This window comes from Salvia splendens, chromosome 11, assembly GCF_004379255.2.
Source record: "Salvia splendens isolate huo1 chromosome 11, SspV2, whole genome shotgun sequence".
NCBI lineage: Eukaryota > Viridiplantae > Streptophyta > Magnoliopsida > Lamiales > Lamiaceae > Salvia > Salvia splendens.
The window spans coordinates 21229093-21373271 of record NC_056042.1 but is presented as its reverse complement, the minus strand read 5'-3'; the positions used below and the strand labels follow the sequence as shown (position 1 = coordinate 21373271).

The 144179-nt window shown below is 37.0% G+C and overlaps 3 protein-coding genes, 3 long non-coding RNA genes and 3 pseudogenes across 7 annotated transcripts; 4 read left to right on the top strand and 5 right to left on the bottom strand.

The window, feature by feature from the left end:
• The first annotated feature begins 22222 nt into the window (after positions 1–22222).
• LOC121754582 lies at positions 22223–27832 on the top strand (annotated as a pseudogene).
• Positions 27833–30043: 2211 nt separating this feature from the next.
• Positions 30044–32967, bottom strand: LOC121755414 (putative late blight resistance protein homolog R1B-16). 2 transcript variants are annotated; one of them, XM_042150715.1, is made up of 2 exons: positions 32182–32967; positions 30044–30858 (listed from the first exon to the last, which is right to left on the bottom strand). In XM_042150715.1, the coding sequence occupies exons 1-2, from the start codon at positions 32753–32755 to the stop codon at positions 30113–30115; spliced, it is 1320 nt and encodes a 439-aa protein (XP_042006649.1). In that variant the 5' UTR covers positions 32756–32967; the 3' UTR covers positions 30044–30112. The 2 variants fall into 2 exon arrangements, with proteins under 2 accessions (XP_042006649.1, XP_042006648.1); XM_042150714.1 differs by having other exon boundaries at positions 30044–32963.
• A 9057-nt stretch (positions 32968–42024) lies between these two features.
• On the bottom strand, positions 42025–43719 carry LOC121754581 (annotated as a pseudogene).
• A 16241-nt stretch (positions 43720–59960) lies between these two features.
• LOC121754580 lies at positions 59961–91363 on the bottom strand (annotated as a pseudogene).
• Positions 91364–96309: 4946 nt separating this feature from the next.
• LOC121755438 lies at positions 96310–98515 on the bottom strand. The gene is made up of 3 exons (XR_006040742.1): positions 97980–98515; positions 97431–97486; positions 96310–96549 (listed from the first exon to the last, which is right to left on the bottom strand). It is a non-coding gene; the product is annotated as an uncharacterized LOC121755438 (long non-coding RNA).
• Positions 98516–101700: 3185 nt separating this feature from the next.
• LOC121754579 lies at positions 101701–105768 on the top strand. The gene is made up of 6 exons (XM_042149917.1): positions 101701–101718; positions 101773–101952; positions 102996–103264; positions 103370–104312; positions 104514–105164; positions 105685–105768. The coding sequence occupies exons 1-6, from the start codon at positions 101701–101703 to the stop codon at positions 105766–105768; spliced, it is 2145 nt and encodes a 714-aa protein (XP_042005851.1).
• Positions 105769–122054: 16286 nt separating this feature from the next.
• Positions 122055–125188, top strand: LOC121755421. Its single transcript, XM_042150722.1, has 12 exons — positions 122055–122578; positions 122661–122703; positions 122784–122810; positions 122890–122988; positions 123513–123631; positions 123770–123947; positions 124046–124162; positions 124238–124330; positions 124410–124430; positions 124510–124568; positions 124663–124753; positions 124946–125188. The coding sequence occupies exons 1-12, from the start codon at positions 122334–122336 to the stop codon at positions 125027–125029; spliced, it is 1176 nt and encodes a 391-aa protein (XP_042006656.1). The 5' UTR covers positions 122055–122333; the 3' UTR covers positions 125030–125188.
• Positions 125189–125550: 362 nt separating this feature from the next.
• LOC121755435 lies at positions 125551–126334 on the bottom strand. The gene is made up of 2 exons (XR_006040739.1): positions 126198–126334; positions 125551–125732 (listed from the first exon to the last, which is right to left on the bottom strand). It is a non-coding gene; the product is annotated as an uncharacterized LOC121755435 (long non-coding RNA).
• Positions 126335–135763: 9429 nt separating this feature from the next.
• LOC121755439 lies at positions 135764–137052 on the top strand. The gene is made up of 2 exons (XR_006040743.1): positions 135764–136040; positions 136127–137052. It is a non-coding gene; the product is annotated as an uncharacterized LOC121755439 (long non-coding RNA).
• The last annotated feature ends 7127 nt before the right edge of the window (positions 137053–144179 follow it).

The window sequence follows — 144179 nt, the reverse complement described above, 5'->3', positions numbered from 1 at the left end:
TAGAGGGGCTTCACAATTGGTTTAAAAATTGAGCGCTTCCATCATACTTACGTCGTTCAAACTGATCAAGTTGCATTGCAATCAAGTTTTTTACATGTAAGCATACTGTGTCCTTTTTCTTACTCTTCCAAAAAGTAATCAAGTCTTTCATTTATCCGATTTCATGCATATTGCCTACTTTATTATCTAACATTTTGTACATTTTTTTTTCTAAAACTTTAGCATGTATGCTTCTTCTGTAACTAACTCGTTCCCCCTCCCCACTGCATATGAACTCGTCCTCGAGAGACTGGACCTAAATAGGTAAATGTAGGCCAATAGAGATAGCAAAGAAAATATCATGCATACTTCTCACACTTAGACCAAAACCAGGTCTAAGTGTAAGAAGACAAAAAGAACATGAGTATATACAGACCAACAAATAAAACTAAAAATTGTTTGTAAACTTAAAACGAGAAGAGATTTGGGGAGGTATACTCAAGGTTTCCTGGGGGGTTAACTCGGAGATGCGGAAGGTGGCTTGGAGGACATCGGGCGCCGAGGTGGAGGAGAGCTTGTAGAGGGAGGGTGTGGTTCCATAGCGAGGGTCAATTGGCGAAAAGCTTGCAAGACCCTGGATTGAGCGACCAGCTAGGCATTTGAATTTTCCACCAGCTGCGTTAGCATCTGCTCCATGCGGAGCCTCCATTCGTTGATAGCGCGTGCAGCCTCCTCTGGTTCTGCTACAGTTGTTAGCTCCAACCTTTGCCTTGACTGCCTGGCGGGGCTTGCCGGTTGGTCCGTCGTTATCCTCTTTCTCCCGCGTCCGGCCTCCTCCGTCTGTGCCTGCCCGATCTCTTGCCGCTCTTCCTGCCTCTTCCTTCGCTAATGAGTTCATGCTCAAGTGGCTGTACAGTAGCCGAGATTTTTCCGTCATTCCCCTTTAACTCGCCTAGCGACATCGCAACTTGAGAAAGTTGTTGTGTTAGCATCTCTAATGCCGCCCGCTGCTCTCTCTGAGCTTCCTGGATTTCTCGCATCGTGTCATTTGTATGGTGCGGTACTATCATATCGCCTGGGCTATCGTTGGGGTGGCGGTTATATTTTTTATTTGGTGGTCCCCCTCCATGGTTGGGCTGCGGGTAGTCAAGTTGCCCGTAGTGTTCCTGTTGGAATGTCGAGTGGTTGTAGAGTTGGTTCCCCTGGTGTTGGTTTCCTCGTTGATGCGGCGGAACATAACTGACTAACTGGTTGTTCGGCTGCCTTCCCTGATTGTTTGATTGAAAATCAAGCTAGAAGTATCCCCAGTTTCCTTCCGGCTGCCTATTTGACCAGTTGAGCTGCCTGCCACTGTACCAGCTCCCTTGAGATTCATTCGTCCACCCTGCATTCTGTTTCCTCCAGTGTTTGGCCGATCCTGGATACGGGCAGGCCAGTTGGACTGCCCGTCAGAGGTTTGTACCCGCTGTGTCGGGGTGTTTGTAGATAATTTTGATTTTGGTCAATCCACCTGAAGTTGGGGTGGTTCCTCCATGGGGCATCTCTCTGTTTTTCCTGGGTCCAGTTGTTGTTTGCGTTCCAGTGGCCTACGGTACTTACTTGCTCTACCTCAGGGGGAAACTCGCAGTAATAGTAGTCCAAGATCAACAACACATCATCAAGTCTGTGTGCACTAATGCTGGTGCAGGTTCGTCTAGACGTTCTTCCATTGCTCAGAAGGTTAAAATGGTTGGTTTTGAAGATGTGTTGGATCAAATGTTGGACAAGACCACTGGAGGAAGACAGGATCGCCTAATTTTCCCGATTATTGGAATGGGTGGGACAGGCAAGACCACTCTTGCTCGGAATATTTATGTAAGTCCACTTATCAAGGAATCTTTTGTTTTTTGTGCATGGACTACAATTTCTCAAGAGTGTAATGCAAGGGAAATTTTGAAACAAGTTCTTGATCAAGTAGAGAAGGAAGACATAGAGTAGAACAATATGAAAGAATTGAATGAAGATGAGTTAGGAGATCATTTGTACAAATATTTGATAGGAAGGAAGTATATTATTGTTATGGATGATTTGTGGAAAATAGAGGCATGTGATCGAGTAAGGAGATTCTTTCCGTATAGTAAAAAGGGGAGTAGGATAGTAGAGACTACGAGGCTATCAAACTTGGCATCTCAATTAAACTACTCCAATGTTCTTTATTTGAAATTTTTGGATGAGTATGCTAGTTGGGACCTATTTGCAAAACTGTGTTTTGGAAAGAAGCTTGCCCTCTTGAGTTGGAGGAAATTGGAAAGAAGATTTTGGAAGGTTGTAAAGGACTAACTTTGTCAATTGTTGTGATAGGGGGGCTCTTATCAAAATCTGAACCAAAAAAGAAAAGTGGGGATTTGTTGATAAGAATTTAAGTTCAGTTGTGAATTTGGATGCTAATGAGAGTTGCTTGAAGTATTATACATAAGTTATAATAATTTGCCGGTTCAGTTGAAACTATGTTTTCTCTATATGGGAAATTATGGTGAAGATGTAGTGATTTCACTCACTTTACACATCCCACATTTTGTTTCTGAGGGATATATAAAACCAATTAATGGGAAGTGATAGCTGTTACATGTGTGTGGCGTCTCACAACATCAAAATGCAGCGGATTGAGCGTGCATGAGATGGGGTTTAGTTGAGGGTGTACGTGAGCATTCATGAGGGCTCGTGTGCATGGGATTACTCTCACCCAAGAATTGGTTGAGGAAGGTATATAAGCTCACAACTACACACGCATGAGTCAGTTCAACCATAACAGAATCTTCACTCATTCAATCGAGAGAGAGAGAGTAAAAGCAACCGTGAGGGAAGAAGAAGCTAAGGGGATTCATCGTTCAATCCAAGTTGTGATTGATCAGCGATCTCAGTGATCAAGGAAGGAGTCTCAGCTCTTGTTCGTGGTGTTGTTGGTCTTCTCGGAGTGTGGATCTCAAAATCGAGTTTCTTGGGAGATTCAAGTGAGAAGAGCTTGTTCTTGTTGTAAGTTTCAGATTGAAAGATAGCTTGTAATCTCGTTTCCATATTAATACAAATAGCTCGAGTTCTTCTGTGGATGTAGGCTGATTTTGGCCAAACCACGTATGCCCGTTGTTCTTTCATTTCAAGTTATATTTTCGTGCTTGTGCGTTTTCAATTCGGTGGATTAGTTTCACAAATTGGCGTCGTCTGTGGGAAATTCTTGAAGGCGCGGCGAAAGAAATGGCTGGGAATCGATTTGAGTTTGAGAAATTCACGGGGAAAAACGATTTTGGATTATGGAAAGTGAAGATGAGGGCCATGCTCGTGCAACAAGGCCTCTGGGTGGCTATGAAGTATGAGCTGCCTGACAAGACAGCCGATCCTGATGATAAGGATGTGATCAAGAAGATTGATGCGATGGATAGAGCTCATAGTGCTCTGATGCTCAGCCTTGGAGATCGAGTAATGCGAGAAGTCTGCAAGGAGAAGACTCCTTCGGATGTGTGGAAGAAATTGGAGTCCATATACATGACCAAGTCTTTGGCTAACCGGTTATTCTTGAAGCAAAGGTTGTACTCGATCAAGTTTCTTGATGGAGGTACACCCAAGCTGATCAACAAGGACAAGAAGATGGATCCATTAATCATTCAAAGTGGACCAATTACAAGAGCTAGAGCTAAGAAGATAAAGGAGTCCATGATGCTTTTAGTTGATGAAATAAAAGCCCAATTCCAAGACCATTCAACATTGGGCCAAATGGTGAATATTATTCAAGTTAGTGGGCAGCCCAATGCATGAAGTTTTGAGTCAATATATATCACATTTTGGAGGCCCAAATTGAAGATAAATGATGCATTTTCGTCCAAGTTGGAGCAGCAAAAATGAAGAGTCATTTTTAAGTTACTTTTTGAGTTAAATAAGTGACTTTAGATGTCCTAAAGTCACACCAATAGTTAGGAGTTACTTTTCACTTATTATGAGTCATTCTAAAGGTCTTAAGTTGTACTAATGATATGAGACTTTCAAGAGTCCATTCTAGCCTATAAATAGGCTTGTAAGCATGTCATTTGAGGACATCATTGATCAAATACGAAAATAGAGTTTGTCTTGTGAGTTGAATTCTCTTTGTAGAGTTTTTCACTTGTTTGGAACTTATCAAGATACTTTGAGCAAGTTCTTGTGGCGTTCAACCATACCGAGGTTCTTGGCTGATTACATAGCCAACGGGTCGAGGTTTTCCAAGCTCTGGAAGTGGATCAAACCAGATTATCAAATCAAGGAAATCCGCTGCCAATCATTATACGTGGGGTTCTTGGATCAATATATCCAACTGGTCCTTCGTCGTATCCCAATCCATATCATTTGGTATCATGAGCCAACTGGTATTGATCTATCCATAGCTTTATCTTACATTGTTTATCTTTCATATCCTTGAAAAAAAAATCCAAAAAAAAAAAAATCCGAAAAAAAACCTCAATACGTATTTCACCTCATATTTTCTTGACCATTTCCTTTCATCCTTCATTCAAGGGCTGAAGTTTGATTGGTCGTTATTAGTTCTTGTTTTGTTTTTGATTTGTTTTTTTACTTGTGTTATCTTTGCAAAAGAGAAAGAGTGGTAAAAGGCTTGAGTGGTGAGGTTATTTGAGGGGAGGTAAAAGCCAACGAGTGATATACACGAGTGTTTTGTGAGGTTTAATTTTGTGTGATACACGAGTGAACTGTGAGGATGGATTCTACTGACGATCATATTCCAGTTGATCCTACGTTGAAAGCCATGCAACAACAATTTGCAAGGTTTGCACGGATTCTGGAAAGTGTTTCAGGGCGGTTGGAGAGGCTAGAAGTTCAGGCAACAAATGAAAATAATAACGAGGAGGAAGAGAGTGGAGGAGAAGATGATGCTTCATATAGGCATCGAAATGAGAGACGTGGAAACGGTAGAAGAGGGCGTACAAATGAAGTGGATGGTGATTTGAGAAGCATCAAACTGAAGATCCCAACATTCCAAGGAAGGAGTGACTCCGAAGCTTATTTGGAGTGGGAGAGAAAGGTGGATCTCATCTTTGAATGTCACAACTATTCCGAGGAGAAAAAGGTTAGACTTGCTGCTATTGAATTCACTGACTATGCTATAGTTTGGTGGGATCAATTGACAACCAGTACAAGGCGATACGGAGGAAGACCAGTTTCGACTTGGGAAGAAATGAAAAGCATAATGCGTAAGAGATTTGTACCTTCTCATTATTTTCGTGAATTGTATCAAAAATTACAATCTATGAAACAAGGTACTAAATCTGTTTATGAGTACTACAAAGACATGGAGATTGCCATGATTAGGGCAAATGTTGAAGAAGATAGAGAAGCAACTATGGCTCGATTCTTATGTGGGCTGAATAGGGAGATTGCAAACATTGTGGAGCTTCAACACTATGTGGAGTTGGAGGACATGGTTCATATGGCCATGAAGGTGGAGGGACAATTGAAGAAGAAGGGAACAATCCAAAAGAATTTTTCAACAAGTTCTCATTCTTCAAGGACAAAAGAGTGGACTTCAACCAAACCCAATTTTGGGGCAGGTTCTAAACCCCAAAATGATGCGTCGACATCCAAGTCCAAAGAATTTGAGAAGGGTAAAGGTATTTCTACTTCTACTTCTACTCGAAATAGAGATATCAAATGTTTTCGTTGTCAAGGTGTTGGACACATTGCATCTCAATGTCCAAACAAAAGGGTGATGATTTTGAAGCCAAATGGAGAGATAGAATCTGAAAGTGAACGTGAAGATGATGATGAGGAGGAGGAGGATAGGCAATTGGAGGAGATTGGACCAGAACATGGAGAACTTTTGGTGGTTCGAAGGGCTCTAAACATGCAAAACAGAAACGATGATCAACAAAGGGAGAACATCTTCCACACAAGGTGTTTGGTCCAAGGTAAACTTTGCATAATGATTATTGATGGTGGTAGTTGTGCAAACGTTGCAAGTTCTGAAATGGTGGAAAAGTTGAGCTTAACAACGGAAAAACATCCTAATCCGTACAAGCTACAATGGCTTAATGAATGTGGAGAAATTCGAGTGACTAAGCGAGTTCTAATTTCGTTTTCAATTGGCAATTATAAAGATGATGTTCTTTGCGATGTTGTGCCAATGCATGCTAGTCACATTCTTTTGGGGAGGCCATGGCAGTTTGATCGTAGAGTGACTTATGATGGATTTCACAACCACTACACCTTCAAGCACAACAACAAGTCTATTATGCTTGTGTCTTTAACACCTCAACAAGTTCAAGAGGACCAACAGAAATTGTCACAAGCAAGGAGAGCTCGTGAGGTTGAGAGGAAAAGAAGTGAGAGCATTGAAAAAGAGTCGAGTGAAAAAAAGAGTCGAGAGAAAAGTAAGAATGAGAGGAAAAAAGGTGAGGGCATTGAAAAAGAGTCAAGTGAAAAGAGTCCGAATGAAAAAAAGAACTTTTATGTGGGAGCAAGAGAAATAAAGAGTGCAATAGTTGAAAAAAAGAGTGTTTTCATCTTAGTGTACAAACAGTCTTTGTTTACCACTAACGAATTAACCACTTCTTTGCCAAGTGCTTTTGTGTCTCTTTTATAGGAATTCGAAGATGTTTTTCCCGTGGAAGAATCAAGTGGATTACCGCCATTAAGAGGTATTGAACACCAAATTGACCTTATTCCCGGGGCAGTTCTACCAAATCGACCAGCCTATAGAGCCAATCCCGAAGAGACTAAGGAAATTCAAAGGCAAGTGCAAGAGTTGTTGGACAATGGAAAAATCCGTGAGAGCATGAGTCCATGTGCTGTTCCGGTAATTGTTGTTTCTAAGAAAGATGGATCATGGAGGATGTGCATCGACTGCCGAGCAATCAACAAAATCACGGTAAAGTATCGCTATCCTATTCCTAGGCTAGATGATATGCTTGATGAATTGCATGGTTCTGTTGTGTTTAGTAAGATCGATTTGAAAAGTGGTTATCATCAAATTCGAATTAGAGAAGGAGACGAATGGAAAACAGCCTTTAAAACAAAATTTGGTCTATATGAGTGGTTAGTAATGCCTTTTGGTTTAACTAATGCACCAAGTACTTTCATGAGGTTGATGCACCATGTTTTGAGAAAATTCATTGGAAAATTTGTGGTTGTTTATTTTGATGATATTCTTGTCTATAGCAAAAATGTGAATGAACATCTTAACCATGTGCGTGCAGTTTTGGATACCTTACGAAAAGAATCATTGTATGCAAATCTCAAAAAGTGTTCTTTTTGCATGGATAAAGTTGTTTTTCTGGGTTTTGTTATAAGTGCTAATGGGATTGAAATGGAAAAAGAGAAGGTGAAAGCTATTTTAGAATGGCCAATTCCTCAAAATGTAGCACAAGTTAGAAGTTTTCATGGTCTTGCTAGTTTTTATAGGAGGTTTGTCAAGGATTTTAGTACAATTGCTGCACCTTTGAATGAAATTGTGAAAAAGGATGTTTGTTTTTATTGGGGAGAAAAACAAGAACATGCTTTTAATCTCCTTAAAGAAAAACTTACAACTGCACCAATTCTTTCTTTGCCTAACTTTGATAACATGTTTGAGCTTGAATGTGATGCATCTGGGGTAGGCATAGGAGCTGTTTTGTTGCAGGATAGGAAGCCAATCGCGTACTTTAGCGAAAAGTTGAAAGGAGCTCAATTGAACTATCCAACGTATGACAAGGAGTTATATGCTTTGGTTAGAGCTTTGGAAACATGGCAGCATTACTTGTGGCCTAGAGAGTTTGTAATTCACACGGATCATGAATCTCTCAAGTACTTGAAAGGTCAAGGTAAGCTTAGCAAGAGACATGTTAAGTGGGTGGAATTCATTGAATCATTTCCCTATGTAATCAAATACAAAAAGGGAAAAGAAAATATTGTGGCTGATGCATTATCTCGGAGGTACATTTTGATCACTACTTTGAGTTCTAAGTTGCTTGGTTTTGAGTTGATTAAGGAAATGTATGATAATGACCCGGACTTTTCTTCTATCTATTTAGCTTGTGAGCATGCTGCATTTGACAAGTTCTATAGGCATGATGGCTATTTGTTTAGAGAAAACAAATTATGCATTCCTAAAGGTTCTATGCGTGAATTGCTTGTGCGTGAAGCTCATAGTGGTGGTTTAATGGGTCATTTTGGAGTCCATAAGACAATGAATGTTTTGCTTGAACATTTCTTTTGGCCTAAAATGCGTGTGGATGTTGAAAGAATTTGTAAAAGATGCATAACTTGCATGCAAGCCAAGTCTAAATCACACCCACATGGTTTGTACAAACCGTTACCAATTCCTAGTGCACCTTGGGAGGATATTTCAATGGACTTTGTTGTTGGTTTGCCAAGAACAAAAAGAGGTAGAGATTCAGTTTTTGTGGTTGTTGATAGGTTTTCAAAAATGGCACATTTTATTCCATGTCACAAAACTGATGATGCATCTCATATCGCTGATTTGTTCTTTAAAGAAATTGTCCGTTTACATGGTGTTCCTAGATCAATTGTGAGTGATCGAGATGCTAAATTTGTGAGTCATTTTTGGCGAGTGTTGTGGAATAAGTTGGGAACTAAACTCTTGTTTTCTACTACTTGTCATCCACAAACTGATGGACAAACTGAAGTAGTTAATAGGACTTTGTCTCAATTACTACGAACTTTAGTTAAAAAGAACTTGAAAAGTTGGGAGGAATGCTTACCTTTTGCTGAGTTTGCTTATAATCGAAATGTCCATTCTGCTACTAACTTTTTCCCATTTGAAGTTGTGTATGGTTTCAATCCATTGAGTCCACTAGATTTGATTCCAATACCTATTGAAGATCGTGCAAGTCTTGATGGAAAAGCTAAGGCTAAAATGGTGAAAAGATTGCATGAAAGGGTAAGACTCAACATTGAAAAGAGGAAAGAACAATATGCAAAGCAAGCCAACAAGGGTCGGAAACAAGTCATCTTTGAGCCGGGAGATTGGGTTTGGTTGCATATGAGAAAGGAGAGATTTCCTTCGAAAAGAAAGTCCAAGTTGCAGCCAAGAGGAGATGGACCATTCCAAGTGATTGGAAAAGTCAATGATAATGCTTACAAACTTGACTTACCTGGTGAGTTTAATGTAAGTGCTACTTTCAATGTTTCTGATTTATCTCCTTATGTTGGTGAATTAGATTCGAGGACGAATCCTCTTGAAGAAGAAGGGAATGATGGAGGTACACCCAAGCTGATCAACAAGGACAAGAAGATGGATCCATTAATCATTCAAAGTGGACCAATTACAAGAGCTAGAGCTAAGAAGATAAAGGAGTCCATGATGCTTTTAGTTGATGAAATAAAAGCCCAATTCCAAGACCATTCAACATTGGGCCAAATGGTGAATATTATTCAAGTTAGTGGGCAGCCCAATGCATGAAGTTTTGAGTCAATATATATCACATTTTGGAGGCCCAAATTGAAGACAAATGATGCATTTTCGTCCAAGTTGGAGCAGCAAAAATGAAGAGTCATTTTTAAGTTACTTTTTGAGTTAAATAAGTGACTTTAGATGTCCTAAAGTCACACCAATAGTTAGGAGTTACTTTTCACTTATTATGAGTCATTCTAAAGGTCTTAAGTTGTACTAATGATATGAGACTTTCAAGAGTCCATTCTAGCCTATAAATAGGCTTGTAAGCATGTCATTTGAGGACATCATTGATCAAATACGAAAATAGAGTTTGTCTTGTGAGTTGAATTCTCTTTGTAGAGTTTTTCACTTGTTTGGAACTTATCAAGATACTTTGAGCAAGTTCTTGTGTCGTTCAACCATACCGAGGTTCTTGGCTGATTACATAGCCAACGGGTCGAGGTTTTCCAAGCTCTGGAAGTGGATCAAACCAGATTATCAATCAAGGAAATCCGCTGCCAATCATTATACGTGGGGTTCTTGGATCAATATATCCAACGGGTCCTTCGTCGTATCCCAATCCATATCAGGATAGAGCTCATAGTGCTCTGATGCTCAGCCTTGGAGATCGAGTAATGCGAGAAGTCTGCAAGGAGAAGACTCCTTCGGATGTGTGGAAGAAATTGGAGTCCATATACATGACCAAGTCTTTGGCTAACCGGTTATTCTTGAAGCAAAGGTTGTACTCGATCAAGTTTCTTGAGGGAAAGGGTATCATGGAGCAGATGGATGACTTTGTGAAGGCAGTTAACGATCTTGAGAGTGTAGATGGTGAGATAAAGGATGAAGACAAAGCAATCATGCTCTTGAATGCTCTGCCGAGGAGCTATGATCAACTCAAGGATGCTCTCTTGTATGGGAGAAGCTCTTCACTTACATATGAAGAGGTGCTAACTGCCTTAAAGTCCAAGGAATTCCAAAGAGTATCTGTGAGCAAACCCATTGATTCGGCTGGGGAAGTTCTCAATGTCAAAGTGGCTGATAGATAGGCAGGCAAGAAGAAATGGCAGAAGAAAGGAAAATTTGACAAGAAAGAAGAGAAAGAGTCAAGGTCCTGCCACTATTGCAAGAACCCGGGTCACATTAAGAAGAACTGTTATGCACTCAAAAGGAAGAAGGAAGAAGATGCAGGTGCTCCTATTGCTGATGTGACTCAAGAAATAGAGAATGCTCAAGTTTTGAATGTGGCTGATGTTGAGATCTCTGAATCTTGGATTATGGACAGTGGATGCAGCGTCCACATGTGTCCTAAGATTGAATGGTTTGACAATTTGAAGAAGGCATCAGGGTCTGTGTATCTGGGGAACAATCACAAATGCAGTATCAAGGGCATTGGTGATGTGAAGCTTAGAATGAATGGTGGATCAGTCAAGATATTGTCTGAAGTCAGATTAATCCCAGAAATTAAAAGAAATCTGATCTCTTTGGGGGCACTAGAGAGGAGAGGATGTTCATTTCTATCAGCTGATGGGATCATGAAGGTGATGAAGGGCTCTCAGGTGGTCATGACAGCCAAGAGGATTCACAGCTTATACTACTTGGAAGCTATTGTCATAACCAATGAAGTTAATGTTGCAGATCATCAAAGTCCAGAATCTTGGCACTTAAGGCTGGGACATGTCTCAAAGGATGGAGTGAATCGGTTGATAAAGGATGGAGTTATCAAGGCAACCTCTATGTTGAATTCGAGGGACTGTGAGGTGTGCATACTTGGCAAGAGTAAGAAGATGGTATACCCTGTTGGGAAACACATATCTTCATCAGTTTTAGACTATGCTCACAGTGACATTTGGGGGCCTTCACAGGTGGCTTCTATAGGGGGATGCAGATATTTCTTATCTATCATAGATGATCATTCCAGGAAGCTGTGGCTATATGTGATGAAAGAAAAGTCGGATGCATTTAGCAAGTTCAGAGACTGGTGTAAAGAGGTGGAGGTGGAGAAAACAACCACTCTCAAATGCCTCAGGACAGACAATGGGTTAGAGTTTCTATCCCATGAATTTGATGATTTCTACAAGCTCAAAGGCATTAAACGACATAGGACAGTGCCCAATAATCCACAACAAAATGGAGTTGTGGAGAGAGCCAATAGAACCATCCTTGAAAGGGTAAGATGCATGCTTATCTCATCTGGAATGCCATCAAGATTTTGGGGAGAAGCAGCTGCTACTGCTGCAGTTCTGATGAATAAGTGCCCTACAGCCTCGATTGATTTCCAGACACCAGATTACAAGTGGTATGGGAAGCATGGTGATTACAGTAGTCTAAGGTCGTTTGGATGTAGAGCTTACTCACACATAAAGCAAGGAAAGCTCCAGCCTAGAGCTCTCAAGTGTGCTATGCTTGGATATCAAAGTGGAGTTAAAGGATATCGACTGTGGTCCATGGAGGTTGGAAATCAGAAGGTTGTGATAAGTAGGGATGTAATATTCAGAGAAGAGGAAATGCCATACAAGGATCTTGAGACAGAGAAGGTGAGAGTTCCAATTGAGGTGGAGCTACAACTACAACATGACACTGGTCAAGTTTCAGATGAAGCAAGTTCCTCAGAATCAGAGCAATGACTTCATGAATCCAATGAAGAAGTTGAGAGTACTGATCAAGCTGATCAAGAGGCAGAGGATCTCACTGATTGCCAATTAGCAAGAGATAGAACAAGAAGGGAGGTAATTAGAAGACCTGCCAGATACAACAATTCAAGCTTGATGTATTATGCTCTCTGTGTAGCGGATGAGGTGGAGTCAGTGGAGCCTAGCAACTATGGTGAGGCAGTCAAGGGGAAAGAAAAGACCAAGTGGATCATGGCTATGCAAGAAGAGATTGATTCCTTGCTCAGAAATAAAACATGGATTCTAGTTACAAAGAAAAGGATGCAAAAGCTGATTGGTTGTAAGTGGATCTTTAAGAAGAAGATTGAAGCATCAGAGAGTAATAGAATCAGATATAAAGCAAGATTAGTGGCTAAAGGATACAATCAGAGGGAAGGTATTGATTTCAATGAGATATTCTCTCCGGTTGTAAAGCATAGCTCCATCAGATTACTCTTGGCAATGGTTGCTCAAAATGATTGGGAATTGCATCAAATGGATGTCAAGACAGCCTTTCTTCATGGAGAGTTGGAGGAAAGCATCTTTATGGAGCAACCTGAGGGGTTTGTGAAGCCCGGGGATGAGAACAAGGTGTGTTTATTGAAGAAAAGCATCTACGGACTGAAGCAGTCCAGTAGACAATGGAACATTCAGTTTGATACTCATATGAAGAAGATGAGGTTTGAGAGCTCGCAGTATGATAGCTGTGTATATGTGAAGAAGAGAGATGGCAAGCCAGTGGCATTCTTACTTTTGTATGTAGATGATATGTTGGTGACAGGATCAGACATCAATGAAATATTGAAGGTGAAGTGATAGGGCCTATTTCATGCATCGGTTTATGGGTGAAATACATGGTACTTGATCGGTTTATCGCGCAAAACAAGTGTTAAATGTGGAGAATTAACACTTGACCAAGGCATCAAGGCCGACCTGATCAAGCAAGTACAAAGGCGATAAAAGGATAAGAATCGGGGGAGTTGATCAAGGGGAGTGATCAAGCAGTTAGGAGGGGACCACAGGCTTCTGGAAGAAGAGCACGTGAGGAAATGAGCTGGACATAGCGCAACATTCTGTTATCAAGGACGACGTTCTAGAAGGGGACACGTGGTAGAATATGAGACGCAAGGACGAAGCTGAGTCACGAATCTGTTACCAAAAAGCGTCGACATTCTAGAAGAACAGCACGTAGCAATCAATGAGTCGCTCATTCTCAGAATGAGTGAATATTCCCTGACAAGATCGTTATCCAGCTGGAGGCCGAATCAAGCCTATAAATAGAGGGTGTGCCACCACTAGAAGGAATCGTAGACTTTACTTTCCGTCCAGTTTAGTTTAGATAGTTATCTAGCGTAGTCCAGCTCTCTACCTTAGTTTAGTCCAGCTCTCTAGCTTAGTTTAGTTCAGTTCTCTAGCTTAGTTAGATAGCTTAGTTAAAAGGGCGACCAAGGGAGCGCTGCAGAATACTCATTTCTGTTAGCGTGACTTAAGTTTCCCGCTGAGATTCTTCTCAGTTTACCGCTTTCTAGACTCCAAGTGTTAGCTTAGTTTAATTTCACGCTGTAATCAGTTTTTAGTTTAATCAAGTTATTTTCGTTTTAAACCCGCGCATTTACTTTTCTGTTCTCACCTGCAAGTCACTTGATCAAGTAGTTAAATTTACCTTGCTCAAGTTAACTAGTTTAAATTCTGCCTAGAGTAAAATCAGTAGTTAAAACTCCCAAGTTAAAGCGTGGCAGCAGCCAACCCCCCCTGTTCACTACTCACACACTCGACAAACCAACTTCTCTGTGGGATCGACCCCGAACTTGCCGCTTTACTGTTAAAGTTGTGCAAAATTGGGAGTTATAAATTACTTTGGCAAGGAGGAAAGAGCGAGAACTAGAGTGTACTGATTAAGTGGCAACGACATTTGCTAACTGAATCAATCGGTTCGGTTATCATTCCATATAACTTGATCCGCATTCTATTCGTGTTTTCTACCCTTTCCAAGACCTTCCAAAATGGCGCCGTTGCCGGGGAAGCATGGTGTTACTTTATGTTTGTGCGTAGTGCGTAGGTGTATATAATTTTATTTCTCATTGTTTATCCTGCTGTTGATGAAAAGGTACCACCGCTGTTACTACTGGAATCACCCTTTGATAAACAAAAGCACTAACACTCAGTGGAGAGTCCAGGAAGCCGGCGTTGTCACCACTCGTCGCAGAGCAGTCTTAGAAGCTGCAGCCACCAAGCAGGAAACACAACCACCACCTGAACGAACGGAAGCAGAGATGGTCGTTGTCATCGACGACTCGAGGATCGGTTCTCTACATGCTCATGATGAGAGAGAGCCCACGCATGCCATCACCGCTACTCCTGGGATGAAGACCATTGCCATCAAATCAGGAGTACTGGTCGTCTTGTCCCACTTCTATGGCCTTTCAAAGGAATGTCCGTACGCCTTCCTGGAGGAGTTCTGCCGATACTGTGATATTCAGCCCGTGCCGGCTGGATCCACGTCCGAAGATTACAGGCTCAAGGCCATTCCCTTCGTATTGAAGGGCGACGCAGGCATCTGGCTGCGAAGGCTGCCGGAAGGATCCATCAGAACGTGGGGTGAGTTTCGTATGATATTCCTCGATCGATTCTTTCCAACATAAAAAACAAGTGCCCTAAAAAGGGAAATTACAGAAGCCAGACAGGAGTACGACGAGCCCCTCGGCCAGCACTGGGATAGGTTCCAAGGGCTGCTTCAAGCATGCCCTAACCACAAATTGGGAGAGAAGGAAATCTACTCGATTTTCTATGGCTGACTCACGGTGGACAGCAAAAAAGACTTCAACCTCGCAGCACAAGGGGATTTCTCAAAAACCCTTTTTAGCCAAGCTAAGAATATTTTGGAGAGACTAATTGAGGCTAAGCGGTCGTATGAAACCTCTCGAGGGCAGTACAGGAGAGGAGCAGTGCACGCAGCAGAGGCGCGCAACGATGAAAAGCTGGAGGCTCGATTCGAGCAGATGGAGAAGAAACTGTTGGAAGCAGTAGAAAAAACGAGACCACCGCCACCACCTGCACCAAAGGAGATACAGTATATGCCGCAGCCGCCACCGTCGCAGCCAGAATAACATCACTACTATTACTGCGAGTTTCCCCCTGAGGTAGAGCAAGTGAATGCCGTAGGCCACTGGAACACAAGCGGAAACTGAATCCAGGGAAGACAGAGAGACGCTCCGTGGAGGGACCACCCCAACTTGAGATGGACTGATCAGAATCAAAGCCAACCACAACAAGTATAACCCTCTGACAGGCAGTCCAACTGGCCAGTCCGAATCCTGGATAGACCAAACACAGGAGGAAATCGAGTGCAGGGAGGTCACGCAGGATGGTCAAGTGGACCTCAAGGGAATTGGTCAAGTGGAGGACAGCGTAACTGGTCAAGCCGACAACAGGAAGGAGAATGGGGGTACCAACACCAAGCTCCTCAGTATGGCAACCAGGGTAGGCAACCAAGTAATCAAATGGTGAGTTATGTCCCGCAGCACCACAGAGGAACCCAACAATCCCAAGGGAACCTGCAGTACTACCAAGGAAAGCAACAAAACCATCTGTCCCAGAACCAACCAGAGCAATATGGATCTTCCGGTTTCTACCAGCAAGGCCATGGAGAAGGCCGATTTAATCAGAGAAATAACAGGCAGCAAAATGAAGTTCAAGGGGACATGATGGTTCCACATCAGCCTCATGATGCTGTGCGGGAAAAACAAGAAGCCCAGAAAGAACAGAGAGCCACATTAGAAATGCTTACGAAGCAGTTATCTCAGGTCGCCATGTCACTAGGCGAGCTGAGAGGTAATGATGGAAAGATTCCGGCTACAGCGCAACCTCCAGCAGGGCGAGAGAATGTTAACACAGTCTCTCTGAAATCAGAAGGAGTTTATCAGAGTTCAACTACAAGTCTCCCAGCATCCAGGGTAAGTCTTAATAAAGGCCTTGAATCCAGCGCCCTTGATCAAGTCACAGCGAAAGAAGAGTCTAACATATGTGAACATGGTGCTGAAAAGAGGAGGAGGGTCGAAGCAGAGGAAGTAACCGGTGAGATCCAACCTAGTGATCTTCCCTCAAAGAGAACTGACCCAGGAGTATTTACGCTCCCAATTTCTATCAGAAACGTTCAAATGAAGCACGCAATGTACGACCTAGGGGCTTCCATCAATATTATGCCATATTCTATATACAAGAAGCTGGAGAATGCTAAGCTCGTCCAAACCAGTATGGAAATACAGCTAGCAGACGGGTCCTGCATTTACCCCGAAGGAGTTCTGGAAGATGAAATCGTCAAGGTGAACAGATTCATATATCCCGCCGACTTCTTTGTTATAAAAATGACGGAACCAGGAGCGGAGGAGTCTATTGGAATCCTTTTGGGGAGACCTTTCCTATCCACCGCCAACACAGTCATTGACGTCCGCCATGGGACGATGAATTTGGAGTTTAAAGGAGAGCGACTTACAGTCGACGTTAATGTAACTGCAGGGAAGCCACAGGGCAGCGAGAGCATACATTCGCTAAATACTGTTAAAACTCGGGAGCAGGAGCACCTAGAAAAGGAACTCTTCAATAAACCATCCTCCGAGTCCACTAATGATGAAAAGCTTAAAAGGGAAGCAGTGGAATGGTTTGAAGCAACAATAACGGAGGAAATAGATGATCAGACCATTGAAAGAGCAATGATGGATTTCTGCGAGCCTGCACAGCTGGCCAAGTTAGGAGAAGTCACTCTATCAGTAAAAAATGAAAAACCACCTGACCAAGCCGCCCATTTGAGAAGAATGCCAAGGAAGGACACCTCACTTGAAGGGCAGGTACGACTTTTGCCTTTGTTACCGGTTACCCTCAATGACCTGACCAGCCGGACGTATCACAAACCGGCCGAACTGAATCTACAAGAACGGGAATGACAATTGATGGAAGAACTGAAACCAGGTCAAGAGAAAGTCAAGCGAAGAGTGGCAGAACTGATAGGCCTGAATTTGTGCAAATATCCCACCATGATAGAAAGAGGAGTGACATCACATCTTGATCGACAGCACAGACTCAACCCCGCTCTGAGGTCAAGCCAAGAAGAACAACTCTTCCATTATCTTCCCAGACTAAGACTCTAGAAGTGGAACTCAAGCTGGGCAGACCCCCGAACAGTTGTGGCAAGGTGCATACAGATGGCAAAACTCCCAACCTCCACCAACCAGGAAAATATCAGAGCCCTAATCATGCGAGCTGGGGTTTATGGAAGAATCATCAAGGATTTCGCAAAAAGAGCCCAGCTCCTGACAGAGCTTCCACAGAATGATGTGAAATCTAAGTTATCTTCTACCTGCAAGGCCGCGTCCCTGCTTCTGGAAAACCGATGGATAAGTTTTCCAACAATACGCGCCCCCGACTGGAATCACCCCTTTGAGGTGATGTGCGGTGCTCGCAATTGTGCTGTGGGGGCGGTGTTAAGCCAGAAAATCCGAGGAAAAAATCATGTCTTCTTCTACGCGTCAAAAACGTTGAGTCAGGCGCAAAGGAACTACGACGTTACCAAAAAAGAAATGCTATCAGTGGTCTTTGCATTTGGGAAATTCAGACAGTATCTGCTTGGTTCCAAAGTAATAGTGTATACAAACCATGCAACCAACAAGTACCTATTGGCGGAGAAAAGATCAAGCACGCACTTGAACAGATGGCTACTCTTTCTATAGGAGTTTGAGTGGAAAATGGTTGATCGGGAACAAGGTGAGAACGAAGAGGCGGATCACCTAAACCGAGTTCTGCAAGAAGGAAATAGGGAAGCCATTCCAAGCAATTTTCCTGAAAGGCACCTGTATCTGATCAAGTCAAAGTCTGAGAAACAACGCATCTGCCACCAAGGGAGAATTTGTCAGAGCGAACAGGAAAGCTGGAGGCAACAGGCACATGAAAAAGCAGAATTTGTAGGAAGGACAGAGTGTCTGGAGGGAAGCGAGTTACCCAGACGGAACGTAATGAAGGCATCTGAGGTGGGAGGCTTCCCACTGCTCATGCCTAAAACTCACCAGGAAGCAGGTATTAAGGAGTGATCGGGTATTCATGGATGGACTGCTTGATCAAGCAATAATTTCTAAGTCTCTAAATTTGATCAAGTAACATTCCAAGGGGACCCGATCAAATCCTTGTTAGTGTAAATAGTTTTTTTTATTATTAAGTGCGTTTAGTTTTATTTTTGTTAATCAAAAGTCGGAAGTGAAGGAAAGGAACTGATCAAGTGGAATTATGTGAGATGTCATCAAGATTTAATGGTTTTCATCCACGTGATCAGTGCAGTTTGAATTTAATTAGTGGTACAGTGATTGAGTTGATAAGAGCAGGTGATGATGAGACATGTGCAGTAAGTAGAGAGGTGTCAGGCGACGCCGACTGTTGAAATGAAAGGACGTTCTGGAGATAGGAAGGAAGCGTATCGGGGAAGCTTTGCCATCTACATTCTAAAAAGGCACGCCGATACGCGAAAGGTCGCAGAGATATCAATAAGCGGGGATCTCAACAGTCGGAATTTGAGTATAAAAAGGGTTTTCCGGATCTCACTTTCCATCAACTATCTTCAGAACCTTTGTACTATCTTCATTCAGAAAGAAATGCATGGCAATCAACTTGAGACCTCCAATACTTCCTCGTTTTCTTCAGGAGCCGGTCTCGACAATAATAATTAGAGATCCTCTTCACCACCGAGTCCACCAAACACCAGAACCCCATTATCGCCTCCTAGATTCATCTGCCCACTCCAATATGTGAACCCGGCTGACATAAGGCGTGTGTACTCCGTACTCAGAAGTTTTCCCGTCGGCACCGACCCCGTGGAGATTTACACCGCCCTAAAGGCTCGCCCAAAAATTTCTCGGTCTAAGGACCCTGCTCCGCCACCACCAACAGAGCGGTTGCCTCGTCCCAGTGATTCCCCTTTACGATGAAGGAGGAAGAATTTAACCTTTCATCGACCATAGAAGAGGACTCTATCCCGAGAAGAACGCGCCACCAGGCAATGAACCAGCTGCTTCTTGAAGCGGAGGGTTCAAGACAACAAGTGGATGAGGAGAAAATCAAGGGACCGGAGCAGCCATAGAAGCAAGCGAGACAGTGGAGAGCAGAGGACAAGGGCAAGAGGAAGGAGGAATGAAGTGTCGTTCCTCCTCCCAAGAAGGGCCACCATTCCAACCAAGGTTTGGGGGTTACCAACGTTCCCAATATGCTTCTCCGCGCGAAGAAGAAAAAGAATAAAAAGCCAAGGAGGAGGAGCTCCGATGGACGCAAACGCCATGAAGGCAATAAGGAAGGCCTGTGAAATGAAGGCTATTAGGAAGGCGTGCGACATTCCCCTGATTCAGCTATCTAGAATGCAGTACTATACCCTTAACCTTGTTTCTTTGTGTAAATTGTGTCCTCCAATCTCACACTTAGTCTTGTGTCTGGACTAAGTGTGAGAAGTTTATGGAAGTTGTTTTCTGTTTTGCCTATATCTGTTTTATTTCTATATGGTTATTAGCATGTTTTGATTGCTGACACTATCTCACACTTAGCCCAGTGCTTGGTCTAAGTGTGAGAAGTTTCCTTGTTTGTTGTTCGTGCCGTTGCCTGTGCCTAACCCTTCTTTCCACTGCATCCAGCCCCTCGAGGACGAGTTCATATGCAGTGGGGGGTACGGGTTAGTTACAGTAGAATTATACATGCCAAAATTTTCAAAAATCAAAATTTTAGTTAAGTAATAAATAGGCAATATGCATGAAATTGAATAAATGGAAGACTTGATTACTTCTTGGGAGAGTTAGAAAAATGATTCAGTATGCTCACATGTAAAACTTGATTGCAAAAGCTTGACCAATTTGAATGAGCAAGTATGATTGAAACGCTCAATTTCTAAACCAACTGTGAAGCCTCTCTATATGTGAGTTATAAGCCGAAAGTAGAACACTTTCTACTATCTTTACAAAAGAAAAAATTATGAGAGGCTGATTTTTAATATTGAGATTAAAATTGCACAAGTAGTAATGACTAAAGGCATTAGGACTTAACCATTTGAGCCGTACTCTTCCTTCGTTCCACAAACCCGCCTCATTAGTCAAGGCACCCCCTAGTTAGCCAATTTGAGCTTATACACTCTTTCCCTTTCTTTGAAACCTTAAAACCAAATTCAAAGTTTCATATCACATGAGGAAAGAGGGTAAAAGAGATGGAGTTTATGAAGGGTAACGAAAGGAGATAGCAAGAAAAAGGGGGAGGCAGCCAGGTTGATCAAGTTAGAACAAGCGGAATGATCATTGATCATGTAAATGATGAAAAGATTTAAAAAAGAAAAGGGTAGGAAATAGTTGTAACCTGACCCAGAAAGTCAAAAGCAAAAAAATAATATAAGGCTGAAGGTCGAAATCTGACCACGAAGGAGCACCAAAGAAAAAAAAAATATATATCCCAATTCTGATCCAGCGAGCCTAGGCAAATCTTTGGCTTTTCGACTCATGTGATTGATCTTTAAAATTTTTTATTTTTGAACTTAGAACCCCTAGGACCCCACACTAATATGTTACTAACCTTGAGCCTCGTTACAACCTTAAAACAAAGACCTTAAGGAACTATCTTGTGCAGTCCGATTCGAGGTATTAAATCTGTGGCAAACTGAGTGAACAGTCCTAACATGTTTGGTGAGAAATGAGTGACTGAGTGAATCCAACAGTGGTTTTTAAATTGAGCAATCTTGACAAGCTGACACCTTGATCAAGCAAAGGCAAAAGAGAATGAACACAAGCTACTGACAAATGGATTGACCTCGACCTCGGGTATGATTGTTGGAAAATTATTCGGTCTAATGCATACATGTGAATACGTGTTTTTATCTTAAGGTCTTGTTTTTCTTTTCGTCTTTTACCTGAAAAAAATAAATAAACCTTGCCTGAAATTTGCCCTATCTTTTTCTTTTCTTTTTCTTTATACTTGGGGACAAGTATGTTTTAAGTGTGAGCAGTTTGATAGGGCCTATTTCATGCATCGGTTTATGGGTGAAATATATGGTACTTGATCGGTTTATCGCGCAAAACAAGTGTTAAATGTACAGAATTAACACTTGACCAAGGCATCAAGGCCGACCTGATCAAGCAAGTACAAAGGCGATAAAAGGATAAGAATCGGGGGAGTTGATCAAGGGGAGTGATCAAGCAGTTAGGAGGGGACCACGGGCTTCTGGAAGAAGAGCACGTGAGGAAATGAGCTGGACATAGCGCAACATTCTGTTATCAAGGACGACGTTCTAGAAGGGGACACGTGCTGGAATATAAGACGCAAGGACGAAGCTGAGTCACGAATTTGTTACCAAAAAGCGTCGACATTCTAGAAGAATAGCACGTAGCAATCAATGAGTTGCCCATTCTCAGAATGAGTGAATATTTCCTGACAAGATCGTTATCCAGCTGGAGGCCGAATCAAGCCTATAAATAGAGGGTGTGCCACCACTAGAAGGAATCGTAGACTTTACTTTCCGTCTAGTTTAGTTTAGATAGTTATCTAGCGTAGTCCAGCTCTCTAACTTAGTTTAGTCCAGCTCTCTAGCTTAGTTTAGTTCAGTTCTCTAGCTTAGTTAGATAGCTTAGTTAAAAGGGCGACCAAGGGAGCGCTGCAGAATACTCATTTCTGTTAGCGTGACTTAAGTTTCCCGCTGAGATTCTTCTCAGTTTACCGCTTTCTAGACTCCAAGTGTTAGCTTAGTTTAATTTCACGCTGTAATCAGTTTTTAGTTTAATCAAGTTATTTTCGTTTTAAACCCGCGCATTTACTTTTCTGTTCTCACCTGCAAGTCACTTGATCAAGTAGTTAAATTTACCTTGCGCAAGTTAACTAGTTTAAATTCTGCCTAGAGTAAAATCAGTAGTTAAAACTCCCAAGTTAAAGCGTGGCAGCAGCCAACCCCCCTGTTCACTACTCACACACTCGACACACCAACTTCTCTGTGGGATCGACCCCGAACTTGCCGCTTTACTGTTAAAGTTGTGCAAAATTGGGAGTTATAAATTACTTTGGCAAGGAGGAAAGAGCGAGAACTATAGTGTACTGATTAAGTGGCAACGACATTTGCTAACTGAATCAATCAGTTCGGTTATCATTCCATATAACTTTATCCGCATTCTATTCATGTTTTCGACCCTTTCCAAGACCTTCCATGAAGCATGACCTAAATGGCAGATTTGAGATGAAGGATTTAGGTGAAGCTAAAAGGATTTTGGGTATAGATATCATTAGAGACAGAAAGAGAAGGCTTTTATGGCTAAGTCAGCAACATTACATCTACATGCTACTCAAGAAATTCCAAATGAATGAGTCAAGAATAGTTTCTACACCGATTGGACAGCAGTTTGTTCTGTCAGCTGCTCGTTGCCCCAAGAGTAAAGAAGAAGAGGAGCAGATGAAGAGGATCCCTTATTCCAACATCATAGGGAGTGTGATGTATCTCATGATCTGTACAAGGCCTGACTTGGCTCATGCAGTGAGTGTCACTAGTAGGTACATGAGCAATCCGGGGAAAGTGCATTGGCAAGCACTAAAATGGATGCTAAGATATCTTGGTGGAACTGCAGAATATGGAATATTGTATAAAGGTAACAATGACTGCATCAAGGATAGTTTGGAGGGCTTTTGTGATTTGGACTTCGCATCCAACAGAGACAACAGGAAATCACAGACCGGGTATGTTTTTACATTGTTTGGTGCGGCTGTAACTTGGAAGTCGAACTTGCAATCAGTGGTGGCTTTATCCACAACTGAAGCCAAGTATATTGCACTAACTGATGCGGAGAAAGAGAGTTTTTGGATCAAGGAATCCTTGAAGATTTGGGTCTGATACAGAGGAAAGTGGTGATAAATTGTGATAGCAGCAGCGCTATATGTTTATTGAGGCATCAGACTTTCCATGACCGAAGCAAGCACATAGATGTGCGTTTGCATTTCATCCGAGATAAGGTGAAGAAGGGAATGGTGGAAGTGAGGAAGATTGCAACTAAGCACAATTCGGCTGACGCTTTAACAACGAGTATTCCAGCATCCAAGTTTGCATATTGCTTGGAGCTGGTGAGTGTTGTTAAAAGATGAAAGTCAGAGGAGTTGGAGAATTAGGACAGCGAGTTATTGATGTTGGAAACGAGGTGGAGATTTGTTACACGTGTGTGGAGTCTCACAACATCAAAATGCAACGGATTGGGCGTGCATGAGATGGGGTTTAGTTGAGGGTGTACGTGAGCATTCATGAGGGCTCGTGTGCATGGGATTACTCTCACCCAAGAATTGGTTGAGGACGGTATATAAGCTCACAACTACACACGCATGAGTCAATTCAACCATAACAGAATCTTCACTCATTCAATCGAGAGAGAGCGAGTAAAAGCAACCGTGAGGGATGAAGAAGCTAAGGGGATATATCGTTCAATCCAAGTTGTGATTGATCAGCGATCTCAGTGATCAAGGAAGGAGTCTCAGCTCTTGTTCGTGGTGTTGTTGGTCTTCTCGGAGTGTGGATCTCAGAGTCGAGTTTCTTGGGAGATTCAAGTGAGAAGAGCTTGTTCTTGTTGTAAGTTTCAGATTGAAAGATAGCTTGTAATCTCGTTTCCATATTAATACAAATCGCTCGAGTTCTCCCATGGATGTAGGCTGATTTTGGCCGAACCACGTATGCCCGTTGTTCTTTCATTTCAAGTTATATTTTCGTGCTTGTGCGTTTTCAATTCGGTGGATTAGTTTCACAATAGCAGAAGAGTATGTAGAAGAAGTTGTTGATAGAAATATGCTTATAGTTGAAAAACGCAACTATAGTTGAAAACTAGCATGTTTGAAAATGCATGATATGTTGAGGGATCTATGTTTAAGAGAATCTCAAAAATTGAAGTTTGTATGTGTGTAGACATACAAAAGTTGAGGTAGATTCGATTCCTTCATGCATGGCAGACATACCCACACTTCACTCAATTACGGTGGATGATTGTGGTGAATTCGCCTGAAATAATAAAGGAAGAGCAAGATGAACTCGGCAATCAAATCTTCAAGTCATGATCAAATTCTGAGGTAACAACTCAACTTTCTTTTCTTAATGATTACTCCATTTTATAAGGTTATTTCTCACTTCATATAAACTCTAACAATTTAATTATAAATATATGTAGCCCCTTTCTAAGGTTGAAACCTATAATACCGCCAAGATTATATGCTGTCGGATTGTGATGAAATTGGTGTTATTAACAAAGCTTATGTAAATTAATTACCTCTATGTAATCCTTTAGTATATTGTAATAAACAAATATTCCTTCATTTTTACTTGAAATATACACCGGCCCATCATAGAGCAAATTGGTTGCTCAATTTATTTAGATGAAAGTTAATTGCCCAATTTTTAAAGGGTTATTTATTTTAAATACAAGAATTTTCAATATATTTATTATTGTTTTCTGAATTTCATAAATAAAGGGTACTTATAAGTAGTCTTGTAGGAGTACTAAATTATAAATAAGCGTGGATTCACTTATTAAATACCTTTAAAAAAACCCTTGAAATTTATGTTGCATTTTTCCTTCCTTTTTCACTTGAAATAAGACTAACACTGCCATCATAGAAACATATTGGCTGCTCAATTTATTTTTTGTTTTAGATAATGGTTGTGTTAGAAATCGAGACATGTATATTTTGATTTCGGTTTAATTTGTACACCAATGTGGATAGTTGTAACATATTTTTTAGTTTCAATTGCCCACATCCTCTCCCAAATCCTTTATGGTGAACCTGACCCAAATTTAAAGTCCAGATATATTGCTGGGTCAGTTTTTTTTTTTTTTTCATTTCAGCCTAGCTGAGTCAGTTAAATTTGACCCATAAGACTTTGATTTTAGTTATCGATGGGGATAGTTGTAATACATTTTTAAATTTCAATTTCCAACAGGTTTGCCCCATTTTTAAATAACTACAACCAAAGAGAGTAATTTTTATGTATTTTGCATTGCAGAAATTGGTGGTCTACTGATATGTCTGGCTGTAGTTGGAGAAGATGCAAGTCTAAGATGATCGAAGTTGTGTTTGTTTGCTGTCTTTCTTAATTTTAAATACCGCTCTCTCTTTTCCCATACAAGTACTATATTTCAAGATTGAGAATGTTAAGTTATTGTGAGTTTGCCAATTTCAAACTATTGTTTATAAGAATACAGATTATTATCATTTTTGTTTTAATTGCGTTAAGATGGTTAGTTGTCACGTCAATCGTTGAATTCAACTCATATGTATAAAGTGTGTGAATTGCGTTTCAAGCGTCTCGTGACTATCAAGCTCACACTTCAATCGGAGAAGTAGACGAGGACTATATAATTGTTATACTTCACCACCGTCCATCAATAAAATTATTTTTCATTGATGGATGGATGAAGTACGATTGGAGAAGTAGATGGTGTGATTTTTCATTCAAGGAATTTAATTTATTTTTCACATATAATATATACCCTTTCATCTCTTATATTATGAAGTATTTTTTTTTAATCCCTTCCTTTAAATTATCAACTTTCTAATATATGAAATATTTGAGCAGTATATTATCTTTAACAGGGGTGGGTCGGTACGGTATACCATATCGAGAACGACATACCGCATACCATATCGAAAATTGTGATATGACAAAATACCATATTGATACCATATCGAATTTTCGGTATGGTTAATTTTTTATACTGTTACGTTACCGTTATTGCATTATACCGCACTTTTATGGTATACTGAAGTACGCAGTATACTATAATACCGTTATCCAAATGAAATCTATTTTATACATAGAATACTTAAAATTAGGATTTTTGAATATTTTTTCTTTTTAGAAATCAAACAATTTTTTAAAACATGAGCCGGTAAAAAAAATGAGATATTTATTCATGAAAGGAGGATCGACATTTAATAGGAATGAAGACAGGTAATAGTGGGAAGAATCAAGTTGGTTTGATTCGCACAATCAAGAGATTCGAGAAGGGCGGCAGACGCAAAACATCACAAAATCTGAAATTACGTAATGGATATATGAAACTAAAATATAAGATGCCAAATCTGTCACATGTAATTTAGGAAGCAGCCTCAAATCTCAAAGTCAAAAATAACCATTTTGGGTTGTTGGATTATAAATGTAGTTATTGATTAACAAAATTGAACATATAGTAACTGTTTAGGCACGTTGTTGAAGCAGTCTGATTAGTAAATATCACTTTTATATAGTTGAAGCAAATTGGCTTTGACTTTTCCCGCAATTTTGATTGGTGATCTATAAAAGATTGATTTTCAAATTGCTCCATTCTACTCTATTAAGCTTCTTCATCAAATATAGTATTAGCCTCTGCAAAAATGTACATGGTCATAAGCAAGAATCTAATCCCATTTCTTATAATATTGGCCTCCTCGTCATCTCGATCCAACGGCCAGCAGCAGTATTCAGGTAATTCGGTTATGAACTGCGAAGCATCCGATGAACCAGGACCATCTCCGGCCTTCCTCTACAGCTGCAACGATGAAAGGCCTTCTTGCAAAGCCATGTTGATGTTCAGAACCCGGCCACCTTATTCCTCAGCCTCGTCCAATGCCAACCTAACCTCGTCCGACCCTCAAGAGCTGGCGCGCCTCAACAACATCAAGGCCTTTGAGACCCTACCTCCCGACAGTGCTGTGTTCGTGCCTGCAACGTGCTCATGCTTTGGGAAGTACTATCAGGCCAACACCTCGTACGTCTACAAGTCCACGAACGAGACCTACTTCACCATTGCAAACCAGACTTACCAAGGCCGAGTGAGGAGCAGATCTCGAACGGCACCAAGTTTCTGCTCACATTCTTGATAACATGGCATGATTCTGTTGCTAGTATTTGTAAAAAGTTCAATGTGAGTGCCAAAAGTGTAGCTGCAGCTAATGGATTTGCTACCGAGGATCCAATCGTTTATCCCTTCACAACCATCTTGATTCCTCTACAAACAGAACCTCAAGCTTCTAAGCTGAGATGGTTTTTCTCTACATCCTTTCGGTACGCAGCATTCTCCCACACAAAGCCGTTTCGATGGATTTCTGTGAGGGTAGGTGCTGGTGCTGCTCTGGCAGTTTTCTGCTTCCTTACTCTCCTCGGATTCTTGCATTTTAGGAGAGTTAGAGCTGGTCGAGTCTCGAGGGAAACGAAGCACAGGTTGCCAGAGCACTTTCTAGATAAGGTTGTTGGAATAGGGGAGAGTTTGAAAATATACAAGTATGAAGAGTTGGAGGCTGCAACAGACAACTTCAGCCAACAGAGGAGGTTGAGCGAGTCCATCTACCATGGGATTCTTCGAGGGAATCGAGTAGCTGTGAAGAAGACAAGCAGAGATATCTCCAAAGAGATTAAGATTCTCGGCAATCTCAACCACTTCAACTTGATCAACCTCTGTGGTGTTTGTGAGCATCATGGGGTATTCTATCTAGTTTATGAGTACATGGAGGAAGGCTCTTTAAAGAACTGGCTTTGTAGAGAGACGAGTGCCTTCGCCCACAGTTGGAACCACCGGATTCTCATTGCTCTAGACGTTGCAAAAGGGCTCGATTATCTACACAACTGCACTTTCCAGCTTATGTGCACAAGGACATCAACAGCTGCAATATCTTACTCAACCGCGAACTCAGAGCAACTACAACCATAACTTGGTTTTGTTTTTTTAACTCAAGATTCAAGAACACAATACAATTTACTCAAGAACAACACTTAAAACTTTCTTCTCTATCTCACAACAATCGCAGTAGCTAAGTAAGTAGAGAATATTTTATCACAAATGTAGTGTTTAATGACATGAATATGAGAAGTGTGCTTGAAACAGAATTCCCACTCCAACGGTTTTAACTAACTCCCTTAACCTTTCATTATTTGCATGTGAGCCCTCCTACTTCCCACATATTCAATAGCTCCACATGTAATAACTGAGAGTTATACACATCCATGTAAAAAGGAACATTAAAACTCAACGAATAATGTTTCATCAAAACTCAACAATTTCAAAGGCAAAATATACACACTGTCAATCGGGATAACCCATTCGGGTTTGGGCCAACCCACTTGGGTTTTTTGCCTATTTGGGCTATGGATTTTTCGGGTTCTAAATTTTCAACCATAACCCTGTTGGAAACGTGTGAAATGGAATGGCTTTTAGCCTTTCATTTCCAAGTCCTTTGGCCTTTCACCTCATTTTGGTTTATGGTGTCCCTTAATGCCAAGACCTTTGAGGTGGCCTTCCCCATCCTATAAATAGGTGGAGCTTGGGAGAGTAGAATACACAACGAACATCACAACAAGCTTCTCTCTTCTCTAGCTCTCTACATCCTAGTTCACATATAGGAGCATTGCATAGCTCGATTCTCGGAACTCCATCAAGTTCGCCGGTGCCTAGCGGGTTTGAGGTGCTTCTACACGTTAGGAGGAAGTCGTTTTATCTTTGGGGGCAATACGCCATTCCGTGAGCACTAGCCGGGGCGTAATTTGTCTTGCGGAAAGAGGGCTTTCCTCGACTCGACTTATAAATTTGGTTTGCTTTATTTTCGTTGTAATTTTCATTCCTCTATTTGCTGCAAGTTTCCTTTCGATTGTAATAGTTAGAGTACCGCCTGTACACGGCTTGGGAATTTCTTCCCATTATTTCTAACAATCGCAAGACAAATTAGTGTACTCTTCTAAGACAGGATTATACCAATTGAAGTTGGAGGAAACATGAGCACCAAAGCTGGAATGAAGAAACGAACAGTACCAATGTTCATGAGCTATGAAATGGTTAATTCCTTTAGATCTATTCTCTTGAGAATTGTGTTTATCGTTTGTCAGTTGACAAGCAAGACCAATTTTGACTTGGTAGTAATAATTGGGATGCATGGGTTGTTGAATATACCAATGCACATATGGTTCAATATAATTGTGTACTTATTGTTGGAGACAATATTGTGCAAATTATTTGAACGTGTTGTTATAAACAACAAAGATCACGAGGTGATCGCAATGGTCTCCGATGTGAACCATGGTAACAATCCAAATGAATGGTTTGTTGATACAGGTGCCACATGTCATGTGTGCTCCGAAAGAAGCGTTTTTTCTACCTACAAATCTGTTGGAGGTAGAAAAGTACGTATGGGAAACCAAGCCTCTTCTAAGGTGGTTGGTGTGGGTAATGTGTTCCTAAAATTAGGATCTGGAAAAGTTCTTACCCTTAGGGATGTACTGCATGTCCCAGACATCCGAAATAATTTGGTGTCAGGCTCACTTCTAGTAAATCATGGATTTTCACTAGAATTTGAGTGTGAAAAGGTTATATTGACCAAGTATGAAAAGTTCATAGGTGAAGGTCACCTAGTGAATGGAGTTATAAGCAATCAATATGAAATAAAGCTAGTGTTGCATTAATCATAATATATCCTTTAAAAAAATTAGAAATCATATCTTACATAAAGTACTGTTAAAACGATATATATATTGAGATTTTGATGGGATAATTCTCAATTCTGTTTTGATTGGATTTAGCGGTGGCCGGTGGTAAACGGATTGTAGCAGAAGATGGGATGACGGAAAAATGTGGCAAGGTGGAACTTCAAAGCTAGTAGAGTAGAACCAAGTAAATTGTGGCATATGAAATCCAACATTGCAAGAAAAACACTAAAACTTAGTATATTTAATAAAAAAACTACAACCCGTGGGGTTGACCCGCAACCTGTTCGGGCCAACCGTTTAACATGCCAAAACCCGTTTTTATATTCTGGTTGCGAAATTACAGCCCTAACCCACTAAATTTATCAAGCTATTCGGGCTGGCCCGCGAGTTTTGCGTTGGATTGACATCCCTCATAAATTGTCTAGTGTTAAACGTACTCAATATGTAGAAGGTAAATATCTGAAATGAACACGATACATTAATCTATTCCCAATTCCAAATGAAAATGGAACAGAATATGTTAACAAGCAAATATAAAGTTGCAATAGATGAAGCGAAAGAGTGAGAATAATTCATTAAAAATAGGAGGAAAGTATACAGAAAAGAAAAGCGCTGAAATCAGGTTAGGGAGGAAACTTGAAAATTGGAAGTGGCTAACTTTAGCAATTCTTCATCTTTTTCCCGAAGTCTAACGATTACATGAAGGTCTAATTCGTCTCCATGTAAATCCTGTTGCTCCTCCAATATCTGTTTAGCTGACAACACCACTGATATACTGCACCAATCCAATTTAATTGAATTGAGTGTTGCTATTTCTCCAATTTCTGAAGGGATCTCCTTCAATGCATCTAAATTCAAAAGATGAAGCTCCTTAAGAAGTGGAAAGTGGGAACTCTCTAACACTGTCCAGTCTTCTAGATCATCACATCCGCTCAATGCTAGTGACCTGAGACTCCGGAATTGGCCTTCAATTGTTTCCCAGTTTCGTGTTCTGAAGCGTCCGTTCTGTAATGTGAGCCTCCAAAGAAGTGGTAAAGCACCTAACAATGGCAGTATGTCTTCCAACTCAAAATTAGTTGGCACAGTGAGACGTAACTTCTTAAGTGATGGTGGGAAACTCATCTTCAGCGGACACTTTCTATCATTAAACCTGACGAATACCGTCAAGGATTCCAGTTTACTAAAACACTGAAGATAGCTGACACAGTCCACTCTCTCAGTTAGTTCCACATTGTAAATCACATCCAATTTCATGATATTGGGAATTCTTTTAACATCATCTTCACTTAAACTGAAATTTTCCACTCCTTTGAGCACCTCTAGATTCTCCATTATAATTATATCATTGTTGATGCTCGGAGGATCTGGGAGATGCAAATTCCATTCAGTGAAATGGACATACCTAAGTTTATGCATTTTCCAAATTTCGATTGGTGCAATAAAATCTTTACGACAAGCAATAATTAGTGTATGTAGATTCCAAAGGAGATTCATTGAAGGAATCACAGACTCCCAATACGCACCAAAAGCAAGGTATCGTGAATTCACCAAATGAAACACATTTTCAAGAGGAAACAAGTTGTCTGACCCAGTATATGAGCTAGTATAAGCATCTAGTGTCCTCATAAATCTAGAATTTGGCAATTCTTGATATACATATTTATGACGTACATAAGTTCGGGCATGTGACATAGAGTACAAGGCTTCACGGATTTTTTCTTTTGGAGTGCTTGTCGGAATAACAATGCGATGCTGGTTAGTTATTCCTCGAGGACTCTGTTCTTCCACGATACAAAAAAACCTCTGTTTTTTAGCTTCTTTCAGACATAGATCTCTTAATAAATCATGAATCTTGCATGATTTTACATTCCCAAGTAACCCCAAGTCATGAACTAGAATCAGATTTCTATCAACTAGCTCTTTCAAGTACTCTTTGGCAACCGTGTTCAAGCTTTTGTTGTTTATTGGTTTCAGAAATCCCTCAGAAATCCATAACCTGACAGCTTCTGAAGCACTAATTACTCTATCTTCCTCAAACACTCCCATATAAAGAAAACAAGGCTTTAGATAGGCTGGCAAATGATTATAGCTAAGTTTCAATATTTTCAAGCAATAATCATCATTCTCCGAATTCACTATTGCGCTCAAGTTTTCGAGCATGTGCTCCCAATATCCTAGTGTAAAATTGGATTTAGCCATTAGACCCCCGACCACAGCAATTGCCAAAGGAAGTCCATTACACTTTCCCACAATTTCCTTTCCAATTTGCTTGAGATCAGTAGGAAAACTCTGTTCCCCAAATACAGTTTTGGAGAACAAAGTCCAGCTACTATCCTCGTCTAGCAAATTCATCTTACAGACTTTGTAGGAATCAGTCAAGTGGGCAGCTAAGTTCGACATCCTAGTTGTTACTACTATTCGACTACCCTCATTGCATTCAGGAAAGGAAAACTTCAATTTATCCCACACATCTATACTCCACATATCATCCAATATAATGAGATACCTCCTACCCCATAAACACTTGTGTAGTGCTACTTGTAAATCATTCTCATTCATATTGCTCGAGCTCCCTCTTGCTTGAATGAGAACTTCCCTAAGAATTTCTACTATATTATATTCTTGGGAAATGGTAATCCACACGCAAATATCAAAATGATCCTTAATAAGCCGGTGTTCAAACGCACCTTTTGCAAGAGTGGTTTTGCCAATGCCACCCATCCCTACGATAGGGATGATTTGGCGATTGGTGTTTCCATCAGTAAGCCTATTGAGGAGTTGAAGCAGCACACCATCAAACCCTATCATGAGATGGTTCTTTTCGGTGGAATTGGATCTAAAACCAGCACCATCAGAACCCATGTTATCCTTGTGCACTACCTTCTCCTGTGTCACCTCTTTCTTCAACAAATCCATTTCTTCTATCACATTTTGCACATCTTGATACAAGTGTATGCAACTGACTTGTTCATCACCATTGTCGTTGGTTGCTTTTGCAGAAAGTTGGACAGTATCAATAATATAGGACTCGATCACATCTTCAGCTGCATGAGCTACATCTACAATGCGCATCTCCAACGGGTCTGCTTCGTCGCTGTATGCAAAAGGGGAGTTATAGCTTTCTAGAAATTCCTGCAACAAGACAAGTTTTTCAATGAGAGATTGAACTTGCTGTTTATCAAGCGAAATTGGAGGTGAAGGATGAGTTTCAATATCATCTATGATATGCATAAGAGAAACTAGAGCTGCATAAGCCGCCATGAATACTCTGAAAGTGAATATATGTATGAGCAGTGTGAATAAAGATGAGATAAATTTTCAGAGAAAATTGTGACATGGGAACAACTTCCTTGACATATAATAGTAATGTTGCAATTGTAAGGATGTGGACTCATCAACATTCATAGAAATTATCCATGAATCTTTACAGCTGGCTTCCACTGTTTAAAAGGCACAACACAAGTGATAATTGCTCTTTAGTTCTCCACTCACAATTTTCTTTTAGCAAAAAACAAATAAGTGGAGTATAAAGGTAGGTGCTTTTGTGCTTGTGAATAACAACCACACACTTAAAACACTTCAAAGATGTATTCAGATATAAGCCCTTTTGAAATTGAATTTTATTTTATCCTTCAAAAAAAGTAAATGTACTTTTGGTAATATTCTTAGTTAAATGGATTTCTTCGATTACATCAAACACCACTTACTGTTCATTCAAAATAGCAGTAATTCAAAACATGCTGTTCATTCAAAATTTTATTAGTGGAGTTTCCCTTTTTGGTTACATTTTTTTGTTGATTTAAATAAATTTATGAGGATTTATGCATATAGTAGTCAGGCCCAAATTCAGCAAGCCCGAAGAAATGATGTGGCCCAGTTTGATGGGGTACGTACTAAACAAGCCCAATAGCAGTGACGGCCCATCAGCCCAAAGCAGTTCGGCATTACCAAAGAGTTCGGCCCCAGCCTACAGCTCGGTAAAAGCCGACCAATCAAGCTCTACTCTCAGATCGGCAAAAGCTGCTCGGCAATAGTTCAGCAGTTCGGTCTCAGTATTCGACCGAACTGGGAGATAGTGGACCCATGCAGAACCTCCACGACCTCCACTACACGATCTATTTAGTGATGATGTAAGCCACGACCTAATTAGTGATGATGTAAGCCACGACCTAATTAGTGATGATGTAAGCCACGACCTAGTTAGTGGTGATGCAAGCCACGATCTTAGTTCAATGTATAAATAGAACTTAGATCAGATAGACAGAAGAAAAAGAAAGCTCTGTAGACATCAAATAACATATAGCAAGTCTGTATTTGTAAGCTGTAAACCAGATCAAGCAATACAATCTTGCCTTCCTTTCTTCCCGTGGACGTAGATTTACCTCAGTAAATCGAACCACGTAATTCCTTGTGTCGTGATCTATATTTTTTACCCGCATTTACTACCATCAAAAATTCGTCCAACCATCACAGTTCAAACTTCTTGAACTAGCCGTTGGAATAGTTGGCTTTTGTAACTACTTTTTGCTTTCTTGTTTTTCAGTTAGGCTGATTAGCAGCAATTAATGGAAGATATATAGTGTAGTTACAAGTTTTTGAAGAAACAACACACACACGCATTGAATAAGATTTCCTATATTCTCTCCAATTCTCTCTTCCTCAAGAAATAAGTTTGAGCTCAATCGTCCACTCTCAATCTTTCAAACTCTCTGATATTTGTAACAATTGGCGCCGTTTGTGGGAAGGCGATTTGAGGAAGATCGAGTGCGATATGGCTGCGCGATTGGAGGCCGAAAAATTCACCGGGAAGAATGACTTCGGGCTGTGGCGCTTGAAGATAAAGGCGTTACTGATTCAGCAAGGTCTTTCTGCAGCATTGGAGGAGAAAGCTGCAGATGTGAGGGCTGGAGAAGTGCCGGATGAAAAGGCGAAGGTCAAGCTCGCTGAAATTAACGCTAAGGCACATAGCGTGGTTATACTCTGCCTTGGAGATAAGGTATTGAGGGAAGTCTCTAAGAAGACCACAACGGCTGGGATCTTGGAGAAGTTAGAGAACTTGTATATGACCAAGTCTCTTGCCAATCGCTTGTGTATGAAGCAGAGGCTGTACTCATACAGGTTCTTGGAGGACAGAGGCATCCGTGAGCAATTGGAGGAGTTCAACAAGGCGGTGGATGATTTGGAGAACATTGATGTTCAAATCAATGATGAGGATAAAGCGATCATGTTTCTGAATGCTTTGCCGAGGAGTTATGATCACCTCAGAGATGCAATGGTGTATGGGAGGGAAAAAACTATAACCCTCTCTGAGGTGCAATCAGCCTTGCGGTCTAGAGAACTTCAGGCTGGCTCAACAAAGTCCACAGAGGCTGTACCTGAGAGTCTTCTTGTGAAGAAATTCAAGAAACCAAAATTCAACAAGAAACCAGATGAAGGAAAGGCATCTACATCAGGTCAGAAAGAGACCAGAGCGTGTTACTGGTGCAAGAAGCCTGGGCATATTAAGAAAGACTGCTATGTATGGAAAAAGAAGCAATCTGAAGCAGGTAAATCTCACCCCACCTCTGATTGCATTGAAGATTGTGATACACCAGAAATTCTGAATGTGATGGAGAGTGGTTTGAGTGGGGTTTGGATTATGGATTCTGGCTGTAGTTTTCATATGTGCCCAAATAAATCTTGGTTTCATGAGTTGAAAGATGCTAGTGGTTCAGTCTTGCTGGGTAATAACTATGTCTGTAATGTGAGAGGTATTGGAATGGTAAAGCTAAGAATGCATGATGGTTCTGTAAAAATGCTAAGTGATGTGAGGTACATACCTGAGGTGAAAAGGAACCTAGTGTCTCTGGGGTTGTTGGAGAAGAAGGGGTTCACATTTTGTTCTTCTGGTGGGAGAATGGAGGTTAGAAATGGGAGTCAAGTGGTTATGGTGGCTGAAAGAAAGAATAGTCTCTATTATTTGATGGCAGAGGCTGTGACTGGAGACTCAAATTCAGTAATGATTGATGATCTAAGGCTGTGGCATGAGAGGCTAGGCCATCCAACTGAGGGGAGTATCAAGGAGCTGGTGAAGTCAGGCCTAATCCCAGGAGATGTCAGCTCCAAGCTTGATCCGTGTGAGCAGTGTGTTCTTGGTAAGGCTAAGAGGACCCCATTTCCCACTGGTGCTCATTACTCTACTTCACCTCTTGAGTATGCTCACTCAGACTTGTGGGGTCCAGCTCCAGTAAACACTCTTGGTGGTGGAAGATACTATATGACCTTGATAGATGATTATAGCAGGAAGGTGTGGGTTTACATCTTGAAAGAAAAGTCTGAAGCATTTCAGAAATTCAAGCATTGGTGTAAAGAAGTTGAAGCTGAGAAGGGTGGTAAACTAAGGTGCTTGAGGACTGATAATGGGATGGAGTATCTGTCAAGGGAATTTGATGAATATTGTAAAGAAAATGGGATCAACGGCATAGAACAGTCCCAGGCACTCCACAGCAAAATGGAGTTGCAGAACGCATGAATAGGACACTCTTGGAGAGGGTGAGATGCATGTTGTTTGGCTCTGGTATGAGCAAGAAATTCTGGGGGGAAGCTGTTGCTACTGCTGCTTTCTTGATAAATAAATGTCCTTCTACTAGCTTAAGTGGAGATACACCAGACTTTAGGTGGTATGGAGTCCACCCAGACTATTCAAATATCAGGACATTTGGCTGCAAATGCTTTGCTCACATCAAGCAAGGCAAGCTAGATGCTAGAGCCTTGAAGTGTGTCATGCTTGTCTATCAGAGAGGAGTCAAGGGGTATAGATTGTGGCATATTGAAGAAGGAAAGCAGAAAGTTATTGTTAGCAGAGATGTAACCTTTGTTGAACATGTCATGCCCTATCTTGAAAAACCAGATGAGGGAATAAGAAGATAGCCTACTCAGGTGGAGGTGGAGTCCATTGATAAGTTTCTGAAGCCTGCTGATGACTCTAATAGCCAATCTGAGCCATTATCAGTGGAGAATGCTCTCTGCGATCTAGGCGCGAGTATTAATCTAATGCCACTATCAGTGTTCAAGCAACTGAACATCGGTACTTTGAAGCCCACCTCAGCCACACTACAGATGGCAGACAGATCTGTCGCGTATCCAGAGGGCATCGTGGAAGACCTACTGATTAAGGTCGGGGAATTTATTTTTCCCATCGATTTTATGGTCTTGGACATGGAAGAAGACAAGGGAGTCCCCCTACTGCTAGGACGTCCCTTCCTCGCCACTGCTGAGGCAAATATAAACGTGAAAAAGGGAGAGTTGACAATCTTCATGGGAGAAGAAAGTCAGACGTTTTCCCACAAACCGAGAAGCATGGATGGAAGAACTGAGGAGTGCAAAGGGTTTACTGAAGAAGGAGGATCGAGTGCAGTCAGAAAAGTGAAGCAGAAGGACTTTTATGAGCTTCACATGGAGATGATGGCTTCCACTAACTCGGAGCCAATAGCATGGATCGATGCAGACCATAGTCGCCCTTCACCGGTGCACTCGGTGATCATTACTGAACCCCCTAGGATGGGGGATAAAATACCAACTGCCGCCAAGGGAAGAAAGACAATTTCTCCAACACTGAAGGAGCCTATCCCGAGAGAGCCTGAAAAGTGGTGGCTCACCAAGACTTGGAACGATCTATTTCCTCATGGAGGAGGAGCCAAGCGATCATCTGGAGGCAACTCTGGGATGAAAGGGGATCTCAGTTGATATTTAGAGACGTCGGGCATACGACGGTAAAAAGTTGCGCTACCATGGGAGGCAACCCATGGAAGGTATCAATTTCTTTTGGTGTGGTTGTTAAGTAAGCATCACCTCTCCACCAACGTTTCAAACTTATTTCTTTGCGTAGCTTTGAATAAGTTTGGGGGGTGATATGGTGGATGGTGAAGTTTACTGTTTTTATTGTTTTTTTTTAGTAGATTTTTAATTTTTTTAGGATTTTTAGTTGAGGATGAATAACCTCCCTTGGATGAACTTGAATGGGGGGTGGAGAACAATTGAGTTAGATTCTGGCATATGTGTTGGATGAGTTGCTTATGATGCTTAAAATTCTTCAAAAACTTGTTGATACTTCTAAGCATGCTTGTATGTTCTATTGTGAATTGATCAAAGTGAATTGCTCATTGCCTTGTCCATTGCCTATACCTAGTGAGATTTGAGCCTATATTTTTAAAATGTGTGATTTATCGTCAATATGTTATATGTTTCTAGAACTTGCTCACGATCTTCCTTGAGTCTACATAGTGAATATAGAGATAGAAAGTGACGTTAGGCCATCCATTCTAGCCTATTAAGACCTTCACCCTAAAATATAAATTATATGAGAATTCCTTGCTAGCCACGTTTGAGCCTAAAAACCTTTTTCTTTGATAGGTAATCAATGGGGGAAGAGTTGTGATTTGGTAAAAGAGTTGAGTTGAAAATCTTGGGAAAATGGATGTATACCTGATTATTGAAAAAGGAGTTGTAAAAAGAAAAAAAGAATAGGTTGGTGGTATAAGCTAGGCAAAGCCTAAAGGAGTTATAAGCTAGACGAAGTCTAGAAGTACAGAAAAGGCCAAGTTTGGAGGAAAATTGGTATATGGGAAGAGTCTATTAGACTACTGAGGAGTTGATATGATTAAGAGTTGAAGTATTGTAGTTCTTCGGGATTATGAGTCACTTTAGCCAAATATTCCTCACCTAACCAAAAAGCCTACATTACAACCAAAATGCAAGACCTTTCAGATCCTTGAACTATAGTCACAACATAGTAGAGGAGATGTTAGATTTCGAGCAAGTTTATGGTAAACTATGCATACTTGATTGATCTGAGAGCTATTTCTTGCCTATACACTTTTGAGAGTGAGTGATTACACATACATATACATATCTTGTGAGGGGCAATTTGACAAGGTTGCATACGTGAAAGTAACTCGAAGCAGGGATCAGTTTGATGTGCTTGTGTGTGAAGTCGTTGATACATGATACATTATTCTATACTGAGGCAATTATGATATCCGACTTATATGCATGAGTTTATATTTATTTGTCTTCTGTCTCTTGTTTGAGGACAAACAAGTGATTAAGTTTGGGGGAGTTGATAAACTCGGATTTTAACTGTTTTATTGGACATTAAACATGATCTTTTGCGTGCTTTCATTGCATTATCTTAGAGTTTATTTCCATATTTCACTATAAATGAGCTTTGATGAGTTTATCTAGTGTTTGAAGTTAAAATAGGTAAAAAATGGTAAAAATGAGCCAAGACGAGGCTGGGGTCTGCTTCAAACGTTAATCTGCCTATCAATATTGGGTCCAAATCCTATTTTTAGATGACCATTGTCTTCATCATTGAAAGAGCTTCACGTGGGTACCTCACACGCCCCAATCGGAGTTCGGATGAGAGAGATATGGCCGATCTACGAAAGCCGCGCTGTCCAAAAAAGTCTCACGCGGCCGGGTGAATTATTACCCTATAATTCCACCCGGCCGGGTGTCGTAAATTCGTCAGAAACTGGTCGAAAATCATCACCCGATCGGGTGATTTTTACCCTTTATAATTCCACCCGGCCGGATACGTTGTTTTGGCATATTTTTATGCCAAAAATGCGATTTTTTGAGGGGAATTAAAAGGAGAAAAAGCCTAGGACGCGATTCATTCTACACCTACCGCCTCCAACACTCACACACCCCCCCAAGCATACCTTTGAGAGAGAGAATTGAAGATTGAAGACTTCCAATCGAGAGATTGAAGCTTCACTCCATAGATCGATCTCACAGGAGTCTTAGTATCTTTACTTCATGTATTTGTTGAATTCTTTTGTTTTGAACATGGTTTTCTCTATGAACATGAGTAGCTAAACATTTCTTGTAGAATTCTTGGTGATGATGCACTGATTTCATAGTTTTTATCCGATTGATTTTGTTCTTGCCTTGCTCTTGTAGTTATTTGATTATTCTTGGGTTTATTCCTTTCAATTGCTTGATCACCAGTTGCTTGTGTAGGACTAATTAGATTAATCGGGAGATGAAATAATTAATCTGAAAATAAGAATAATGCACACCTTAATACAATAGAACTCGGGAGAGTTGAGGTTTTGAGTGAGGTCATTGATCTAATCGAGCTTTTGGGAGTTAGGAGTTTAGGATTAGAAGGGGACTTCAATCCTAGCACCTAATCTACAGGTTTCTCACCTCGGGAGGGGGTTTAATCTATATATGTGGTCGGCTTAGTAACTCTAGAGACACCAAAAGGTAAGGTAAATCGATTGGATAAGAGCTTGGAATTGTGCATCGGATCCTTGAGTTCTGCAATTTTCTCTATATTATCTTCTCACATCCTTTTCACACCGTGTTTCCTTGTTCTTAATTGTTACTTGCTTACTATATGCTTTTATTAGTTGTTAGAACAAACCAAACTTTTCTTGATTGTCTAGATAGTAGTTGATTTTTGTTCGTGGTAGTTAAGTTGATACAAAATTGTCTATGTGGGATACGATACTCTTGCTTACTAATTGCTACACCAGCCCCGTACACTTGCGGGTATCACTTGTGTTAAAAACAGGTACTCAATTGCAAATCTCGCTAAAGCCAATCTCACATAAATGGCTAGGGCATTCACAACTGCCCTGTATGAAGAAGAAGAGATACCTCAAACAAAAGAAGAGGAACTCATTGGAGGAAAGCAATGATGGTAGAAATGAATGCCCTGATGATGAGCGAGATATGGGATGTATGTGACAAACCAGAAGGTGTGCGAGCGGTAGGATGCAGGTGGGTCTTTACCATCAAAAGGAGACCAGATGGATAGATTGAGAGATACAAGGCAAGATTGGTAGCAAAGGGGTACACTCAAACCTATGGAGTAGATTATGAGGAAACATTCTCCCCAGTTGCCAAATTAGACACTATCCGAGTTTTACTCTCCATTGCAGCCAACAAGGAGTGGCCTTTACACCAGTTTGATGTTACTAACGCCTTCCTACATGGTGAACTCTCAAAACCAATATATATGGAAGCTCCACCAGGTTTCTCTGAAGACTTCAAAGGTGGACAAGTATGCAAACTCAAGATGACGTTGTATGGATTGAAACAGTCACCTCGAGCCTGGTTTGGGAGATTCACTGAAGTATTGAAGTAGTACGGGTATAAACAGAGTAACTCTGATCACACTCTGTTTCTAAAGAAGATGGGAGAAAAGATCACCTGTCTGATCATTTATGTAGACGACATGATCCTCACCGGCGACGATGAGGAAGAAATCAAACAGTTGAGGCAGAACCTGTTTTCAGAATTTCAGATGAAAGATCATGGACTGCTGAAGTATTTTCTGGGAATAGAAGTACTGAGATCGAAAAGGGGAATTTTCATCAGCCAGAGAAAGTATGTCCTCGACTTACTGGCTGAAACCAGAATGTTGGACTGTAAGCCAGCTGATACTCCTATGGTATAGAATCATGGGCTGCAGCTAGTAGAAGGAGCAGAGCCTACTCATCGCACAAGGTACCAACGCTTGGTTGGAAAGCTGATTTACTTGTCCCATACTAGACCTGACATCGCATATGCAGTTGGAGTAGTGAGTCAGTTTATGCACAAACCCCAAGAAGCTCATTGGGAAGCAGCACTGCGGATCGTTCGATACCTAAAGGGAACTCCGGGACATGGAGTGATGTTTAAGAAGCATGGTCATATGGACATATACGGATTCACAGATGCTGATTGGGCCGGAAACCCAAATGATCGAAAGTCAACCGCATGATATTTCACATTCGTTGGAGGCAATCTGGTCACCTGGCGAAGTAAGAAACAAAAGGTGGTAGCCTTGTCGAGTGCTGAGGCAGAATTTCGAGGAATCAAGAGTGGATTGACTGAGATCCTGTGGCTAAAAAGGCTAATGACCGAGTTGGAGTTGATGCCCTCTGGACCCTGCAAACTATTTTGTGATAACAAGGCGGCTATTAGCATATCCGAGAACTCAGTACAACATGACCGGAAAAAACATGTTGAAGTTGATCGACACTTCATCAAAGACAACTTTGAAGCAAAGGTGGTGGAACTACCGTTTGTCAGATCAGAAGACCAACTGGCTGATATTCTTACCAAAACTGTGGACTCCAGAAGTTTCCATGAAGTATTGGGCAAGTTAAGTATGGATGATCCCCTTACTTAACTTGAGGGGAGTGTTGGAAAGAAATCAAGTAAATAATTGAGAATATTGGGGGAGTCAAATCATCAAGCAAATAATGAAGGAGATGTGAAATTAATTGCAAATTACCGTGAATATGTCTCCTCCTATATAGTCGGATGTAAAGCATAGTGGAATTCAAGTTGAATAAAAAAACAAACCATTTCAACATATATGAACAAATATTTCGACACAATTACATTTGTTGGCTTATTTTTCCTTTCATTGTATTCTATAGCGAGCATTACTCAAAGTAAAATTAAAAAGTCATTGTATCCAACATGCAAGACAAATGAATATATAGAAATATAGAGCATGAATTCCAATACCAAATGGATCTATCAAGTTAACAAGGAAACCTCCCTGTCAGGCGAATGTGATCGAGTGTTCTCCTCAGCCCGTATTTGAGCACCACCTTGTTGGCTTCCCTGAAACAGTGTCCGTAAACAGCAGAACTGCCTGATTCTATCCGCTGTATGAAATACTGACCAAGTTTTTTCTCAAATTCAGATCTCTTCCCTTTCTTCGAAGAGCCAGACGAGGATGCTGAGGTCGAGGCAGAAGCTGCATTGCTACCAGAGCCAGCATTGATCTCTGAATCTAACCACATGGTAGATCCCTTCTTCGACTTCTGGAATAAGATTTGGGTAACCTGAAATGGGACTTCGTTGATAAGTTAGTAGGCATGTTTACCTTTTAGACGGAGCCACACATACATCATTTCGTGAGCCAGGATCGTAATTTACATCAGGCCACAGGTTAATTATTGTGAGGATCCAAAGGCAGAAGATTAGATGTACCTCATATAGCATATATGTGACTCTACCTAGGCTGACCATACAGAATGAGGATCGTTGTTACTTCACATTTTCGAATGAGCCTGTAAGGCTCAGGAGACATGTCTGTTATCCGATATCCTTCTATTTTAGGTCGCCTCGGTATCTGGGAATTGAAGGGTTGAAAGTTAAGAAAGAAAATATTCTAACAACGTTATTCAGCTGATTTTTACTTCATATTGAAGATTTTCCATACTGTGCTAACAGTTTGCTCTTCTGATAGAAAAAGGCCTCTAGTCTCCGGTGTGTGGTAATGACCCTGGCACCGGAATCAATGATCAGCCCCTATGCCACTTTAGTAAAACTGTGATGCCTACAGAGACTTGTACAATTTTCTTGCTGCTCTACCTTCATCAGTAAACCTTCGTAAAATTCTTGAATTTCAAGGTAAAGCGGCTGACACTCGTGTATATCCATTATTGATGAGTTTAGACACTCGAGACACAGCTTCCTCCCATCATCAAGAACTCGATATATAGCAGATACTGGCTGCAGTACCGGACAACCATTAAGTAGGTAAAAAAAATACTAAGACATACTCCCTTTGTCCAACTTAGTTGGGGCGTTTTTTTTTACCACAGAGAATCGGAGATTAAGAATTGCTTTAAATGGAATAAATGAAGATAAAATATAATCAAATGAAGAATAAAGTACGAGAGATAAAAGAAAGTAAAATAGGAGAGAGAAAGGAAGATTGATTAGATGTTTTGTTTTTTTGCCATAACGGGAAATGCCTCAACTAAGTTGGGACGGAGGAAGTACTCTATGTATTTCCAGTTCATGAAGATCTCATGTTTGTAGCTCTTTCTTTCAGTTTCACTTCCAGTTTAAAAAGAAAATCTAATTTGTACTGTTCACCTCCATTCTTTGACAGCTATAGCAACAGGGTGTTCCATCATGTTCGTGTGAAGGGCAGTACTTCTGCTTCCAGAAAGGATGCATTCTGTACTCAATAAACCCGACTGCATTCAAGGGAATCTGCAAGGATGGAAAATGAATATAAGACCAAAGCTCTCAAGTAACAAGTAAGACTCTGGGAGGTCAATCAAGAAATCACAAACAACGAATATAACTCAGTCTAATCTAAACCAGTCACACAATAGATAATCAAAAAATGACTCGGAACGGTTTAGCATCTCTGAATCAGAAATTGCAAGGTCGCAAGCATGACAACAGAAACATTCGGGATGCCAGAAAGCTCCCATGCAAGTGAAGTGTCTTCCATGGCCAATTTCGTTATTGCAACCAGCACAGATTCTACACAAGACGAATAAGCAATGTCCATGAGAGTTAACTCTTTCCACCCACATTTTATTATAAAATTAATACATAAAAGTTGGAGCCACGTTTCACTAACATTTTCCACCCAAATTTGTTCACATTTCCTAAAACTCGAGCCACAAAAAAGTAGGGCGTGTAATCTTTGAGGGAGTATTTAATGTCCTAGTGAAGGATGTTGATGTTATCCTAGAGATACAAAAGGATTGCAACCTCTATAAGTAAACATGAAGTTTGATAACTGAATACTGCACTGAAAAACTTTGAATTACTAGGAGTGACGGTTAATGACATTGCTAAAATACATGAGAACCTTCTCAAAATTTGAATAAAAATCGCATTACTTTAAATTACTATTTGATGGTCAACCTTAAGTTTTTAACCTAGACAGAAGTTTGAAGAATATGTTTTGGAAATTTTAACCTCAATCGATCTGATAGGCTGACAAAATTCTGGAAATTTTAACTGAAACATAAAGAGATCTCGTTTGGATCGCAGCCACCACCGCCCCAACATGGGTGAGTTGATGGGTCGCGGTTGCGGTTAGGCCGACTGGGTCGAGCACGACACAAGAGAGGAAAGGAAATAGAAGAAGATAAATACTCCAATCAAACTTAAATATACTATGAATTGTATTTCACTTCTACCATAAATAGTAATAGGAATTCTATTTCACTTCTATCTATCACACCATAAATAGTAACAGGATTTCTATTTCCCTTCTATCTATCATAAATGGTAAGTAGGCTCATAGTTGACCACCTATTTTTGCTCACATTTAATTATTCCTCCGTCCAACTTTAGAAGTCCTGGCCATTTTTATGCACTCGTTTTATAAAAATGTCTTCTCAATCTTACTCTCTCTTACTTTACCATTTCTCTATTTTAATTAATTATTATCATTTTTATAAAACGAGTGCGCAAAAGTGACTGTGACTCCTAAAGTGGGACAGAAGGAGTATAAAATTAATATACATAAATGAAACTCATATTCCACTAACTTTTCATTCTAGTTTTCGTTATGCATAAAACCCGTTTTCAAGCCAAATAGGATTTTATTGTAGGATAGATGGAGTAAATGGCATGGTGGAAAATTTCATTTTTTGTTAATGACTGTTAAAAGAATTCCAATTTAATTAAGAGCATTAGATATATTCCGGCTCAGTGAGTGACGCATAACTATTGTGCGTCGTTATTAATGAAACGCACAACAGTTATGCGTCTTTAAAGAACGACGTACAAAAGTTATGCATCTTTAAAGAACGACGCACAAAGGTTATGCGTCTTTAAATAACGACGCACAAAGGTTATGCGTCTTTAGAGAACGACGCACAAAGGTTATGCATCTTTAAAGAACGACGCACAAAGGTTATGCGTCGTTTAAGATTGACGCATAAGAGTTATACGTCTATAAATCGGGCTTAAGAGGGCAGAAAGCTCCCAATTCACAGACAGAAGCAGCGGAGCAGCACGAAGAGGCGATTTACTCGACGATTTTCGGCGATTTTAAACGTTTTCCGACAGATTTCAACCAAACTCCAAACATATTTCGGTAATTGTCCTTCCATTTGGCTACATTAATCAATTATTACTTAATTTGTGGAGCTTTTCTCTAATTTAGCAAAGTTAGGGTTTATAATGAAATTGATGAATTTATGGTCGATTTTTATTATTGTGTTGCTTATTTGTGTTGTTTTGTTGCGTATTTGTGTGTTTCACATGTATGCTAGTATCTCTTGTGGAGCTTTTCCCTTATTTGTGTTGTTTTGTTGCGTATTTGTGTGTTTCACATGTATGCTAGTATCTCTTGTGGAGCTTTTCCCTTATTTGTGTTGTTTTGTTGCGTATTTGTGTGTTTCACATGTATTTGTGTGTTTCACATGTATGCTAGTATATATTGTGCAAAATTGTAACATTGAAGTTATATAATGCTAGTATCTCTTGGGTGAATGTTTTGAAGTAGATGGCATCTGCAAGTGTTGAACAACAGTTATGTTATGGACCTGAGGATCCATCACTACTGTTTCATCAGAACGAACACATTTCAGCCTCTTTGTTGGCGAATGGCACAACAAATGTGTTGAGAGTTCGTAGGACGGAGAGTAAGGTTTGGGCATTGCCAATACATGAAAATGTGATGTATTGGCTTGATGTATGGGGGTTCAGAGGCGTGGTTGAATGTAGAAGGCCGATGAGGATGGCAATGAGCTAATAACTGCCTTGATCGAGCGCTGGAGGCCTGAGACACACTGTTTCCACCTTCCAGTTGGTGAGGTTACTGTAACCTTACAGGATGTGCAAAGCCTGTGGGGTTTGAGAGCAGACGGTCGTGTTTTCACTGGCCGTGACTACCCTGTTGGATTTGAAGATTGGCCCAGCAAGTGTAGAGATTTGTTGGGATGGATACCTGACGTAGAAACAGAAACGAAGCACGGTGGTTTATTGATGACGTCTCAGATACACCAAGCGACGATGCCGTTGGGTGATGGGCTGCCTGAATATGCATACATCCAAAGAGCACGTATACATGCTCTGATCTTGTTAGGGGGGCTTATTTTACCGGACACCACAGGGTGCAAGGTCCCCTTTATGTGGTTAAATGCCTTAGACGATCCGGAAGATGTGGCTAATATCAGTTGGAGTAGTGCTGCTTTAGCATACCTGTATCATTATTTGTGCGAGGCTTCTGTAGGCAGACAAAGAAGAGATGTGGGTGGACCTATGGTTCTCTTGCAGCTGTGGGCGTGAGAAAGAATGCCTACATTGAGGCCAGCCTTCTTGATATCGCCTATGCACACGCCGTATACCCCGTGTGGAGCCAAGTAATGTTTTTGTTTAAATTAACTCACATAATTATGTATTTTGTTGATAACTTTTGACATTAATATTATGTATAGGTGGCACGGAGTTACTGAAATTGGAAATGCTCCCCGAGATTCAGTAGCTCATTATCGTGATCAGTTATCACTGATTCGTCCTGGCCAGGTGAAATTTATTTGTGTTGTCTTAGTTAATGAATTTACTTACTATAGTATGAAATTAAAAGTGGTTTTTATTTTATTTGTTTGTAGTTTCTGTGGACACCGTATGCAGACTGTATCCTGCCTGAGCACTACATTGATTCGACTGCATCCTACTTGTGCGATACTTATTTGGTGTGCTGGTCATTTGTCGAGGCACACGAGGCTGGACGCGTTTGCCGACAATTTAACCGCTACCAGCGTATTCCTCAGTACTGTGATAGGATGCTACATAGCTCCGGCCATTTGTGTAAAAGTCATCGCCGTGGGAGGAAGGGTGCTGATTGGGCTAAGGTACATAAGTTCTTCATTGATGAATGGGACTTGCGACACGACAGGTTCCAAGCAACTTTTGACCATGCAACGGCGACCATGGATGGTCGCATTAATCCGGGCTATATGGCGTGGTACAATAGGATCACCGTGTCGTACCTAGTTCAACCTGGGACACAGTCAACTGAAGGGATGAACGAGGCAGCCTCTTCTAACATGAGTTCTGACATGATCCACATGAGTTCTGACATGATCCAAAAACCACGACCAACTGTCGTTGGTTTCTTCATCCACCACAGCATATGCAATAGGCAAGGATTGGGTAGTGGTGATCATTATCTGGCGGTGCTAAGATTGCTATTATGTTGAATAGTGCGCGAGGAGAGTCTCGTTTGATAACATCCACAAGAGGAGCTTGAAATAAGGTTTTATTATTCGGAACCTAACTAGTTGGAGTTTAATTACTCTATGAATAATAAATAAGAGTTTCTTGCTAAGTCCACTCTTGGAGATTAAAATATGTTAATTAATTAAGTCCATAGCAGACATTGATTAATTAATGGATGTTTCTATCTTAAGTGCGAAAAATGAATTAAACAAATTAAAGGAAACCCGGAAGACTTGTAATTTCGGATTTGGAAAGGCAGTGCAATATTACTTCTGTAGAGGCTGCTTGTAATATTCCAATATAAGCTTGTATTAAATTGTGGGTTCAATTTAATTATTAAAAAACTAATTGGGTGAGGCCATGTCCAAATTCTTCCTTAGATCCCTAATTGGGCCCAATATGTGACTTAATATAAATAGGAGAATAAAGGAGACAGAAAACATACTTTTTCCATCAAAAATTTCGTCCAACTCATATTTGAGAGAGGATCGAAATTCTTCCCCTTCAGTGAATAGGTTTCTGTCTTCGTTATTTAAGTCCTAGTAAACTGGTGAGATTTGCCCACACAAATATCAGTCTACAGTCTGGGACACCAGTCAGAAGATCCGAGGTCGAGTTCTGAAGATCTTCACGTGGAGAAGACGCAAGCCATTTTCGATTCTTTGGTGAATCAACAAGGTAAATCGGCTAACTCTGTAGTATGCATGTTTTAGGGATTGTTTGATCTAAAGCATGATTATAATTCAAGTTATGAGAATGATACGTGAGATAATTGCGCGAATAGAATTTATCTAAATAATCTGCTAAATAGATCAAATTCATGTGATCGGTTTTTATGCACGCTTCCGCTACGTTCCCCTTCATTATTAAATGGGATAATAAATGATTTAGTCACTGGGTCACCCAAACTGCTCCCGAAAAACCACCCATTGTTTATTAGTAATACTTAGCACTAAATAATTTTACAAGTATATATGATATATATAGTATAACTAAAGGTTAGTACTGGATATCGAACGCATGAAAAATGATCATAAATTGTCTATCCTCTAATAAGCTTCTTCTACTATTTGGAAAAATAAAAGGTTTTGAATTTTTGAATATAAAAACTTGTAGAAACGAAAGTAAACAACGATTGCGGATAAATTACAGATAGAAACAAATGAGATAAGGGAAATTACAGGGATGTGCTTTCACAGATATGGTTATACAAATTACAACTACAACACCTTAACACACTTCATACTTCACTGGAACGAGTGACATAAGTATTTCCCATGCGCTACAAAGTTAATTACAGACACTAGGGCCATCAATCCTATATTTGTAACTCCTAAAAGCTCAAGTAGACCCTCAAGATGTCCTCACTCTCAATTAACAATGTCATTTTAAAGGAAGCTAATTGTAGTGTCAACTAAGCTCTTCTAACTCGCCAACCTCCTCTCACGATTATGTAGCAAGTCAATAGATCATCACAGAATGTGTCACTCAAACGTGAAGCAATTATCCAACACTTAGGATAAAAGCGAAGTAATGAACAAAACGGATATTAAATAAAAAGGTATTGTATAACTAAAGTCGTTACTAACACATCCCTAGAATTCTATGAATTTAGCTACACATAATTGAATAATCTAAAGACATAGATTTTAGGAAAAACACATAAAACATAAGAACTAAAGTAATAAAACCCTAAGGTTGAATCCTTAGACTTGATCTTCTCTTGAATCCTTGGCCAAATATTATTTTCTGGAATTATGTCGCGAAAAGAAGATCTCTTTGATGAAGCTTGAGGGGTATTTATAGCCATATTTTCGTGTCCCATAATTATGGCAAATATGCAGCACATTATGGTAAATCTTGAAGAGAAAGTAGGTCAATTTTGTGCGCTGCATTTTTCCACCGGTCGCTGGCAAGTGATCCGTAGCTTCTGTCTGTTTAACAGCGGTCGCTGCACTTTGTTTCAGCGGTCATTGGCAATCATCCCGTAACTTCTGGATCTCCGGGAGCGGTCGCTGCACACGACCCAACAGTCTTTTTAGCTCAAGTTTTCCGAAGCAAACCGCTACCTGTTCAGCAGTCGCTAGCAGTGTTGCAGCGGACTGCTGGACTCCTAGAATGCTCCAGATTTCCAACTTCTACTTTTGCTATCTTTTTAGGATCTATTTTGCACATTTATTGCAAAACACGTCAAAATACTAAAATAGATAAAATATGTAAATAATGATCATGTAATGTAATTTTGACACTCAAAAAGGACTAAATAATTGCCTTAAAACTGTTGGGGTTGGTAGCGGAAGCGTGCGTTCTAACGGATCACATAAAATTCCGATCTATTTAGCAGATTATTTAGACAAATTCTATTCGCGTAATTTTAACATGTATCATGCTCATATCTTGAATTTAAACACGTTTTAGCACAAATATTACCTAAAACATGCCTGCTATGCAGTAAGCCAATTTACCTCGTTGATCCACTAAAGAATCGAAGATGGCTCGCGTCTTCTCTACGTGAAGATCTTGAGTACTAAACCACGGATCTTCTTACTGGTTCCCGGACTGTAATCTGATATCAGTGTGGGTTGATCTCACCAGAGAACTAGGACTTAAATAAAGAAGACGGAAATCCCTCACAAAAGAGGAGAAGAAAATCATCCCTCTTAGAGAGAGAAAGGAGGACGAAAATTGTATAGAAAATACAAGTGTATTTTCTGTCTCATTTATTCTCCTATTTATATTTAGTCACATATTGGGCTCAATCAGGGATCTATGGAAGAATTTGGATATGGCCTCCCCCAATTAGATTCTTACTAATTAAATTGAACCCACAATTTAATATAAGCTTATATTGGAATATTACGAGCAGCCACTACAGAAGTAATATTGCACTGCCCATCCAAATCCGAAATTACAAGTATTCCGGGTTTCTATTTGTGTGTCATTAATTTATCGCGCTTAAGATAGAAACGTCCATTAATTAATCAATGTCTGCTATGGACTTAATTAATTAACATATTATTAACTCCAATAATGGACTTAGCAAGAAACGCTTATTTATTATTCACAGAGTAATCAAACTCCAACTAGCTAGGTTCCGAATAATAAACCTTGTTTCGAACTCCTCTTGTGGACGTTATCAAACGAGACTCACCTCGCGCAGGATTCAATATAATAGCAATCCTAGCACCGCTAGATATTAATCACCACTACCCAATATACCAGGACTTTTGGGTTTCGAAAAACCCGCACCTTTTGGTAAGTCAAAGTAGTGCATAATCAATATCGTATGCTCAATGCTAACGTACATTGATTAAGAAATTAAATATCAAGACCTCGTCTTTCAGTAGATAGCATAAAGACTCGTCTTGCCGTTAGATCCAATTCAGTGCTATATCACACCAATGTCATCTTATTTCAGTAAGGCTTAGAAATATGCGGACTGAAATTGCAACCTTTCAGGATAGGTAGTCTAGGCCTATCTAGGTTGTGAAATTCTTATTTTTCTTTGTTCAGAACTGACCGTGTTACCTTAAAGTGGATGACGCCCACAACCGGTCTACTAAAACAAAGACTTAGACTTTGTTACGTTGCTTATACATTTAAATATGCAATAAACATCCATTAAATGTAAAGCATAACAAACAAAAATAATCTATTTAATTCCTTTGGAAAATGACATATAGAGTTTTACAGTATTAAATCACTCGAAAGGTGATTTCTAGTACACAAACTCTAACAAAAATAGTACAAAATCCGAGCTTATCAAAGACTCCCTCTCATTCCATGTTAATAGAGTCATTTTTCTATTCTGGAAAGTTTCAAGATAATTGAGTTATTTCTATTTGGCAAAAAGTAATTTTCTTTTTTACTAGTTTGTCTTTATCTCTCTTATTTTATTTTCTCTTACTACTTTATTCATCATCCATTTATTGAAAAACAATGCTTGTATTAACAAAAGAACAAATGGATCATGGAATACTACTTTAAAGTTTAAAACCAACTTTTTCATAAACTTTTTTGCAGCTCATTACAAACCAAAGATGCAGCAAGGCCCTGCGCGTTGAATGAGCTAGACTCACGTCCCATTCAAACAACCAAATGAATAAAGGATTATGTATGAAAGATACTACTCCCTCCATTCCATAGTAGTTAAGTCATTTTATTATTTTGGTATGTTTTATATTAGTGGAGTCATTTTCCTTTTTAGTACAAGTCAACACATTTCTCACTTACTTTTCCATCTTTCTTAATTTATTCTCTCTACTTTTTCCTGTCTCATACTTTATTATCTTTTTATTTAATATATTATACACTTTTTTCTAAATCTCTATATCAGAAAGAAATGCCTCCACTACTATGGAACAGAGAGGGTAGTTGCTAGTGTTTCCTTTTTCGTAGACAAGTTATGAGCTATTTTCTGCATTTTAGAAGACAAGATTAGCTATTGATCTTGTTATTTTCTTCCATTAGCATTAAGAGTGTAGAAAGATATGAATATATGAATCAAGTTTCTATTCCCCTTTCACTTCATTATGCTTTCATTTTCTGTCTATTTTCATAACATTGATGCTTTCATTGCCCGATCTTCTTCCCTTACCGTAAAAACAAAATCTTCATTCTTCATTCTCCACCAGCCATAACCCTCTGCCAACTCCTCCACCTAAAATCCCCCTTCCACCCCATCACTCGTTGGCTTCGCTTCGTCCATCTCACCTTCTCAGCTCCAACAACAAATTGATAAACATCAAAATCAAAATAATTCTTGAAGGGGGGAACTTGGATCGATTCTCGTACCAACAATTTGATGCGACATGAACAAATATTTCGGTACAATTACATTTTGTGGCTTATTTTTCCTTTCATTGTACTTGATGAAGCGGCGAATTTTTTATGTTTGTAAATGCAGGAAATAAATGAAGATCAACACAGAGATTTTACGTGGTTCGATTTACTGAGGTAAATCTACGTCCACGGGGAGAAATGGGGGCAGGTTTGTATTGCTTGATCTGCGAATTACAGCTTACAACACTGGCCTGCTTTATGATATTCTCTCTAGAGAGCTTTTTAGAATTTTCAGAAGAAGCTATCTATCTGACCTAGGTTCTATTTATACAGTGAACCAAGATCGTGGCATGCAGCATTTATTAGGTAGTGGATGTCGTGGAGATCGTGGCGACCTTGCATGGGTCCACTATCCTGCATGAGTTAATGACTGCTTGACACCACTAAATAGATCGTCGGTGTAGTGGAGGTGGAAATCTTGCATGAGTCCACTATCTCCTAGTTCGGTCGAATACTGAGACCGAACTGCTGAATTATTGCCGAGCAGCTTTTGCCGATCTGAGAGTAGAGCTTGATGCCGACCTGAGAGCAGAGCTTGATGAGTTGGCTTTCACCGAGCTGTAGGCTGGGGCCGAACTCTTTGGTTGTGCCGAACTGAACTCTTTAGTCACGCCGGACTGATACTCTTTAGTCATGCCGAACTGATACTCTGTCTTGGGCTTTACTGCTGTTGGGCTTGTTTAGTACGTACTCCATCACTACCCCCCCCCCCGAAAAGCGAAGTGAATCACTTCGGCATTCTGGATAAAAGTATGGGGTAAGTAAACTCTTCTTTGACCGGACTTGGTTTGTGTCCTAATTTGGCGAGTTTTATCGCTTGGATCGGACTTTCCGTTGTCCTAATTTCGGGATCGGACTTTCCCTTGTCCTAATTTGGGGATCGGACTTTCCCTTGTCCTAATTTGGGGATCGGACTTTCCCTTGTCCTAATTTGGGGATCGGACTTTCCCTTGTCCTAATTTGGGGATCGGACTTTCCCTTGTCCTAATTTGGGGATCGGACTTTCCCTTGTCCTAATTTGGGGATCGGACTTTCCCTTGTCCTAATTCGGCGAGTTTTATCGCGTGGATCGGACTTTCCCTAGTCCTAATTCAGGCAAGTTTTATCGCGAGAATTGGACTTTTGTTGCAGTTCGTTTCAGACGAAGTGCTTGTTTAAGCTGAATTGTGGTCTTGTATCCTCTTTTAGAAGCTTTGACGCACAATCGTGGGCTTGTACATGTTCTAAGAAGGGGATCAGCCTTCGAAGAACAAGATACCTCAGTAACATTTGTAAGAGACGACACGCACAGAGAGACGAAACAGTCAGACAAAAACGCACAGAGACAAAAAAAGACCAAGTAAGCCAAATAAAGCACAGAGACAAAAAACGCACATAGCCTTAGGACCGAACTAAACACAAGACAGACTGACCGGACTGTCTCTTACAAATGGAACTTTTTGAGGTTGGAAATGTGCCATGTTCGGGGTACCTGTTCTCCTGACATGTGAGCCAATTTGTAAGACCCTTTGCCGAGGACTTCTGACACCCGATACGGACCTTCCCATGTGGGTTCGAGCTTGCCCAGCTTTTCTGCTCGGCTTACTTCGTTGTTTCTCAAGACGAGATCTCCCACTTGAAATTGCAGCTTCTTCACCCTTTGGTTGTAATACCGGGCTACTTGCTCCTTGTACTTGGCTGCTTTTATGCATGCCAATTCTCTTCTTTCTTCGGCAAGATCTAGCTCAGCTTTCAGTCCGTCGTCATTCATTTCTGCTGAGAAATTTAGAGTTCGAGGACTGGGCATGCCGATCTCCACCGGAATTACGGCTTCAGTGCCGTACACAAGACTGTACGGAGTTTCACCGTTGGAGGTTGTGGGTGTAGTTCGGTAGGACCATAGGACTTGAGGGAGATTTTCTACCCATTGTCCTTTGGCTTGTTCTAACCGAGCTTTTAACCCTTTCACCAGGATACGATTTGTTACCTCCGTTTGTCCGTTTGCTTGTGGATGAGAGACCGAAGTGAACCGCTGTTGAATATTCAGCTCTTGGCACCAATTCTTGAACGTCTTGTCGGTGAACTGAGTCCCGTTATCCGAGATGAGGATGTGGGGTATGCCAAATCGGCACACTATGTTCTTCCAGACGAAATCCAATGCCTTCGAGCTCGTTATCGTAGCTAATGGTTCAGCTTCCACCCACTTCGTAAAGTAGTCCACGGCAACGATTAGGAATTTCATTTGCCGAGGAGCTTGAGGAAGTGGTCCCACTATGTCTATGCCCCATTGCATGAAAGGCCAAGGACTTTGCATAGTGGATAGATCGGTCTGCGGCATCCTTGGGATATTTGCATGGATTTGGCACTTCGGGCATGTCTTGACGAGCTGCACTGCTTCTTGTACCAAGGTTGGCCAATAATATCCCCATCTTAGAACTTTTTTAGCTAAAGCTCTAGCTCCGATGTGGCTGCCGCACGATCCTTCATGAACTTCTCTGAGGATGTAGTCCGTCTCTTCTGGTCCTACGCACCGCAATAACGGCTGGAGGTAAGACTTTCTAAAGAGGACTCCTTCATGAAGTTCGTACCGAAGTGCTCGGCACGTGATCTTCCGAGCTTCTCTCTTATCCTCGGGCAATTGTCCTTGATCCAGATACTGCAAGATCGGCGTCATCCAGTTCGGCGAGCTGGATACTGAATGTACTTCGGCTTCATCAATGCTTCGATGCATTAATTCTTCTGCCTTTGAGCTCGGATCTGAGGCCAACTTACTTAAGGTATCTGCTCGGCTATTTTCCGCTCTGGGAACGCGGATTATCCGAAAATAGGAAAAACTTCGGCTGATGCTTTGCGCTTTGTCCAAATACTTCTTCATTCTCTCGTCACGAGCTTCACTTGTACCCAACATGTGATTTACTATGACTTGTGAATCACAATGGACTTTGAGAGATTTGACGAGCAGACTTTGCGCTAACTGGAGTCCGGCAAGGAGGGCTTCGTACTCGGCTTCATTATTAGTAGTGGGGAATAGGAACCGAAGTGAGTAGGTTACCTCGTGTCCGTCGGGAGCGACGAGTAAAATACCAGCTCCACTTCCCATCTTGTTTGAAGCTCCATCTACGAATCCGCTCCAGCAGTCTGGCGGCTCTACTTCGGATTTCAAGGGCTGTGCTAGTTCGGCATTGGCAGACTTTTTCTGTTCGGCAATGACAGGGATTGCTTGATCGAACTTGGCCTCTGTAAGAAAATCTGCCAAGGCTTGTCCCTTGATGGCTTTCCGAGGTAGGTACTCGATTGAGTGTTCTCCCAGCTCTATGGCCCATTTGGCGATTCTGCCTGATGCTTCTGGCTTGGTCAAAACTTGCCGAAGAGGCAGATCGGTTAAGACGCATACCTTGTGAGCATAGAAGTATGGCCGCAGTCTCCTTGCTGCATTTACTAACGCCAGAGCAATTTTTTCCAGAGGTTGATACCTTGTTTCTGGACCTCTTAATGCTCGGCTTGTAAAGTAGATGGGAAGCTGCTTTAGGCCTTCTTCTCGTACAAGCACCGCGCTGATGGTTTGATCTGATGCCGCTAAGTATAAGAATATTACTTCGGCTTCGGTTGGAGCAGAGAGAATAGGAAGCTCGGCTAGATAACTTTTGAGCTCGTCAAAGGCCTTTTTCTGCTCGGCTCCCCACTCGAACTTTGGTGCCTTTTTCAACACCTTGAAGAATGGCAGTTGCTTTTCGGCTGCTTGGGAAAGGAATCGATTCAGTGCGGCTAGACATCCGGTTAGCCTTTGCACGTCATGTATGGACTTCGGCATTGCCATGTGCTGAACGACTTGAACTTTTGAGGGATTTGCCTTGAGTCCGTCCTTTGAAACCCAACAACCCAGAAACTTTCCCGAATCTACCAAAAAGGTACATTTTTGGGGGTTGAGTTTGAGGTTGGCTTTTCGGAGCACGTTGAGAGTGGATTTGAGGTTGTCTTCGTACTCCGAAGTGCTTTTGCTTTTGACAACTATGTCGTCGACATACACTTCAACCTGTTTCCCGATTAGGTGCCGAAAAAGCTTGTCTACCATCCTTTGATAAGTGGCTCCGGCATTCTTTAAACCGAATGGCATCTTTTTATAAGCGAAAATGCCGAAATCGGTAATGAAAGCTGTTTTCGGAGCGTCACTCTCATCCATCAACACTTGGTGATATCCTTTGTATAAATCAAGAAAACAGAAAATTTCGAAGCCGATCAAAGCTTCTACTTTTTTATCTATATTCGGAAGGGGATAGCAATCTTTTGGACAGTGCTTGTTTAGATCGGTAAAATCTATGCACATCCGCCATCCTCCTCCTTTTTTCTTGATCATCACAGGATTGGCCACCCAAGAAGGATATTTCACCTCGAATAGTACATCCGCTTTTAGTAATTGGCGGACTTCGTCATGGATGACTTGGCTTCTTTCTGCCGCAAAGAGTCTTTGCTTCTGTTTTACTGGCCGGATTGAAGGATCAATATTTAACCGATGAGTGATTACCTCGGGGGGCACTCCGGTCATGTCCAACGGAGACCATGCAAAGACATCTTTGTACTCCTTGAGGAGCTGAATGGTCTTTTTCCGGAGTAGAGGCGTTCCTGCGAAGCCGACGTTGACCGTTCTGGATGGATCATCTTCGTATAACTGAACGGTCATTGAGTTCGGCTCTGAAGTGACTTCGGTCATCTCGCTTGCCTCCGACTCCGGTTGCTGTGATTGCTATGCTTGATGGTGCCGAACTGATTGCTCGGCACTTTTAAGCGCAATCTGCAGACATTCTTTTGCTCTCTTTTGATCACCTCGGATGACCGCTATCCCACCTTTAGTGGGGATCTTGATGGTGAGGTGATAAGTAGAGCAAACGGCCCGAACTGTGTTGAGCCAGTCCCTCCCCAGGATGACGTTGTACGGAGACCGAGCTTTCACCACAAAGAACTCGATCATCGTATTGGAGCTTGTAGGCGCTTTTCCCACCGTGATCGGAAGGCTGATAATACCTTCAGGGCGGGTGTCCTCCTGGGCGAAACTTTTCAGAGGAAGTGGAGCCGGACTGAGCCGAGCTGGATCCACTTCCATTTTATCGAAACATTCTTTAAAAAGAATGCTGACTGACGCTCCTGTATCCACAAATACTCTGTGGACCAGTTTGTTTGCCACCCCGGCTTGAATGACAATAGCGTCTTGGTGAGGAGAGATGGCTGGGACGGGATCGGCATCTGAAAATGTAATCACTTCGTCTTTCTTCAGCCTTTTATGTGTTGGTTCCTCTTGATTGGAAACTCTGCGTTCTGCTTTTAGGAACGACTTAGTCTTCCCGGCTGGGAGAGCATCAATAGTCAGGATTACTCCATCGTATTGCGGCTCGTCGTCGTCTTCGGGATCCTCATGCCTTTTCGGATCCTGAGGATTGCAGTTCGCACTTCTCTGCCTTTTGTTCTTTTTCGGCTGCTTGCTCTGGTATTTTTTTAACGTTCCTGTTTTCACAAGAACATCAATACCTGCAGCCAAATCTCGGCACTCCTCGGTATCGTGACCGTGGGTTTGATGGAAGGAGCAATATTGATCCTGAAGTCGCCGTGCGGCTGATTTCGTTATCCGCTTTGGTTTTTCGAACATATCGGAATGTAGTTCGAAAATTTCCGCTCTTGACTTGTTTAATGGTACGAACTGAGCGGGCGGCTTCTCAGGATTGAGACGTGGCCCCAATCTGCCTTGCACCGGTGCCCTTTGAATTCTTTCAAAAGGAGTTCGGCGAGGAAGCACCTGGTCGCTTTGATCGGGCTTCCTTTTGTCTCCTTGGGATGAGCTGTCTAACGACCGTTTTCGACGGTCTGCCTCATCCGCACGAGAAAACTGGTCCGCAATGTCCCACATTTCTTGAGCTGTTTGCGGACCGCACTCCACGAGCTTTCTGTAGAGAGCTCCGGGCAGGATTCCATTTTGGAATGCCGAGATGACAAGTAGATCATTGAGATTATCTACTTGTAGGCATTCCTTATGGAATCTCGTCAGGAAGTCGCTGATCTTTTCGTCGCGACCTTGACGTATAGAAAGCAGCTGAGCCGAAGTGATTCGGGCTTCCGCTTTCTGAAAGAACCTCCTGTGGAAAGCATCCATGAGATCTCGGTAGGATCTGATGCTGCCTTGAGGAAGGCTGTCGAACCACCTTCTGGCGTTCCCGATGAGCAGCTCGGGGAACAGCTTGCACATGTGGACCTCATTGAGACCCTGGTTCGCCATATTATATTGATAGCGTCCCAGGAAGTCATGAGGATCCTCCAGCCCGTCATAAGTCATTGACGGTGTCCGGTAGTTCCGCGGCAAAGGAGTTCGGGTGATATCGTCCGAGAACGGAGTCTTTAATGCTCCGTACATGGCGAACCCGACATCTCTTCGGTACGGAGGAGATGGAGTTCTCCTGTGGTTCCGGTACCGAGGAGGAGCAGGAGCATGTTGAGGTTGAGGATTCTTTCTCCTGGAAGACACGTCACTACTGCGGTAGTGACTTTCATGTCTGGATGAGGAGGGAGAATCCGCCGTTGTCTTCTCCGGCTGTTGGCTCTTCTGCAGGAAGGTTAAGAACTCCTCCTGCTTCTCGGCCAAGAACAGCTTGACAGCTTCATTTAAATTGGGCTGCTGGGAAGACTCGGTGCGATGACTCCTGGAGTGGCTTGCTCCTTCTTCGTGAGAACCGGAGGTAGATGTCTCCCGAGGCCGTTTTTCAGACCTGCGAGCTGGACTAGCTTCCTCACGGTTATCACGAACGGTATTATGAGTGTTATGTGATCTGGTATGCATTTTTTGGGGTGGAAAAGGGTCAAAAATTCGCTTTATCACAAATTTTGTTCTCTGTTTCCCACAGACGGCGCCAGTGATGAAGCGGCGAATTTTTGATGTTTGTAAATGCAGGAAATAAATGAAGATCAACACAGAGATTTTACGTGGTTCGATTTACTGAGGTAAATCTACGTCCACGGGGAGAAATGGGGGCAGGTTTGTATTGCTTGATCTGCGAATTACAGCTTACAACACTGGCCTGCTTTATGATATTCTCTCTAGAGAGCTTTTTAGAATTTTCAGAAGAAGTTATCTATCTGACCTAGGTTCTATTTATACAGTGAACCAAGATCGTGGCATGCAGCATTTATTAGGTAGTGGATGTCGTGGAGATCGTGGCGACCTTGCATGGGTCCACTATCCTGCATGAGTTAATGACTGCTTGACACCACTAAATAGATCGTCGGTGTAGTGGAGGTGGAAATCTTGCATGAGTCCACTATCTCCTAGTTCGGTCGAATACTGAGACCGAACTGCTGAATTATTGCCGAGCAGCTTTTGCCGATCTGAGAGTAGAGCTTGATGCCGACCTGAGAGCAGAGCTTGATGAGTTGGCTTTCACCGAGCTGTAGGCTGGGGCCGAACTCTTTGGTTGTGCCGAACTGAACTCTTTAGTCACGCCGGACTGATACTCTTTAGTCATGCCGAACTGATACTCTGTCTTGGGCTTTACTGCTGTTGGGCTTGTTTAGTACGTACTCCATCAGTACTCAATAGCGATTATAAGTTGAAGAAAAGTAAAAACTCGTTTGCTTTCTGGATATACAAATATAGAGCAAGAATTCTCTACCAAATGGAGCTATCAAGTTAACAAAGGAAACTCCGGGTGAGCCGAATGTGATCGACAGTGCTCCTCAGCCCATATTCATGCACCACCCAGTTTCCTTCCCTGAAACCATCTCCGCAATCTGTAGAATAGTCTGATTCTATCTGGTGTTTGAAAAACGCACCAATTTTTTTCTCAAATTCAGACCTCTTCCCCTTCTTCAAAGAGCCACACAAGGATGCTGAGGTCGAGGGAGCAGATGATGATGATGAAGCGGAAGCTGCATTGCTACCAGTGCCACCAATGATCTCTGAATCTAACCACATGTGAACCATCACTTGGCAGATTCCTTCTTTGATTTTTGGACTAAGATTAGGGTAACCTGAAATGTAACTTGGTTGATAAGTTAGTACACATGTACCGCTGATATTAGTGAACGTTTACCTTTCAGGCGGAGCCATGCATGCATCATAACATGACCCAAGATCGACCCAGCCAGTAATCTACATCAGGCCAAAGGTTAATTACGGTGAGGATCCAAAGGGAAAAGATGAGCTATACCTCATATAGAAAATAAGTGACTCTACCTAGGAAGACCATGTGTAAGGCTCAGGAAACATGTCTGTTATCTGATATCCTCCTACTTTAGGTTGCTTCAGTATTTGGGAATTGAAGGGTCAAAAATTAAGAACGAAAAATATTCTCACAACATTATTCAGTTGATTTTTAGTTCACAGTGAAGATTTGTGTGTGCCGTGTTAACACTTTGTTCTTCTGATAGGCAAAGGCCTCTAGTCCCCAGCATGTGGTAATGACCCTGGATCCAGAATAAATAATCAGCCCATATGCCACTTTAGTAAAACTATGATGCCTATTCAGAATAGACTGTACAATTTTCTCTTCTTCCATGGCTTCATCTAGTGCTTGTCTCTTGACCAAGAGTAATGGCACTTGCTACTCTACCTTCATTATTAGACCTTCCTAAAATTTTTGTATTTCGAGGTAAAGTGGTTTAATCAATACCAAACAACGAATATAAATCAGTCTAGTCTGAAACCAATCACACAATAGTAAATGAATAAACCAAATGTAATCGGAAAATGTATGAACTGTGCAGCAAACTATATATACAACAAAGGAATATGAGCACTTACAAAGTTTTTGCATAAGTCACATTTGGGGCACTTACAAGTCCTTAATGCAAGATTTATGGAAGGGATGATTATCAGACATGGAAAACTGAAACAGAATCTAAGAAGAAGTCAGTTCATTAAATTATTGGTACAATGAATTATGTAACTAGGTAACACTACCTCCGTCCCTAAACAATCTATTTTTGTCATTTTGGTCCAATTCTATTTGTAGAGTCATAGACACTGCCACAACATGTAACACCCCGACTTTTTCTACCCTTTTCATTTGTTCTCGTAGTGACATTGTTTGTGCATCTGGAAAAATTTCGGCTTTGTTTTGTTTGTCGAGAAAAAAATATATCATTTTGGGCCTATAACAAGTATTCTTTTCTATCTCAATTTATTTATTCCCAAGCCCAATTCTTTTTGGAACTATTTCTTTTGAAGCCCAATTCGAAACCCATTTGTTTGAGCCCAAGTCACATACTAATATATTTCTAGCCCTACTTGTGTTGACGTGAAAACCGTCGAAACCTCTCCTCAACAATCGGTTATTAGCCATGCCTTGGAAATTGGAACAAATAAGCCAAATCCCAACAGAATACAACTCCTCAATTTACATAAATCTGCCCACGACTCCACGTTGGGGTATTTTGGAATCAACTTCATAGAAAATAGAGAGTTAGAGAGGGGAGAGTTTCATCAAGAGTAGCATAACAGATTAGAGAAGAAAGGACTTCAGCGCCATGTGAACGACGGCAACGAGCTTGTTCAGTTTGGAGATAGAAGAGAGATGACGGAGATGAATGGTTGGCATCGCACTCCAAAGAAGATTGTTGCGGCTGAAGCAATACCGAAGGCGACGGATCAGCGGCGACAACCGAACAGCGGCTGACAGAAGCCGTGTGCGACCGTTCAGCGACGAGCTTGGAGGCAGCGGCGATAGAGAGACACGAGCAGCAGCGGCGATGCGACATCGACTGCACCGTGACAGCAGCGGCGAGCGGACTGCGCAGCCCACGACGACGGTGGAGAAAGCAAGACAACGCTGTGCAATTGAAACGGAAAGGATGAAGAGTTTACGGTCGCGACGATGGCTGCACGGCGGACATCGGTTGTCTCGATGTGGAGCAGCAGCGGTTTATTAACCACAGCGGCAGCGGCTGAGCAACGACTGCCCATCCCCCTTGCTGCGTCGGCGTTTTTCCGCGGAGGAGACGACGGCGGTGGCTGATTTTGGAGATGGAAAACGAGGTGCAGGGGACCCGACGGTGGCAGCGGCAGTCGCCATCTCCGGCGAGTTGAGGATGGCGACGGAATTGAGGGTTGCGATATGGTGTGAAATGGTGAAGATGGAGAGAAAGAGAGATGGCGTGAAGGAGATGGAATGGGAGTATTGGGCCTCAATTTGGAGACAAGAGTTAAAGATTAGGCCTTTGTATTGTTTAGAGAAATTGGGCTAATAAATTAAAATTGGAGGATTTATTCATTTTGGGCCAAGTTGTTAATGAGTTAAGTGGGCTGAAGCATTCATTTTGTTGGGTCAAGCTCGGGCAGCCTCAACAATAATTGAAAGACTGGAAGCATGGACTTAAAGAAGGGAATTTTCCGAGAATCAATTTGAAGTCGAAGTAAAGAATTCAAATTCAGAAAATTTAACGAACGAGGTTGGCTTTCTTTTTAAATAAGGGCTATGCCCAAAGTATATTTTTATGTGAAAATGATATGAATATTTGTCATGCCGTGTTTTGTTTTATCTATGGAACCTATCTGATGTGGCTTTTGCCATCAATGGATAATCGAATTCGGGTCTGTCTAGGGAGTGAGTCCCTATTCAGGCTAGTGTACACCTATGGAGATCGTGAGCCGTCTTTTGGGTCGGCCGGTCTAGTGACTTGGAATGTGGCCACGTTCCTTGTCATCAATGGATCAGATACGGTAGACATCTATGGGAAAATGACTGCAGTCACGAGTTTTACGATGGAAATGATTTTAGTGTCTTGGGCGATTTCTAAAGCTAAAAACCCAAGGTCACTCAATGGTGGCATGATAAATACTTTTTATAAAATGTTTTCGGCATGAGTCCACTGAGTGCATCAAGTACTCAGCCCTGCATTTCTTTTTAAAAATGTGCAGGTTGAGCGGTGACGAGCGCGGTGGGTGTTGAGCATAAAAGTGAAGAATGTCTATCAAATGTCTAGAATGTCTAGAATATGTTGTGTCTTCATACATAGCATTATTCTACTCTCGAAATGCTTCCGCTGAATGTTGTTTCTTTTGAGTTTATGTATTGTTGGGATATTTTCATTTGGAGTTGTCAATTGTTGAAATGATACTCTGATTTTTTTTTTGAGATATTCCCATTTGTTTCGAGCTATGGTCGATTTGTGTTGTTTCCCCTTTCTTTCCCGCTTCTTTAATCCTCCCCTAGTCGCGATCAACCGTGTTTTCTATCCTTAGAAAATGCGGGCGTGACACAACACATATCACCGTCAATATATTGATTTATTTTCCATTTCTATCACATGGCCCACCACTTTCTCCACTCACAATACATTTATTAACCATTACTAAACTACCCTCCCTAAGATGAGACATTTTCCCCACTAACAATGGTAAACCAATGAGAAACCTAGAAAGTCAGAAAATGAAATTATAATATTATTAGAACAGTTTATTTCAATTTTGAAAATTGAAAATTGAAATGAAATGTTGAAAGTTAAGTCATAACAAGACATTCATTTCAATTTTCAACATTTTATATAAAAGTGCTAGTTGTCTTTGAGACACTATATTGAGAGACCTATAAAAATGTCTGATGCACAATAGCTTGGGTATGTTAAAATCAAATAGTACTCCCTCTATTCGCGATTACAAATCTCATTTTGCCATTTGGTCTTGTATGTTATGACTTGGCTCTTTTCACTTTTAGTATATATGGTAAGTAGACTTCATGTTCCATTAACTCACTCCACTCATACTTTATTATTATAAAACTAATTTATAAAAGATGGAACCACATTCCACTAATATTTTTCAACCAAATTACTTCATATTTCTTAAAACTCGAACCACAAAAAAGTAGGATGTGTAATCGCTGAGGGAGTAATAATGTCATATCAAAGGATGTTGATGTTATCCTAGAGATTAAGAAGGATTGCAACCTCTAAAAGTAGTCATGAAGTTTGATTACTGAATGTAGCACTGAAAATCTTTGAATTACTAAGAGTAACAGCTAATGATATTGCTAATATACTTGAGAACCTTCTAAAATATTGCATAAAAATCGCATTACTTGCTTATGTATATTAAAAGCATAAGAATGGACATGTTTCCAGTTCCATAACTTTAAATTTGTAATTGCAGATCAACTTTTCATAAATAATGTAACATATTAATGCTAATAGTAATAGGATTTTTTTTGATGTTCATGAAGTCGGAAGCTTTATTATTTGATATATATTTTCTATTTTAACGTAAATATAATGGATGGAAACGATTTTTTTATGATGTTAAATATTACCATAAAAAATATCAACGAAAATATAAATTATAGCAAATAGAATACAATAATTTTTTTTTAATTATGAGTATAATATGGAAGAAAACAATTAAGAAATGACAATGAATTAAAAATAATATAATTAGTTGTGTAAAAGAGAACAAATAGAAAATATGTTCTAAAATATTAAAAGAAAAAGAATAACGCAAAAACAGAAAAAGAATTAAAAAAAGAGTTGCATAAATAGGTAAAAATACAAAGTAGAGAAAAAATGAAGGACATAATTCGCCAAGGGAAACCATCTCAGGACAATCAAACATGAGACACAGTTTCATACCAATTGTGCCACTATCTTCACATGTGAACTTTTTATTACATATACAATATATATATATATATATATATATATATATATAGAGAGAGAGAGTAGTGATCTAGGGCAAGAGCCCCTTAAACCTATAACTAGAGAACAAATCATAGCCACAAGATCAAGAAAATCAAGGGCTAGTATTAATACATGTAATTTTCTAATTTAAGGAGAAATTAGTTCCCTCAATCATAAATTTACTCCATAATAACAAGGCGGGGGTATTATGGTAATTTTGTAAAAGCTTGATACCAAAATCAGGTTAGGTCGCCAAATTGATTTCATTTGAAAAACAACCGCGATTTACTCCATAAAATATTCGCCACCGCTCCACACAGCGGTAACAGTCGCGCCACCGCCTCCGCGGAGGAATACATATGCTACATTCAGAAAATCCTCAAATGCTCTGGCATAATCGACAAATTAACCCAGCTAACTCTAGGCAAATGGCACACCCCTTCCCACCCCTTGGATCCCTCAATTTTTTACTACCTCGAGCTCTTTCACCCCGCCGCTGCCCCCTCCGGCGCTGTCATCAGCCGCCGCTGCAACCGGAAGCTAATTTTCGAGCTGGTGGACGAGATCCTGGCTGATATTTTGTGGCCGCACTTGGATTACAAGCTCTGGATTCATAAATCTCCGCCCGATCAATTCTCTTTGGTCGATGATCTGTGTGAGAGGATTGGGAATTTTCCGGCGAAGGACTGTCAAGTGCTTGAAGATATTGATTTGTTGGTGGCGAAGGATCTAAGGAAGACGGCGGTGAATGGGTATTTTGAGGAGGAAGGGGAGCGGTTGGTGCGTTTGACATTAGCACTATTTGATTAATAGGAAGCTATAATTTCAGTATTTTTTAATTAAAAAAATTGACATTGTCTTTTAAATCTAAGATAAACCAATTTTTCAGTACCAATTAGTCATGTTTATAAATAAATATTTACTAGTAAATAATACGCTCGTATATATATTTGTAAACAAGAATGAAGTAAAATGAGAATAAGAGTGATGTGTTTTGTAAACAAGAGAGAAGTAAAATTAGAATAAGAGTGATGTGTTTTATAAACAAGAGTAAAGTAAAATCAGAGTAAGTGATGTGTTTTGTAAACAAGAGTGAAGTAAAATTAGAATAAGAGTGATGTGTTTTGTAAACAAGAGTGAAGAATAAGAGTGATGTGTTTTGTAAACAAGTAAAATAGAATAAGAGTGATGCGTTTTGTAAACAAGAGTGAAGTAAAATCTGAATAAGAGTGATGTGTTTTGTAAACAAGAGTGAAGTAAAATCAGAATAAGAGTGATGTGTTTTGTAAACAACAGTGAAGTAAAATCAGAATAAGAGTGATGTGTTTTGTAAACAAGAGTGAAGTAAAATCATGCTAAGAGTGATGTGTTTTGTAAACAAGAATGAAGTAAAATCAGAATAAGAGTGATGTGTTTTATAAACAAAAGTGAAATAAAATCAGAATAAGAGTGATGTGTTTTGTAAACAAGAGTGAAGTAAAATCAGAATAAGAGTGATGTGTTTTGTAAACAAGAGTGAAGTAAAATCAAAATAAGAGTGATGTGTTTTGTAAACAAGAGTGAAGTAAAATCAGAATAAGAGTGATGTGTTTTGTAAACAAGTAAAATAGAATAAGAGTGATGTGTTTTGTAAACAAGAGTGAAGTAAAATCAGAGTAAGAGTTATGTGTTTTGTAAACAAGAGTGAAGTAAAATCATGCTAAGAGTGGAGTGTTTTGTAAACAAGAGTGAAGTAAAATCATGCTAAGAGTGGTGTGTTTTTTAAACAAGAGTGAAGTAAAAGCATGCTAAGAGTGATGTATTTTGTTAACAAGAGTGAAGTAAAATCAGAATAAGAGTGATGTGTTTTGTAAACAAGAGTGAAGTAAAATCAGAATAAGAGTGGTGTGTTTTGTAAACAACAGTGAAGTAAAATCAGAATAAGAGTGATGTGTTTTGTAAACAAGAGTGAAGTAAAATCATGCTAAGAGTGATGTGTTTTGTAAACAAGAGTGAAGTAAAATCATGCTAAGAGTGATGTGTTTTGTAAACAAGAGTGAAGTAAAATCATGCTAAGAGTGATGTATTTTGTAAACAAGAGTGAAGTAAAATCAGAATAAGAGTGATGTGTTTTGTAAACAAGAGTGAAATAAAATCAGAATAAGAGTGATGTGTTTTGTAAACAAGAGTGAAGTAAAATCAGAATAAGAGTGATGTGTTTTGTAAACAACAGTGAAGTAAAATCAGAATAAGAGTGATGTGTTTTGTAAACAACAGTGAAGTAAAATCAGAATAAGAGTGATGTGTTTTGTAAACAACAGTGAAGTAAAATCAGAATAAGAGTGATGTGTTTTGTAAACAAGAGTGAAGTAAAATCAGAATAAGAGTGATGTGTTTTGTAAACAACAGTGAAGTAAAATCATGCTAAGAGTGATGTGTTTTGTAAACAACAGTGAAGTAAAATCATGCTAAGAGTGATGTGTTTTGTAAACAAGAGTGAAGTAAAATCAGAATAAGAGTGGTGTGTTTTGTAAACAAGAGTGAAGTAAAATCATGCTAAGAGTGATGTGTTTAGTAAACAAGAGTGAAGTAAAATCAGAATAAGAGTGGTGTGTTTTGTAAACAAGAGTGAAGTAAAATCAGAGTAAGAGTGATGTGTTTTGTTAACAAGTAAAATAGAATAAGAGTGTTTTGTTTTGTAAACAAGAGTGAAGTAAAATCTGAATAAGAGTGATGTGTTTTGTAAACAAGAGTGAAGTAAAATCAGAATAAGAGTGATGTGTTTTGTAAACAACAGTGAAGTAAAATCAGAATAAGAGTGATGTGTTTTGTAAACAAGAGTGAAGTAAAATCATGCTAAGAGTGATGTGTTTTGTAAACAAGAATGAAGTAAAATCAGAATAAGAGTGATGTGTTTTATAAACAAGAGTGAAATAAAATCAGAATAAGAGTGATGTGTTTTGTAAACAAGAGTGAAGTAAAATCAAAATAAGAGTGATGTGTTTTGTAAACAAGAGTGAAGTAAAATCAGAATAAGGTGATGTGTTTTGTAAACAAGAGTGAAGTAAAATCATGCTAAGAGTGGAGTGTTTTGTAAACAAGAGTGAAGTAAAATCATGCTAAGAGTGGTGTGTTTTTTAAACAAGAGTGAAGTAAAAGCATGCTAAGAGTGATGTATTTTGTTAACAAGAGTGAAGTAAAATTAGAATAAGAGTGATGTGTTTTGTAAACAAGTAAAATAGAATAAGAGTGATGTGTTTTGTAAACAAGAGTGAAGTAAAATCATGCTAAGAGTGATGTGTTTTGTAAACAAGAGTGAAGTAAAATCAGAATAAGAGTGGTGTGTTTTGTAAACAACAGTGAAGTAAAATCAGAATAAGAGTGATGTGTTTTGTAAACAAGAGTGAAGTAAAATCATGCTAAGAGTGATGTGTTTTGTAAACAAGAGTGAAGTAAAATCATGCTAAGAGTGGTGTGTTTTTTAAACAAGAGTGAAGTAAAAGCATGCTAAGAGTGATGTATTTTGTTAACAAGAGTGAAGTAAAATTAGAATAAGAGTGATGTGTTTTGTAAACAAGTAAAATCAGAATAAGAGTGATGTGTTTTGTAAACAACAGTGAAGTAAAATCATGCTAAGAGTGATGTGTTTTGTAAACAAGAGTGAAGTAAAATCAAAATAAGAGTGGTGTGTTTTGTAAACAAGAGTGAAGTAAAATCAGAATAAGAGTGATGTGTTTTGTAAACAAGAGTGAAGTAAAATCATGCTAAGAGTGATGTGTTTTGTAAACAAGAGTGAAGTAAAATCATGCTAAGAGTGATGTATTTTGTAAACAAGAGTGAAGTAAAATCAGAATAAGAGTGATGTGTTTTGTAAACAAGAGTGAAATAAAATCAGAATAAGAGTGATGTGTTTTGTAAACAAGAGTGAAGTAAAATCAGAATAAGAGTGATGTGTTTTGTAAACAACAGTGAAGTAAAATCAGAATAAGAGTGATGTGTTTTGTAAACAACAGTGAAGTAAAATCAGAATAAGAGTGATGTGTTTTGTAAACAACAGTGAAGTAAAATCAGAATAAGAGTGATGTGTTTTGTAAACAAGAGTGAAGTAAAATCAGAATAAGAGTGATGTGTTTTGTAAACAACAGTGAAGTAAAATCATGCTAAGAGTGATGTGTTTTGTAAACAAGAGTGAAGTAAAATCAGAATAAGAGTGATGTGTTTTGTAAACAACAGTGAAGTAAAATAAGAATAAGAGTGATGTGTTTTGTAAACAACAGTGAAGTAAAATCAGAATAAGAGTGATGTGTTTTGTAAACAACAGTGAAGTAAAATCAGAATAAGAGTGATGTGTTTTGTAAACAAGAGTGAAGTAAAATCAGAATAAGAGTGATGTGTTTTGTAAACAACAGTGAAGTAAAATCATGCTAAGAGTGATGTGTTTTGTAAACAACAGTGAAGTAAAATCATGCTAAGAGTGATGTGTTTTGTAAACAAGAGTGAAGTAAAATCAGAATAAGAGTGGTGTGTTTTGTAAACAAGAGTGAAGTAAAATCATGCTAAGAGTGATGTGTTTAGTAAACAAGAGTGAAGTAAAATCAGAATAAGAGTGGTGTGTTTTGTAAACAAGAGTGAAGTAAAATCAGAGTAAGAGTGATGTGTTTTGTTAACAAGTAAAATAGAATAAGAGTGTTTTGTTTTGTAAACAAGAGTGAAGTAAAATCTGAATAAGAGTGATGTGTTTTGTAAACAAGAGTGAAGTAAAATCAGAATAAGAGTGATGTGTTTTGTAAACAACAGTGAAGTAAAATCAGAATAAGAGTGATGTGTTTTGTAAACAAGAGTGAAGTAAAATCATGCTAAGAGTGATGTGTTTTGTAAACAAGAATGAAGTAAAATCAGAATAAGAGTGATGTGTTTTATAAACAAGAGTGAAATAAAATCAGAATAAGAGTGATGTGTTTTGTAAACAACAGTGAAGTAAAATCAAAATAAGAGTGATGTGTTTTGTAAACAAGAGTGAAGTAAAATCAGAATAAGAGTGATGTGTTTTGTAAACAAGAGTGAAGTAAAATCATGCTAAGAGTGGAGTGTTTTGTAAACAAGAGTGAAGTAAAATCATGCTAAGAGTGGTGTGTTTTTTAAACAAGAGTGAAGTAAAAGCATGCTAAGAGTGATGTATTTTGTTAACAAGAGTGAAGTAAAATTAGAATAAGAGTGATGTGTTTTGTAAACAAGTAAAATAGAATAAGAGTGATGTGTTTTGTAAACAAGAGTGAAGTAAAATCATGCTAAGAGTGATGTGTTTTGTAAACAAGAGTGAAGTAAAATCAGAATAAGAGTGGTGTGTTTTGTAAACAACAGTGAAGTAAAATCAGAATAAGAGTGATGTGTTTTGTAAACAAGAGTGAAGTAAAATCATGCTAAGAGTGATGTGTTTTGTAAACAAGAGTGAAGTAAAATCATGCTAAGAGTGATGTATTTTGTAAACAAGAGTGAAGTAAAATCAGAATAAGAGTGATGTGTTTTGTAAACAAGAGTGAAATAAAATCAGAATAAGAGTGATGTGTTTTGTAAACAAGAGTGAAGTAAAATCAGAATAAGAGTGATGTGTTTTGTAAACAACAGTGAAGTAAAATCAGAATAAGAGTGATGTGTTTTGTAAACAACAGTGAAGTAAAATCAGAATAAGAGTGATGTGTTTTGTAAACAACAGTGAAGTAAAATCAGAATAAGAGTGATGTGTTTTGTAAACAAGAGTGAAGTAAAATCAGAATAAGAGTGATGTGTTTTGTAAACAACAGTGAAGTAAAATCATGCTAAGAGTGATGTGTTTTGTAAACAAGAGTGAAGTAAAATCAGAATAAGAGTGGTGTGTTTTGTAAACAAGAGTGAAGTAAAATCATGCTAAGAGTGATGTGTTTAGTAAACAAGAGTGAAGTAAAATCAGAATAAGAGTGATGTGTTTTGTAAACAAGAGTGAAGTAAAATCAGAGTAAGAGTGATGTGTTTTGTTAACAAGTAAAATAGAATAAGAGTGTTTTGTTTTGTAAACAAGAGTGAAGTAAAATCTGAATAAGAGTGATGTGTTTTGTAAACAAGAGTGAAGTAAAATCAGAATAAGAGTGATGTGTTTTGTAAACAACAGTGAAGTAAAATCAGAATAAGAGTGATGTGTTTTGTAAACAAGAGTGAAGTAAAATCATGCTAAGAGTGATGTGTTTTGTAAACAAGAATGAAGTAAAATCAGAATAAGAGTGATGTGTTTTATAAACAAGAGTGAAATAAAATCAGAATAAGAGTGATGTGTTTTGTAAACAAGAGTGAAGTAAAATCAGAATAAGAGTGATGTGTTTTGTAAACAAGAGTGAAGTAAAATCAGAATAAGAGTGATGTGTTTTATAAACAAGAGTGAAATAAAATCAGAATAAGAGTGATGTGTTTTGTAAACAACAGTGAAGTAAAATCAGAATAAGAGTGATGTGTTTTGTAAACAAGAGTGAAGTAAAATCAGAATAAGAGTGATGTGTTTTGTAAACAACAGTGAAGTAAAATCAGAATAAGAGTGATGTGTTTTGTAAACAACAGTGAAGTAAAATCAGAATAAGAGAGATGTGTTTTGTAAACAACAGTGAAGTAAAATCAGAATAAGAGTGATGTGTTTTGTAAACAAGAGTGAAGTAAAATCAGAATAAGAGTGATGTGTTTTGTAAACAACAGTGAAGTAAAATCATGCTAAGAGTGATGTGTTTTGTAAACAAGAGTGAAGTAAAATCAGAATAAGAGTGGTGTGTTTTGTAAACAAGAGTGAAGTAAAATCATGCTAAGAGTGATGTGTTTAGTAAACAAGAGTGAAGTAAAATCAGAATAAGAGTGATGTGTTTTGTAAACAAGAGTGAAGTAAAATCAGAGTAAGAGTGATGTGTTTTGTTAACAAGTAAAATAGAATAAGAGTGTTTTGTTTTGTAAACAAGAGTGAAGTAAAATCTGAATAAGAGTGATGTGTTTTTTAAACAAGAGTGAAGTAAAATCAGAATAAGAGTGATGTGTTTTGTAAACAACAGTGAAGTAAAATCAGAATAAGAGTGATGTGTTTTGTAAACAAGAGTGAAGTAAAATCATGCTAAGAGTGATGTGTTTTGTAAACAAGAATGAAGTAAAATCAGAATAAGAGTGATGTGTTTTATAAACAAGAGTGAAATAAAATCAGAATAAGAGTGATGTGTTTTGTAAACAAGAGTGAAGTAAAATCAGAATAAGAGTGATGTGTTTTGTAAACAAGAGTGAAGTAAAATCAGAATAAGAGTGATGTGTTTTGTAAACAAGTAAAATAGAATAAGAGTGATGTGTTTTGTAAACAATAATGAAGTAAAATCAGAGTAAGAGTGATGTGTTTTGTAAACAAGAGTGAAGTAAAATCAGAATAAGAGTGGTGTGTTTTGTAAACAACAGTGAAGTAAAATCAAAATAAGAGTGATGTGTTTTGTAAACAAGAGTGAAGTAAAATCAAGCTAAGAGTGATGTGTTTTGTAAACAAGAGTGAAGTAAAATCATGCTAAGAGTGGAGTGTTTTGTAAACAAGAGTGAAGTTAAATCATGCTAAGAGTGGTGTGTTTTTTAAACAAGAGTGAAGTAAAAGCATGCTAAGAGTGATGTATTTTGTTAACAAGAGTGAAGTAAAATCAGAATAAGAGTGATGTGTTTTGTAAACAAGAGTGAAGTAAAAACAGAATAAGAGTGGTGTGTTTTGTAAACAACAGTGAAGTAAAATCAGAATAAGAGTGATGTGTTTTGTAAACAAGAGTGAAGTAAAATCATGCTAAGAGTGATGTGTTTTGTAAACAAGAGTGAAGTAAAATCATGCTAAGAGTGATGTGTTTTGTAAACAAGAGTGAAGTAAAATCATGCTAAGAGTGATGTATTTTGTAAACAAGAGTGAAGTAAAATCAGAATAAGAGTGATGTGTTTTGTAAACAAGAGTGAAATAAAATCAGAATAAGAGTGATGTGTTTTGTAAACAAGAGTGAAGTAAAATCAGAATAAGTGTGATGTGTTTTGTAAACAACAGTGAAGTAAAATCAGAACAAGAGTGATGTGTTTTGTAAACAACAGTGAAGTAAAATCAGAATAAGAGTGATGTGTTTTGTAAACAACAGTGAAGTAAAATCAGAATAAGAGTGATGTGTTTTGTAAACAAGAGTGAAGTAAAATCAGAATAAGAGTGATGTGTTTTGTAAACAACAGTGAAGTAAAATCATGCTAAGAGTGATGTGTTTTGTAAACAAGAGTGAAGTAAAATCAGAATAAGAGTGGTGTGTTTTGTAAACAAGAGTGAAGTAAAATCATGCTAAGAGTGATGTGTTTAGTAAACAAGAGTGAAGTAAAATCAGAATAAGAGTGATGTGTTTTGTAAACAAGAGTGAAGTAAAATCAGAGTAAGAGTGATGTGTTTTGTTAACAAGTAAAATAGAATAAGAGTGTTTTGTTTTGTAAACAAGAGTGAAGTAAAATCTGAATAAGAGTGATGTGTTTTGTAAACAAGAGTGAAGTAAAATCAGAATAAGAGTGATGTGTTTTGTAAACAACAGTGAAGTAAAATCAGAATAAGAGTGATGTGTTTTGTAAACAAGAGTGAAGTAAAATCATGCTAAGAGTGATGTGTTTTGTAAACAAGAATGAAGTAAAATCAGAATAAGAGTGATGTGTTTTATAAACAAGAGTGAAATAAAATCAGAATAAGAGTGATGTGTTTTGTAAACAAGAGTGAAGTAAAATCAGAATAAGAGTGATGTGTTTTGTAAACAAGAGTGAAGTAAAATCAGAATAAGAGTGATGTGTTTTGTAAACAAGTAAAATAGAATAAGAGTGATGTGTTTTGTAAACAATAATGAAGTAAAATCAGAGTAAGAGTGATGTGTTTTGTAAACAAGAGTGAAGTAAAATCAGAATAAGAGTGGTGTGTTTTGTAAACAACAGTGAAGTAAAATCAAAATAAGAGTGATGTGTTTTGTAAACAAGAGTGAAGTAAAATCAAGCTAAGAGTGATGTGTTTTGTAAACAAGAGTGAAGTAAAATCATGCTAAGAGTGGAGTGTTTTGTAAACAAGAGTGAAGTTAAATCATGCTAAGAGTGGTGTGTTTTTTAAACAAGAGTGAAGTAAAAGCATGCTAAGAGTGATGTATTTTGTTAACAAGAGTGAAGTAAAATCAGAATAAGAGTGATGTGTTTTGTAAACAAGAGTGAAGTAAAAACAGAATAAGAGTGGTGTGTTTTGTAAACAACAGTGAAGTAAAATCAGAATAAGAGTGATGTGTTTTGTAAACAAGAGTGAAGTAAAATCATGCTAAGAGTGATGTGTTTTGTAAACAAGAGTGAAGTAAAATCATGCTAAGAGTGATGTATTTTGTAAACAAGAGTGAAGTAAAATCATGCTAAGAGTTATGTATTTTGTAAACAAGAGTGAAGTAAAATCAGAATAAGAGTGATGTGTTTTGTAAACAAGAGTGAAATAAAATCAGAATAAGAGTGATGTGTTTTGTAAACAAGAGTGAAGTAAAATCAGAATAAGAGTGATGTGTTTTATAAACAAGAGTGAAATAAAATCAGAATAAGAGTGATGTGTTTTGTAAACAAGAGTGAAGTAAAATTAGAATAAGAGTGATGTGTTTTGTAAACAACAGTGAAGTAAAATCAGAATAAGAGTGATGTGTTTTGTAAACAACAGTGAAGTAAAATCAGAATAAGAGTGATGTGTTTTGTAAACAAGAGTGAAGTAAAATCATGCTAAGAGTGATGTGTTTTGTAAACAAGAGTGAAGTAAAATCATGCTAAGAGTGATGTATTTTGTAAACAAGAGTGAAGTAAAATCATGCTAAGAGTTATGTATTTTGTAAACAAGAGTGAAGTAAAATCAGAATAAGAGTGATGTGTTTTGTAAACAAGAGTGAAATAAAATCAGAATAAGAGTGATGTGTTTTGTAAACAAGAGTGAAGTAAAATCAGAATAAGAGTGATGTGTTTTGTAAACAACAGTGAAGTAAAATCATGCTAAGAGTGATGTGTTTTGTAAACAAGAGTGAAGTAAAATCAGAATAAGAGTGGTGTGTTTTGTAAACAAGAGTGAAATAAAATCAGAATAAGAGTGATGTGTTTTGAAAACAAGAGTGAAGTAAAATCAGAATAAGAGTGGTGTGTTTTGTAAACAACAGTGAAGTAAAATCAATAATAAGAGTGTTGTGTTTTGTAAACAAGAGTGAAGTAAAATCATGCTTAGAGTGATGTATTTTGTAAACAAGAGTGAAGTAAAATCAGAATAAGAGTGATGTGTTTTATAAACAAGAGTGAAATAAAATCAGAATAAGAGTGATGTGTTTTGTAAACAAGAGTGAAGTAAAATCAGAATAAGAGTGATGTGTTTTGTAAACAAGAGTGAAATAAAATCAGAATAAGAGTGATGTGTTTTGTAAACAACAGTGAAGTAAAATCAGAATAAGAGTGATGTGTTTTGTAAACAACAGTGAAGTAAAATCAAAATAAGAGTGATGTGTTTTGTAAACAAGAGTGAAGTAAAATCAAGCTAAGAGTGATGTGTTTTGCAAACAAGAGTGAAGTAAAATCATGCTAAGAGTGGAGTGTTTTGTAAACAAGAGTGAAGTTAAATCATGCTAAGAGTGGTGTGTTTTTTAAACAAGAGTGAAGTAAAAGCATGCTAAGAGTGATGTATTTTGTTAACAAGAGTGAAGTAAAATCAGAATAAGAGTGATGTGTTTTGTAATCAAAAGTGAAGTATAAACAGAATAAGAGTGATGTGTTTTGTAAACAAGAGTGAAGTAAAATCATGCTAAGAGTGATGTGTTTTGTAAACAAGAGTGAAGTAAAATCATGCTAAGAGTGATGTATTTTGTAAACAAGAGTGAAGTAAAATCATGCTAAGAGTTATGTATTTCGTAAACAAGAGTGAAGTAAAATCAAAATAAGAGTAAGGTGTTTTGTAAACAAGAGTGAAATAAAATCAGAATAAGAGTGATGTGTTTTGTAAACAAGAGTGAAGTAAAATCAGAATAAGAGTGATGTGTTTTGTAAACAACAGTGAAGTAAAATCATGCTAAGAGTGATGTGTTTTGTAAACAAGAGTGAAGTAAAATCAGAATAAGAGTGGTGTGTTTTGTAAACAAGAGTGAAATAAAATCAGAATAAGAGTGATGTGTTTTGTAAACAAGAGTGAAGTAAAATTTGAATAAGAGTGGTGTTTTTTTAAACAACAGTGAAATAAAATCAAAATAAGAGTGTTGTGTTTTGTAACCAAGAATGAAGTAAAATCATGCTTAGAGTGATATATTTTGTAAACAAGAGTGAAGTAAAATCAGAATAAGAGTGATGTGTTTTATAAACAAGAGTGAAATAAAATCAGAATAAGAGTGATGTGTTTTGTAAACAACAGTGAAGTAAAATCAGAATAAGAGTGATGTGTTTTGTAAACAACAGTGAAGTAAAATCAGAATAAGAGTGATGTGTTTTGTAAACAAGAGTGAAGTAAAATCATGCTAAGAGTGAAGTAAAATCAGAATAAGAGTGATGTGTTTTGTAATCAAAAGTGAAGTATAAACAGAATAAGAGTGATGTGTTTTGTAAACAAGAGTGAAGTAAAATCATGCTAAGAGTGATGTGTTTTGTAAACAAGAGTGAAGTAAAATCATGCTAAGAGTGATGTATTTTGTAAACAAGAGTGAAGTAAAATCATGCTAAGAGTGATGTATTTTGTAAACAAGAGTGAAGTAAAATCAAAATAAGAGTGATGTGTTTTGTAAACAAGAGTGAAATAAAATCAGAATAAGAGTGATGTGTTTTGTAAACAAGAGTGAAGTAAAATCAGAATAAGAGTGATGTGTTTTGTAAACAACAGTGAAGTAAAATCATGCTAAGAGTGATGTGTTTTGTAAACAAGAGTGAAGTAAAATCAGAATAAGAGTGGTGTGTTTTGTAAACAAGAGTGAAATAAAATCAGAATAAGAGTGATGTGTTTTGTAAACAAGAGTGAAGTAAAATTTGAATAAGAGTGGTGTTTTTTTAAACAACAGTGAAATAAAATCAAAATAAGAGTGTTGTGTTTTGTAACCAAGAATGAAGTAAAATCATGCTTAGAGTGATATATTTTGTAAACAAGAGTGAAGTAAAATCAGAATAAGAGTGATGTGTTTTATAAACAAGAGTGAAATAAAATCAGAATAAGAGTGATGTGTTTTGTAAACAACAGTGAAGTAAAATCAGAATAAGAGTGATGTGTTTTGTAAACAACAGTGAAGTAAAATCAGAATAAGAGTGATGTGTTTTGTAAACAAGAGTGAAGTAAAATCATGCTAAGAGTGATGTGTTTTGTAAACAAGAGTGAAGTAAAATCATGCTAAGAGTGATGTATTTTGTAAACAAGAGTGAAGTAAAATCATGCTAAGAGTTATGTATTTTGTAAACAAGAGTGAAGTAAAATCAGAATAAGAGTGATGTGTTTTGTAAACAAGAGTGAAATAAAATCAGAATAAGAGTGATGTGTTTTGTAAACAAGAGTGAAGTAAAATCAGAATAAGAGTGATGTGTTTTGTAAACAACAGTGAAGTAAAATCATGCTAAGAGTGATGTGTTTTGTAAACAAGAGTGAAGTAAAATCAGAATAAGAGTGGTGTGTTTTGTAAACAAGAGTGAAATAAAATCAGAATAAGAGTGATGTGTTTTGAAAACAAGAGTGAAGTAAAATCAGAATAAGAGTGGTGTGTTTTGTAAACAACAGTGAAGTAAAATCAATAATAAGAGTGTTGTGTTTTGTAAACAAGAGTGAAGTAAAATCATGCTTAGAGTGATGTATTTTGTAAACAAGAGTGAAGTAAAATCAGAATAAGAGTGATGTGTTTTATAAACAAGAGTGAAATAAAATCAGAATAAGAGTGATGTGTTTTGTAAACAAGAGTGAAGTAAAATCAGAATAAGAGTGATGTGTTTTGTAAACAACAGTGAAGTAAAATCAGAATAAGAGTGATGTGTTTTGTAAACAACAGTGAAGTAAAATCAGAATAAGAGTGATGTGTTTTGTAAACAACAGTGAAGTAAAATCAAAATAAGAGTGATGTGTTTTGTAAACAAGAGTGAAGTAAAATCAAGCTAAGAGTGATGTGTTTTGTAAACAAGAGTGAAGTAAAATCATGCTAAGAGTGGAGTGTTTTGTAAACAAGAGTGAAGTTAAATCATGCTAAGAGTGGTGTGTTTTTTAAACAAGAGTGAAGTAAAAGCATGCTAAAAGTGATGTATTTTGTTAACAAGAGTGAAGTAAAATCAGAATAAGAGTGATGTGTTTTGTAATCAAGAGTGAAGTAAAATCAGAATAAGAGTGATGTGTTTTGTAAACAAGAGTGAAGTAAAATCATGCTAAGAGTGATGTGTTTTGTAAACAAGAGTGAAGTAAAATCATGCTAAGAGTGATGTATTTTGTAAACAAGAGTGATGTAAAATCTTGCTAAGAGTTATGTATTTTGTAAACAAGAGTGAAGTAAAATCAGAATAAGAGTGATGTGTTTTGTAAACAAAAGTGAAATAAAATCAGAATAAGAGTGATGTGTTTTGTAAACAAGAGTGAAATAAAATCAGAATAAGAGTGATGTGTTTTGTAAACAAGAGTGAAGTAAAATCAGAATAAGAGTGATGTGTTTTGTAAACAACAGTGAAGTAAAATCAGAATAAGAGTGATGTGTTTTGTAAACAACAGTGAAGTAAAATCAGAATAAGAGTGATGTGTTTTGTAAACAACAGTGAAGTAAAATCAAAATAAGAGTGATGTGTTTTGTAAACAAGAGTGAAGTAAAATCAAGCTAAGAGTGATGTGTTTTGTAAACAAGAGTGAAGTAAAATCATGCTAAGAGTGGAGTGTTTTGTAAACAAGAGTGAAGTTAAATCATGCTAAGAGTGGTGTGTTTTTTAAACAAGAGTGAAGTAAAAGCATGCTAAGAGTGATGTATTTTGTTAACAAGAGTGAAGTAAAATCAGAATAAGAGTGATGTGTTTTGTAATCAAGAGTGAAGTATAAACAGAATAAGAGTGATGTGTTTTGTAAACAAGAGTGAAGTAAAATCATGCTAAGAGTGATGTGTTTTGTAAACAAGAGTGAAGTAAAATCATGCTAAGAGTGATGTATTTTGTAAACAAGAGTGAAGTAAAATCATGCTAAGAGTTATGTATTTTGTAAACAAGAGTGAAGTAAAATCAAAATAAGAGTGATGTGTTTTGTAAACAAGAGTGAAATAAAATCAGAATAAGAGTGATGTGTTTTGTAAACAAGAGTGAAGTAAAATCAGAATAAGAGTGATGTGTTTTGTAAACAACAGTGAAGTAAAATCATGCTAAGAGTGATGTGTTTTGTAAACAAGAGTGAAGTAAAATCAGAATAAGAGTGGTGTGTTTTGTAAACAAGAGTGAAATAAAATCAGAATAAGAGTGATGTGTTTTGTAAACAAGAGTGAATGATAATCAGAATAAGAGTGGTGTGTTTTGTAAACAACAGTGAAGTAAAATCAGAATAAGAGTGATGTGTTTTGTAAACAAGAGTGAAGTAAAATCATGCTAAGAGTGATGTATTTTGTAAACAAGAGTGAAGTAAAATCAGAATAAGAGTGATGTGTTTTATAAACAAGAGTGAAATAAAATCAGAATAAGAGTGATGTGTTTTGTAAACAACAGTGAAGTAAAATCAGAATAAGAGTGATGTGTTTTGTAAACAACAGTGAAGTAAAATCAGAATAAGAGTGATGTGTTTTGTAAACAAGAGTGAAGTAAAATCATGCTAAGAGTGATGTGTTTTGTAAACAAGAGTGAAGTAAAATCATGCTAAGAGTGATGTATTTTGTAAACAAGAGTGAAGTAAAATCATGCTAAGAGTTATGTATTTTGTAAACAAGAGTGAAGTAAAATCAGAATAAGAGTGATGTGTTTTGTAAACAAGAGTGAAATAAAATCAGAATAAGAGTGATGTGTTTTGTAAACAAGAGTGAAGTAAAATCAGAATAAGAGTGATGTGTTTTGTAAACAACAGTGAAGTAAAATCATGCTAAGAGTGATGTGTTTTGTAAACAAGAGTGAAGTAAAATCAGAATAAGAGTGGTGTGTTTTGTAAACAAGAGTGAAATAAAATCAGAATAAGAGTGATGTGTTTTGTAAACAAGAGTGAAGTAAAATCAGAATAAGAGTGGTGTGTTTTGTAAACAACAGTGAAGTAAAATCAAAATAAGAGTGTTGTGTTTTGTAACCAAGAATGAAGTAAAATCATGCTTAGAGTGATGTATTTTGTAAACAAGAGTGAAGTAAAATCAGAATAAGAGTGATGTGTTTTATAAACAAGAGTGAAATAAAATCAGAATAAGAGTGATGTGTTTTGTAAACAACAGTGAAGTAAAATCAGAATAAGAGTGATGTGTTTTGTAAACAACAGTGAAGTAAAATCAGAATAAGAGTGATGTGTTTTGTAAACAAGAGTGAAGTAAAATCATGCTAAGAGTGATGTGTTTTGTAAACAAGAGTGAAGTAAAATCATGCTAAGAGTGATGTATTTTGTAAACAAGAGTGAAGTAAAATCATGCTAAGAGTTATGTATTTTGTAAACAAGAGTGAAGTAAAATCAGAATAAGAGTGATGTGTTTTGTAAACAAGAGTGAAATAAAATCAGAATAAGAGTGATGTGTTTTGTAAACAAGAGTGAAGTAAAATCAGAATAAGAGTGATGTGTTTTGTAAACAACAGTGAAGTAAAATCATGCTAAGAGTGATGTGTTTTGTAAACAAGAGTGAAGTAAAATCAGAATAAGAGTGGTGTGTTTTGTAAACAAGAGTGAAATAAAATCAGAATAAGAGTGATGTGTTTTGTAAACAAGAGTGAAGTAAAATCAGAATAAGAGTGGTGTGTTTTGTAAACAACAGTGAAGTAAAATCAATAATAAGAGTGTTGTGTTTTGTAAACAAGAGTGAAGTAAAATCATGCTTAGAGTGATGTATTTTGTAAACAAGAGTGAAGTAAAATCAGAATAAGAGTGATGTGTTTTATAAACAAGAGTGAAATAAAATCAGAATAAGAGTGATGTGTTTTGTAAACAAGAGTGAAGTAAAATCAGAATAAGAGTGATGTGTTTTGTAAACAACAGTGAAATAAAATCAGAATAAGAGTGATGTGTTTTGTAAACAACAGTGAAGTAAAATCAGAATAAGAGTGATGTGTTTTGTAAACAACAGTGAAGTAAAATCAAAATAAGAGTGATGTGTTTTGTAAACAAGAGTGAAGTAAAATCAAGCTAAGAGTGATGTGTTTTGTAAACAAGAGTGAAGTAAAATCATGCTAAGAGTGGAGTGTTTTGTAAACAAGAGTGAAGTTAAATCATGCTAAGAGTGGTGTGTTTTTTAAACAAGAGTGAAGTAAAAGCATGCTAAGAGTGATGTATTTTGTTAACAAGAGTGAAGTAAAATCAGAATAAGAGTGATGTGTTTTGTAATCAAGAGTGAAGTATAAACAGAATAAGAGTGATGTGTTTTGTAAACAAGAGTGAAGTAAAATCATGCTAAGAGTGATGTGTTTTGTAAACAAGAGTGAAGTAAAATCATGCTAAGAGTGATGTATTTTGTAAACAAGAGTGAAGTAAAATCATGCTAAGAGTTATGTATTTCGTAAACAAGAGTGAAGTAAAATCAAAATAAGAGTAAGGTGTTTTGTAAACAAGAGTGAAATAAAATCAGAATAAGAGTGATGTGTTTTGTAAACAAGAGTGAAGTAAAATCAGAATAAGAGTGATGTGTTTTGTAAACAACAGTGAAGTAAAATCATGCTAAGAGTGATGTGTTTTGTAAACAAGAGTGAAGTAAAATCAGAATAAGAGTGGTGTGTTTTGTAAACAAGAGTGAAATAAAATCAGAATAAGAGTGATGTGTTTTGTAAACAAGAGTGAAGTAAAATCTGAATAAGAGTGGTGTTTTTGTAAACAACAGTGAAATAAAATCAAAATAAGAGTGTTGTGTTTTGTAACCAAGAATGAAGTAAAATCATGCTTAGAGTGATGTATTTTGTAAACAAGAGTGAAGTAAAATCAGAATAAGAGTGATGTGTTTTATAAACAAGAGTGAAATAAAATCAGAATAAGAGTGATGTGTTTTGTAAACAAGAGTGAAGTAAAATCAGAATAAGAGTGATGTGTTTTGTAAACAACAGTGAAGTAAAATCAGAATAAGAGTGATGTGTTTTGTAAACAAGAGTGAAGTAAAATCATGCTAAGAGTTATGTGTTTTGTAAACAATAGTGAAGTAAAATCTTGCTAAGAGTTATGTATTTTGTAAACAAGAGTGAAGTAAAATCAGAATAAGAGTGATGTGTTTTGTAAACAAGAGTGAAATAAAATCAGAATAAGAGTGATGTGTTTTGTAAACAAGAGTGAAGTAAAATCAGAATAAGAGTGATGTGTTTTGTAAACAACAGTGAAGTAAAATCATGCTAAGAGTGATGTGTTTTGTAAACAAGAGTGAAGTAAAATCAGAATAAGAGTGGTGTGTTTTGTAAACAAGAGTGAAATAAAATCAGAATAAGAGTGATGTGTTTTGTAAACAAGAGTGAAGTAAAATCAGAATAAGAGTGGTGTGTTTTGTAAACAACAGTGAAGTAAAATCAAAATAAGAGTGTTGTGTTTTGTAAACAAGAGTGAAGTAAAATCATGCTTAGAGTGATGTATTTTGTAAACAAGAGTGAAGTAAAATCAGAATAAGAGTGATGTGTTTTATAAACAAGAGTGAAATAAAATCAGAATAAGAGTGATGTGTTTTGTAAACAAGAGTGAAGTAAAATCAGAATAAGAGTGATGTGTTTTGTAAACAACAGTGAAATAAAATCAGAATAAGAGTGATGTGTTTTGTAAACAACAGTGAAGTAAAATCAGAATAAGAGTGATGTGTTTTGTAAACAACAGTGAAGTAAAATCAAAATAAGAGTGATGTGTTTTGTAAACAAGAGTGAAGTAAAATCAAGCTAAGAGTGATGTGTTTTGTAAACAAGAGTGAAGTAAAATCATGCTAAGAGTGGAGTGTTTTGTAAACAAGAGTGAAGTTAAATCATGCTAAGAGTGGTGTGTTTTTTAAACAAGAGTGAAGTAAAAGCATGCTAAGAGTGATGTATTTTGTTAACAAGAGTGAAGTAAAATCAGAATAAGAGTGATGTGTTTTGTAAACAAGAGTGAAGTATAATCAGAATAAGAGTGATGTGTTTTGTAAACAAGAGTGAAGTAAAATCATGCTAAGAGTGATGTGTTTTGTAAACAAGAGTGAAGTAAAATCATGCTAAGAGTGATGTATTTTGTAAACAAGAGTGAAGTAAAATCATGCTAAGAGTTATGTATTTTGTAAACAAGAGTGAAGTAAAATCAGAATAAGAGTGATGTGTTTTGTAAACAAGAGTGAAATAAAATCAGAATAAGAGTGATGTGTTTTGTAAACAAGAGTGAAGTAAAATCAGAATAAGAGTGATGTGTTTTGTAAACAACAGTGAAGTAAAATCATGCTAAGAGTGATGTGTTTTGTAAACAAGAGTGAAGTAAAATCAGAATAAGAGTGGTGTGTTTTGTAAACAAGAGTGAAATAAAATCAGAATAAGAGTGATGTGTTTTGTAAACAAGAGTGAAGTAAAATCAGAATAAGAGTGGTGTGTTTTGTAAACAACAGTGAAATAAAATCAAAATAAGAGTGTTGTGTTTTGTAACCAAGAATGAAGTAAAATCATGCTTAGAGTGATATATTTTGTAAACAAGAATGAAGTAAAATCAGAATAAGAGTGATGTGTTTTATAAACAAGAGTGAAATAAAATCAGAATAAGAGTGATGTGTTTTGTAAACAAGAGTGAAGTAAAATTAGAATAAGAGTGATGTGTTTTGTAAACAACAGTGAAGTAAAATCAGAATAAGAGTGATGTGTTTTGTAAACAAGAGTGAAGTAAAATCATGCTAAGAGTGATGTGTTTTGTAAACAAGAGTGAAGTAAAATCTTGCTAAGAGTTATGTATTTTGTAAACAAGAGTGAAGTAAAATCAGAATAAGAGTGATGTGTTTTGTAAACAAGAGTGAAATAAAATCAGAATAAGAGTGATGTGTTTTGTAAACAAGAGTGAAGTAAAATCAGAATAAGAGTGATGTGTTTTGTAAACAACAGTGAAGTAAAATCATGCTAAGAGTGATGTGTTTTGTAAACAAGAGTGAAGTAAAATCAGAATAAGAGTGGTGTGTTTTGTAAACAAGAGTGAAATAAAATCAGAATAAGAGTGATGTGTTTTGTAAACAAGAGTGAAGTAAAATCAGAATAAGAGTGGTGTGTTTTGTAAACAACAGTGAAGTAAAATCAAAATAAGAGTGTTGTGTTTTGTAAACAAGAGTGAAGTAAAATCATGCTTAGAGTGATGTATTTTGTAAACAAGAGTGAAGTAAAATCAGAATAAGAGTGATGTGTTTTGTAAACAAGAATGAAGTAAAATCATGCTTAGAGTGATATATTTTGTAAACAAGAGTGAAGTAAAATCAGAATAAGAGTGATGTGTTTTATAAACAAGAGTGATGTAAAATCAGAATAAGAGTGATGTGTTTTGTAATCAAGAGTGAAGTATAAACAGAATAAGAGTGATGTGTTTTGTAAACAAGAGTGAAGTAAAATCATGCTAAGAGTGATGTGTTTTGTAAACAAGAGTGAAGTAAAATCATGCTAAGAGTGATGTATTTTGTAAACAAGAGTGAAGTAAAATCATGCTAAGAGTTATGTATTTCGTAAACAAGAGTGAAGTAAAATCAAAATAAGAGTAAGGTGTTTTGTAAACAAGAGTGAAATAAAATCAGAATAAGAGTGATGTGTTTTGTAAACAAGAGTGAAGTAAAATCAGAATAAGAGTGATGTGTTTTGTAAACAAGAGTGAAGTAAAATCAGAATAAGAGTGATGTGTTTTGTAAACAACAGTGAAGTAAAATCATGCTAAGAGTGATGTGTTTTGTAAACAAGAGTGAAGTAAAATCAGAATAAGAGTGGTGTGTTTTGTAAACAAGAGTGAAATAAAATCAGAATAAGAGTGATGTGTTTTGTAAACAAGAGTGAAGTAAAATCAGAATAAGAGTGGTGTGTTTTGTAAACAACAGTGAAGTAAAATCAAAATAAGAGTGTTGTGTTTTGTAAACAAGAGTGAAGTAAAATCATGCTTAGAGTGATGTATTTTGTAAACAAGAGTGAAGTAAAATCAGAATAAGAGTGATGTGTTTTGTAAACAAGAGTGAAGTAAAATCATGCTTAGAGTGATGTATTTTGTAAACAAGAGTGAAGTAAAATCAGAATAAGAGTGATGTGTTTTATAAACAAGAGTGAAATAAAATCAGAATAAGAGTGATGTGTTTTGTAAACAAGAGTGAAGTAAAATCAGAATAAGAGTGATGTGTTTTGTAAACAACAGTGAAGTAAAATCAGAATAAGAGTGATGTGTTTTGTAAACAACAGTGAAGTAAAATCAGAATAAGAGTGATGTGTTTTGTAAACAAGAGTGAAGTAAAATCATGCTAAGAGTGATGTATTTTGTAAACAAGAGTGAAGTAAAATCTTGCTAAGAGTTATGTATTTTGTAAACAAGAGTGAAGTAAAATCAGAATAAGAGTGATGTGTTTTGTAAACAAGAGTGAAATAAAATCAGAATAAGAGTGATGTGTTTTGTAAACAAGAGTGAAGTAAAATCAGAATAAGAGTGATGTGTTTTGTAAACAACAGTGAAGTAAAATCATGCTAAGAGTGATGTGTTTTGTAAACAAGAGTGAAGTAAAATCATGCTAAGAGTGATGTGTTTTGTAAACAAGAGTGAAGTAAAATCATGCTAAGAGTGATGTGTTTTGTAAACAAGAGTGAAGTAAAATCATGCTAAGAGTGATGTATTTTGTAAACAAGAGTGAAGTAAAATCATGCTAAGAGTTATGTATTTTGTAAACAAGAGTGAAGTAAAATCAAAATAAGAGTGATGTGTTTTGTAAACAAGAGTGAAATAAAATCAGAATAAGAGTGATGTGTTTTGTAAACAAGAGTGAAGTAAAATCAGAATAAGAGTGATGTGTTTTGTAAACAACAGTGAAGTAAAATCATGCTAAGAGTGATGTGTTTTGTAAACAAGAGTGAAGTAAAATCAGAATAAGAGTGGTGTGTTTTGTAAACAAGAGTGAAATAAAATCAGAATAAGAGTGATGTGTTTTGTAAACAAGAGTGAAGTAAAATCAGAATAAGAGTGGTGTGTTTTGTAAACAACAGTGAAGTAAAATCAAAATAAGAGTGTTGTGTTTTGTAAACAAGAGTGAAGTAAAATCATGCTTAGAGTGATGTATTTTGTAAACAAGAGTGAAGTAAAATCAGAATAAGAGTGATGTGTTTTATAAACAAGAGTGAAATAAAATCAGAATAAGAGTGATGTGTTTTGTAAACAAGAGTGAAGTAAAATTAGAATAAGAGTGATGTGTTTTGTAAACAACAGTGAAGTAAAATCAGAATAAGAGTGATGTGTTTTGTAAACAACAGTGAAGTAAAATCAGAATAAGAGTGATGTGTTTTGTAAACAAGAGTGAAGTAAAATCATGCTAAGAGTGATGTATTTTGTAAACAAGAGTGAAGTAAAATCTTGCTAAGAGTTATGTATTTTGTAAACAAGAGTGAAGTAAAATCAGAATAAGAGTGATGTGTTTTGTAAACAAGAGTGAAATAAAATCAGAATAAGAGTGATGTGTTTTGTAAACATGAGTGAAGTAAAATCAGAATAAGAGTGATGTGTTTTGTAAACAACAGTGAAGTAAAATCATGCTAAGAGTGATGTGTTTTGTAAACAAGAGTGAAGTAAAATCAGAATAAGAGTGGTGTGTTTTGTAAACAAGAGTGAAATAAAATCAGAATAAGAGTGATGTGTTTTGTAAACAAGAGTGAAGTAAAATCAGAATAAGAGTGGTGTGTTTTGTAAACAACAGTGAAGTAAAATCAAAATAAGAGTGTTGTGTTTTGTAAACAAGAGTGAAGTAAAATCATGCTTAGAGTGATGTATTTTGTAAACAAGAGTGAAGTAAAATCAGAATAAGAGTGATGTGTTTTGTAAACAAGAGTGAAGTAAAATCATGCTTAGAGTGATGTATTTTGTAAACAAGAGTGAAGTAAAATCAGAATAAGAGTGATGTGTTTTATAAACAAGAGTGAAGTAAAATCAGAATAAGAGTGATGTGTTTTGTAAACAAGAGTGAAGTAAAATCAGAATAAGAGTGATGTGTTTTGTAAACAAGAGTGAAGTAAAATCATGCTAAGAGTGATGTGTTTTGTAAACAAGAGTGAAGTAAAATCATGCTAAGAGTGATGTATTTTGTAAACAAGAGTGAAGTAAAATCATGCTAAGAGTTATGTATTTCGTAAACAAGAGTGAAGTAAAATCAAAATAAGAGTAAGGTGTTTTGTAAACAAGAGTGAAATAAAATCAGAATAAGAGTGATGTGTTTTGTAAACAAGAGTGAAGTAAAATCAGAATAAGAGTGATGTGTTTTGTAAACAAGAGTGAAGTAAAATCAGAATAAGAGTGATGTGTTTTGTAAACAACAGTGAAGTAAAATCATGCTAAGAGTGATGTGTTTTGTAAACAAGAGTGAAGTAAAATCAGAATAAGAGTGGTGTGTTTTGTAAACAAGAGTGAAATAAAATCAGAATAAGAGTGATGTGTTTTGTAAACAAGAGTGAAGTAAAATCAGAATAAGAGTGGTGTGTTTTGTAAACAAGAGTGAAGTAAAATCAAAATAAGAGTGTTGTGTTTTGTAAACAAGAGTGAAGTAAAATCATGCTTAGAGTGATGTATTTTGTAAACAAGAGTGAAGTAAAATCAGAATAAGAGTGATGTGTTTTGTAAACAAGAGTGAAGTAAAATCATGCTTAGAGTGATGTATTTTGTAAACAAGAGTGAAGTAAAATCAGAATAAGAGTGATGTGTTTTATAAACAAGAGTGAAATAAAATCAGAATAAGAGTGATGTGTTTTGTAAACAAGAGTGAAGTAAAATTAGAATAAGAGTGATGTGTTTTGTAAACAACAGTGAAGTAAAATCAGAATAAGAGTGATGTGTTTTGTAAACAACAGTGAAGTAAAATCAGAATAAGAGTGATGTGTTTTGTAAACAAGAGTGAAGTAAAATCATGCTAAGAGTGATGTGTTTTGTAAACAAGAGTGAAGTAAAATCTTGCTAAGAGTTATGTATTTTGTAAACAAGAGTGAAGTAAAATCAGAATAAGAGTGATGTGTTTTGTAAACAAGAGTGAAATAAAATCAGAATAAGAGTGATGTGTTTTGTAAACAAGAGTGAAGTAAAATCAGAATAAGAGTGATGTGTTTTGTAAACAACAGTGAAGTAAAATCATGCTAAGAGTGATGTGTTTTGTAAACAAGAGTGAAGTAAAATCATGCTAAGAGTGATGTGTTTTGTAAACAAGAGTGAAGTAAAATCAGAATAAGAGTGGTGTGTTTTGTAAACAAGAGTGAAGTAAAATCAGAATAAGAGTGGTGTGTTTTGTAAACAACAGTGAAGTAAAATCAAAATAAGAGTGTTGTGTTTTGTAAACAAGAGTGAAGTAAAATCATGCTTAGAGTGATGTATTTTGTAAACAAGAGTGAAGTAAAATCAGAATAAGAGTGATGTGTTTTATAAACAAGAGTGAAATAAAATCAGAATAAGAGTGATGTGTTTTGTAAACAACAGTGAAGTAAAATCAGAATAAGAGTGATGTGTTTTGTAAACAACAGTGAAGTAAAATCAGAATAAGAGTGATGTGTTTTGTAAACAACAGTGAAGTAAAATCAGAATAAGAGTGATGTGTTTTGTAAACAACAGTGAAGTAAAATCAGAATAAGAGTGATGTGTTTTGTAAACAACAGTGAAGTAAAATAATGCTAAGAGTGATGTGTTTTGTAAACAAGAGTGAAGTAAAATCAGAATAAGAGTGGTGTGTTTTGTAAACAAGAGTGAAGTAAAATCTTGCTAAGAGTGATGTGTTTAGTAAACAAGAGTGAAGTAAAATTAGAGTAAGAGTGATGTGTTTTGTAAACAAGTAAAATAGAATAAGAGTGATGTGTTTTGTAAACAAGAGTGAAGTAAAATCAGAATAAGAGTGATGTGTTTTGTAAACAAGAGTGAAGTAAAATCAGAATAAGAGTGATGTGTTTTGTAAACAACTGTGAAGTAAAATCAGAATAAGAGTGATGTGTTTTGTAAACAAGAGTGAAGTAAAATCAGAATAAGAGTGATGTGTTTTGTAAACAAGAGTGAAGTAAAATCAGAATAAGAGTGATGTGTTTTGTAAACAAGAGTGAAGTAAAATCAGAATAAGAGTGATGTGTTTTGTAAACAACAGTGAAGTAAAATCAGAATAAGAGTGATGTGTTTTGTAAACAAGAGTGAAGTAAAATCAGAGTAAGAGTGATGTGTTTTGTAAACAAGAGTGAAGTAAAATCAGAATAAGAGTGATGTGTTTTGTAAACAACAGTGAAGTAAAATCATGCTAAGAGTGATGTGTTTTGTAAACAAGAGTGAAGTAAAATCAGAATAAGAGTGGTGTGTTTTGTAAACAAGAGTGAAATAAAATCAGAATAAGAGTGATGTGTTTTGTAAACAAGAGTGAAGTAAAATCAGAATAAGAGTGGTGTGTTTTGTAAACAACAGTGAAGTAAAATCAAAATAAGAGTGTTGTGTTTTGTAAACAAGAGTGAAGTAAAATCATGATTAGAGTGATGTATTTTGTAAACAAGAGTGAAGTAAAATCAGAATAAGAGTGATGTGTTTTATAAACAAGAGTGAAATAAAATCAGAATAAGAGTGGTGTGTTTTGTAAACAACAGTGAAGTAAAATCAAAATAAGAGTGTTGTGTTTTGTAAACAAGAGTGAAGTAAAATCATGATTAGAGTGATGTGTTTTGTAAACAAGAGTGAAGTAAAATCAGAATAAGAGTGATGTGTTTTGTAAACAACAGTGAAGTAAAATCAGAATAAGAGTGATGTGTTTTGTAAACAACAGTGAAGTAAAATAATGCTAAGAGTGATGTGTTTTGTAAACAAGAGTGAAGTAAAATCAGAATAAGAGTGGTGTGTTTTGTAAACAAGAGTGAAGTAAAATCTTGCTAAGAGTGATGTGTTTAGTAAACAAGAGTGAAGTAAAATCAGAATAAGAGTGATGTGTTTTGTAAACAAGAGTGAAGTAAAATTAGAGTAAGAGTGATGTGTTTTGTAAACAAGTAAAATAGAATAAGAGTGATGTGTTTTGTAAACAAGAGTGAAGTAAAATCAGAATAAGAGTGATGTGTTTTGTAAACAAGAGTGAAGTAAAATCAGAATAAGAGTGATGTGTTTTGTAAACAACTGTGAAGTAAAATCAGAATAAGAGTGATGTGTTTTGTAAACAAGAGTGAAGTAAAATCAGAATAAGAGTGATGTGTTTTGTAAACAACAGTGAAGTAAAATCAGAATAAGAGTGATGTGTTTTGTAAACAAGAGTGAAGTAAAATCAGAATAAGAGTGATGTGTTTTGTAAACAAGAGTGAAGTAAAATCAGAATAAGAGTGATGTGTTTTGTAAACAAGAGTGAAGTAAAATCAGAGTAAGAGTGATGTGTTTTGTATACAAGAGTGAAGTAAAATCAGAGTAAAAGTGATGTGTTTTGTAAACAAGAGTGTAGTAAAATCAGAATAAGAGTGATGTGTTTTGTAAACAATAGTGAAATAAAATCATATTAAGAGTGATGTGTTTTGTAAACAAGAGTGAAGTAAAATCAGAATAAGAGTGATGTGTTTTGTAAACAACAGTGAAGTAAAATCATACTATATTACATTCTAATTAAGGAGAGACAGCATGAACATTCCCTAAATTAGGAGTAGAATATTATGATGAGAAACGAAAAATATACATATATCTAAAAATAACAAGGATTAAACATCATAGTACTACAGTAGTAATAATAAATCCTCCATCCAATGTTGAGAAACTTCTTGATAGGCCAGGTGACATCCACGTATCGAAGAGTAGTCATCTCACTTGCTTCATAGAAAGCCTTCGAAAACTAGCCTCCTCCGTCTGCTACGCTCATGCTCTCCAGATCAACGCCCAGCACAACCTTGAACACAGAGTCCAGTTCCGATTTCATGAACAATTCCTGCAAAATCACACAAGCTTTTGTGAAGTGATTTACCTGAATTTCCCCAATCTGCGGAAATCATCATTGTGATGATACAAATTCTACAAAAAAATAGAAAAAAGGCAAAGTAATTAACCTGAATTTCCACAATCTGATTTGATTCGGCAGCTGCGGAGTTCAAATGAGCGAGTTTAGCGGCGTTCGCCTTGAATACGCCGACGCAGATTTGGAAGGATCGCATAATGAAACCGCGTAATTTGATCCAGATTTAAATTTCATATTGTATTTTCTAAAAATACCCTTGGCCTATTTTATATAATTAAAATAAATAATATTTATTCTATTAAGATGTGTGGCTGAGATTTGTTCTCTAGTTATACACTTAAGATTAGTTATATCATGATCACTAACCTATATATATATATATATATATATATATATATATATATATATATATATATATATATATATATATATATATATATATATATGGTTGTGTTAAGGTCCTTCGCAGCTTTTCAGTCCAAGCTTCTTTTTAATCACAGCCCTTGGATCCTTGAATTGGATGGTTGTGATGATCTGCATTATTAGTCGGTGTGCATTATTCAGTTGAAAATCTGCATTATTACACTATAATGGTGCATTATTAGTCGATGTGCATTATTTAACTAAAAATCTGCATTATTAAATGACACGTGGCATCAATCTAACCGTCGGATGACAAAATTATGGGCTGAGATTAAAAAGAACAATAGAACAAAAGATACAAAAAGGAAATGAATACATTCCTATATATATATATATATATATATATCTAGGATTGTATTCAAATCCTTTTTACCTATTAAATTCAATTTCCTTCTTAATCTCCACCCTTTATTTCAGCCGATCTAACGGACAAAATAAGTTGATCCATTTATCAGATTGCATGCGTTTTTTACGTGTGAAGGGTAAAATTGAAATTCTCTCTTCTAGTTAGTTATGGTATGAGGCGTGAATTCCTCCCTCCACGCTGATTGCAGTTTATCAGCAAATCTTTTCCAGATTTAGTTCATTGCGTCCATAATCCCGCGTTTAGCCGAGTTCCTTTTGCAGATCGAAGTTTCTGTCATTGGTGAACAAATGTTTTGAATCTAAATCTAACGAATACGGTTCATCCCCGGTGTTTCGAGTACCAATGGAAGAAGGTAATATTGCAATTTTCGCCCATGTGTATTGATTTGGTTGCTGTCAAAATTTTTACTTGTAATTCCGCCGCACGACCCAATATGTTTAAATCAGCGAATTCGTGTTTCATGTTTGTGTGCTTGGGTATTGATTTATTGAATCAGTTTAGTTGTTTAATGGTTTTGTTGTTGATATGGTTCATTCAAGCTTATAGGTGTTGTTATTTCATGTTAAATTGGTTTTCAATCATTCCCGTAGGGTTGCAGATTTCTGGGCCCAGGTTTGTGGTATAATATGCGATTCCAAACATTTACGTATTTCCACGAATTGGTGCCATCCGTTTAGTGTTTGATTTAATGTTGAATGACTATGTATAAATAATTATACATGTAATGTATAAGTACGCTTATGTAATGCACTCGTTTATGTTATATAATGTATAGTATATTGCATATAATTCATCATTACCTGAACATGTACAAACAAATAATGAAGAGATTAAACTAAGTAATGCACATCAACATATTCCATGTACTCTTCAACAATAAAAACCACCAGTTACATGATGCATACACCAGGATATGCTTATGCATATAAATATTCATATAATGTGCGGAACCATTACAATAATGAACACACGAATATTGCATTAATGTTTACAACAATGACCACCAAAATACAAATAATGACTACATAAGTTAAAATAATGCACACATTTATGTTCTAAGTCTAAATAACGTTGTCCAAATACACGAGCTGCAGTAATTCATCTGGGATTGCACATTCATAGTGCGTAGGTTTTTTTTTACTGATTTACATAATGTACATATTATATAGTATAATGCGCAGTTTAGTTTCTGTAATGCATTATTTGTGATATGTAATGAACATTTATACTAACCCGTTTAATTTAAGTTGTTCCGTGTTTCGATGTTTGGTTCACGTTTCTTGTTTTCCCTAAGGGTTTAACAAGCCTAGGGGCTAGGGTGTAGTATGTTCTAAGTCAAACAAACGTTGTCCAAATACACAAGCTACAGTAATTCGCCTGGGGTTGCACATGCATAGCGAGTAGGCATTTTTTAAAACAGATATACATAATGTACATATTGTGTAGTATAATGCGTAGTTTTAGTTTCTGTAATGCATTATTTGTGATATGTAATGAACATTTATCCTGCTCCGTTTAATTTAAGTTGTGCCGTGTTTCGATGTTTGGTTCACGTTTCTTGTTTTCCCTAAGGGTTTAACAAGCCTAGGGGCTAGGGTGTAGTATGTTCTAAGTCTAACAAACGTTGTCCAAATACACGAGCTACAGTAATTCATCTGGGGTTGCAAATGCATAGTTCGTAGGCATTTTTTAAAACAGATATACATAATGTACATATTGTGTAGTATAATGCGTAGTTTTAGTTTCTGTAATGCATTATTTGTGATATGTAATGAACATTTATCCTGCCCCGTTTAATTTAAGTTGTGCCGTGTTTCGATGTTTGGTTCACGTTTCTTGTTTTCCCTAAGGGTTTAACAAGCCTAGGGGCTAGGGTGTAGTATGTTCTAAGTATAACAAACGTTGTCCAAATACACGAGCTACAGTAATTCGTCTGGGGTTGCACATGCATAGCGCGTAGGCATTTTTTAAAACAGATATACATAATGTACATATTGTGTAGTATAATGCGTAGTTTTAGTTTCTGTAATGCATTATTTGTGATATGTAATGAACATTTATCCTGCCCCGTTTAATTTAAGTTGTGCCGTGTTTCGATGTTTGGTTCACGTTTCTTGTTTTCCCTAAGGGTTTAACAAGCCTAGGGGCTAGGGTGTAGTATGTTCTAAGTCAAACAAACGTTGTCCAAATACACAAGCTACAGTAATTCGCCTGGGGTTGTACATGCATAGCGAGTAGGCATTTTTTAAAACAGATATACATAATGTACATATTGTGTAGTATAATGCGTAGTTTTAGTTTCTGTAATGCATTATTTGTGATATGTAATGAACATTTATCCTGCTCCGTTTAATTTAAGTTGTGCCGTGTTTCGATGTTTGGTTCACGTTTCTTGTTTTCCCTAAGGGTTTAACAAGCCTAGGGGCTAGGGTGTTGTATGTTCTAAGTCAAACAAACGTTGTCCAAATACACGAGCTACAGTAATTCATCTGGGGTTGCACATGCATAGCGAGTAGGCATTTTTTAAAACAGATATACATAATGTACATATTGTGTAGTATAATGCGTAGTTTTAGTTTCTGTAATGCATTATTTGTGATATCTAATGAACATTTATCATGCTCCGTTTAACTTAAGTTGTGCCGTGTTTCGATGTTTGGTTCACGTTTCTTGTTTTCCTTAAGGGTTTAACAAGCATAGGGGCTAGGGTGTAGTATGTTCTAAGTCTAACAAACGTTATCCAAATACACGAGCTACAGTAATTCGTCTGGGGTTGCACATGCATAGCGAGTAGGCATTTTTTAAAACAGATATACATAATGTACATATTGTGTAGTATAATGCGTAGTTTTAGTTTCTGTAATGCATTATTTGTGATATGTAATGAACATTTATCCTGCCCCGTTTAATTTAAGTTGTGCCGTGTTTCGATGTTTGGTTCACGTTTCTTGTTTTCCCTAAGGGTTTAACAAGCCTAGGGGCTAGGGTGTAGTATGTTCTAAGTCTAACAAACGTTGTCCAAATACACGAGCTACAGTAATTCGTCTGGGGTTGCACATGCATAGCGAGTAGGCATTTTTTAAAACAGATATACATAATGTACATATTGTGTAGTATAATGCGTAGTTTTAGTTTCTGTAATGCATTATTTGTGATATGTAATGAACATTTATCCTGCCCCGTTTAATTTAAGTTGTGCCGTGTTTCGATGTTTGACGCACATTTCCTGTTTTCCCTAAGGGTTTAACAAGCCCAGGGGCTAGGGTAGTAGTTTAAACCGATACAAATAATGCACCAAATGTTAATAGATAATGGATGGTATTGACTATATAATGAACGATATGTGAACTGCAATGTAAAGGTTTTCTGAGCCGGTTTGTTTGTTTGTGTTATATAATTTCATGAATATGTCAGGATTGGAACGGTTTGATTTTTTGGGTTTAGTTTCAATCATTCCCCAAGGGTTTAGAAATCCTTGGGGCTAGGGTGTAGTATGGTTTAAACATGTTTGCCAGATTGTGATTATGTGGGGCTTATGGTTCATTCATTCCCCTCGGGTTGTCCAATTCTGGGGGCTAGGGGTGTAGTATAGTTTGAGAAACACAACCTCTACGAAAGACCGCGACTATGAGTCATTCCTTTAGGGTTTAGCTATCCTAGGGTATATTGTGTATTATGTATTATGTAACAAAACAATAGCCAAATACCTAATTCACGTAATGTACACATTTGGCATTGTAATGGTTATTTTATGCCTCTGTAATGAACGTTTTATATCTTATAATGTCTTAGTATCCAAAACATTTTTTTATTTGTGTTTGTATACAGTTATGGTTGTGCCTGAATGTTCTCCGGAATCGAAGCCCGTCGTTGGTCAGAAGTTCCAATCATTAGATTTCGCATTCGAGTTATACGATGTATATGCTCGCGCTGTTGATTTTGATACGCGCAAACAAGGGATGAGGAAGGTGCAGAATAAATCCAAAAAATGCACACATGAATATTGCAATCACCCATTGTCCCATGTCCAACAGCAGTCACATAAAACATAAACCATGATAAATAATGCACTAAATTAGCTAAATAATGTACAGATACGGCCAAGTAATGAACATATAAATATTTCATTCACTCTTTGACCCATGTACAACAGCAACCACGTGATGCATAAAACAGGATAAATAATGCATTCAAATAGCCAAATAATGTACAGAATAACTCAAGTAATGAACATACAAATATTGCATTCATTCTTGGACTCATGTACAGCAGCAGTCTAATGATGCATAAAACAGGATATATAATGCATAGAAATAGCTAAATAATGTACAAATATTGCATTCACTCTTAGACTCATGTACAAGTTCCGTGACGGCTTCCTTCTGTCGTGGAGTTAAACTCTTAATACAATTCAGAAACTCTGTTGGGGTTCGTCGACAATACAGATGGTCGACGTTCCTACCCCTTGGTTTCATATCCTCCGTCTCTTCCGAAGCTGTACTAGTCCCGGCCTCTGATAATCGCTCCTGAAATTTTTGGGCAATTCCTACTGGCAGTATATCATCGACCGCCTCGTCGATGTCCAATCTTAGCTGCTTTGATGTTGTACAACATACAAAATAATAACATACAATTAGTTACATAATGTACAGACTGAATAAAATAATGTGGACAGTTATACTGCATTCACTTATACACCCTTGTACAGAAGCATCAAAATAATGCCTAAAAACTGATACATAATGCATTTTAATAATCAAATAATGTTCAGAATAAATCAAAAAATGCACCAAGAATATTGCAATCACCCATTGTCCCATGTCTAACAGCAGTCACATAAAGCATAAACCATGATAAATAATGCACTAAAATAACTAAATAATGTACAGATCCGGTCAAGTAATGAACATTCAAATATTCCATTCACTCTTTGACTCATGTACAACAGCAGTCACATGATGCATAAAACATGATAAATAATGCATTCAAATAGCCAAATAATGTACAGAATCACTCAAATAATGAACATATAAATATTGCATTCACTCTTTGACCCATGTACAACAGCAGTCACATGATGCATAAAACATGATAAATAATGCATTCAAATAGCCAAATAATGTACAGATTCGGTCAAGTAATGAACATACAAATATTGCATTCACTCTTTGACCCATGTACAACACAAGTCACATTATGGCTAAATCATGATAAATAATGCATAGAAATAGCTACATAATGTACAGATTCAATCAATTAATGAACGTACAACTACTGCATTCACTCATTGACCCATGTACAGCAGCATGTCTATAATGCCTAAAACATGATAATTAATGCATACAAATATGTAAATAATGTACAGATTCAGTTAAATAATGCGGCCATGAATATTGCATTCACCTAGTACTTCATGTACAGAAGCAGACAATTATTCCAGGAATTGGACATGCAAATGAAATAGAATGATCACCTTCAGACTGGGATGGTTGTGAAGTTGAAGGACGTCCTCTTTTCGTCATGATAAATCTGGGAGACGAACCAAAAAATCAGAATGCTCACCCAGTAACACAACCATGATGAATCATACAAGATATCAATATAGGTAACAAATTAACATTCCAAATAATGAAATCGCTAAAGCAAATAATGCAATTATAACCTAACCATGATGAATCATACAAGATATACTCTTAACCAACAAACTAATTTCATTAATGACAAATACACATCAGTATCCACTATACACAATGCTTATCTTTTAACGAACAATGCACACCCACACATATTACCTGTACTTTTAAAAGGTTCAGTTCATGATATTTTGATCTATAAGAGTAATGAAACACTAATATAGCATATATGCTGACACTAATGACCACTGACATACAAACAAATGAAACATCAGATAAATTAATGCACAGAATCAAGAAAATAATGTAAAAAAGGACTAAATCATGTAGGATCAAATTGACAAATATGAGACGCAGAAAACCAGAGCAGCGTGCAAACAGAAACTCACCCCCTTCTTGTGTTTGTTGCGATTTCGTAGGTCTACCTCTTTTAGTCATGGTGAAATCTGCGCGCAACAGTAAACAATCACAAAATTACAGAATTTAACAACAAATAATCACGGATTTGATGGTAATCTATTGAATCTTGGTGTGGTTGTTTTATTTCGGTCGGTTATTTGGAAAACGATTGTTGAAAATCGAACAATATACGACGAAACCCTACCTGCTGTTGTAGTCCAACGAAATCTAGTTCAAACCGTGAGGGGATTATGGAAAGCAAGGCACCCAGCGGTGAATCTCCGAGAAAACGCCGCGCTTTTGAACAGCGGCGGCTAGGGTTTTTGGCACTGGAAGGAATTTGTGGCGTCGTTCGTGAGAGAGAATCTGGAGCGAGATTTTTGCGTAAATGCGATTGGTGATGAAGGATGTATTTAGTCGATGGAAAGTAGTGGAGTAGCCCGCTTAAATTTTGGTCAATAGGTTTTCAACGTTTTTGAGTACACAAAATGACTAAATCACCCTCATGATGCATCAAACTGGGTAAATAATGAAACGCGGGATGTTAAATTAGATTATAATCTAGAACGTCCATCCTCCTAATCCAACGGCCGAGATTGCGTAGAAACTTAAATCTAAGGGGAAAATAGGAGTTTAACACTACCCTATATATATATATATATATATATATATATATGAAATCTTTTATATATATATATATATATAGGGTAGTGTTAATCTCCTTTTCTCCCCTTAGATTTAAGTTTCTTCTTCATTTGGAGCGTTAGATTAGATGGATGGACGATCCGGATTAGAAGCATAGTTAGGATTCCGTCGGTGCATTATTTGGTGCATTTCGTGCATCATAGGGGTTAATTAGTAAATGTATATTCTCAATACCTCCCAAAAACAGCATGTGCGAGATTTTAGCAGAGTATACCCACGACCTTCCATTTACTCTACACATTTGTCACTCCAAACGTATCTACTCTCAATCTCTCTACCCGCTTCGTCTCCCCAATCTCTATCCCATTTCAAAACCCTAGTCGCCTATTCAAGGTACCGGCCATCTCAACGGACCTTCGAAGGTCGTCAGATTCCCGGTTCAACAACCCTCCCATTTTGTACAAGCATTTTCTGCGGTCGACGAGGAGGTACGGCTTGTCGAAGATTAATTTTTGGGTTTAATTTCTGGGTTTCAGCAAACGTTTCTCCCCGATTTTTGACCCTACCTCACCACACAAACGACGATTCACCCATTTTTGCCCATAAATGAGGATATTTTCAAAATGGGATTTCTTCTAGATTATGGTTAAAAATTGTTTAGTTACCCATTATGTAGATGAAATCTGATAGGGTTCTGATTTTTTGGTTCGTCTCCCAGATTTATCACGACGAAAAGAGGACGTCCTTCCACTTCACAACCATCCCAGCCTGAAGGTGAGCATTCAATTTCATTTGCATGTCCAATTCCTGGAATAATTGGCTGCTTCTGTACATGAAGTATTGGGCGAATGCAAAATTCATGGCCGCATTATTTAACTGAATCTGTACATTATTTACATATTTGTATGCATTAATTATCATGTTTTATGCATTATAGGCCTGCTGTTGTACATGAGTCAATGAGTGAATGCAGTAGTTGTATGTTCGTTTCTTGATTGAATCTGTACATTATGTAGCTATTTCTATGCATTATTTAGCATGGTTTAGCCATTATGTGACTTGTGTTGTACATGGGTCAAAGAGTGAATGCAATATTTGTATGTTCATTACTTGATCGAATCTGTACATTATGTAGCTATTTCTATGCATTCTTCATCCTATTTTATGCATCATTTGACTGCTGTTGTACATGAGTCTAAGAGTGACTGCAGTATTTACATGTTCATTACTTGAGTGAGTCGGTTCATTATTTGGCTATTTGAACGCATTATTTATCTTGTTTTATGCATCATGTGACTGCTGTTGTACATGAGTCAAAGAGTAAATGGAATATTTGTATGTTCATTACTTGATCGGATCTGTACATTATTTAGTTATTTTAGTGCATTATTTATCATGGTTTATGCTTTATGTGACTGTTGTTGGACATGAGACAATGAGTGATTGCAATATTCATGGTGCATTTGTTGATTTATTCTGAACATTATTTGATTATTAAAATGCATTATGTATCAGTTTTTATGCATTATTTTGATGCTTATGTACAAGGGTGTATAAGTGAATGCAGTATAACTGTCGACATTATTTTATTCAGTCTGTACATTATGTAACTAATTGTATGTTATTATTCTATATGTTGTACAACATCAAAGCAGCTAAGATTGGACATCGACGAGGCGGTCGATGATATACTGCCAGTAGGAATTGCCCATAAATTCCGGGAGTGATTATCAGAGGCCGGGACTAGTACAGCTCCGGAAGAGACCGAGGATAGGAAACCAAGGGATAGGAACGTCGACCATCTGCATTGTTGACGAACTCCTACAGAGTTTCTGAATTGTATAAAGAGTTTAACTCCACGGCAGAAAATAGCCGTCACAGAACTTGTACATGAGTCTAAGAGTGAATGCAATATTTGTTCATTATTTAGCTATTTATATGCATTATTTATCCTGTTTTATGCATCATTTGACTGTTGTTGTACATTACTTAAGAATGAATGCAATATTTGTATGTTCATTATTTGAGTGATTTTGTACATTATTTGGCTATTTGAATGCATCATCGCGTGGTTGCTGTCGTACATACTAAACCCTAGCCCCTAGGCTTGTTAAACCCCTAGGGAAAATAAGAAACATGCTCCAAACATCGAAACACGGCACACCTTAAATTAAACGGGTCAGGATAAATGTTCATTACATATCACAAAAAATGCATTACAGAAACTAAACTACGCATTATACTACACTAAAATGTACATTATGTATATCTGTTTTAAAAAATACCTACGCGCTATGCATGTGCAATCCGAGATGAATTACTGCAGCTCGTGTATTTGGACAACATTTTTTAGACTTAAAACATACTACACCCTAGCCCCTGGGCTTGTTAAACCCTTAGGGAAAACAAGGAACGTGCGCCAAACATCGAAACAAGACACAACTTAAATGAAACGGTGCTGGATAAATGTTCATTACATATCACAAGTAATGCATTACAGAAACTAAAACTACGCATTACACTATATAATATGTACATTATGTATATCTGTTTTAAAATATACCTACGTTGTATGCATGTGCAACCCAGACGAATTACTCCAGCTCGTGTATTTGGACAACGTTTTTAAGACTTAGAACATACTACACCCTAGCCCCTAGGCTTGTCAAACCCTTAGGGAAAACAAGAAACGTTCGCCAAACAACGGCACACGGCACAACTTAAATTAAATGGGTTAGGATAAATGTGCATTACACATCACAAATAATGCATTATATAATATAAACTACGCATTATACTATACAAAATATACATTATGTGCAACCACAGACGAATAACTGCAGCTCGTGTATTTGGACAACGTTTTTTAGACTTAGAACATACTACACCATAGCCCCTAGGCTAGTTAAACCCTTAGGGAAAACAAGAAAACTGCGCCAAACATCGAAACACGACACAACTTAAATTAAACGCATCAGTATAAATATTCATTAAATATCACAAATAATGCATTACAGAAACTAAACTACGCATTATACTATACAATTTGTACATTATGTGTACAATATGTGGATCGACGACCGAGTTCACATTCATCAGCACTTCAAAGTCCCCGAGTTGAACCATTCAACTCACTAGCACAACCTCTTCTACCGCCGCGTTTCGCTCTACCTCACCTCCCTCCCGTCGCTCGAGGACTCCGATTTCACCAACCTCTCCGCCGGCAAAAAATCAAACGACATCGTTTTATCGCTCGACGAAAATCAGACGATCCACGATGATTTCCTCGACGCGAGAGTCTCGTGGCTGAATCCAGTGGTATGAATGATCCCCTATGTCACATGAAGTAACATCCTAGGGGTATGAATGCACCTTAGCCACCACATAATCAAAAAACGTCAAACATGCTTGGATAAAACAGTAAACAGGCACACCAACATGAAACACGAATTTCCTGATCTACACAGTTTACTGATTTACTGATCTTTGAGCAACATGGGACGATGCTCTAATGGAGCAAAACTTTGCTGGAAAGCCATTCTCTTGAAATGAAATTGATGTGATTAAATTTTGTGGGGTCTAATATGGATATAGGAAGTAGCTAGATTTAAAGAGATGAAGGAGCAATGCATTTGGAGAAAATGACAAACAACACGTAGAAGCAAGGATTCTTCTAACCGGTGATTTTAAAATGGTGGAAAATATGATAAAACGCGGACTGAAGGAGCAAGGATTAAAAGAAATCTGAAACAGATCTTGATGCAAAACTGCAGTCCATCGAACATGCGCCCATTTTCATAAGGGATAACTGCCTTAAAAATCACCAGCTTTGCCCGAATTCCAGTTTTTCCCACGACCTTTAAAATTGGCGTATAAAGTCACCAACTTTGCATTTAGTCGTCGATTTCCCACGAAGGTTTTTCCGGCGAAAGAGCGAGCTGACGTGTCGTATTTTGTTGATGTGGCATCTCGTGGTGGCTGACATGGTCAAGCATAATTGACTGTGCAATAAAAATAAAATAATTTTCAAAATTAAAATTACAAAACCTAAAAACCCACCCCACCCACCCCCAAATCGCCCCAAATTTCCAAAACCTAATCCACATTCGACCAGCCTAATCGACGACCGAGCGACGACGAAGGCCTAATCGACGAGCGACGACCGAGTTTCTACCAAAGATGTTGTGGAGAAAAGGGTTGAAAGTAGTATCAAGAAGAGTTTGTTCCAGTCTTCCCAGAAGTCAGTGGTTGAAAGTGTGGGTGAGAGGGTGGGGGATAGGAATTCTGTAGCTAAGGAGTTTGGAAAGAGTGTGGGTGAGGATGTGGGAGGTAGGGATTATATGAATAAAGATGTGGGATAGGGTGTTGTGGAGGATGAGGCAAATAGGAATTCTGATGCTGATGTTTTGGGTGATGATGTGGGAGGCAAGGATAACGATGCTGAGGATCTGGGTGATGATGTGAGAGCTCTAAATGTGTCTGTGGGAAAGAGAGATAGAACTGATGAGAGTGTGGGAGATATGGCTGATCAAAATATGGGAGTGGGTATGGGACATGACAGTGAGGATGATGGGAGTTATATACCATCTTCTGAGGATGAGGAAATTGATGATGACATGGATGCTGAGGAGTTAGTGTCTGAGGATGAGGAATACACATAGGGGAGGAAGAAGGCAAAAGAAAAGAAAGAAACAGAGTTTGTTGTTACGGATGACATCTTCCATGGCCTGGTCAGTGGAGGGAAGAAAAGTGACTATGTGTCAAAGGATGAGAATTCTGAAGAAGGTGACATATACTCTAGTTCAACTGATTCTCAGGATGAAGGGAGAAGAAGGTTGGAAAGGCATGGTAAATTGATGTATGATCCACGGTGTGATCATAAGAATTTGAAAATGTGCTTTGGAATGGGATTTGTTGATGGTTTTCAAGCAAGGGATGCTCTGACAGACGATGCAGTGGAGAATGGTTGGGAGATACACTTCAAAAGGGCAAGTAAGAAGGCATTTGAGGCAGCTTGCAAGAGTACTTGCAAGTGGTTCTGTTCTGGGAGTATAGCGGAGATGAATGGTTCTGTAGTGATAAAGAAACTTGAACCAGAGCACGCATGTCCTAGGGCTATGAGAAACAAGATTGTGACCTCAAATTGGATTGCTAGAAAATACTTGCATGTGTTTAGACTTAGGCCAGAGTTCAGCTGTAAGGAGTTGGGGAAGGACTTGATGCAACGATTTGCATTTGATGCAACCAAATGGAGGTTATACCACTCCAAGAGAAAGGCAATTGACATGCTGAAGGGAACGTTTGAAGCTCATTATGCAAAAATGAGGAGCTACATTCTGGAGTTAAGTAAGTATGACAGAGAAGGGAGGTTTGAACTACATGTAGATGTTGGTGTTGTTTTCAAGGCTGTGTACATCGGTTTCAGTGGCCTGAGAAAGGGATTCAAGGAGGGATGTAGACCTGTAATTGGTCTAGATGGGGCTTTCCTCAAGACATATCTTGGTGGGATATTGCTCACGGCCGTAGGGACTGATGGAAACAATCAAATGTACCTCATTGCTTGGGCTGTGGTTGAAGCTGAGAATGAATTATGCTGGACTTGGTTTATTAAAATTCTGATTGAGGAGTTGATATTGGGTGAAGGACTAGGCATTACAATTATCAATGATCAGCAAAAGGTATATAATATACTCACATATCTGTTATGCAGTCTAATTTGTGTTTTGTTGTGGGCTTTGTTTTGTTGACACTTTTGAATTATGCTTGAAGGGACTTGAAAATGCAGTCTAATTTGTGATTTGTTGTGGGCTTTGTTATGTTGACACTCTTGAAACTGCAGTATAATTTGTTATGTTGACACTAACAATGTTGGTTGATAGGGACTTGAAAATGTTGTACAGAGTCTACTTCCACTGGCTGAGCATAGAAACTGTGCAAGGCATATCTATGCAAACTGGAAAAAAACTCACAAAGGTCCACTTTTAAAGAATCTTTTCTGGAAGCTTCTTAGAAGTACTTACATGGAAGTGTATGAGATTGCTTGCAGAGAGCTCGAGAAGGAAGATGGACAGGCATATGCAGACTTAATGGACAAGAACCCAAGCAGATTCTGTAAGGCATTTCTAACTCCTGACAACTACTCTAATGCCATTCTGAACAATGTGTGTGAGTGCTTTAATGCCTACATTCTTGAGGCAAAGAGTAAACATGTGTTAAACATGATAGATGAAATGAGAACCAAACTGATGGACAGGCTATACAGAAAGAGTTTAGACATGGAGAGTGCTAGGATAAATTCAAATGTGTGTCCAAAGGTGAGGAAGAAAATTGAAGCTATGGTCTATGAAAGTAGAAACTGTACTACCATTCCTGCAGTTGGGGGGAAATTTGAAGTTAGTCACTTTGACTATAGGTTTGTAGTGACTCCTTCATTAAGGCAGTGTGGGTATAGGAAATGGGATTTGACTGGCATCCCTTGTCTCTATGCATGCGTTGCTATTCATTTCCTCAAGCAGAACGTGGATGATTATGTAATTCCCAAATTCCAAAACCATCGGACCAAACATAGAAAAATAATTAAAGTGGCTCAAGCAAAAATAAAATTAAGCTAACCACTTATATCTTTCTTCTCCACACGCCACTCTCTTTCTCTCTCTCTACTAGTATCTCTAATCACAAATTAAAATCCCAAATCAGAAACTCCAATCTTCTTTCTCCCTCGCTCACGCACCGGCGATTCTCCATGGCTCCACTACCGTTGCTGATCTTTAAGCCAAACTCTCTTCTCTATTTTCTTAATTGATCTTTTCTTGATTCTTTGATTGACTATTGCTAAAACCATAAAGGGCTATACTCCTATGTAAAACATGTTGGGTTTGTGTATACTAATGCATATGTTCAGAAGTATGAACGAATATCACGGCGGTGAAGGTGAAGGTTTTACTCTTGGAAATTATTTATCATCATATATTCAGGATTACATAATTGAATATAAATAATGCAAGATCTTGAACATCATGTATTTTACGTAATTAACCATAAACATAATAGGATCGAAACATATCTTCACGATCCATAACGGAAGCGATTAGGGAAGGAGGAGAAGATTTCCTAGAACTTTCTTTGATTCAGTGAATATAAAACATTAAAGTACTTTGTACCAAAGTAGCTGTATAATAATATGGACCATTTCTTTCGAATTAATATTGCTAACTATATTGATCACAATTATGGGAATATATAATTCCTCAAATCAATCGTAATACTAATTGATAACAGTCAATTATGTTAAAGTCAACTATAATATTAATTGCAATAATTGCCATGTATATATATGAATCCTCTAATTTGAACAGAAATATATATATACGCCAAAAAATACATAATACACAATTCACCAAAATTGAATTCATAATATGCTTGACCATATTAAAAACAACCGATTCAATTCAGAGTAATTTATCAAAAATAAATTCAAATAATTATGGTTTCACTAATACGAAAATACATGAGTTCTCAATCATGCTCTGATACCACATGTTCAAAATTATTTATTAAGATTACATAATTAAATATAAATAATTCAAGATCTTGAATATCATGTATTTCACGTAATTAACCATGAGCATAGGATCGAAACATACATTGACGATCCATAGCGGAAGCGATTGGGGAAGGAGGAGAAGATTTCCTTGAATTTTCTTCAATGTAGTGGCGCAACTCCAACGATCTGTCTCTCTATTTCCCTCCTCCTCATTTATGTATTATCACCACATTTGTATTTATAGACAGAGAGGACAAACCTTATGTAATTCCTGACTATATTCCTAACATTTAATTATTAAATATTAAAACCCTTTCTATCAAAATGGTTGTATAATAATATGAACGATTTCTTTCGAATTAATATTGCTAACTATATTGATCACAATTACGAGAATATAATTCCTCAATCAATTAATAATAATTGATCACAATCAATTCGGTAAAGTCAACTATAATATTAATTGCAATAATGTGTATATGTGAATCCTCTAATTTGAACAGCTATATATATAAATATATACACGCCCATTTTCCATATTGGTATTACTACTAGGAAAGGAAATGTAGATATTAGTGATTTGTTTATATATTATGGCTAATTGATGGTTCTTTTCCATTCCAATTAATACAATAAGTAATGGATAGGTAATTAATTAAGGAAAATGTGTCGTTGTATTATATAAAAAACTTGCATTTATTTGAGAATTAGTATTTACACTCATGCTATGCACGGAGCATATAATTTTTAAATAATGAATATAAATTTTAATGAAATATAGAAACTAAGAATTGAAAACAATATAAAGATTTACAAAAACATAAATATGATTATAAATAAAACATTTATAATAAATGAAGAATTTACTCATCAACTATAAATGAAATATTTCATATTCGGCAATCAATTTTATACAATTTTAATTTATGATATAAGTGGAGTAAAATAAATGACAAATAAGAGATGTATGACTAATGATCAAAGGGTATGAGTTAGTTAGAATAAGATACACAAATAAAGAACCAAATAAAGAACCTGTTATTTGAGTAGAGATTAAAGAGAAAAATTAGAAAACAACAACAAATCAACCAATAGTTCATAAGTTTTGAAAAATTTATTTGTAAACAACATTAACAGTAGCATCGCTTATATTATCATCTTCATCTCCACAAACTAAAATCTTGAGACCTCCACGACTCAGAAAAAATTTGTGGTAGGGGCTGCACAATATATACATACTTCATTTGTCAGCGAAGAATTATAATTTGATTTCGTTTTCGCTTCATCCATATATAATGATCTCATTTTACTCTTTTATTTTAGTAAGTGAACTTCACATTTCACTAACTCGTCTCAATCACAATATGCTACTCCCTCCGTCCCAACTAAGTTTTCTTTTTGGGATGTCCCAACTAAGTTGAGTTGTTTCCTTTTTTTTACTAAAAAACATCCAGTCACTTTTATTTAATTCCATCATCTACTTTACTTTCTCTTTATCTTTCTTACTTTATTTTTCTCTTCTACTTTTTAACATAATTTCTTAACTATTGTGCTCAAAAGTTTTGACTCAACTTAGTTAGGACAGAGGGAATACTATAAAAGTATAATTTATATTTCATACTAATCCAACTCAATAACTCAAAATATTGAAATTTAAAAACAATAATCAAACTTTTTGTCTGATATATGCTAATTTAAAACTTTTTTACAAATTTAAACATTAGTGAAACATTTTGTATGTATGGTGTAATTACCCCTCAGTATAGACTAAAACCTTTAATCATTCATGGTCTCGTTACTCTTGAAATTGTAACACATAATTGTCAATGAATAAAAAAATGACTTTTAAGAAATAGACCAACATGAGCAAACAAATACAAAAATAAATGTTTTTTCACAATTAATATATTCGTTTATGCCAAATTTAAATTCAATACAGGAAAATATATCTAAACATAAAAAAATAAACTAAGAAAAATCAAAAGATACTTGAAAATTTTATCGTCCCTCTTGAGTTGAAGTAACACCAAATTTACGATCTAATATAAAGAAAATAACGTATAGTATGCGTTCGTATTAATAAAAATGTTAAGTGTGATGCAATATTGTTCTTGGTTTGATATTGATATTAATTTAGGTTCGCTTTTTTATCATTATTATTTGGTATTTTATTAATTATTATTTGGTTTAGCCAAATTTTATTTCAATATGTGATAATATAGTTACATATTCCAATATTTTGAAAAAATCTAAAAGGAAAAATATGAGTAATCAAAGTTAACTCAATTCTTACTATATACTATGAATTTAATTACTTAGTAAAAAAGACTTCAAAATTTTATTTTCCCTCTTGAGTAGAAGTAACATCAAGTATACGATCTAACATCACGAAACTAACACACAGCATGTGTTCGTATTAATAAAAATGTTCTTGTGATGCAATATTGTTCATTGTTTAATAATAACATTAGTTTAACTTCACTTTTTATAATTATTTTGGTTTAACCAAATTTAAATTTAATATATACATATTTCAAAATTTTGGAAAGTCTAAAAGATAGAAATATAAGTAAATCAAAGTCAACTTAATTATAACTATATAAATATAGACATAATTATTTATTAAAAAAATTATTTAAAAAATATATATTATACAAAGTCCAATAAATAAAAAATGCAAATTAAAAACTGTATTTAATCAAGAAAGATACTATAAATTGATTACATAAATTTAAAAGAAGTACTAAAAGCCTACTAACTCAAAATAAGCAAAAGGGCAAACAAAATAGCTTCACAATTTCCGGCTAAAAAGGGCAAATAAGTCTTTTCATTCAACTGGCACTTTAGATTATGATTGATAGATTATTCTACAAAAATATAGCAGCGTGGATCATAGAAAATCATTTTATCTTACTTAACCATTTTGATTCAAGCCCATATATAATTAAATTCGAAATCGGGCCTCACATTCACCATGCACTGCAACCCCAATTTATTTAGAAGTAGTTGGACTCGAATTTATATTTGCATAGCCCAAATAATTAAATCATGGGTCCAAATAAAGAAACCCACGTTCACATACCCTAGGTCTTCTTCTTCCTCCCTCATTCACTAAAAAAAATGACTCTCCCTTCCTCCATGCCTTGTCGCCGCCGTCTCGCTGTTCTACCAGCGCCGCCCTCTCCGGCAGCGTCCCCTTCCCCCTCTCGTCTCTCTCTCCCTCTTTCTCTCTTTTCTCTTCTCTCCAGCCTCGTGCCACCGCCCCCCCTCCCTCTCTCTCTCCCGATCTACCGCCGCCGCCACTGTGTATGCTAGGCGGCGGCTTCACCGTCCTCCTCCCAGCAGTCAGGCCGTATCCGGACAGCAGCAGTCTGCACTCTCTCTCTCTCGGTCGGTTTCTCTCCCCCTTTACTGTAACGCCGCAGCCGCTGAGGATCCGCCTCCGCCGCCGATCTGCCCCCGCCGCTTAGCTTCCATTCCATCACCTCCTTCCTCTCCCACTCCTTCTTTCTCTCACTCGGCTCTGCCGCCGCCGCCACTGTGCATGCACAGGCGGCGGCCTCGGCCTCCTCTGCGCCTCGCACCGTCGGCCGCCGCCACTGCCGACACCCCTCCCCCGCCATACGTCGTTTTTCCGATAGGTATGGTGAGCAGATTTTGTTTTTCAACTTTTCTTTTTGTCTTATTTTCTAAAGATTTAATCTTTGATTTCAAGGTTTGGTGTTTAAAAGTGTTTCAAATCTTCTTGAAGAAGTTTGCATTTGGTTGGACTATTTGAGAAGTCATTTTTGCGCTATGGGGCTGCATTTTTTCTATCAAATGGTTGTCATTTCTCGAAACGACCAAAAGGGCAAACAAAATAGCTTCACAATTTCCCGCCAAAAGGGTAAAAATGTCCTTTCATCAAACCAGCACTTTAGATTAGTATAGATATAGATTTGACACAACCTTGAAATCCCTTGTTGCTCTTCTCACCTCGCCGACGAGTTCAGCTCCTCCCCTTCACTCGTTGTCCGACTCCGCCGCCGCCCTCTTCAAGACAGCCTTGTAAAACTACATCATTGCATTCTCTCCTCTATCTCTGGAATGAATGTTTTGTGATGCCGGAATACATATATAATGATATAACCTCTTGTTGTTGAGATTTTGCAGGGTGGTGGAGAAATTTACGGTAACAGTTATATGTTGTGAAAATTTAACGTGATTGACTCAAACTCTCATGAAAAGGAATTGGGCCAAACAAAAGAGTGAGTGGGTTCTCTCAAGAAAAAGAATTGGGCTTGGCTTGTGAAGGAATGAAAAACATCCTCACCCTATTCCCATTAATCATATAAAAGAAATAAGGGAACATCAGCTTTAAACTTCGTCGTCCTTTTTAAAAAAAATACTACGAAAAGTTGGGCGGTAATATAAAACATGAAAAACCATACATGTAAACCGTCCAAAACATGATGCAGTTCCAGCATCACTTGGAACCTAAGCAAATTCATTTTTATTTTTATTTATATCTTGGTTAATAGTATTAGTGGATGGAAAAATATGGAGTAATTATTTTTTCGGAATTTTTTTTTTCCTTTTAGTTATTTCTTAAAGTTCTTATATTCTAGAGTTCTCAATTCTTTGAGTTCTTTATTACTACTAGTTCAATCATTCTCTTTACATTTCTACATAAATTAGTATCACGATCCAGGTTAATCAATGGTTGAACGTAGATGTGGCAGTGCTCGTGGTGGAGGATGTGGTGATCCCCAAAACGAAGAAGTTGCACGGCAACGTGATCTGCTCGATATCAAGAACAACGGTCTGAGACAGCGGGTTCAAAACCTCCAGTGACAACTGTCGCAACTGGAGACCTCTCCGAATCAAATTCGGATTCAGATCTTTCCAATCATGATGATGAAGACAGCAATAACCCTTTTGCTCGTGATAAGGAGGAGTGAAACGGGCACTATGGGGCTGACCCAACACCTAATATCGATATGCTGAATGAAATTCTAGAATTTGAGGATAAGGCTCTTCCTGATGAGTTCATTGTTTGGTTAAATACAATAAAATGTGTTTTCGATACCAAGAACATTAGTGATAGCAAAAAGCTTAAGATACACTGAGTGAGGGAAGGAAAGTAAAAATCCAATCATGGAAAGAGATTAAAAAGCTACTGCGGGGGAAAGAGGCTATTCCTTGATTGGATTTTTAAGTGGATTTTTAATTTTATTATGTTAGACTTTTGGTCTTGTGCCTTATTTTTTTATTCGTAAATTTGTATGATGCTGAAAGAAAATATAAAATCCCTTGAAAGTTGAATTTGAAAGCACAAGTCAATACAAAAAAATGCAAATTAGTGACGGAATTAGTGACCGCAGCTAAAATTTCAAGAATTAGTGACCGATAAGTGACTGAGAAAAGTCAGTCACTAATTGGTAACAGAACCGTCCGTCACTAATCCGAATTTACCATGGCAGCCGCCTTTGATTTCCGTCATTGTAACCTTAGTGACGGATAAATCCGTCACTAATAATTATTACTAACAAGCTTTTTATTGACGGATCTGTCACTAATTAACCGTCACGAAATCTGTTAAGTGCCTAAATTCTGCTGATTAGTGACAGAATTATCTGTCACTAAATTGCGTGTTTTTTTGTAGTGAGTGTACTACCTCCGTCTTATAATAAGAGCCACATTTTGCTATATCGGTTGGTCTCATAATAAGAGTCACATTTTACTTTTATCATAAATGGTAAGTACGTCTATATTCGACAAGTATATTCTATTCATATTTTATTATAAAATTTATATATATAAATTGGACTCATAGTCCATTAATTTATTCAGTTCACTTTTCTTTACATTGTTTAAATTATGTGCTCCTACTAAATGTGTCTCCTATCGTGAAATGAAGTTAGTATTTATTATTATGAAAAACTTTAATTTGAGATTTGATTATAGAATTGTAGTAGTGCTCGAGGACTTGGCAGCATTGTAGTTTCTACTTTCTTATGCAAGTAGTAGTAATTTATAATTTTACTTCCTCCATAAATTCATCTCACAAGAATATGTACTTTCTAATTTTAGAACTCTTTTCTTTTTAATAAGGTGGAATTCATTCTGCACTAACAATACTTTATTTACTTTTTCTCTCTACATCTCTTTTACCAATTTTGCATTAAAACTCGTGTTAAACTCAAAGTGTATATTCTTTGGGGACGAAGGTAATATTAATTATGCATCGATATTTTCTTAAAGAATAAAGGAAAATTGAGTAAATTTTAAATTTATATTTTCTTAATTTACTTATTTAAGAGATGGGATAATTGTTTCCCGAAAATGAATACATGATTGCTTACTTGCATAAGTTATCTTAGTCCAAAAAATTCATTTGCTAACTTCAATACCGAAAAGTTGGTCCGTCTTGTAGAACTTTATTAAGATGACTTCTCGTGCATTGAATGTATGACTCTTTCTATCAACTTAAAACTTATATCAGTGATAGTTGATAAACTCAAGTTCTCTAATAGCAAAGATTTTGGTAGCTACCACGAGAGAGAAGGTTTTCCCTTTGATGTACCATTTGATTGAGTTGCATCCTTTTTGTCGTGACAGTTTTTGTCGAGAGAGTATTTTCTTCGATAAAACTTATCAAGACAGATTTGCGAAATAAAATGAGAGACGGTTGGATGAATGATATCTTAATTGCATATAGTGAGAGAGAAATTTGTATGAAAAATGAAAATGAATATATTCTTTGCTGGTTTCAAGAATTGGTGACTTGTCGAAAACAATTATCATCTAGAGTCTTGTAAAAATTGTAAAGACATTATATACAATTTAATATTTTAATACTATTATTATGATCTTTAAATTTCGACACCAGCTTTAGATGTCTAGTCCTATCCCTGATCTAATCTACGAATTTCTCACATCGGAAGGGGGTTTAATCTCATTATGTGACGGAGCTATTAACCCTAGAGACACAAAAAGGCAAAGGAGAAGTAAATGGATAATACCTCGAAGTTTTGCATCGGATCCCTAGGATTCTACATTCCACACTATCTCATCTTATCATTGTTTACTTGTTCATGCTTTGTCTAATTTAATTTCATTTTGTTAAAGTAGTTGTTTAGAATAAAAAGTCTTAGAATAAAAAGTCATCTTTGAATCTTTAGTACTCCTTCCGTCCTTGTTAAGTTAAGGCAAAACTTTTAGACGTGAGAATAAAAATTTGTGTTAAAAAGTAGGAGAGAAAAAATAAAGTAGGAGAAAAAAGAGAGAGTCAAGTAATAGATAGATGAAATAAAATAAGAGTGACTGAATATTTTATTTTTTATTAAAAAAATGAGTCAACTTTGTTGGAACATCCTAAAAAGAAAATAACTGCACTTAATTGTGATGAAGGGAGGGTAGTTAAAATTGATTTATGATAATTAAGTTAACATAAGTGGTCAGATACGATATTTTTACTTTCCATTACTATAATAACCTTGTAACTTATGGATAGCTTTCGCAATAAATAGTGACTTACACTCCTAGTACTATCATCATGCATTTTCTCTCAAGTTTTAAACTATTTTGTTTCTAGGAATCAATAATCATATGTTTTAACAATTTATATTTCATACTTACATATTTTATAAAATATCGAACACTGGTTGGTCGAGCACTCGAGGTAATTATCGGTTTCTCCGTGAATCCTTTACAAGGGGAAAATGAAATATTATATTGTTTCTTAAGGTGGTGTTCGGTTGCCAAGATAAAATAATACCAAAATATAATGTAGGATTGAGTTGTGAGATTATTTTAGTCATAGGAGTTAGCTATAACTAATTATCCATTTAGGACTGAGTTGGAGGATTGAATTTCATGAATCAAACACATTATATATTTAATCTCGGATACAATCTTGCAACCCGAACATAAGTGTTCCTAAGTGTTTACTAATCCGGTACAATTTTTAATCCAGATGAAACATCTATAACTATTAGAGAAAAAAAAATTAAAACATCTAATGATGTACATATAATTACTTTTAAACATGCTCATTCGATAGCGTGCAGTATTCTAATGCTCCAACCTGAATTTATTAAACTTTAACTAAATTTGACATTATCCTTATTTAGACCTGTCAAATAAAAAAATTGAAGTATACATGAAAAAAAGAGATTTACGTAACTGAATTTTATAATAAAAATAGAGATCCGTTATCCTAATATAGGTAAGTGTACTCCTTCCATCTCAGTTAAAATGACACATTTCTTAGTCGGTATAACATTTTAAGAGTTTTTAGTTAATATATTTAACTGGAGAGACAATATTAAATAGAGAGAAAGATAGGTAAATATTTAATTAGAGAAAAAAAATAGTTAAGTGCATTAATTAAAAATAGAAATTATTAGAAATAGAAATGTGTGATCGGAATTAACTAAAAAAAGAAAGTATGTCATCTTAATTGAGAATAAATGAGTAATAAAGAGATGACTTTTAATCCAATGAATTATCTCTATTTTATCTTGATTGTCTTCTAAGTATATCTGAGATATTTGTATAGATTTTATCAAAACATTTGCAAATCAAATTGATGGCCATCAAATCCCATGAATTCTCTCTATTTTATCTTGATTACCTTCTATGTATTTCCTCCGTTTCTTTAACCTCCGTTTCTTATTAATTGATATATTTTTTTGGCACGATTAAGAGTAGTGTGCTAATTGAATGATGAATGAAGTAAAAGAGAATAAAGTAAGAGAGTATTATTTTTTGTGAAAAATAAAAATGACTCAATTATAATGGAATTTTTGAAATAGAAAAATAACTCAATTATGTATGGAACCGAATAAAAATAACTCAATTAACATGAAACGTACTCAAAAATAGAAAAATAACTTAATTAACATGAAATAACTGTATATGAGATATTTGTATCGATTTTATCAAAACATTTGCAAATCAAAAATTGATGGCCGTGTATTATTTTCAGTATTTAGAATGGGTAGCTCAATTTCAAGATTGGAGAGTATCGATAATTTGAGAAGCGATAGAAAGATAGAGATGCGAAGATGGAAGAAGATAAGCATGATTGCAATATGTGGAAAATCGATGGATAAAATAGAAAGTGATTATTATCCATAAAACACACGCGTCCCCACATGCCCGCAGCGCACCGTCGACGCTTTTTATCCACTTGTCCCTCATTCACTCATTTCTTCCAACTCCTTTTAATATTGCTATTATTTTCCTTCTAGACTCATCAATTTATTACCAAACTCGACCCCACCATATTTTTAAATTGTACTCCTTCCATCCCGGCTAAGATGACATATTCCTTGTCCGACACGGTATTTTAGGAGTTATGAGTTATTGTGTTTAATTGGAGAGAGAAAATATGAATGTAAATATTAAAATATAGAGAGAAAGAAAGATGAATAATTTAATAGGGGTGAGAAAAAGTAGTTGGGTGTATTAATTAGAGAGAGAAAGTTTCCAAAAAAGAAAATGTGTCATCTTAATTGGGATAAACTAAAAAGGAAAAAATGTCATCTTAAGTGAGACGGATGGAGTAGTATAAAGATTTGGAATGGATAATATCCGTTTCCTACTCCAGTGGTTTATGGCTATATGAAAAAAAGAACAAATTTTGAGTTGACGTTACTAGTTAGTTGAAACATTCATTCTTTGTTAGAGCACTATGGTTTCAATAAAAATGACGTTGAATTAGTGATTGCAATGTACAATGAATTTATGCAGAGAATTGTCTAATTGCTCTTTGTTAACAACTTAAATGGAAAGAAGCCAAATGAAAATTGAAACCCAATGCTACCGTCCGATGGTTGACAGATCGGGTAGTTCACTTTATTGATCCGTTTAATATAAAGTGATATGTTTTTCTTTTTTTAAAAACAAAAAATATCGTATTATTACTTCCTCGTTCCTCCTCTCGCATTTAAGAGTGACACACTTTTCTTTTTAGTTTATCCCAAAATAAGATTATACATTTCTATTTTTGAAAACTTTCTATCTGCAATTAATACATTCAATCATTTTTTCTCTTCCCAATTAAACACTCAACTCTCTTTCTCTCTCCATTTAATACTTACACTCACCTTTCTCTCTCCAATTAAATACATTAACAACAAACTCATAAACAATTTCAAACCGCTAAGAAATGTGTCATCTTAGCCGAGACGGAGGGAGTATTGTATTTTTTCTCCTAATTTATTATTTCTCCATTTAACACATGAAACAACATTATATATTTCTTCCGTTCCACTATAATTGAGTTGTTTTTCCATTTTGAGAAATTTCTTTACTCCATCCGTCGCAAAAGAATATGCACTATTTCTTTTTAGTCTATCCCACAAGAATATACACTTTCTAATTTCGAAAAGTATTTTCTCTCTAATAAGGTGGAACTCATTCTTCACTAACAATACTCTAATTACATTTTTTCTCTAACTCTCTCTTACTTTACCAATTTTATATTAAAACTCATGCCGAACCCAAAGTGTATATATTATTTGGGGATGGATGGAGAATAATTGAGTCATTTCCCCATGCGATAGTAATAATTAACTCATTTTTTCTTTCCTACTTCATTCTCTCTATTACGTTATTCTATCTTTTTTATTCACTTTTCTACTTTATCCTATTTTTTATTTTTCTCTCCCTCCCTCCATTTAACACAATAAACATTTCTTTTAAACTCCGATCAGAAAGGAACCCCTCAACTATAGCAGTGCGAAGGACAACAATAAAATATGACTCAATTAAAATGAAATAAAAAAAAATACTTTATATTTGAACTTATATGTAAACTTTATGATTTGTTGGCATTTAATGTTATTAATATTCAAGAGTCGTGTTATATAAATATCTTTTTGTATATCAATCACTAAATTTAATAATTTTCTATTATATTCACATTAAACTGAAAATCACCCCTTAGAGCTTAACTAAGAATGATCATCGAGCGTAAGCTTTAGCTATCTGTTGGTCGATATTGAAAGGTGCGCAGAATATGCGTTCATGCGGAATCTTAAATTGAAACCGATGGAATTTGTATTTAAATATTGATTGTATGTTATAGGTATACTCATTGTACCTTTTAGTTATATTATTCCATCCGTCCTGCTTAAGATGATACGTTTTTTCTTTTTTGGTTTGTCCCAACTAAAATGACACATTTTTTTGGAAACTTTCTCTTTTCAATTAATACACCCAATAACTTTTTTTCACTCCTATTAAAATATTCATCTTTCTTTCTCTCTCTATTTTAATATTTTCACCAATTTTTCCTCTCTTCAATTAAACACTTTAACCAATAACTCTACAATCCCGTGCCGGCCAAGGAATGTGTCATCTTACCCGAGACGGAGGGAGTAAATTGTTGTGATTGTACTGATTGTATTAATTTACAAATGATGACACATGGTAGTGATAAAATGCAAACTTTATATATTATACAAACTCCAAACTCCACAACACAGTATCAACATAGTTTCAACACAATGTCAACACAGTATAAAATTTTATAATTTTGATATCAACACAGCATCAACTGGTGACACTGTGTTGACATTTTGTGTTGCTATAATTTTATTATCTATTGGCATTTTCTAACGATTCAGACCATAGTTTAGAGTTTGTACATATTTAGAGTTTGTATTTAATCGCATCTCTAAAATCAATCTATTATAAACTCGAGTCAACATATAAGAGAAATCAATCATAACACATATTAGAAATTTAATCAACAAATATTAAAAAAACTTAATCAAAATATATTAAATACTTCAATTAACATATTCTCTTTGTTTTATTAAAAATGAAACAGGCATTTTCTTTTTCGGCACATAATAGAAATTCAATCAACATATATATAAAACTAAAACAATATATATATTACAAATTCAACCAACATATAGTATAAACTCAATCATATATATAGTTGAAGCTCAATTAGTATATATATTAGAAATTATTAAAAAGAAACTCAATCAGTATTTATTAGAAATTCAATCAACACATATATACAATTCAACAATAGATATTACAAACTCAACTAGCTATCTATAGAATACAATTAGCATTACAACTTTCTTAATGCAAACATATGCAATTAGAATTTCATTATAATTATTTAATTAATATATCATTTATGAGAAAACAATATAACTTAGAGAGTTATATAAAGTTTAATATTTAGAGATATTGTAAAAAATATTGGAATGAAATTGTCCTACTATTATAAGAAATATGTGGACGCTACGAGGAGGAATCGAGTCCATAAGATTTGAAAATTTAGTACTACTAGTTTAAATTTGGCCTTAGTTAGCATATAAGATTTGATTATTATTTGAATATTTTTGGCTCAAGTGTGATTAGCTAAATCATCAACGAATAAGGGCATCCGCAATGGGGCAGACGATAGGCCGCCCGATGCCTCGGGCGCGCCATCGTCCGCCACTGAGGGTGTGCGGACGATGCCCGATGCATCGTCCGCCCCCTATAGATCGTCCACAGACGATACGCGGACGATAGGGCATCGTCCGCGCCATCGTCCGCCCACTGTGGGCGACGCGGACGATGCAACGCGTTTTCAATTTTTTTTGTCTATTTAAACCTCGTTTCTCATTCTATTTTTCATACGAACATTTCTCTCATCTCTCACTTTCCATATGAATATTTCGATCATCTCTCACAAACAAAAATGAACGACATGATTGAAGAAGTTTGGGACTATAACCGCCGTCGTTGAGAATGCGTATTTTTTTTAATTCGTATTATAATGTATTAATTTTAAATGAAATGAACGATTTTTTCCAATTTTTGTAGTTATTTAAATATTCAAATAAAGAAAATGCTTGGGCGGCATTTAGGGCGGCTTATAGGGCGCCCCACTGCAGGTGGAAGGGTAGGAGGATAAAATGATGATGTGGCGGTGCATAGGGCGTCCTATAGGGTGCCCTATTGCTAATGCCCTAACTTCACCAGTTTGTTTACTGTCCGATTTAAAAAATAATGTACTATTTGATACACTATTTATTAGCACTAAAAATATCTGCAAGCATACATAATAAATTTAGTATAACTAAAGGTTAATATCGAGATATTAAACACAATGAATAAGATTGTAACTGACTATCATATACTCGTCATATACTATTTAAAGACACTGAGTTATAGGTTTAGATTTTATTAAACTAGACAAAATAAATTAAATAAATAAAAACAAATAAAAGAAAGCATATAAACAAATGATACAAAGCAGTCGAAAAAATATATAGATTTTTTGGATCCATATACACAATCAAGAGCTATTATCCAATTAACTTCCTTGAATTACGGTTTGTAGAGTTATTAAGTCGGTCATTTTATCAGATTAAACCTCCTCCTGAGGTGAGAAACCCGTAGATTAGATGTTGAAACCAAAATCCCCTTCAAATTACTACTCCTTCCGTCCCGACTAAGATGACACTTCCTTAGCTGGCACGAGATTTTAGGAGTTATTGGTTAAAGTGTTTAATTGGAGAGAGAAAAAATGGGTGTAAGTATTAGAATAAAGAGAGAAAGATAGATGAATATTTTAACAGGAGTGAGATAAAGTAGATGGGTGAATTAGTTGGAGAGAGAAAGTTTCCTAAAAAGGAAATGTGTCATCTTAGTTGAGACAAACTAAATAGGAAAACGTGTCATCTTAAACGGGACGGAGGAGTAACATCTAACTCCCAAAAAATTGTTAAGACCAAAAGACCTCACATAAAAGTTATGATCATTTTACGAATATTGCGCAGTGTAGTCAAAGCTGACGGAAATTTAAGCAGAAATTCAAAGAAAGAAATAAATTGTCATATTGTGAAGTCAAATCCTCTTGTTTCTTGTGGGGCACGAAAAATATCAAGACAAACCCGGTTTCTAGCCTATAAATACCCCATAACCTAATTCATAATCTTCATCCCAGAGGCCTCCAATCCTTCTTTCTTTCTACACCTTCTTCCTTCCCATTTTCCACACATAATTCATCCATCTTCCATTGGAACGGAGTTCTGCTGATCCTGGCAAGAGAAGGCTGAAGAATAAAGATTCAATCTTGGGTTTTATCAATTTCTTTCATGTCTCGCTGTTTAATTGTTGTTTTTACTTGTTTATAAGTAGAACATCATTTGTGAATTTATTTGGTGAAGATATTCAATTGATTTCCTTGTTAGCTCTTGCAGTTATTTGATTTATCCTTGTGCCTTATATATTCAATTGATTAGCTACCTCTTGAATACATGTTAAAGTAGATTAGAGTACTATGGTAGATAAAATAATTGACTTGGAAAATGGATAATTCACACTTTATTTCAATAGAACTCGGGAGAGTTGAGGCTTTACACGAAGTATTTTGGTCTTAATAATCTTTTGGGAGTTAGATGTTAGTAATTTAAAGGGGACTTTGGTTTCAACATCTAATCTTTGGGTTTCTCGCCTCGAGAGGGGGTTTAATCTAATAAAGTGACCGACTTAATAACTCTAGGAACCGTAATTCAAGGAAGTTGATTGGATAATAGCTCTTGGTTGTGTATTTAGATCCAAAAAATCTACATTCTTTCGCTTGATTTGTATCATTTGTTTTTATTTATTTATTTTGACTAGTTTAATAAAATCTAAACCTATACCTGTGTCTCTCTAAATAGTAAATGACGCTTAGTATGTGATAGGCAGTTGCAATCTTATTCTCAGTATTCGATATCCTGGTATTGACTTTTAGCTATAATAGATCTACTTTGTATGCTTGTAGGTATTTTTGGTGCTAACAAAGAGTGCATCAACCATCATTAAACACTATTAATAATGTGAGTCTCACTATCCACTATCTCTATTTTAACTACCCTTCTCATTTTCTTTCTTACTTTACCAACTCTGTCTTAATTCTCGTGCCATATCAGTTGCCCATATTTTTATGGGACGGAGGAATATGCTTTAAAATTTCTTTAAAATATGGAGTATTTAATTTTTATTATATCTATACATATTTTAAATTATTACTCCATCTGTCCAATTACATGTGACACATTTTTTTGTGTACAAGTTTTTAGGCGGTGGTTTTTAGCGGTCATATGAAGAGAGAATAAAGTAGGAAAGAGAAAAAGTAGAGAAAAAAGTAGGAGAAAAGATAAAGTATGAGAGAGATAGAGTACTGTTTTTTTGCCAAAAAAGGAAATGTGTCATTTATATTGGACGGACTAAAAGGAATATGCCTCACTTGTAATGGGCTGATGGAGTACGTAATGTTTGAGTTTAAACATATACCTCGAAATTATCGTAATTAAATGTTTTACATTATATAAACATGACTAAATTTTTTCATAATGTATTGGATTCACCACGTGTTAATTTATTAGTAGCAGTCCGATTAGTTTGCTCGGCTAGCCCAAATCCCAACATTTAGGATTAGAGTTGAATATTTATAACTCCATAAAATTACAACCCATTAGCTCGCATCTGATTAACTTGTAAACTGAGTAGGATTTACCCGAAATCCACTGATTTGACTCGATTGACATCGCTAATGGTGATGTAGGTTTGGAACGAGTGAGCAAGGTGATAAAATAAAAATAAAAGCAATTAATTCGATATATCAAAACAAACATTAATAGAGTAGTATACCAAAGCAGGGAGATTCGTGACAAAATAATTCATCCCAGTTTTGGCGGTTGAATTTTGGCCGATATCACGACCACATTCACTTGATCATGTAAAACTCATTCCCTATCTGAATTTGGACGTTATAGTCTTCCCAGTTCGTCGTCAATTCAGTTAATTTCACTCCATATTCGCTAAAATTACCCCTACACTTATTTATTTATTTTATCAATCTAAATATTTAAACACATGCTAAGGTAAGTAAGGTGGCAGAAACAAAATTCCATAACACTTGAGCCATTCTCAACTACGTGTCTCAATATACGACTCGAATATACTATACTTACCTGTTCTTCGATTAAACGGATATCCCTTCTCAGAAATAAATAAATGTTTTCCCATTTCATAATATTACAATCCCAAGGTGGTCAGCCCCTCTCTTATTTAAATCACAACTCTGGAACTGAATAGCCAGGCCAGGCCAGGCCAGGCCATTAAGAAGAAGTTGTTGAGTGTAAATTAAGTTGGAGATAGAGAGATGAGAGTTGCAGTGCAGAATACGGCGTCGTATTGCGTGGAGGAGGACAAGGCATGCATCATCGGGTGGGTGGAGACGTATTTCAAAGACTGCCTCTGCAACATTCGCGACGAGATTTCTTTCGCTTTCGGCCTCGTCAGCCTCATCTGCTGGGGTGTTGCTGAAATTCCTCAAATCATCACCAATTTCCGAACCAAATCCGGCCACGGAATCTCCATCTTCTTCCTTCTCACTTGGATTCTCGGGTATTGCCACTACTACTACTACTACTACATACACATTTCTTCTGTTCTACTAAATTCAAATCATTTCGTGTTCAATTTTCAGGGACATATTCAATTTGATGGGATGCCTTCTCGAACCTGCGACGGTGAGTCTTCAATTTTAGATTTGTTTAATAATTTGTGGTTTGTTGATTGATTTGATTTTCTCCTGTTTTGGGCGGTGCAGTTACCGACCCAGTTCTACACAGCGGTGGTAAGTCCAAACTTATGTGTTACTATTAAATATTAAAGGCGTCAAAATTAATTATTAAAATTATATTAGTATTTGTCAGCTGTATACAGTGAGCACAGTGGTCCTAGTTCTCCAGAGCTTCTACTACGATTATTACCGCAGGTGGCGAAATCCCAAGCCTAAAGAATCAGAGCAAGAGGTTTTATTTCTTTTTTACTGCTCCGTCCTGTCCCTTAAAAGTACGAACATTTGGTTCTGCACGATTTTTAATACATACCTAAGAAAGTAAAAGAGAGATAAAAGGCTCCACATTATTAGTAGTGTAGTGTAATAGTACAAAGTTGTAAAAAAAATTATGTGTAGGGTTAATGTGTTATTTAACTATAAAATTAGAAAGTTCATGCTTTTGAGGACGGACTTATAGGGAAATAGTTCATACTCCCTTTGTCCCCCATTAATTGGCACACCAATTTCCTTTATTCGTCCGTCCCTAATTAATTTGATACACTTACTTTTTACTACTTTTGCTAATGGATAGCACATTTCTCTAACTTTTTCCACACACATTTTATTAAAACTAAAAAGTAGGACCCGCTTTCAACCTATTTCACTACATTTCTTGAAACTCATGCCAAATCAATCGGTGTCAATTAATAGGGGACGAGGGAGGATTATTTTTACATTTGTTAATGAATAAACTGAGTTGAGTATCATTGCAAATAGGTTGATGAAGAGCTGAAGAAAGCTCTAAGACCAACACCCCAAACTGATTCCTCCATTCCAATACCCAATGGCTCCACCAGCAGAGTAGTATCGACTCGTAGAGAACCCTACTACTACACGTACGTCATCACAAAACATATCAGTTCCGGACAGTGTCAACAAGTGATATAAATAAATGAGCGAACTGATATGGTTGTTAGTCCTAATTTTAATTCTTATACACATATCTTTGTTTAGTGAATTCGAATATTCTGCAGCTCCGCGAGATCAATGGCTGGAAGCAGCACTCCGCCTATAGGTTTGCGTTCTTATCTTTGGCCCATCAAGAGTGGTCCTTCTGCTGTCGGATTGGACAACGACTCCTCTTCAGACGACGAAGCTCATCCCAATCCACCAAGGAATGCTGTCAGCAAACCTAAGCCAATTCCAAGATCTGTGAGTCATTTTTGGATTCTTGTTTCAACTTGCCACTGTTATTTAATTGTTTGTTCTGTCAAACCAAGCTTGGATATAGATACCACGTTTTTCCTCAGGCAGGATATGGAGCATTTCTGGCTACATCCTTCAACATGCCGCGAGAAACAAAGGCTTTGGTGCAAGTATATCTCGGATTGAGTGGGAGAAAAATGTTGCAATTGGGACTGAATCAAGTTAGTCATCAACCAAATCAAAGTAATAACAAAACTTAACATGCCCTGATTGTCTCGGCCCTGTTTTCGTGACAGGAAGACGGATCAGAGAGTGTGTTTGGCCAGTGGTTAGGATGGATGATGGCTGCCATTTACATGGGTGGAAGGCTACCTCAAATATGGCTAAATGTATGTAACAAAATATACTAATACTTACTATTGCTTATAAGCTCTCAGATTCGATAACGTGTTTGCTTTCTAATCGCAGATCAAACGAGGAAGCGTTGAGGTAGTTTTTTCTTACACAGATCTCAAACTCATCCATCACAATGAAGCTTCTGGTTTATTGCAATAACTTTATCTTGCAGGGATTGAATCCTCTCATGTTTATCTTTGCACTTGCTGCTAATGCTACTTATGTAGCCAGGTACACTATATTACTTATAATTATCTCTTCAAACAAAAATTTTCCAAAATTAGAGATTAATTAAAACTAATAGAGCCATCAAAAACTGTTGCAGTATTCTTGTGAGATCAACAGCCTGGAGCAAAATCAGTGCCAACTTGCCCTGGCTGCTCGATGCCGCCGTCTGTGTTCTGCTCGACTTATTCGTATCCTATTATTGTCTTTCATACTCGAATATTGGAATGTTTTTAGTATTTGTTAAGATCAAATCTTATAGTAGAGATAGTATCTCATTATCTCATTAGTGAAGTGAATGAGAAAAGGTCAAACAATTTCTTAAAACCCGTGTCGAGTCAAAATGAGACTAGAAATGACGAACCTTTAACTTGTTTCAACAGATAATATTGCAGTATGTTTACTACAGATATTATAGGAGGGAAAGGCGCAGCAGCGGAGAAGAGTATGTTGAAGCCACAAAATGAGAATCCAATGTATTTGATTTATGTTAAATTAGGGCCTCTAATGTTGTGGTATTTTTACCTTTTATTTATGCATTTTTCAACTGATCGTTAAACTTGGTGGATCAGAGCGCATAGTGTAAATTTAACGATAATGCTTCTATTCTTAATTTTGCAGTTAAATTGTGATGCAATTATATTAAGATCATGTTTTGTCGGATATAATTTCTGTGCTTTCTTTCTAATTTATGTGAATGGTTGGATTCCCAAACTAATTCCTGTGAACTAGGGGTGGCAAATCGTGCGTGTCGGGTCGTTATCGTGTCGACACGATAACGACACGAACACGATAACAACAAACACGAACACGACCCGTTAAGAAAACCTCAAACACGAACACGAACACGACACGAAACCCTCAGACACGAACACGACACGAACACGACACGAACCCATTAACGACACGAATCATTTCGGGTCAACACGACACGATAACAACACGTACATGAGATGACACGATAACGACACGATAACAACACGACCTTAAAAACATCCAAAAACATCCAATTGCTGATTATAAAAACTAATCCAAACATAAAAACATCAATAATTTCTTAGTAACAAAATCCAACAAAAATCCCACAAAATTCAACAAAAAATACTTCATTCTTTCTTCCAAATTCATGGTCAATGCAGCAAGCAACAAACTCCATCAGGATCTTCCTATCTGCAAAAACATAATTTAAGGAAGGAACAATTAAATTGATGTATTGTATATTTAGGACGTACAACTGTTTATTTATAGAATTTTTTTTGTTCAATTTGGATATGATCGAAGACATACTATCAGAGTAAATCACAATCTTTTCAGTAATGATCACCAATTTAGAAGCTAATTGTTGTGACAATCAATTTAAACTTCCGTGAACTAAGATTACATATTTAAAAGATCACTTAAAGCAAATCTGAATGGAAAGTGATTAAATTGATATGGGGAGAGTTCCGAGCATTTATTAAAGTAGGCAACTCAACACCACATTATGAGAATAAAAAGTTAAAAACCAAAACGCAATGCTCAAACACACACCCTTCTTGGCAGAGTCACACAGCAAATGCTCATCTTCACATATTAAAGCTTTATCTTCAATATTTAAGGATAAAATTAAATGAAAAATGAGAGAAAGTTCTTGACCTTGGGGAGAAACCAAAGAGCAGACGACCGACGATTAGAAGTGGTGAATGAACTACAGAATGGTTTAGTCGTTTAGAGATGAGAGGCGCAGCGGCAGTGGACTGTATTGTGTAACCCTAATTCTAATTGGAATGGAAAGTGATTAAATTGATATGGGCATATTGGGCCGGCCGTATGACTGTGAATATTGAAAAATAAAATTATAAGAATTAATAATATTAAAATATTATTTGTTAACGGATAACACGAACACGACACGAAATTTTCGTGTCCTTAACGGGTCGACCCGATAACGACACGAACACGATAAGCTCTGACCCAAACCCATTAATTTCGTGCCGGTTCGTGTCGTGTTATCGTGTCGTGTCAAAAATTGCCAGCCCTACTGTGAACATCTACAGATAGTTTAATAAATACAAATCACAAATTTAAATTTACTAAATAAATCTAATTGTTGGAAATATTGTACTCCCTTCCTCCATGATAATATGTCTTATATTTAATCGGGATTTTTAAAAAATTACTGACTTTATGTAGTAAAGTGGGTAGAAAGTCAGTAGAATGTGAGACCTACTTTTATATACTATTAATTTTATAATAAAATGTGAGTAAAATGAGTTAGTGACATTTAAGGTCCACTTACCAAATATAGTAAAAATGAAATTAGACATTTATTGGCGGACAGACGAAAAAGAAAAAAATGGGACATTTAATGGCGTACAGATGGAGTAGCTTTTACACGGGCAAACTCTTGCTATTACAAAAGAACCAAAACTCGAAGGTAAATATATCTAAGTAAATACCATGAACGTAACAAGAATACAAACTATTTTCTTCAAGTTGAGTCGAGGTATCCCTCTCTTTGCAAGATGAGATACACCCCAACTAGTGCTCACAGATTGGCGCAACGTCCCCAAAGATGAAACAACCTTCCTTCTACCTAGTTAAAGCACCTCAAACTCGTAAGCACCGGCAAACTCGAATTGGAGGCGAGAACTGAGCAATGCAATGCTCCTAAATGCAAACTAGAATGCTAGAAAGCTAAAGAAAAGCTAAAGAGAAAAAGAAAATGATTTTGTTGGTGTATCTTCATATCTCAAGTCCACCTATTTATAGAATAGGAGAAATCCAAATGAAAGGACTTGCAATCAAGGTACCTCATTATACTTTTAATACCTTAAGTGAAAGGCCAAAAGCCTTAGAAAAAAAGGCTAAAAGACATTTCCTATTTTCACACGTTTTTTCCTACATTCTAATTAAAGAGTGGAAATTGATATTTGATCATAAAATTAAAAGAAAATTAATTATTTACTTAACAGAGTTTCATGGTCAAGTAGAAATCTAAAAATCATGTAAAAGCACGATAGATGTTATCAAAATATTTACATGGTGTCTATGTAAATATTTCCTATTAATTGTTCACAAAATGGTCAAAATATAATTAATAGAGAATAAGATATAAATATTTCCTTTTATGGTCAAATATCGATCAAAATAACTCAAATTCTATCCCTAAGTCCATGCAAAATCCAAGCTTATGAGAGAGTAAACAGAATACAAAAATATACATGGAATGGAAAGATAAGCTCGATGTTGAACTCTTGATTGAAGACATCAAGTTGTTTTTAACAACAAATCGACCTTCCCCATGCTATTCCTCACCCAACTGTTTGTTTTAGAAATTTGATTGGGATACAAAGATACACTAACCGGGTGTAATACAACCCAATGAAGAATGGAGAAATTAAACAGAAATAAACTTAATTGAAATTACAAAGAAGAATTCGAAACAATAAATCGTAAAGATGTAAGCCAAGTCGAGGAGTTCTTTTTCTGCAAGACGAGATACGCCCCGGTAGTGCTCTCGGTTTGGCGTGTCGTCCCCAAAGATAAAATAGCTTCGTCTCTGAAATAGCAGCACCGCTAGCAGCAGAGCTCTGGCGAACGGGAGTAAGGCGAGGGTAGAGCTTCGATGGGAAGATTATGCAGAGAGGGAGAGAGCGTGTATAAAAGAATGCTTGAGTTTGTTGTCTTTTGAATTCAATGGATGCATGCCTATTTATAGACCAAGTCCACCCGCAGGAGTTGCTGGAGTCAACAGACATATTGTCTCTCATCAAGGCCATTGACCGTAATAGCCGGGGGTTACTGACTGGTGCACTAGCCGTTGGGAGCTGAAGAGACACGATGCATCTGGACACACTACACAACGGGATACACCATGGACCGTCGGGGTCCATCGGGGACCTTCTGTCTCCCGTTATGCGTCGGGGTCCAGCGGGGACCTTTTGCCTCCCGTTATGCGTCGGGGTCCAGCGGGGACCTGACGTGGAACGAGACCACCATGAGTCGGGGTCCATCGGGGATAGCGTGGAATTTGAGGTGGTCTAAAAGGAACAAGCGGGGCTTGAACCACGCTCAACGAACAGTTCCAAAGAACAGCCCAAAGACCAATTGCCAAGGCACAAGGCACACGGCACACGGCGCCCGGTGCACGGGGCATGGGTCACGGTGCGCGGTGCGGCTCGCGGGCGGGCGGCGGGGGCGCGCGCGTGTTCGCTCGTGTGGGCTCTGTCACTCATCTTATTCCACGATAATTATTACACATAATAATTCATCTTATTAAATACTTCATCAAAGAAGTTTATCCTCCCCGATGTGGGATAATTAACACTTAGTTAATTAATCCCTTAGTTTTTTTCTCATAACTCATTTTTAGCTTTATTGTGACTAAGTTTAATATATTATTTCTCACTCACCGGGAATAGGATTTGAGAAAATGAATATGTTACGATCATCTATTCGGAACTTAGATCGACCCTATTGCATTTAATTTCACAAAATTAAATGTCTTGTAACATTTATTATTAGTCAAAGTCGTTTGACCAATCACGATTCCAAAATTCCCCCACATGAGTAGAAATTGCCAAATGCATATGTATGCAGACACAAGCTCAACCCTCAAGAGGTATGTAAGCATAAGGATAGGTAGTTTTTGGGCTTTGAACCATCCATAGTCAACACCATCGGATACACAGGAGGACTAGTAGCGCGATGCTTTGAACTATTCATCCACGGCGTGCACCGAGTCAACGATGTTAACACTTAAACACCTCAACCTAATCCGTTCTCATATTTTGTGTCCATTTCAGGCCTTGGACACCACTTTGGATTCATAAGTGTATTGTTTGAAGCGGCCCCACTTCACACTTACATAGGTGATTCCTCGTTAAGTATATTGTCATACTCGGTCTCCTTGAGAACTTCATCTCAACGAAATCTTTTAGGGATCATTAAAAGTCATAGACTTAACCTCACCACTAGGCAAATTTTTCAACACTCTATTGCTCTCTAGGGAATAGATATAGATGAGTGTTTCACAAGAACTCTCATAGCTTAGTTTTCCCATTGAACCAAGTTATTGGGATCTCCAGTCATCATGGTTGGGTTACCACTATGACAATTCTTTAGTTTGTGGATTTTAAACCCATTCCCTATAACAATTTATTCATTTGATCACGATTTAACCATATGGTTAGATTACCCAATGACTTCACATAGTCAAATGTAATCACCTATGTTGTGATCAAATGTCTTATGGTATTATGTCATCGATGAATATGTCGAGGTTTACCATTGTAAAAGCCATTATTTGCCCTTCATATAGCAGCTTAGCTATCACAATGAATCAACACTAGAGGCACTGGCTTAGACAACTATAAAATATCATCAAGGAAGTTCTTAAGCCACTCGGCTTCCTCCCCAACTTTATCTAAAGCTATGAATTTCAATTTCATGGTTGATCGAGCTATACATGTTTGTTTCGTGGATTTCCATGAGACAGTACCCCCCCAATAGTTAAGACATATCCACTTATTCAAAGTGAGTCTTGGTTATAGGATATCCAGTTCGCATCACAGTACCCTTCAAGTATCGGGGGGTATATCGAGAATTATAGTCTATGATTTTGAGTATATTTCAAGTACCTCAAAACTCTTACAAGATCTTTCCAATGCTACTTGCTTGGATTGCTCGTGTAACGACTCAACTTGTTCACAACGCAAGCAATGTCAAGTCTAGTGCAATTAGTCAAATGCATAATGCACTCAATGCCCCGTGCATAATCTTCTTATGCAGCGGGCTCACCCTTGTTCTTGCTCAAGTGAACATTGAGCTCTATTGGTGTCTTTCATAGGCGTTGAATCTCTTTAGTACTTTCTCAACATAATGAGATTGTGTCAAGATGATTCCTTTGAATTAAAATTTTTCATTCCTAAATCACATCGGCTAGTCTCATATCTTTCATGTCAAAGTTTCTCTTTAACATGGTTTTCGTTTAGTTACTACCCATGATTAACATATCATCAACGTAGAGACACACTATAACGTATCCATTATCAATGTTCTTAATGTAGACACATTTGCCACATTCGTTGATTTTAAATTCATTTGATAACATCACACTATCAAATTTCAAGCAACAACACTCGTTTCAATCCATAGAAGGACTTAACCAGTTTGCAAACCTTTCTCTCTTGTCCAAGTACTACAAAACCTTCAGGTTGTTCCATATATATTTCATCTTAAGTCACCATTTATACTTATCAACTGTTCCAACAGCCTTAAACTTGTTTTTTAGGACTCATTTGCATCCTAAAGGTTTAACACCTTCAGGTAGATCAACCAACACCCAAGTATGGTTTAGCAAAATTGAATCAATTTTGCTTTGAACAGTTTCTCTTTAATGTAGCCCGTCTAGGCCAGCAAAGGTTACTTTTATCGATGTTAGTTCTTCATGCAACATAAAAGCAATATAGTCAGGACCAAATGTCTTTGGTGTTCTGACCCTGCTAACACGTCTTAGTACCGCATCGTTTGGATCATGCCCTGTTCACTTGCGCAATTCTGGCTCTTTATCCACTGATTTAGAACTAGTGGTTTCATCCTCAATTCTCGTCTCAGAATTGGGCCTTGTCTTTGCGAGGAAATATATTTTCAAGAAATACAGCATTTCTTGACTCGATTGTTGTTCCCACGGTCACAATCGGTATTTCAGACTTGTGGACAACAAATCGATATGCACTACTATTAAGTGCATACCCAATAAAGATGCAGTCAATCATTTTAGGACCGATTGTAACATCTTTGGGCGGGGGAACCACCACATTTGCCAAGCACCTCCACACTTTGAGGTATTTGTAGGATGACTTCCTTCTATTCCACAACTCATAAGGAGTAACATCATTACTTTTGAGTGAGATTTTGTTTAGGATGTAAATGGCTGTCAAAACAGTTTCCCCCACATGTTCTGGGGCATCCCTGAACTAATCAGTAATACATTCATCATCTCTTTAAGAGTTCGATTTTTGCGTTCTGCAACACGATTAGATTGTGGTGAATATGGATCAGTATTTTGATGAATTATACCACTTGCGTTGCATAATTCCCCAAATAGGGCTACGTATTTGCCTCCTCTATCACTTCGAATTATTTTGATTTTACATCCAAGTTGATTTTCGACTTCGTTCTTGTAATTTTGAATGTTTTGATTGTTTCATCTTCACTTCTTAAAGGATAAAGATAACAATATCATGTGCAATCATCAATGAAAGTGATAAAGTACCTTTTACCACCTCTAGTTTGCACAAATTTTAAATCACATACATTAGTGTGAATTAATTCAAGGGGTTTCGTGTTCCGTTCAACAGAAAGAAACGGTAATTAGTCATTTTTGCCTCAAAACAAATCTCACATTTGTTCGAGTATTGACTTCATTTGTCTTTAGTAAATCCAAGTTTACTAACAGTTTGATAGCATTAGGATTCACATGTCCTAATCAATAATTCCACAGATAGGAGGAAGATTAGCATTTTCATTATTAGCCAATGGCTTTTCAAACACGACGAATAGCCGATACACTTAGTTTAAAAAAGACCATCGGTTAAATAACATTTTCCGATGGATTTTCCAAACTTATACACAAAGAACTTAACGTACTCAAATACAAGTTAAAAACCCCTATTTACAAGTATTGATCCAGAAACTATATTCTTGCGCATGTCCGAGACATGTAGCGCTTTCTTAGAGTGATTGTCACGCCGGACGTCATCTTGAGGACCACATCTCTAAAGTCGACACATTTGGACGAGGCTTGGTTCCCCATGTTGAGCTTCATCCCCTCAACAGTCTTGTAAGTATAGAACTTACTTCTATCGGCACATACGTGGGCAGTGACGCCCGTGTCGATATACCAACCACATTTGTTCTCGGCGTGGTTGACTTCTTCAGTTACCACGGTGGCTATGTTGCCTTTGGCATGTTCGATAAATTTGGCTCCACCAAGTTTCTTGGTTGGTGGCTTCATCTTTCCCTCGACATCTGGACGGGTGCCAAATGTCTCCCGACATCTCTCATGGAATGGGCGGGGCCAAATGTCTCCCGACATTTTTTCAAAACACGGACGGGTGTCAAACGTCTCCTAATATTTTCTAAGGGACCGACGTGTGCCAAATGTCTCCCGATATTTGCTAAGGCATGAACGGGAGCCAAATGTCTCCCTATGTCTCCCGATGAACGTGAGACTGACGTGTGCAAAATTTGCTCCTGACATCTCCTAAGAGACGGACATGTGCAAAATTTCTCCCGACATCTCATATTGGATGTAAGGTGCAAAACGCATACTGACATTTCCGAAGGCACGGATGGGAGACCATGTCTCCCGACGAACAGGAGACCGACGAGTGCAAAATTTGCTCCCAACATTTCCCACGGCACAAATGTGTGTCATACGTCTCCCGAAATATTCTAAGGCACTAACGGGAGCGAAATGTCTCCCCATGTCTCCCGACGAACAGGAGACGTCCCTTGAGACCAATGGGACACACCCAACGACCCTATTCATAGGAACGACGGGAGACGTCTCGTAGGACTTACCGACCCTTCACATTCACAAGGTCTCTCCCCCACATTGGAGTCAGCCGTGTTGATCCCAAAGGCATCAACTCTCGTGTTGGACCCGGCCACTCAATCCATTAGAGGATTCTACAGAGCCACTAAAAATGGAACCCCCGGTTCTCGTGTTGGCCCCTAAGGTCCCAACACACGTGTTGATCCTGAAGGCCTCAACACTTGATCCATTAGAGGATCTCAAGGAACCACTAATAGTGGAACCGTCAATTGGCGTGTTGGCCCCGAAGGTCCCAACACTCGTGTTGATCCCAAAGGACTTAACACACGATCCATTGGAGGATCTCGTGGAACCACAAAAAGTGGAACCGACATTCTTCGTGTTGGTCCCAACGGCCACAACACCCGTGTTGACCTCGAAAGGTCCAACACTCGATCCTATCAACGATCTCATGGAACCACTTAAAGTGGAATCATCGGTACCACCAAAGGTTGATGCACCAGTCAACCCAAACGAGTTAGTAATTTGCTCATGGCGTTATGGGTAGTCATAGGTAATGATGTGGACTCGACAAGAGTTGTGGTCATGGCGGGGACCCGGCGGGGAACAATGGGCACGTCACTGTTGGAGTCAGGGAAAGCGACGACGGCGAACGTAGCAACGAGATCCATCTCCAGGCTAAGGTATTAGTTTCGAAAGTTTTAGATTCAATTTAAAGTACAAACTCCTTCTTCAACAGTAAGTATATCTCGTCTTGCGATTGTTTGTTTTAGAAAATTGACTGTGATACAAAGATACATTAACCGGGCGTAATACAACCCAATGAAGAATGGAAAAATTAAACGGAAATAAACTTAATTGAAATTACAAAGAAGAATTGGAAACAATAAACCGTGAAGATGTAAGCCGAGTCGAGAAGTCCTTTTACCGCAAGATTAAATACGCCCCTGTAGTGCTCTCGATTTGGCTTGTCTCCCCCAAAGATAAAACGGCTTTGTCTCTGAAGTAGCAGCACCGCTAGCAGCAGAGCTCCGGCGAACGGGAGTAAGGCGAGGGCAGAGCTTCGACGGGAAGATTATGCAGAGAGGGAGAGAGCGTGTATGCAAGAATGCTTGAGTTTGTTGTCTTTTGAATGCAATGGATGCATGCCTATTTATAGGCCAAGTCCACCCACCCGGAGGGGTTGCTGGAGTCAACAAACATATTATCTCTCATCAAGGCCATTGACCGTAATAGCCGGGGGTTACTGACTGGTGCACTAGCCGTTGGGAGCTGAAGAGACACGATGCATTTGGACACACTATACGACGGGATACACCATGGACCGTCGGGGTCCATCGGGGACCTTTTGTCTCCCGTTATGCGTCGGGGTCCAGCGGGGACCTGACGTGGACCGGGACCAAGATGAGTCGGGGTCCGTCGGGGATAGAGTGGAATTTGAGGTGGTCTTAAAGGAACAAGCGGGGCTTGAACCACACTCAACGAACAACTCCAAAGAACATCCCAAAGACCAATTGCCAAGCCACAAGGCACAAGGCACACGACGCCCGGTGCACGAGGCACGGGTCACGGTGTGCGGTGCGGGTGGTGGGGGTCACGGTGTGCGTGCGTGTGGGCTCTGTCATTTATCTTATTCCACGATAATTATTACACATAATAATTCATCTTATTAAATACTTCATCAAAGAAGTTTGTCATCCCCGATGTGGGATAGTTAACATTTAGTTAATTAATCCCTTAGTTTTTTTCTCATAGCTCATTTCTAGCTTTATTGTGACTAACTTTAATATATTATTTCTCACTCACCGGGAATTGGATTTGAGAAAATGAATATGCTACGGTCATCTACTCGGAACTTAGATCGACGCTATTGCATTTAATTTCACAAAATTAAATGTCTTGTAACATTTATTATTAGTCAAAGTCGTTTGACCAAGCACGATTCTAACACCAATGAAAAGGAAGCTTGACAAGTGTATGTAAGGATGTTTTTGTAGGCCTCGGTCGGTAATGCTCTTTGAGAGGTTTCAGACACCGAAACCACCCGCCGCAGATGATCCTCTTTGGTATGACAATATTAGGAAACAAAATTTTGGATGCATTAGGAGAGTGCAATTGAGTTCCCTTGTCACATGACTGATGTCTAGACATCAACTTTTGAGATAATAACAGAACATAAAGACAATTTGAAATTTACAGAGTAGGTGAAATTTGGATAGTTCCCGTCCCCTTCAACAATTGCAAGATCTCCCCCAGCAGTCTCAACATGTGTTCGTTTTGTTTGAAATAATTCCCTAAAGTCAGACCTATCATATGTCATTGTATCAGTTGACCCACAATCGATTATCCAACCCCTATCATCTTCTACACAATTGTCCTTAGCTAGACATGCAATTCCTATTTCTGATTCATCAAACTCCTTTTCTAAAACAGAAAAACGATTTTCACACATAACTGGAGGGTTATTATGTAAATAATTGAATTTCTGTGGGCCAATTTCGTATTTGGTGGATTTTTTGGGGTCAATTCTCGGCTCCTTAGGTTGCTCGGGTCAAATTGTTGTTTCAACAAAGTAGGGGGCTGGTCTTCAAATAAATGGAGTCTTTTACATAATAAAGGCAAAGTTTGTGGGTCTAGGGATAAATCCCCAAACCCAATACCTCCAAATTGGGCAAAGTGAGCCCTCGCAGCTTCCTCCTTCTTCCCCTCCGCTTGTCCCTTCGCCCACCAGCCGCCAGCCGCTGCCGGAGCGTCCACCGGTCTGCCGCCATCGACCTCAGCGCCGGCGGTCTCATGGTTGCCCGCTGGGGCGACAAATCGGCCACCCCCTTCATCTCCTTCTCTGCCAATCGCCGACCTCCCCTTCGCCGTCTGGTTTTCGATTAAGTTTGTGGCCGTCTTCCCACCACTCCGGGTAGCCGATCACTTGAAAGCAGGTCTCTTTCGTGTGTTTCGTCATTCCACACACGGTGCAAAATTTGGTAATTGTTGGTAATGAATTTGGTCTTGGTTCTGTTTTCAGGTTGGGTGATTGATCGTCTCTGGTTTTGACGTTTGCCAGATTTTGGTCGAAGGTTTGGGAAAGGTATTGGAACGATGATGAGACTTTTCTGAGTTCCAACAATCGTTTTTTATTTTTGGATTTAGGATCGAACTCTTGCTCGTGATACCATATTGAATTGTATTGGGGAAAATGTATCAATTGTATTGAATGAATAATTACGTTTATAGTGATCACCATTTATAAAGAGGATGAAGTAGTGAGCAAGAAATACACACTATACACCTAAAAATATACACACTCTATATGGAAATAAAACTCTATATGGAAATAGGTCTTTGCAAGATGGTTCACATGTGGGAAAAGCATTCCCAATTATTTTGACACATACTTTGATTATCACTTCCAAAATAATTACAGTAAAGTGAAATGGATTAATTTACACTAACGAACCGAATAACCTCATAATCACCCAGGCAGAAAAGTTTCACAAAATGTGAGCAGCAAGAGGCGTGATCACTTTGGTCCCCTGGCGCATGAATTTGCATAGCCGCAATACCGTTGTTTATAGTTCTTATTGATTCTACCATAGCAGTTGTTCATGTAAGGTTTTATTTCCGGTTGCGCAGAAGGATCTCGACGGCAAAATAGCCCCAGTAGTAAGTGAGTTGGTCTGCTGCAGAACCCTTCTCGCTGCTTCAGTATCCATCGAGAATTCCTCGGCCTCAAGCGTGTTGTCGGTGATTCTGAAGCATTCGCTATTTTGCACTTGTGTGGTGAGGAGGAGCAGAGATACAGCTGCCATTGCTGCCAAAAGGAGAGAAACTGTAGTATTTGCTAGTGGACGAGTTTGTTTACAGCATTTTTTGGAAATTTTGTTGATAAGGATTAGGAACGGATGGCTATTAGTAAGGCTCTTAAGTCTTGGTCTTTGTTGGCTAAATTAATCCATTTTGCTTCACTTATACTCCCTCCCTCCGTCCCAGTAAAGATGATACTACATTTACAACTGTCAAATTGGATATCGGGTATTGGATACCCGATACCCGAACCCGAAAAAATCGGGTAATTGGATACCCGATACCCTAAAAATCGGGTTTCAGGTCGGGATCGGGTATTGGGTTATTAGGATTTTCGGGTATCGGGTAATACCCGATACCCGATCGGGTAATACCCGAATACCCGAAAAATATATATAATTTTAATAATATTTTATTTAATTTGTCACATTTATCAATTAATTCAAATTATGAATTATGAATCTTTGATAGTTATTGTGTATGTTATAACTTATATTGTTATAACTTGTGAATTGAGATTGGAAATTATAACTTTGAATGTTGTTATAGGCATTTCTCATACATCTCATACTATTACAAATCAAATCTCACTTTTGGTATAATAAATTTCTCCAAATATACTCAAATCTAAACCCATTTTTTAGGTTTTTTTAAAATACTCTCTCCATCCCATGTTAGGTTTTTTTATGAAATAAAATTACTTTTTGACATAACATATACTTAAAAATATGTTTAAGTTTGATGTAAATTGTTGAAAGTGACTAGTAGATTTAGCATTAAGTAATCATTAAGTCTGATTTTCACATGCTTAGGTTTTAAATTATTGTAAAATAATAAAGAACATATTGATAAAAGTGTATATAATTAAGTACTGTGTATTTTTATTTTAATAGCCGCTATTAAGATTTGTTTAAGATATATGAATATTTGGGCAGTCATAGAAAAAGTAAAAAAAAGTAATAGACTTATTTTTAATAAAAAAATAGATTGCATTTGTCCATTTGATATAACTTATAAGGCATTACTACACAAGGGAATAAATTATCGTGTTTTTCTATTCACACGACATATGAAAAATAAATATGATTTTTTTTTAAATCGGGTATTCGGGTACCCGATTTTTCGGGACTGGATACCTGAATCGGGTATCCGAGTACCCGAAATCATTTTCTGATCGGGTATCGGGTTGCAAATTTTGGGATTTTCGGGATCGGGTACCCGAAAATTTTGGGTCGGGTACCCGCGGGTACCCAATTTGACAGCCCTAATCTACATTTCTTAGTTGATGCGGGAGTTTAGAAGTTATTGGTTAATGTTGTTAACTAGAGACATATAAAGTGGATGTTATTATGTAAGTATTAAATAAAGAGAAAAGGATATCTGAATATTTAATTAGAGGGAGAAAAAAAATAGTTGAGTGTATTAAAATGGAGAGTGTGTACTTTGTCAATAAATCACAAATTAAATTTACTAAATAAATCTAAATAAAGTGATATATTGAAATTATGTTCATAAAATTAAAACAAAATCTATCATTTAGTTAACAGATGTTTTTAGTCGAGTAGAAATCTAAAATATAGGAATATCCAAAAAGAGTAAAGGCCAAAATTGGTCCGAACATATAGTCATTTTACGTTTTTGGTCATAAACATTATCTTTTGAATTTTTTGGTCATGCACATATGGAAATTTGATCATTTTGGTCCTCCGTCAACATTTCCGTTAAAAACTAACGGTCAATGGCCGATTTTGACCAAATTAAACTTTTAGTTCATATTTTTTACTCCCTAATTAATTCTCTAATTATTTTTACATTTCAATTTCATCTTATTTCCTTCCACTTATCATCATCGAAAAATTAAAAAATAAAAGAGAGAAATTTTTAAAGGAAAGATCCAAATTTTGAACTAAAAAAAGTGAAATACGAGAAGGAAAACTTAGATTCAACAATTAAGTGATATCACCCATCTAGAGAAGAAAGGGGGAACTACTGAGATTGCACAGCAAAAAAATCCATGGTCATCTCCCTCATCCTCACTCTCTCTCTCTAATAATCTAAACCCCGATCCGTGGAGACGTGGACGTCGCGGAATTTGCCGATGAGGACGGCGTAGTCGGAGATGAGGGTGTCGAGGAAGGGGGCCTCCATCGGCCTCATCTTCGACGGTGTCCGGGTCGCCCACCCCGATCTCTTCGTCGGATCTAGAATGGTGGTTCACGAAATTGACGGAATTCATGTAACTAGGGTTTGAGGGGAAGAGGAAGGAAGAAGATGAAAGATGAGAGGTAGGAAAAAGATGAAATTGAAGTGTAAAAATAATTAGGGAGTAAAAAATATGAATTAAAAGTTTAATTTGGTCAAAATCGGCCGTTGACCGTTAGTTTTTAATGGAAATGTTGACGGAGGACTAAAATGATCAAATTTCCATATGTGCAGGACCAAAAAATCCAAAAGATAATGTTTATGACCAAAAATGTAAAATGACTATATGTTCGGGACCAATTTTGACCTTTATTCATCCAAAAATCATCATAAACATATGAAAGCTCCTAAATCAACGTATTGAAGGTTAATTATAGAGCCTCTAAATTAAATGGTTCTTAGGGAAACAAATTTTTTCAAAAAAAAAAGGATGTACTCTCAAGCATTCATTTAATTAGTTACGAATGTACGCTTTCTACTACTCTCTCCGTCTCGGAATAGGAGTCTTATTTATGTATGGCACGGATTTTAAGAAATGTAAGAGAAAAGTGAGTTGAATAAGTTAGTGGAATATGAGTTCACTTATATATATGTTAGTTTGATAATAAAATATGAGAGAATAAGTTGGTGAAATGTGAGACATATTTACCATTTATGCTAAAAAATAAATAAGACTGTTATTATGGAACGAACAGAAATAGCAAAATATAGTGCTGGTACATATACCGAAATACCGAAATATCGCACTTACTATATCGAAAAAATACTGAATTCGCGGTATACCACAAGATACCTTAAAATCCCAAACCCAACTTTCAAATTTTAGTTCCTTCATCCCCAACCCCAAACACAGTCATGCAGAGATGCAAATCAAGTCCCATGTATGGATTTAATTGTTGAAATTGTGTTGATTTGAATCTTTTGAATATGATTTGATTGCAGTGTAGTTTTAATGTTTGGGACATTATTTGAATAGGTGAAATTTTATTTTAAATATTTGGTTATAAAATAGGATTTAATTGGTATGAAACAAAGGTCGCCATACCTTATTTTAGTATACCGTACTTGGTATGTCATACCTTATTTTTATATACCGTAAAAGTATGTTATACCCAAATATGGTATGGTATACCGCATAAACAGTATGGTAACAGTATCAGAAATTATCATACCGAATTTTCAGTATACCGCATTGCGGTATACCGAAAAATTCGGTAAGATATAGGTATGACATTTTCTCATACCGCAATTTGCGGGTATGGTATACGATATGACATTCTTGGTGTGCTATACCGTACCGCCCCACCCCTAGTAAAAAAGTGATGCGGTAAACCGAAAAATTCGGTAAGATATAGGTATGACATTTTCTCATACCGCAATTTGCGGGTATGGTATACGATATGACATTCTTGGTGTGCTATACCGTACCGCCCCACCCCTAGTAAAACATGACTCTTATTGTAAAATGGAAGGAATATATTTTATTATTTTATATGCATGTTAAACATTATACTCACACGTATTTATTCGCCAAAGCAAGCGTATCAATGAAATATTGAACTATAAAAAAAAAGATTTCAAGTTTTTTTTAATATAAAGAAGCCGATTGTCACGAAAGTCGGTAACCCAATTAATTTGTTTGGGCTTTGGTTTTACCCATTTGTGCACTATTTTGTTAGAAACGTGGGCACTAATTTCAACACCACCTGCAAGCAACAGAACCCGAGAGCCTGACTACTTGTTGCATATCTTGAAGGAGAAGCACGGGATATAACGGAAGAGTTGGGCTATCACTAGCTTCTAATATGTATTGGTTGGTAGTAATTACTCTCTTCTTCCATTGCCATTAAATGTCTTACTTTTTCTTTTCATTATTTCGCCTTCATTTGTACTATTTTTTGGCATATGACCCCAAATTTCACTAACTGGCTTCCCATACTCACTCCAAACACATTTTAATATAAAATCAATAAATAAAAATAGATATGCGTTCCACTATCTTTTTCCACCACCTCCTTTTATAAAAATAAACAAATTTTTAAAACTATTGCCGGACAAAAAATGGACATTTATTAATAGACCGAAAGAATGTATTAAATAGACCTTCGAGTGCTTTTTATCTTTTGGTAGTATTTAGTTGACATATTATTTTTTTTAATGCAAAGGCTACTTTTTGCCTCCTATGCGAATTGCATTAGCTTTTGCGTATCTCATACTACATTACTACTTGCATTGCATGTCCAAGTTTCAACGGAAATACTATATATTATTCAATGGAAATATGTTATTATATATTATCACAAATATATAAATATACAAGTAGCACATATGAAAACATACAAATCGAATTCAGCATACAAATCGACATAAACATACAAATCGAATTCAGCATAAAAGTAGCATTAGTTCCACAATTCGAATTGAAACTTAAATTTGTCATTTGTCAAGTCATGCCTCTGGCGCGCCACGTAGGATAAGTTTGTGTTGGAAATCTATCGGGTCGGGCGGATGGGAAATTTACACAGTCCAGTAAAGTTCATGACTTTTCGTGCAATATTTAGAGTTCACGGTAAAAACCAAACTATTCTGAAAGTTTATAACTTTATAAACAATTTGCCCTATTTCCGTCTCACAAGAGTGTGAGCTATTTCCGCCTCATTCCGTCTCACAAGAGTGTGCGCTATTTCCTTTTTAGTCTGTCCCATAAGAGTACGCATTTTCTAATTTGGGAAACTTTTTTCTCTCTAATGAGGTGGAGCCTATTCTCTACTAATAAAACTTTAAATAACTTTATTTTGTATCCCTCTTCTACTTTACTAATTATGCGTTACAACTTGTACCAATCAAAAGTGCATATTTTTGGGAGACAGAGAGATGAGTTTTTTACAATTTTTTAATTGTTTTGCAATGTTAATTTGGTCGAATTTTGGATTTATACCTTCCGATCTTTGAACCTATTGGAACTATTGAAACATACGATTATTAATAAAATATTGCCGCGATAAGATTTTAAAAGTGAGAGTCATATATACCCTACTACTATAATGTTACTTGTTAGTATATTGACTAAAAGTCAATTTTGGTCCTAAATATATGACAAAAAAATTAATTTGGTCCAAAATATTCACTTTTTGAAAAACAGGTGCATAACAAATGAAAATTTCGACAAAGTAGTCCTTTTTTTATGGTTCTGTTAAAAAACTAACGATCAACGCTAACTAATTACGCAGTGGCATGACCGTTAGTTTTTTGACGGAACCGTCTAAAAATGACCACTCCGACAAGGAATTAATTTGTTATGGACATGTTTTTCAAAAATTGAATGTTTTGGACTAAATTCGTATTTTGGTCACATATTCAGGACCAAAATTGACATTTACTCTAGTTTATTATAAGAATTTTTTGTCCAACTTTAGAAGGTATATTAGTCAATTACTCCCTCCGTTCCCTTATAAAGTCATTTTTCCATTTCGGGAAGTTCCCTCAAAGTTGAGTCATTTCCAAATATAGTAACATTTTTTCTCTCTTTTACTTTACTCTCTCTTACTTTATTCTATCTACTTTATTAACTTTTTACGTTATTCCCTCTACTGTTTTATCTATTTATTTAACACACTCATTATCTCTTTCTTAAACTCCTTCCTGAAAAGTGATAACATCTCTCTTGTGTTGCACTATGGACAATGCAATTCCAAATAATTAAGCTATTGAAGATGTCAAGTCTTACTTGAACAAGTTTAATACCAATGTTTTGGATGGTAAGTACTTTCACACGCGTTGTGTGGGTCGCATTCTCAACATAGTTGTTCAATTTGGTTTGGAAGAAATTGGCACGTCTATACGTCGAGTTAGGGAGGATGTGAATATTCTTGGGGACATGATTTATTCCAAGAAGGCATTAGCTTAGATGTCCCAATCGTGACTCGTTGGAACTCTACTTACTTGATGCTTTAGTCTACCATACCTTATGAGGATGCATTTCAGCTCTACAATAAGATGTATCCATCGTATAGAAGAGATTTGAGCCAAAAGAAGCACAATGATGAATTCATTGGATTGCTTGAAAAACATGATTGGATGTGTGCGAGGAAGATGATTGAATACTCACAGAAGTTCTACGAGTTGACTATCATGTCTGGCACCAAATATCCAACTTCACACATTTTTTTTGCTGAAATGTATGATATTTTTTATCCCATCTCAACATTGGAGATTAGTGAAGATCATGAAATAAGATCGATGGTCATGGAGATGAGGTAAATACTTAGTTTTTTTTCTTTTACCAAAATTTACAATACCATTACATCTTATTAAATACAATTATTCAGTTTCATTTTTTCCTTAAATAATTAGGCGAAGATTGAAAAATATTGGGAGGAGGACATGGAATTAAATCCAAGGATGAACAAGATCTTATACATTGTTGTCGTGCTTGATCTGAGACAAAAGATGAGTCACATAGAGACATGCTTCAAGTCAATATATGGAGATACACGAGGGGAAATTATTGTCAGAGATGTTACATACTCATTGAATGAGATGTTTGACTATTATTTTGGACAGAGAGGCTCTGAAACCTCCTCAACAACGAAGAGATGGTGATGATGAGGATGAAAATCAAGGGCGGTCTTTTTTTCGAGGAACGTGTAGTCTCGTGGTCTTGAGAGGGAGGCAGCAGACCAACAAGTTTAATAAGGAGAACGATGACGTGGACCACTTTGATATCTTGAAGTGGTGGTCAGAGAATCCACGTTACCCCATTCTATGTGATATGGCAACAGATATTTTGGTTATTCTCATTTCTAGTGTTGCATTTGAAGCTGCTTTTAGCTTGAGAAGTCGTATCCTCACTCCATATAGAAGCTCATTAGCTCCTTGTATGGCCGAGGCTTAGTTTGTGCTTCAAATTGGTTGAAGAGTATTGACTTGGAAAAAAATATAATGAAGACATATTTGAAGAATCAAGCAACATTGGACTTGAAGAAAATCAAAGTGGCAAGTTATATTCATTAAATTTAATTTTATTTCATTTATACATAATACATTTATATTTATTTGGCCTTCTTTTATTG

Coding starts and splice junctions, on each gene's coding strand:
- LOC121755414 (XM_042150714.1), bottom strand. CDS start 32,755: ATGGCGGCTTATGCAGCTCTAGTTTCTCTTATGCATATCATAGATGAT.
- LOC121754579 (XM_042149917.1), top strand. Junction 101,953..102,995: donor TCTCGTGGCTGAATCCAGTG/GTATGAATGATC, acceptor GATGTGGGATAG/GGTGTTGTGGAGGATGAGGC. Junction 104,313..104,513: donor TTATCAATGATCAGCAAAAG/GTATATAATATA, acceptor GTTGGTTGATAG/GGACTTGAAAATGTTGTACA.
- LOC121755421 (XM_042150722.1), top strand. CDS start 122,334: ATGAGAGTTGCAGTGCAGAATACGGCGTCGTATTGCGTGGAGGAGGAC. Junction 122,579..122,660: donor CTTCTCACTTGGATTCTCGG/GTATTGCCACTA, acceptor TTCAATTTTCAG/GGACATATTCAATTTGATGG. Junction 124,163..124,237: donor TGCAATTGGGACTGAATCAA/GTTAGTCATCAA, acceptor TTTTCGTGACAG/GAAGACGGATCAGAGAGTGT.